The 125756-nt window shown below is 45.9% G+C and overlaps 2 protein-coding genes across 3 annotated transcripts; one reads left to right on the top strand and one right to left on the bottom strand.

The window, feature by feature from the left end:
- Nucleotides 1-6196: 6196 nt before the first annotated feature.
- On the top strand, nucleotides 6197-10732 carry twist2 (twist-related protein 2). Its single transcript, XM_036545425.1, has 2 exons — nucleotides 6197-6909; nucleotides 10228-10732. The coding sequence occupies exon 1, from the start codon at nucleotides 6395-6397 to the stop codon at nucleotides 6878-6880; it is 486 nt and encodes a 161-aa protein (XP_036401318.1). The 5' UTR covers nucleotides 6197-6394; the 3' UTR covers nucleotides 6881-6909; nucleotides 10228-10732.
- Nucleotides 10733-26065: 15333 nt separating this feature from the next.
- On the bottom strand, nucleotides 26066-98978 carry LOC118788856 (histone deacetylase 4-like). Of its 2 annotated transcripts, XM_036545007.1 has the most exons (26): nucleotides 98924-98978; nucleotides 78891-78959; nucleotides 64026-64273; nucleotides 61509-61659; nucleotides 60606-60720; nucleotides 58815-58936; nucleotides 56470-56598; nucleotides 55831-55943; nucleotides 55279-55395; nucleotides 54582-54792; nucleotides 53545-53738; nucleotides 51530-51715; nucleotides 49763-49949; nucleotides 48952-49085; nucleotides 47508-47610; nucleotides 46594-46640; nucleotides 44906-45013; nucleotides 43966-44021; nucleotides 42026-42113; nucleotides 41467-41586; nucleotides 40705-40802; nucleotides 33484-33602; nucleotides 32047-32180; nucleotides 27307-27391; nucleotides 26790-26931; nucleotides 26066-26561 (listed from the first exon to the last, which is right to left on the bottom strand). In XM_036545007.1, the coding sequence occupies exons 1-26, from the start codon at nucleotides 98964-98966 to the stop codon at nucleotides 26522-26524; spliced, it is 3159 nt and encodes a 1052-aa protein (XP_036400900.1). In that variant the 5' UTR covers nucleotides 98967-98978; the 3' UTR covers nucleotides 26066-26521. The 2 variants fall into 2 exon arrangements, with proteins under 2 accessions (XP_036400900.1, XP_036400901.1); XM_036545008.1 differs by lacking the exons at nucleotides 78891-78959; nucleotides 98924-98978 and adding an exon at nucleotides 67075-67167.
- Nucleotides 98979-125756: the final 26778 nt, after the last annotated feature.

The raw sequence follows: 125756 nt of genomic DNA, 5'->3' as shown, positions 1-125756 counted from the left end.
AGAAATACTTATATTTGACTGGGTCTATAATAGAAAGGAAGCATTAATAATGATAACGACAATAAATCGCACTTCGAGGTTAACATTCCAACTAGTTCGTCTTCGTTCGTCTGGTGTCGGTTCGGAACCCTCAATTATCAAAAGATTTATGCTTTTTGCTTGAACAGTGTTCAATCTGATGCGACCGTTAGAATTTAAGAATGGCTTAATTTTCTCTTTTTTAGTATACTTACATAGGATTATGGAATCTCAGTGAATAAAAAACATACCGTAAGTCATGGTAATGTTATGGTAAAATAACAATTGCGAAATTGCTGTGTTCAAAGTCAAGTACAAACCAGAAATCAGGAGAAGGTGAGAGCCCCGTCTGAATACGCGTAGGCTGAAAGTATTCCAGCCGCACGCCGTAGTGCTCTCCCAGGTGCGTGACAGACCGGGACTAACGCCTCCAACAGGACCGCACAGCTCCTCAGAGAGTTTATTAGTATAAAATGTTAAACAAAAGGAGTCTGGCACGACTTACAACGAGTTCACTAATGTACAAGATTTCGTGGGGAGTGGCATACCTCAGTCAAAGCTGAGCTGAATATGCCCTTGGCAACGGCACTATAAGACCGTAAAACGCCATGTCTAAATGGGTCGGTAAAGAGCACCTGAGCGTACAATGCCCCCTGCGCTTTTTTTTTTTTATTACAAGAAAGGCAATTAGATCATTTCCTACTGTATAACGAAACATACATTTCGATTCAGATTTGCCCAATGAGAAATGTTGGAGAGAGGACTGAGCACTGAGCTGCGATAAAAGCTTTAACAGGAAATTTAAAAAAGTAGATAATTGATCGCAAAGATAACTCACATTGTTAGGATTTTTATTCATTCACTCATATTTTATGAATCTACCAAACTGCTCAGTTGAAATGAATTTGAACACTTTTAGTAAAATGTAAAAAAATTGCGTTAGATAATTAATGGATATGTGACACTTAGAGGTTTTAAGATTATTCTTAAGTCTGAAAAATTCTAAACACTTCAGACATTCAAAACCTAATAGTGGCTCTTCAGGCGTTTAAGAGCTGTAAAATAATTAAAGACCCCACCTGCTTTTCTCATTACTGTATTTCACAAGACCTTCCTCTGACCTCATAGGTAATAACTCAGATTAGCATGCAGAAAAAAAAATATGTTCTTGTCTTTACAATTTTAAAACCGTTGATGCAGGAAGTCCCTTTGTCAGATCGGCACTCAGGGAGTTTTCAGTAATGTCCCGCTGGAATGAAGTCACTGTTCTCCTGGTGCCTGGCGAAAACACACTGAGCGGAGAAGCTAAATAAACACAGCAGCGATTCGGAGTTCATGACACAAGGGGAAAGTGGGGGATAAAAGAGGATTGATAGAGGTCAGCATTTCAGTGCCATGCGTGGAATGAGCAGAAAGGAAGTGGGTTCTGATGTGCACGCTAAACTTCCCATTGGAGATCTGAGAAAATGGAGTGGCCTTAAATAGTTGTACTGGGAGGAAAAGGCAAAAGAATGATGTCCATGAATAATGCGGTTAGCTGGACGTGGCAGTATTTCAAAACCTGAGGTGGGGGACAGTGCAAAACTCTAAATGTGCAATTCATGCTCCTGTTATCACTGACTGAAAAAGCATCCATTTTACACAAAAATGAAAAAAGAAAAACACCACCACTAACACAAATATGTTCTTTTACATAATTAGCTATGAGGCCAATCTTTGGACCAGGGTCACAGAGCTGGTGTCTGTGCTTGGAAGAGCCTCTTATCTCAAGTGAATGGAGAAGGACAATTTGCTCTTGGAATCATTTGATTCCTTAATTACCATCATTGGCCAGGCTGCTTTCCATGTGGCTGGATCTGTGGAAGCTTCTGGAAATTGTGTCAGTGAGCCAAACTCAGAACCTGCATGCCCACCAGCCTGATCCTGACAGGAGGCAGGGTGCACAAAACCTGCATCACATTAAGCAAGCTAAACCCTTTGAGCTGTTGAGGGCTCCCCAATGAAACATTCAGGAGGGTGGCTAATACGATTTCCTAAACACCTTGTCATCAGGGTCACAGAAAAGAGGCGGGGTGCAAATACACAAATAGAGTCTCTACACAGTCCATGCCAAGAAGAGTTCTGATTTGAATAAGATGAGAAGAATGGTGCACTACTTTCAATAAACTCTGTTACATCATTCAAGAATTACAAGCTTTATATGCAGTAATATTTTGGTAGTCATACCTTCCTCAGGCATTATCTTTAACCTTAACTGCTTGACACAGGTGTGCCTACCACACCTACCACAGCCCATCTGATGTGACCTCATCTTGCAGAGGTGCTTACAGAAGGTATGGTTTCTGGCAATAAACATATACTGTTCAAAAACAGTGCAATTCATATTATATCACCATATCATAATTTAAACAAAGGCATGCTTGTCACACTGCCATGACATAAAAGTAGTCATAACTTCAGTTTACTAAGTAGTTGACTCACTAATAGTTCACTAGCTATCCAACTTTGCAAGCCCACTATACCTACACAAGTAACTGTTTCCAGATTGTAACTACAGATGTTGTAGCTACCACTATCCTCATCCTAAACACAATACTTCTCCCCGCATTACCTACATGAGACCGGGCTGCTCATTACATAACCATGGGAAGCTGTTTGTGTTCGAAATGATTCAAACTGAAAATGGACGACAGTTGTATCCAACTTTGTTTCAACATTTTAACCAGTTACCCACCCACAGAAATTGGGTGGCCCTGGCATGAAGTCTGAGTGACTCCAAGTTACCCAAGATCTATATGGACAGGTAGTATTTACAAAGAGGAGAGCTGGTGTAAAAAGACTTACTTGGGGAGTACACCTCAGCCTGTCACATTCCTGTTTTGCTGAGGATGTGGGACAAATGGTTTGCAGTCATCTGCAAATAAAAAGACAGTAAAACATGAGGAGAGAAACACTGCAATCAGCAACTCTCTCTTTTATGAATATATATACAGTGTAAATTCAGTTCTGATCCTCGGAACCACTGAAATTTATCAATCCCAGAATCTGAGGTAGTGGCACTGACAACAGTTTCAGTGAGAAATTCAGCAGCTGGGGAAGGAATTGTAGAAATAATAGTATTGTTGTAGTAATACACCTACCACTCTTGCTGTTTTTCACACACAAAGACATGTATTCACTCAGTCATGTACAGAGACTCTTACAAACTTTTCTGATCTGAATTCATCATTTCTTTGACTTCTTTACATACAGTTAATACAAATCAAATTTCTACCATACAGACCATGTCATCTTTTTCCAGGCCCTCTCCCCCTGCCTTTTATTCCTTGTTCTGGAATGATCTCTCAGAGCGTGAGCCGACTGATGTGACAGGCCTGCGCAGAAAGGATTTCAGCTTATTAAGGAGTTCCAAGGCATGTGGAGCTGGTTTTGAGGTGTCAGAGAGATATAAAAGTGTCATCTGCCCTGAATGAGTTATGGAGCCATACATCTTTGATCTCATGTGAGTCTCCTCCAGACTTCTGGATGGCTCAGGCAACACCAGGGGCACTCCTGACTGAGTCCTGGAGATAAAAGTGCACGACTTTATACCTAGGAGAACAGAGTGCAGAGCCATATGGAGACTGTCTGAGAAAGGGAGGAAAACCAAGGGGGACAGGCTGATCAATGTTTGACCTGTAATTCGCATGCCATAACCCTGGGTGAACCCCACCATCTTGCCACTGTACTACTACAGAAAAAATGGAGACTTGATGCCCAGTCCTAATTTCATATTGTCTTGTTTTTCAGTTCATTGGCCATTATAAACAAGTGATGAGCAAAGCTATGATACCAGTGCGAACAATATGGGAAATCACTGACTGAGAGCATTATTGGAGACCACACATTTTAAGCTGACTTAACCATAGTGTGAAGAAGTGTGTGTTTGAGTGTGTTTCTGTGTGTGTATGTGTGTACATGTGTATTATTCAAACAGCAATGTGCTCATAAGTAGACGTATTCCCCAGAATTTCATACTTGACACAGATAGGCCAAAAAAGTCCTAACTGATGAACTGTGATGAGGATGCATACAGACTTTCATAAGCACTTTTTCAAGTTAGCCTGCAACTCTTTAGTGAGCAGATACCCTGACACAAAGTAACCCCCAAACAGTGAAAACAGGAAGCTAGAGCCAGGGGTCAGGGGCTGGGCCATGTAAATCTGGCACCACCCTGGGGCATGTGTGTGTGTGTGTGTGTTGGAGTGGTAAAGTGAATTACATATTAAACGAGTAAATCGTGTAGGATTACAATTTGATAGCACATAGGCCATACTTAAAATGTGACCCATTGTAAAACTTCACAGCTGCAGTATTTGAACACCGGGTACTGATGAAAGCGACCTGACAGACCTCATAAAACTCTCCATCATAGAGACACTCCATACCCACCAGTTCTCTAAACTAGTTTTAAAAGGCACTAAATCTATGCCAAAAATCTCTGCACAACAGTACAACATGCAGTCATGTTTCTTTGCAAACACTATGATGCTGTCTCAGCATGACACTTTCGTACTTTATCATACCTATACTCCTGCGAGAGTATCTTGAATAAAAAATGCTCGCTAATATGATGTTAATATATTAGTTAGAAACCACTGTAGAGAAGACATATAGTGAATCAGGGGATAAGCCAATGTGAATTTGTACCCATTACCGTCACCATAATGGCGTGTTTGATACTGCAACTAAACACACAACTACAACAACAACAACAACAACAAAACATTTGGTACATTTTCAGAATAGCTGTGAGAAACAACCAGTAGTCATGGCTGGCTTTATGAAACAAAGACAAAATAAATGAATAAATCACAAATGGATAGGACATAAAAAAAGGAAATTCAGGAGGAAATAATCAAATGGGACGGGAACTCCAGCTGACACAGAAAACAGAGCGCTGGCAGCGGATAATTCAAACGATAACAGGAGCCACCTGCGCGTGCAGTATGCAGAGAACATGACATCACGCATCAGGAGGGAGAACTTCGAGAAAACGCGTGCAATTATGCACCGGAGGACTCCGAGGAGATATTAGAAGTTCTTGGTTGCTTTGAAGGTCCCCCTAGTTCCGTTTTTATACTATAATATTATTAACATTTACTGTAGGGGATAAATGTGTGGACGTTTGGTTTTGGAAAATGTTTTTCTTAGTACAACATGCAGAAATTCCACGGTTCTGTTTTACAGCGTTTTTTGTTTTTATGATATATTTTAAACAAAATTATAACAGTTTCATTCCGTATTTCAGACCAAATTTTGAGAACAAGGAGGAAGCATCATCTATCATAAACAGACAGGTATAGGCCTCTAGATAGATGGAAAGATGGATTCATTTACACTCTTTAAGACTTCTTCCTCTGGACATGCCGTATGTCATAGGTTCATTATGTCACATTCAATATTAAAGTGACATTATCGTTTATGTTAAATGACACGATAGGCAATTGACCTTGGCTGCCAACGTGACAAATTGTACCTTTGTAATGTTTTATGTCAACATGAAGTAAAGTTAATCAGTGCAAATGACTGTTTATATAAGATGTCAAGCTGTGCTTATGTATACATTATGTAGACTTCATGCACACACCTTAAAAGGAGACTCTTAAGGGTATTTGTTCCACTTATTTTTCTACATATTTTGCTTCTTATTAACACATAGTAGTATTTATTTGGTTTAAAGACTATGTTCAATACATGCATTTAATGACCATGGAACAATAAATATATTAAAACACGACGAAATGTAGGCCTAATTAAGAAACATTGACACCGTGTGTCTAATTTGCTTAAGGGGGTGCGATTTAAATCCGATCTTCGGTTTGCGTAAACGAACCCCCAACAATAAACACATTTCATCACAAATTATGAAGTGTCCAGAAATGTCAAGACCCCATCAACTAACAGCTTCTAAAAGCTTATCATGAAACAACTTAGTTAGAATTAAACAGAACGGGGGAACCCCAAGACCACGACCGAGAAACACTGAAGTTGAAATTTGGATGGAATGTAACTTAAAACTGATCCCTCCTGTTGATAAGTCGACCAATCAGAGTTCGAGGCTACCACCCCCTCTATTCAGACAACTATTTAGCATCCGAAACTGGGATAAAGTTTCAAACTAAAATTAAGGGGAAAAATCCTGCTAGAGGAAATCTGTGCCAGACTCCAGTTCTAGTCGAAGGTGGTATATCCTGATCGTCGAACCGAAATTAAAATATAACAGGAGGGAAATAATCACTTCTGGTTCAACACTATTCGCGTGTATTTTCTTACTACGGATCCTAAAGTGGAGAACTTTCTCCCGTCTCTAGCCTTGCATTTCTTTAAAAAAGAAATGGAAGACGGCTCCAGTTCTCCCGTTTCCCCAGTGGATAGCTTAGTGACCAGCGAGGAGGAGGTGGACAGACAACAGAAAAGATTTGGAAGGAAGAGGAAACACGGTAAAAAACTCAACGAGGACAGCAGCCCAGGTCCAGTTAAACGAGGCAAGAAATCGAGTCCCAGTAGTACGCAGTCGTACGAGGAGCTGCAGAACCAGCGGGTTCTGGCGAACGTGAGGGAGAGACAGAGGACTCAGTCGCTTAACGAAGCCTTCGCGTCTTTAAGGAAAATCATCCCCACGCTACCATCGGATAAACTGAGTAAGATTCAGACACTGAAACTGGCCTCAAGATACATAGATTTTCTCTGTCAGGTCCTACAAAGCGACGAGATGGACAACAAGATGTCAAGCTGCAGCTACGTTGCGCACGAAAGACTCAGTTACGCTTTCTCAGTGTGGCGGATGGAAGGCGCGTGGTCCATGTCCGCGTCCCACTAGCATCGAGGACATTCAGTTATGCCACAGGGGTAGGTGCCTAACTATTACGAATGGAAGTGGATCAATATTCTCTTTCAAATTAAATTATCACTCTTATTATTATCATAATTATTCAGGTTTCTGCTCTCAATTATTGTTGTTATTATTGATAGTAGTATCGTACTTGTATATACTATTACCAATAAAGATAAAATGTATTATAATAATCATACTGATATCATTTATTATTATACCAAAATATACGCTTGAAGGAGTAATAGCACGGCAGCAGTAGTCGGACAGTCACATAGTTGTAGGTGGAAGTAATAATGAGAAAACAGTTATGGCAGGCCTGAGATGTTCTGTCCTGAGAGGTTTGGGTCGCTATTAGAGATGACATGGACATTTTTTAAAGAATATGGATTAACCTCTAATGGCTGAACTTGAAACGTTTCGACGCGAATGCTCACCGTTTCATCTGGCATGTACAATAAAATACAATATTAGTCTCACCTATGTATTACAATGTCAGAATGCGTACCCATGTCTCTAACAGTGCGTTTATGTTTATACTATAAAGAACCCTAAAATAATACCGTATTGTTCTTATACTGCACATTTTCAACCACACAGATATACTGTCACTACAGAACTGTCACAGCGATATTAAATATTTAAACTATTATTATCATTATTGATATTATCATATTGTTTATCAGCTATAATTCGGCAAACTCAAAATTATTGCAAAAACAATATTTCAAAAGACGTCCATGCTTTAATTACCCACGAAACTAAAATATGCTCACGAGTCTCATATATTTTTACGAGAAAAAAAAAAAAAAAAATTTTAAAATCAAGGAATCACAGGGGAAAAAAAACTGACTCCAAGCTGCCTCCCATAGTGTGAAGTCCACACTTGTAGCCTCGAGCATGTAAGTGACGTAAGGAGCAGCAGGTTAGAATAGTGCTTTTCTTTTTAGTTTGTACCAGGAATAACATGCATAGTCTCTCCTGCAAGCAAAAGCTAACGTTGACAACCACAGGTAAATACTCGACGTGAGCGTTTTCAAATATTATTAATATACGATGGGAGTCTACAGCAAGAAACCTGCAAATAGTTAAGTCTAAGTAAATTAGGTTTCAGAATCCATAGTCCTATCCCACTATTTTAATACCATGATTACCTCAATATAAACTGTGGGTATCTTCAAGGGAGGGAAGAGTCAAATGTCAAAAAATCTTTTCCAAGATGTGAAATCAATTGCGTGACAGCCCTCAATCACTTTGTGGTAAGTCTGGACTGTTACCTTTGACCCACCACAACTATTTTCACTACATTCAAAGAAACCGGAGACCATGGGAGAAACGAGGGCTATACCGGGAGGAATTAACCATGAACTGTCCCTCATGAATAATTTGGATTTATAATGAAACGTTTTCCTGTGAGTGGACCGCAAGAATGTCAGTGCCTGAGATTGGCCAGAAAGTTCAAACCAGCATTTGATTATACTGCATGCGAAAACGCTTTTGGCCAGCAGTAAAATAGCTTCAGTGATTTCAGAGGTTTCCCGACGCTTATCATTGCATACCATTAAACGCATATTAACACACGCATTGCTCTTCCTCTGAATCTACCAAGGAGATGGGATGTAGGCCTATACACACAAAACAGGTAAAAACCGTATGTATATGCATGGCTAGATGTTCGTGAGCGAAATAATCAAATGCACTCAGTGTGTTAATGACTCATGACATCCAGGCAAACGCTTAGTTTAGATGAATTCGGAAACCTTTATTGCAGCATAGCAGTTTTAGCAGATATATATGCATGTACATAACCCTTGATACATTCGACTGATTACCCAGAATGGTTGTTCTGAGGTGAGAACAGTTTTAGTTGATGAACGTGTTACAGGTGGCAGTGACCTTCAAATATACAGGCTATGCGATGAAACGCACGCTGTGCGTGTTCGCACGGCCCCTGCACTTAAATCTGTTGTTTGGACGATGTACGCGAGCTTTGAAAATGACAACACTTTTGAAGATGGCGACGGAGAGTGACACAATGCGAATGTAGCAGTCTCTCAGCCAAGTAAAATAAACATGCTTTAAATTTACGTCAGTCCCAGAAGAGAGTGCAACATATTTCAGACGCCTACAATATATAGGCTAGGTCAAAACCATCGCTTTGTAAACTATTTTGTTATTTAAAGGGAAGTAAGCACGCGATGCTAATTTCAGTGAATCTGTAAAAATCTGAAATTGGTCGCATTCTGCTCACGCGGACGTAATGATTTCGTGTATGGTTAATAGACATGTCATTAGGGTATCGTCTATCGTCATTTAGAGGGCTACATCCCTTTACAATGGAGTTCTTACATATCGCTTGTTATCTGTAGGCTATAGCATAAGTAAAATCACATAGATAAATGCATTTGGGCCTCAGCCTCACAACAGAAGGCTGCTTTGAAGCTTTCATTATGTTATTCAAGTGATGCTTAAAGCTGAATTTATTTAATTCCTCAGTAGAGGAATCGCATAGTCTAAGTCTTTCATTTACATATTGCTTTAGTGGCTGCCGCATCTATCATTATTTGTCAAAGACACACACTGTGCACTTCTGTGCGTTTAAATCACATAATTTTCAATTTACTGCATTTAGGCCTACTTCAGAGCATTACAATCTGTGTGTAAGTGAAAAATATTGTGTCATAGGCATACCTGCTTGTGGTCAAGCATTAAGAGAGGGAAAAAAAACAAATAAAAGGAAAAAAGCTTAATTGGAAGAATAGTGTACGTTGCCCAATTTTTCGACCGTTTATCGTTCAATGCCTGGCAAAATAATTTTCTGTTCACTGATTTCCAGGAAAACCAGACTGAATTAGGCCGCAGCATGGTTTCCTGTATATAAACTATGTACATTATTGTCGAGTATCACAATATATTGTTGGAAAAGCCTTTTCAGTGTATAGTATTCTGCCATTGTATGATTTTACAGATATTACGTCTATATATGCGACCTAGTTAATATGCTGGAGCGACAAAATGACTATTGCAGTCCCTTTTAATTGGTTCATATTTTATGTAGATATAATTCTCAGCAAACGAGGAAATTCCGGGGGCACAGCTTGACAAACGTAATTTCAAAAACAATGAATTACTCTTATTTTCTGTCCGTTATTTACATATGGTTTCATTTAGAGGTCAATTATTATTTAATGAATTGTTTCCCAGTACCACCGTTACTCGAACCAAACGTAAGTGCGTGATATGTCATGAATGTGACATTTGTAATCAGATTCCACATACACAGGCATTTTTCATACCTAAAGCTTTTAAAATCTTGTTTCCCCTTTGTTTTACAGACTGTTTACTTCTTCAAAGTGTAAAGACGCCGAAGGATTTACTGAAGAACCGATGAACCTCAGAGACACGGTCAAGAGACGCATCGTGCCGGACAGCTCTGGACTCTCATGACGCAGGATAATCGCGTTTTGAGTGCATCCAAAACGGCAAGGGAACACATGAAAGTGAGAGAAAAGACACAAACACCAGCACTCCAATTCTTTAAGTTAATCTTTAAATGCCGGTATGATAATTCAGGAAAGCCTTCTCGCCTATTTTTGTCTGTTAAGCCCCGTTCTTCTCTTTAAGATAGTAGGCTATGTATGAGTGTTTTATTGAAGTATCATGTACATATCTGTAAGTAGCTTCTGCTTTTCAAAAGGGGACCAATGCAATTAGAATAATAATTTCTTGAAATACAATGCATGGATCTTTTTCCTTATAAATATGATCTTAAGCAATACTTTCCTATTTCGTCCAATGTACATTTTTGCTTATTTATTAAAACAAATATTTTTTAAACAACTCCCCGAATTCAATCGTTTCATACTCTCACAGAGGGCATCAGCAACCATAAAAAGTGTTTGATTTTCATTGAAATTCTATTTTAATTTATAACCTCTGTTATAAAACTAGCCAGTCTTAATATAGACAGAACAATTCATTTGTTTCTTTATGAGTAGCAACGGATCTGCCGTTTATTGACCAATATTTTTGCTTCTGAAGTTCAAAATAAAATTTAAGATTTTGAAAAAACGTTAAGAGTTTAAGTCGCATTTTGAATTGCTTAAGAGAAATGACTTTGTCTTTAACGAGTCAAAGCAATCCAAATAGCTTGCCAACTCGGTTGTGTTTATGAATCTATTTACGTATTTGATGCGTAGAAAAACCACAATGCAAAAAAAAAAAAAAAAAAAACTTTCTCTGCCTTGTCTCTGGATAATCACACAGAGAAAACAAACGGTTCTTTCTTTACAGAGTGTGAGAATTTGTTTAGCTCTTTTCCCTTCCTCTGTTGTGGAAAGAACACATCAGATAAAACGGTTATAAAAACGTAGAGGTTCATTAGGAGAAGAAACTGGAGCCAGTTTCAAACCAGACCGTATAAAAGGCCTGTCCGCTAACAAGTAATCGTTTAAATATAGCTATGCCTTCAGGGGATTCTTTAACGAGCAAAGGACCCCGAACGACCGCAGATAACGACAATAACTATTTGCCCAGCTTTTAAATACCGGACCCCTACTAGACTTCTTAATTTTTCCTTTCAGTGTAAACTCTTTAGTCTCAAAGCATAAAATTGTTTACAGCTAATTTTCCCATACTTAAGGGAGATATTCATCGAGCAACAGAAGATTGAGTGTGTTTTCCCGGTTCAATGCACCATTGTAAAATGGTGACATAGCAAATACTGTTCTTTGTGCGTTGAGGTAGTTCGACTGACCCCAGTCCCCAGTTGTTGTGTTGATTGTGTTGATTTTTAGACTCCATTAAGTAAAAAAATAATAAACATATTCAAGAGTTGCAAAGGAGAAGGCATGAATTCATGTGAGACAAGTTAATTTCATTAAAATTATAAGTTACGATTTATTTATTTCACATTGGACAAATACAAAATGAGTGCATATTGTAAAAATTGATGTCCGTGGTTGAGTTTTTGAGACTGTTTTATTACATAACTGTTTTGACATTAACGAGGCCAAGACGAGCAACAGAAATAATACAAGAGGTAGGTTTAAGAATACCTGTGAGCTGTTACAAAGATGCATGTTCAGAGGGAAAAAAATATTTGCTGTTACAGTCAACTGGGATTTTAAGGTGATCAAATGTGGTAGGGCAGCATGATATTCTGAATGTGGCGAGTGCTACACTAAGGTATATCTGCCTTGAGGGTGGCACTTGAGCGGTCATTATAGCCCCTTAAGGCATAGGCTGTTACATGATCTTTGTGTAAAAATGGTTGTGTCCAGTCTGGATCATGATCATATGAAGGGAGAAGGCAATTCCATTCAGGATTGAGATTAGGGTTAAAGAGGGTCAATTCGGTCTGCGCGGGGTGGTGATTTTTAGCCATTTACTGCCTGCCGTTTGAGACCTGCGGCATAAGCTTCAGCTTCAGCTCCAGCTGGACCCTTCTCACAGCGTGGGCTGAAAGGCCATGGACATGGCAAGGTGTCAGACTTTTTGTTTTCTCTGTCTGTGAGGTCCAGGCAGACCTCTTTGTCATTTCTCGTGAATTTCATATGAAAGAGAGCCTTGGTCCAGGCAAGTTTCTCCATTACCCATTAAGGTATGCCTCCCTGCTATCGTTCTGACAAGACAGTAAATCAAAGTCTTGACTCACTGTGGTCATTAACCATCCTGTGACTCTTATCAAAATAGTAGTGAGGTAAACCATACTCCTGAAATAGCCACCCAATCATCCCATTACTGATGATTGGCTGTGCAATCCCTTGTATTCCCTACTTTCCATGTTTCCCCCAACACTGTAAAAGATTTGACCTTCCTGATTAAATACAGGTTAAATAAGTACCCTTCTGTTTAGAGGTGACAGTCCAATGGCACAATGGGGGGGGGGGGGGGGGGGGGCAGGAGTTTACATAGTACATATGGTGCTGAAACAGAGCCTACCTTCCCCTTGTGGAGAACTAAAGAAGCCATACAGAAAAATTCTTCATTAACCTGCCTGATTCCGTCCTCTGTAGACCTGTCATTTTAACATCAGGATGCTTGGGTCAGGAGCCGATCTCCATGGCAAACTCTCGCCTTGTGAGCGCTGCTTTATTTGAGCTCTATCTCTCATAAAACAACCAGACCATGGTGCAAAACACAAGGCGTTACAGTGTTCGGCCTTGGCTGTAAGGATTGCCTTGGCGTTCTCCTGAAACCACAATCTTGTGAACTGGGTTTATTATTTCAGAAGCTGTTCTGAGTTTGTTTAAAATGAGCAGCGTGATGTACAGTCACTCCCTGAAGTTTGTGTTCTGCTGGAGAGCTGCTGTAATGCCTGGGTAAGTTGCAGCGCAAATATATTTGTCTCTTTTTGTTGCTGGAAGAACTTAAAATATTCATGGTAAATAAGGAACCATATTATTTGGTTGACATCAGAAGAGATTCATTAGTTGTAGGGATGGACTGTAACGTCTATGCAAACAAACAATACACATGAAAAGAAAAACATGATAGCATATTTAAGATACTGGAGCTAAAAAAGAATCGCAGTTGAAAATGACTCCACTCTCCTGTGTCCGCAGTATGGCACATCTTTGATTATTAATGAATGAATGTGCAGTGGGGGGAATCTTGCAAAAATCAACACATCGTACCTTAAATTCAGTAGCGAGATTGATGACGAATTGCAGACATCAAAGCCCCTGCTCTGTTCATCAGCCACAGGGCACCAGACACAGCCTTGGGCCACAGGAACACTGCTGCCACAGACGGATGGTTCCTGTAAAAAAAAAGATGCAAAAACCAACAAAAGCTTAATTTACACCAAAAAGGACGAGGTAAAAAGTTTGAGCGCTGTGAATCTCAAAGTTCATTATTGGTCTGCTCACTTTGATGCTAATGGTACTTAACCCTCTGAGTGGGGCGATTGGAAGGTTTTTATTCTGCACGGAACGTGAAAAGTGGCTGTGCACCTATTCGGGTCTCTTCCAGAGGAGCACTCACGGTGTGTGAGCCGAGACACAGTGAGACGCAGAGAGGAGGATTGTGGTCACTCACATTTCACAGGCAGGCTGTGCTCATCACCAGGTCAGGTTATTGGCACAGCTGGTAGATGGGAGATCGTGGCTCTGGGCTGGGTGCGACCAGGTGGCGACAGGTTCGAACCACCTACAGAGAACAGCTGCACCTATTCTCTGAGTTTGGATAAGGAGCCTCTGTCATGATGGGGCTCAGGTAGAGCTGCGGGAAGTCAAAATGCAGAAGAACAACGTGACCCATGACCCATAACCCTTGATCTCTGACCTTTATGCTGGCACTGTGGTGTGATGAGAACAGTGGCCAAAGCACTCACCTCCCAGTATGAACCAGTGAGTACGGGCCACTCCATTACTGTTGCCCATGTCTACAAGGACCTGGATGGTGCAGGTATATCTTCTGTCCTTCTCAGGAGTGCAATGTGCCATAGAGAACTAGGCTGCTGATTTCTGTCAATGTTAAGAGCACATGTAATATATGCATAACATAATAATAACAGACATCACCCATTGTCCTTAAAACATAAAACCTAAATGGAGCATTTTGATTGGAAGACCACATTAGCAGAGGGGAGAAGGTGGAGACTCTGACTACACCTGTTCCTTACAGAGAGTCTGCCAACTATTTATTTACGTAAAATTATATAGGAATACTCCACACTTGATACCTGTTTATACAGAGACTGATTAGCATGGACTAGTGAAGGAACTGAATGTCTTTCTTTTTTTTATTTTATTTTACTCTGCCCTGTTCTGAGCAGGTGCTGAATATTTACACAGCCACAGTGTTTACAAAAGCCATCCAAAATAATTTAGGATAGAATTCAGTGCGTCACATGGAATTTCAGAGACGCTATTCAAAACACAGAACAAACCAAAATATTGAGTTTGAGGTTTTTCGGAATAAAAGTGAACTGGCTCTGTTCCAAGTATCTGCTTTCTGGAGTGCGAGTTCCTGAAACTTTGATCTTGAACAAAGCCTGCTCACATTAGAGGCTGGAATCAATGTGCGGGCCAAGATTTAATCCACATGTCCAGCTGAGAGTGGTTTTGGCAACTCGGTAGGAAATCCTCGTTTCAGGAGCTGAGGCAGTGACTGACATATCAACAAGGCATGTGTCGTCCCCCCTGAATTCTCATTGCGGATGCCTGGTCCTTGGCCAAGGGTCTCCCTCACCTTTAACAAGGCCTTTCCATCACTTCTATGGTAAACTGGTATATTCGCTGTTGGGGTGCGTGAGCCAATTCACTTGATTCCAAAATGCAGTAAACTTATGGACTTACCCTCATACTAACCTTTCATCTGAGGGATCTACAGCACGGTGTGTAAACAACCCAGGAATGGACTCCAGGGATGGGAGTTACTGGGGGAATCCACTTTCCCCGGCTCTGTCACTAGCAGTAGCTAACGCAGAGTACATGATGAGGAGTGATGAAGTATCGGAAAGCTACCCTCTGAAAGAGTGGGAGCTGGAGATGGATGAGTGTCGGGGGAGACGGAGCTGTTGGCCGCGTTGTGAAGCTCGGGAGATTACCCCAACTGAAGCATTTCCCAGTCTCTGATGAGCTGCACTTCACTCCGCAGCGCACCAGTGGGAGGGATGGCCCGTCAAGGCCTGTTGTCCCAACCTCCCGGCACCGTCCCTTGTGAAAGGGGCGTAAATAGTGTCAACAAACCCCACCCCTCCTCCGCTCCCAGGGAGATTTCAGCACAAGAAACATTTCGGGATGGGGAACTGAACCAGGAACAGTGAAGGTTCTGAAACAGCGGGAAGAATGAGAGAGCAGGGCAGGCAGGGGAAATTCCAGCAGGACTGGGATCAATATTCAAGAGGAGGCTGTGCCTCAGAGTGACATTACATTACATTATTGTTATTTATCAGACACTTTTATCCAGAGCGACTTACATTGGTTACAGTTTTTACATGCTATCCGTTTACACAGCTGGATATTTGCTGAGGCGATTCTGGGTTAAGTACCTTACCCAAGGGTACTGCAGCAGTGTCCCAGTGGGGAATAAAACCAGAAATCTTTGAATTACAAGTCCTACTCCTTACCCATATGCTACACTGCAGACATATTTGATGCCACTGTATGTACTATATATTATTTCCTCTGATTGCCTGCAGTTCACTACCAATGTGGCAGATTACAAGGTTTATGCTCAATATCAAAATGCATTTATTTATGAATTTATGCATTTATTGTTAATGACTTCACATTTTTCTACATCATACCTGTGGATATTTGGAAATTAAAGTGTAAAACCTGAGTCAAAGTTTCTGGACTAGCCTGTTTGCCTAACATGATTTGTTAGGGCTGAACACAGAGGTCAGGCCCTCTCCCTCACCCGGGGTGGAATCTGATCCGGCCGCAGTAAAGGTCACACTGTGACACGTTTGCACAACAGACTGCTTTCCTATTCATTAGCCCAGGGGTCAGACCAGGTCAGGAGGGGTCGTGCTACCAGTCACAGCTCAAATTCACATTCTGTTACAGGAGGGCTTACTCTCCTACATCCAAGCACAGTAGAGAGGAATTACACTCACTCTCACTCTCTCTCTCTCTCTCTCACACACACACACACACACACACACTTTGCAGAGAGCAGACCGCAAATTGAGGCTATTGCTGACAGGAGACCTGTCCTCCAGATGACCCTGTCAGGTCCTAAATGCACAACAATGACACCGTCAGCTAAGAAATGCAAGGAGTTCCACAGGGCATATACTGCCTTTTCCTGTTTGTTAAAGCCCTCTGCTGGCAGAGAGCTGAAACAGATTACTGTGATGATTTCGGCTGTCTATCAGGTACTGTATGTGCTGGAAGAGGGAATGGCAATTCCCACATCTTTATGGACAATTTATAAGCCTTGAAGGATCTTTGATGCCCCCATTTACATTGAATCTACATTTACATCTAATTGCCCTTAAACATCCTCAGCATCACTCTAAATCTACCACCATTTATTGAGAAATTGGATAGCAAACCTAAATCACCTACATCAAGCAAAGGCAAAACTGAACACATCAACACCAAACAAAAATTTATGTATTACCTGATGCAAAGACCAAAGTACATACTGATACATCATTACCAACAATTAGCAATGGCTTTCTTGAGTTCCCCAAAGTAATTGTTACAGCAGCAGTTATTATTATTATTATTATTAAAGATCTATATAAGGCCTGGGTCTGGGGAACATAGCGCACACGTGTGCTGCAACGGAATCCTGATGAGCGTTCAGGACGCGTCATATGCCTTGACTGACATTGTGGGTGACTTCCTGTAAAGAAGAGAGGGGAGCTAAAATGAAGATGACTCTGTTTGGGGAAAACTGTCCCTCTTTCGTCTGCTGTCTCCTATATAATTTGGATAAACACAATGAACATACTTCATACTTGATTTATGTGTGACTTAAATTTATATGGTATATATATATATCACACACACACACACACATGTAGGAGAACTGTGCATCTTGACTGCAAAATCTGCTGAGAAGCTCAGAGTTTCTCTCAGGGGCACAGCCTGAAGACTCTACCACTGAGAGGTGCCCCTCATCTGACACTGCGCCCCAGACTAAACAGATGGCAAAGAAAGCAAACAGCGCAGAGCTTTTAAAACAGAGTCCAGACCACAATTTACCCAGTGAGGCCTTCTCCTGGATAGACCATGTGGGAACCAATTTTTTCCCCTCTTCAGCATTATCAAGGAGTGGGAGCCGATTTTATTGTGACACCGAAAAAAGTAAGGGCAAATTACATGAGACGAATGTGACTTCATTCTCTCTGCCCTCTAGCCTCTGGGCCTGTGGAGATTCATAGACCCTTCCGTGTGAGGCTGTGGAGAGAGTTAAGGAGGAGGATGAAGATGCACAGAGGAGAGAATTTGTTCTTTCTCCTTTTTTGTGCCACCTCTCCAGCTGTTGAAATCCCACCCGAAGTTTGGGTCCAGTCACTCATTTCCCTCCAACAAGCAGAACTGCATACGTAACTGAAAACAAGCAGTGAGAGGAGCAGGGGAGGGTGCGCTTTGTGAAATGGGAGGACGGTAATGACAGGCCGACTGCCACTAAGCAGGAGTCAAATGAGCAAAATGCGAGAGAGAGAGAGAAACCACAGAAAAGAATGTCATCATGGGGTGGAAAATAGCTGGGAGGGGCCTTCTGGTTAGATTTGACTAGCGTCCTCTGGAGTTTCGTAGCGGGAAAGGGACCGTCTGTGGGATGGCAATTGGAGACCCAATGTCTTAAATCAAGCAGGGAGCCTGGCTTTCGTTTACTTAACCCTGAGCTTTGTGTAAAGTCACAAAGTTCAGCCGCTCATCCTGCGAGTTGACATCGGTCCGCAGATGTAGCACACCGTCCATTACAAAGCCCCAAATTGCCAGAGGGCCCTTTCAGGCACCCCCGCGACCCTGTGTTTTACGTCACCTTTGTGCTGCGAAAGGTCCTCTGACGGCTCTGGGGATGGCAAACATCACCTCTCCAGACGATGCTTTTCACATTTTTCACAGCGCGAGGTCTGTTTGAACTCTCACAAGAGGGGCTCCGACATCTTGATTTAGGGCTGCTGAAGCGTCTGGCATTGTAGCACACTCAGTGATCATTCCTTCGCTTTTGTGTGTTTTTTTTCTTGTTTAAAGTTAAAGCAGAATGGCTGAAGCGATCTCGGAAAATGGGCCGTTGTTTCCTGCACGGTTGCGCCGGGCAGTCCGGCGGGCCCGCCGTGAGCTCGGCTCAGTTCGTGCCCGGAATGTTTTCCTCTGACATCTCCCGCGCCAGCGCCACGCTGGTGTTTATTTTCAGAAACATCTGACCTTTATCTGTCCCAGCGGCGTCTGATCCTGGCCCGGACTTCTGTGCGGCCCAGCCAGGTCGGGGGTGAGCGGGAGAGGGCTCCGGTGGGCCGTTTCCAAGGCCTCACAGCGTTTGCTTGTTTAGACACGGGGCGGTTCGGGCCTGGAGTCACGGGGGTGAGGTGTGGGACCGGCCCCGGGGCCTCCTCTCTGTGTGGGCTCCACGGGCCGTGTACACCGAGCGCACGCCTGCCAGGCCCCAACCCATCCCATGCCTCAGATCAAACAGCACCCCGTGAATACCCCGCCCCCCAAGCCTCTTCAGAGGGTTAGGGCAAGAATACGGACATTGTCCGAGTCACAACACCCCCAACAGCAGGGAAATAAAGGCCGGCAACACAGGATACATAACGCTCACAGTCACAGGTTTGGCTCCAAATTGCTTTTGAGGTTTTACAGTTTGATTACTCATCGATTATTCATCATTTATTGGGCATTTGCGCAACGAAAATGTAGATCAAATTTGCAACAGCCTCCTTGGTGGGATTGTGCGTGTGGTGTTGCATTTAATGCTGGCACCACGACAGGAGTAGACAGGCACTTTTACATGGTGGTAGGTGGTATGTGCCCAGCATCTGTAAATCAGCCCTCTGAAAAGTAATGACTTGGGGTGTGCGTACTCCATCCAAGTAAAAACCTTTTCCTGGGGTTTACTTTCAGATATTTACACATGTAAGGTTGATAAATCTACAAGAGTTACAAAACATGTCTGCATTTGAAATTTACTATTGTTAATCAAAAGTTTTTTTTGTGGCAAATGGCATTTTATTTTAGCAATTCTGTTAATATGAATGATATAAAGACAACAGGGAAGAGGAAACATGCTGTTATATGAATGAATTTCATTTACAACACAATTATAACCCATCATAATGTGGAACTAAATTCTTACCTCCTCATCACTGAACTGGTCTGGAACTGTCAGAGAGACACCTTTGGCCACAGTATTAAGAAAATGTAACAAACAAATATGTATCTAATGTGGAAATGGGCTTTTAATATAATAATGTACAAAAAAGGATTCAAAGATTTTACAGCAAGCATGGAAAAATGCAGTCAACAATAAGGATATTGACAATATGCATGAATAAGAAACTGTACATTAAGTTGAGACAATGATGACAGTTTTAATCTTGCAGGGATTCACAGGGGAAGCTGCATGTCAGTATATAAAAAGAAGTCTGTGCTGTTAGCTAAGCATGACCAACATGCGGTTAAGCACGGGGAAAGGTAGAATGTACATTCATTGATGAAAATGTCAAAAACATTTACAAACACTGATGCTAATTCTTTTTCTCTTATGAAAGGAATTTGAGATCGTGATCATGATGCGTTCATTTAAGGCAAGGCTGTCAAATGGCGCCAAAAGGACTACGCATATGCTGATTTTGGTAAAAATGTTGGCTCTTAATTAGTAAATCAAACAAATTACTCATCCGCTTCCACATAATTAGCATTTTTGCAAATGCTTAAATAGTAGCTGAATTCCAAGACTGGATTTGGACACTGTTCTCAAATATTCTACTGCTGTATATATTTTCGAAATGTGCAGGTGTTGATGTGTACGGTCTATGAACTGAGCAGCTAAATTGCATTCATGGAATCAAGGATTGACTTTGATTAATAAGGACTTCATCTTACTCTCATGCACATTTTCAATATTTTTCACCATCCTTATCCAGTTCCTGGTTATTTAATCCAAGGCTACATGTATGTCTACTCCCACGTAGGGGGACAGCAGTGTGGTGTGCGGGTAAGTAGAGGGGTTTTACGCAAAGGTTACCAGTCTGATTGCTGGGTACTGCTGGCATATTCTTGAGCAAGGTACTTAACCTGGAACACTTCAGCTAATATCGATCTACATGTGCATATAAAATATGCAATCTACGCTGGATAACAGTGTCTGGTGAACAAATGATGACTGAAAGAATGTTCACTATGTATTTTGGTTTGTGCAAATAAAAACAGGACTTTTTCATTTTCTGAAAAATGATATTTTATATACTTATACTTGCGTCAAAGACAAACGTCAAAGCAAAGCCCCCCTTCCCCCCCAAAAAAAACTTTGTAACAATGCAAATGAAAAACAAAAACAGCATTTCCTTACATATGTAAACCTAAAACTGTTCTTAATCCACATTGGGAACAGACATTATAATCTGATGGGGGACAGATCTGGACATGATATTCCTGTCAATCATCTGGACAGAATCCTTTGAAGACTGCAGATGTACAAATTCCAGCACATCAATCCCTCTCAGAACCATCTGCACAGGGGAAACACAGGCAGGATAACATGTTTTGTACTCCCGAGTGTCTGTCTCCCAGAGCATCGCCTTCGCGAAAACAAAACCAATCATCTGTACTGTCTCCAGTACCATTTAAATAAAGTTTTATAATCCCCCCCGCCGCCATGTCTGTTTTAGGAGGAAACAGATCGCATCTTGCGTTCTTACTCTTCTATGAGAGAATGACAGACAGCCAAAAACACACTGCATCGCTACTCTCAGATGCAGGAGGAGATCGATTCTCCATCACTCTTGTGTTCTGTACATGTCAGACAGATACACAGACATATGGACCCACGGACCGTGCAATAATCTACAGAGATGGTGAACAGAATGTTACAGTCAATTGACGCCTGTCAAATAAACTATTACCATCTGACCGGGTTTGGTGAGGAGGAATGGTTTCAAAGACTGCTGATTTCGTCACCGTCAAACGGAACCAAATACAGAAATGCAATCCAGATAACCAACCAAACGCAAAACAAAACCATGCAAAGTGACTCAGAAAGTTCTGGAAAAGCATGGGTTAAAAGGCTTGGTGTGAGGGTTGGAAGAGTGTCAGAAGACAGCCACACCAGGTCCTGGCTCTGGCTGAATGTTCTCTCAACTTTGTGTTGACATTGTATTGGCTTGATGACATTGTACCAAGGTTACAGTGAGGTTGTGTGAACGCTGTACTATCTGGGGTAAGAAAAGGGGCAGCTACTTCAGCTGAGTGGGGTTTAGGATCATGACTGTCCCTTTGAAGACAGAATCCTACATAATGTATCAGTAACTAAACCCCATGTGCTACATTCTGGCAATCCACACCACAACAATAGTGACAGCAGTATAGTTTCAGTAGTATGACCTTTCAGGCTTCTTGGAATTAAAGTTGTGACAATATGCTTGGAGGCTGAGCCTCAAGTGGAGTTTCTTAATGCCAGTTTGTTCTGGTTTCAGGGAGGGTCGTGCTGTGCACATGCTAAACCCGCACAGTCCACCTAATATTGTACAAGTCTGCCACTCTGTAACAACCTTTTTCACACAATTTAATGATCTTCAGCATTAGAATGAACCAGCACTGTACAGAACCGATGTAACTGCTGGGAAGTGAAAGGGTAGGTGAAGGCTTCTTTATGGCTCGCTTATTCAGGGGAAATGAATGAAAATCATGACTAATGTGTTCCCTTCCCCAGTGCTTACGCTGATGTTCTGTACTGAACTTCTACATGCGGCTTGACATAATAAAGATGAAAAAAACAACCCTTCAAAAAATGGAAAAATTTCACAACATTAGACTAAGCGGGCTGACATTGATTTATGCTCTTTTTCAACCAGACTTCTGTGAGCGTGCTTTTACACCACGAGATCAGCTCTGACTCCCAGCTGCTCCTGTATTCAGTTTGTGTGTGTGTATGTGTGTGTGTGTGTGTTTGGGGGGAGGGGGGGGGTATGGGGGGAGGTGATATGTGATTTAGAGAATGTTGCGGTTTGGGTGAAGGCAAAAAAAGAACGTAACTATGACAGAGCCAAAAAAATTCTGAGGGATCTGCAAAGAAGACTGGGATGAAGAAAAGTGAACGCCTTCCTTAATCCCAAAACGTGCGGCCTCTCCCCCGTCTCCCGTCACAAGTCAATCCAAAAGGGTGTCGCGTCTCTTCTGTCAGGACGCAAACCTAAAAACGCGGCCCCTGTCTCTTCTTCTGTCATGCTCTAATCCCAAAGCCTGCTGCCTCTCTTCCTCTGCGGCTTGTGTGAGAAAGGCCCACGTTCTGTCGTCGCACGCTGGCGGTCATGCCCCTGTCGCGGCCAGGCTAACGCAGCCCCCCCCCCCCCCGTCTTTCATCCGATTCGCCTCTCTAGGGCCGGCTCCTCGCGCCGTTTGTGTCACTCCCTTCGAAAAAAGGAGCGGTTCGAGAGTGAAAAGGAAATCCACGCCAAGTCAGTCCCTTTGGCAGTGCTGAGAGTGTCTGTGGTGACGCGGGTGGGGTGGGGTAGAACGGGGGGGATCTGTCTGATTCGGAAGAGTAAAATAACACAAAAATAACACTACTGGGTGTTCTTTCTATGGCGGCCATGCACAGTGCATTCAGACACAGAGAGGGCTGTAAGAGATATATGTGAGTAGTATCACTTTGCAATACAGTTTTTTTTTTTCAACAAGATTGCACCTTTTAAATAGAATGTATTTATAGATTTTTTTCCATATATAAATCTACTATGAACAGAACATATAGTAAATACATAATTGTTGGAATCAATATACAAAGTAGAAATTCCCACCCACCCGTGATTCCTGCCCTCTTCAAAAGCCCACGACCAATGCGTGACATTCCAGTGAACCATTATTTCACTGCAGTCCTTAGGAATGCGAACCACAGTGTCAACTGTACAAAACAAACAACTGAACTGCACCAGCTAAACAAATACAAAAGTACAAAAAAAGATAAAATGTCCTACAAGTGAAAAAACACAGCGCCAGAAACAGATTCCTCATTAAAAAGAACACATGGAATGACCAAATGAGAGAGAGAACCTTATAAAAAATAAGTAAGATGGAATATAATAACGTCTTGCGGTTCAGTTTTTCAATGTATTTATAATAATATACAACAGATCATGATTTCAGTAAACAATGTTTTAAGTAGTTGCCACCCAAGAGGCTAAACATGAGTCTCAGGATCATGTAAAATGAAACTTTCACACACTTGTACACACACCAACGCTTACATAAATGCCATGTATGTATGTAAATATGTGTGAATGCATGAAGGTATGTTTCTGCGCATGTGTGCATGGGCAGAGGGGAGAGCAGAGAATTTCCTGGTTAGGGTTAGGGTTTCATTTTCTGGAAAAATGGCACACATTTGCTGTGCAAATTCACTGACATATTAAAATTATCTGCATCCAAGACAATGTGTAGTTCATTCCTGAAAGTGTATGAATGGGTCAAATGGATGTTTATTTTAAAAATATTTTTGTCTTATTTATGAGAGGAATGTCTTTAGCTAACGTCGTCAAAAATGTATTTTTTGAAGTAGTCATATATCACATTTATTACACTGAAAATAATGTGACTCAACTTTAATTGTTTTGGAATTTGGAAGTGCTAGCTCTATGTAGGTTTCAGTGCTATGGCTCAGTCTCTGATCTTAACGTTTTCTAGCACAAGCACTGCCTCAATCATCAAATACCTTCGCAGTTCTCACTGGTTATAGGTCCTTCACTCTAAAACATTCTCTGTCTGTCTTTTAGACTATGAGACAAATTAGACTGTAGAATGCCCAATTTTTGTTGTATCTCTTTGGTTGGTATTAAGAAGACTATAGCAGACTCAAGATGGTGGCATTTTTCATCTGTAGAAAGCGTAATTCTTTTTCCTACCACATTGAGTGTTCACCAGAAACTGCACTAAATGGTGCTTAAAATGAACTTAACAGTTACGCCTTTTCTCAAAATATGTTACGTGTGGGGTACTACTTAACTATTTAATGTGAAAAACAAATATCACTATATACGCAAATACGCAACTGCTTTTTCTCATGATTATGCACCGTTGCATGTTTTGAGTAATCCCAAAACTATTGTTATTTGCATATTGCTGTAGTCTTACAAGCAAAATATTTGAACAGCGCTAGTATAGGAATGATTCTGTCCCAGTGCTTTTGATCACAATAAGCAGTTGGTCTCTTAGTTATTCTTATACAACCGGAGTGCAGTGTGCATGGATTGGCTGACACAGTGGGCTCAGCAAACGGGGTCAGCAATCCAGGTGACACAGAGATATTCTCATCTGCGCCACACCTGCACAGTGAAATTATCTCCCCCTCGTTTCTGTAGTTGGCAAGGGCTGCCTTACAGGGGCCCTCCATGGGGTGTTATCTGTGAGCCCCTGGCTAAGAGTCAGGAGAGGACTTCCAGACTTGTAGGGATGCACTGCAAAGCAACGCCCTGCAAAGGGAAGTTTTTTTGGACCTTCAGTTGACTGTGGAAGGTGCGGATGACTTATGCTACATATTTCATCTCAGCACGGTGGCAACAGTTTCACTTACTCTGCAGCAAGTGTCAATGTGCCACTGCCCACAGGCCAATGCAATGAGTATTTTTTTTTCCTCTGACGAGCCACAAATATCACATGTTAAAGAAAATAGGGAGGCAAAATCATGCCTGGGTTATTTTATGGGTTATTTTCCTACTACATCTGAACAGTATTCCAGTTCTGCAGAGAGAAGGCAGTTATAGCACAGTCCATACTTTTTAACTCTTTAATGGCATTGGGCAATGCTAACTGTCAAGAATACTGCACGACTCTGAAGGGCAGCAGTGTGGTGGTGTGGTGTGGAGCAGAGCTTGTAACCGAAAGGTTGCTGGTTCAACTCCCAGGTGGGCCACTGCTGATACCCTTGTGCAAGGGTACAGAAGGTACTGAACCTCAGGAAATATCCAGCTGTATAAACATATAATGTGTAAAAACAGTAAGCTATACAGATTGTCTGGATAACTGTACACAATATGTGGCTGAATAAAAACTGTCATGGCGATGTTCGCCCCTGTGGAGTGGCAACTACTTTATAATAAAACAGTTTTTACAGTAAAGTAAAAGAGAAAACATAAAGTTGCAAACTTTCAGAAGCTGAGCAGCAGCCCGCTCCCAGTAAACATGCAGAGGGTCATTTCTCCTGTCCCGAGCCCGTCACACGCTCGCTTCCCGGCCGTTCTCGTCTTAGAGGTGAAGGGAAAGGGTTGCTCGCCTCTGTAACTCGTTTAAGGCAATGTTCCTCTGAAGTCTTCCTGAAACCCACCATGTCTCTTAAAAAAGGCACACGCTCAAAGATCTTCATCCTGTGCTGGACCAGGACCAACAGGTCTGGCGTGCCAGCTGTCAGCACCCCTTCCTGACCACAGCCAGGCAAACACCGCTCTCCTGTTCCACCACTATGGAGTCTCAGGATTTTCACTCTGTTCTTCGAGCAGTAAGTGTTAATACAAACTGAACAAGATCCATGTTGTAGGTGTAGGTCCAGTTGTACATTTTTTTTCATGAGGATAAAAAAATGAGACATAAGAAAACACAGCCATTCCCAACTTGTGACTGTGAGAATGTTCACAACCAATGATTTTTTACATCCACAGTGGTGCACTTCCTTTTTATGTTCAGAGAGAAACCCCTCCATCCACAGACTCGGCCTAAAGCTCCTGTTGGTCTCTCTTTAGTGCATGAGAAACCACAAGTCTTACTCTTTTGATACTCTTTCATTGACTAGTGGTGACCAGACCAGACAAGGCTAGATCAGGCCAGGCCAGGCCAGATCAGACCAGTGCAGTCCACTTAGTCTTCATTCTGTTTTGGCTCCCATTCTCAGACACGCACTTGCCTCTGGCTGAGGCTCCACTGATGGGACATGGGGGTAAATTTGTAGTGGATGTGGAGGGTAGAGTGGACTCAGAGACCTACACGAATCTCTGAGCGCTGGATGTCCCTACAATGGTGGCTCTTCTTCCATGGGCTCAACCTCTGAGCTGGAGAGACAGCAGCAAACACACACACACACACACACACACACACACAATAGAGAGTCAACTTCAACTCTGAAGTGTCAAACAGGAGGGATTAGGTGGGGCTGGGAGGTACATAGCTGAGATGGGTAGCAGTGGGGTTCAATTAAGGGGAGGTGGGGTTATATGTGCGTGGAAGGGAACGTGCGGCGTTAGAAGGGGCACAGATGGGTCGCACTGAGAAGAACTGACCTTTTTTCCATCTGCTTGTTGGCTACAGACAGAGAGGCCATGGCAGTGACAGTCTCAGCCTCCTCTGTCTCACACCTCTGAGCCTCAATTAGGGAATATCCCACTGTGGGGGCCCGACGCTGCACTGAACGCCAATATTTACCTGAGAGAAGCAGAGACATGGGCGGGAGTGGGAAGGGAAGAGAAGAGACAGAGAGAGACAGTGAAAGGGGGCAGAGAGAGGGAACAGAGAGAAAGAAGAGGAAACAGACAGAGACAGACAATGTGAGGTGAGACAAAGAGATAGAGAGAGAGGGAGACAGAAAGAAGAGAGATAGCGAGGCAGAGGGAGGGAGAGGGAAAGAGAAGGACAGCGGTGGTTGAACATATTCCATTCATTCAGCAGTGCAAACACAGCCCTACCTCCAGCACTGTGTGTCACTAATCAAGCAGTTTTTGAGAATGTATATAGAGAGAAAAAGACTGGATGCTCCACAGTATGTTCTGCCTGAGGGCCCAGCATCAGAGAGAAACTTACTGTGGATCTCCAACACCTTCTCTATGGAGCGCACGGCGTTCGGGTTGGGCCTCTGCTGCAGCACTGTCTGGGGGAGGGGCTCCAGCTGTGGGGGGAGGAGACAGTCATACAGCCTGTGCTCCGCTCAGGAACACAGTCATTTCACTCAGACACAGTCTCACTCTCTGTGCTTCAGTGTACACATTCTCTTTTCATTATGGCACCCAAGTACAGGAATACAAGACCATTCTGTGGGACATAATAAAATGCCTCTTTAGAGCCTCTGAAGCTAAGGTGAAATATTCATTACATTACATTATTGGCATTTAGGAGACGCTCTTATCCACAGTGACTTACATAGGTTACCCATTTATACACCTGGGTATTTACTGAAGCAATTCTGGGTCAAGCACCTTGCCCAAGGGTGCAACAGAAGTGCCCCAGCAGGGAATCGAACCGGCAACCTATTGGTTATAAGTGCTGCTCCTTACCACTATGCTACACTGCCACCCCAATATTCAGCATGACAAACGATCATATCCGTCTGCACACAAGCCTCAGGCCTTCCTCCCTGGGACAGTCTCCCGCAGGTGATTTCACGGCACGTGCAGTAAGCTCTCTGAGCCGGACTGCAGAACCTGCCTGGTCCTGGAGAAGCGAGCTCACCGTGCAACACAGAAGCCGCCAGGAGCTGGCCGTGCGAAGGCATTGCTGCTGCCTCCCTAATCCGGAATGATTCCATTTCCTTCTGGCTGTGGGCTACATTTTTTCACTCCCATGTGAAAAGAAAATGTAAAATAGCTTTTTTTCCCTTTTTTTTTTTTTTTTTTTGCAATGTACACATTAAAAGGAGAGGCACGCCTCCCTCCTTCATGGGGCCAAAAAAGCAAAAAAAGGCAGTGGGTGTGAAACTTAATACCGGCCCCCACGCTGCGCGAGAGGAGAGAGCGGCCAGCAGCAGCAACCTTCAGTGCAGCTGGAGATTTTATTTAAATTAAAAGTGGGAGAGGAAAGGGGGCAGGGCGATCTGCAGAGATGAAAATTATTGTCTCCCTGTTGCACAAAGGCCAAGATAAACCAGTCACTTTCTGCCTGATCAGTGAGCCCAGACCTGCTGTGTCTCCTCCTGACCCCTCCATTCCCTCCTCCGTCCCCTCCCTCTCCCCTCCTGATTCCCCTCACCCTCCCCTTGTCTTGCCCCTAGCCCTCTGTCCCCTCCTTCTGCCTAACCCTTTCTCCCTGCCCCCCCTCTCTTCTCCTTCTGCCGCTCCCCATCTCCCTGCCCTCCTTCTCTCCCCGCCCCTCCCTCTCTTCTCCTCCCCCCCCACTCTCCCCTCGCCCTGCCCTTCCCTCTCGCCTCCTTTTGCCTATCCCTCTCCCTGCACCTCCCTCTCTCCCTGCCCCTCCCTCTCTCCCTGCCCCTCCCTCTCCCCACCCCTCTTTCTCCTCTCCTTCTGCCTATCCCTCTCTCCCTGCCTCTCCCGCTCTCTCTGCCCCTCCCCATCCTCATGCCCCTCCCTCCCTCCCTCTCCTCCTGTCTTCTACCTTGAGACTTTAATAAGTTTTGTCAGCGAGCTCGTGGAACACATGGCCGATCACTGGCACTGACTGCGACATGCGAGTTTGAGCTTGCGGGTGTATTTTTGATTCTCTGGGAACAAAAAGCTTGTGTTAAGACGACAACTGTCACGCTGCCTGAAACAATTTCCTTCTTCTCTGTTGAAATGCACGGCACAGCCTTCAAATGCAAGAGGGGAAAGCTATTGCAGCGGAGGTGTCACGCGAACCAGAGCTGACTGGAATGTACTGGAAAACATTCAGAACCAAGTCTGTAGTAGCACATTTAGTGAAATACACTGGACTCTGCTGACCACTGTAATATGCTCACAGGACCACATACTGCCCAGTAATGATAGTTACAATCAAATAATCAACTTACCTTAGAGCTAAAATAATAAAACAATTTATATCATGCAGGTGTCCTAATGAGTTGTTGAGTTTATTTCTATCATATTGTCACGCAAGACCTTTACAAACCCCAGAACTGTTTAAGGGGAAATATTACAGTTACAGTAACCATTGCATAAACACAAGATGATTGTGTAACCTCATCAACGACTGGAAACTATTAACTTGCTATTGAAACATCCTTTACCAAGTAACTTCTGCTCACAACCCACAGAGTTTGGAGACCGGCATCTGTTTAAACTCTCTAATCCATCCTTCACTGGTTAAGAGCTGACTGCTCATTGGTTTAGCTGCAGAGTGAGAGATTAATCTCTAACTCTGAGCTGTGAAGCAGCAGAGTCGACAAACTCTCCCCTTGAACCCAGGGTTGTCTTGACTTGGGCTTTACCGCTGAGTAAAGCCCAGATTTCTCACTCCACTGAACTGGCGACAAAACGCTCTGTACAAGCGTTGAGGCCACAAAGGGCGCCACTCCTGTGATAAAGAGGGTGTTGGAGCGCATGCCGGTCGAGCCGAAAAGCGGCTCTGCTTGATGCGCGATTTCTGGCTTCAGATGCGCGCCGCCCCTCACCCCACTAATGTGGCCCCTGGGTAAGAACTGCGACTGCACAGCCGGACTGCGCGAGCGTGCTGCGGCCTCTGCGGCTCACGCAGCTGCGGTCGCATGTGTGCGCATCGTTACCCCCCCTCCCTCTCCCCACCGCGCTCGCCCCGAAGCGATTCGTCGTTGGAAGGTGTGGGGGTCACTGCTCCGCATTCCTGCCTCGTAACGTCAGATTTCGGAAGATTATCGTGAATAACTCGCTTCCTGCCTTCTCAATAAGGACGTTCCGCTTTCTTTTTAATCTGCTCTAAGGATCCTGTTTTTCTTCGGATTGTTTTATAACTTTTTCAATGGGCCGTCAAAACCTGCGCTGGCTGACCTGAGCTGTTGAGAAAGGCCAGCAAAAGACTCCTTATTGCAGGGGGCCACTCTGTGTGTGTGTGTGTGTGTGTGTGTGTATGTGTGCCCGTGTGTATTCTTTTCCCTGAAGTCTGCTGTAAAGCCCAGCTCTGAGGCTGGTTTATAACAACAGCTATTTAGCTGAGGTGAAAGCCTAGCAATTTTTAATTGTGCTGCAGTAACAATGTCCTAGGACACCATAGGCAGTGCCACCTCTCCTCCAAACTGTGCATCTCCACCCCCACCAGCCCCCAGTACAGCCCATGTAAGTGGCAGAAACCAGATCTTCACACCACAATCAACTCTTCTTGGCCTACTTGTCTTTACACGACATACCTTCTCTGGGCTCCATTACAGCAACAAAATATAAATCTATCCTGTAGACTGGAGATAGACATCAGCCAGTGACACAAACTCCTAGTCAGTAGATGCCGATGATGCTGACTGATGCCAAACAGCCCATGTAAATTCCATCAAACACTGCTGTGTTACAACCCATGGTGTTTGTGTTAAGTTTCTTCAGAAAGCACTGCCTCTGTCCTCAGCTGGACACTACGCAGCTTTTCCAGAGATCACAGATCCCACCAAAAGGGTAAGACCTCAACAGCGCCCCACTGTGGGTGACCGCTACCCCGGCGACAGTCACCTGACCCGGTCTGACCGAAGCTGGGCTGCGGCTTTAGTTTTAGTCTTGGCTCGACTGCAGACATTTAATTTTACAGCCCTGTTTATTTTTTCAATTGTCCCCAGACCAGTACGAACAAACACCACCAGACTTTTACAGCTGTGAGCAAGGATTTTAAGAGTTGTCTACAGCGTCACTGTACCACAAGCAGACAGACCAGGTCTGACTTTCTGACTCTCTCCTGTCAATCACCTTGGGCGGAGACCTCCCACCTCCCACCTCCCTCGCTCCAGAAGGCTGCCTGGAACATTCTGCTGCTGACTTTTTCCATACAGGTCTATTTGTAATGCATCTGTCAGGCTTGTTCTGCAGATATCCAAAGCGTGAAAATTTGCATTAGTGTGAGGCTGCTGTGTACTGCAATGGTTAAGGATCTGGAGTCCAGGTTCAAATCCCAGACAGAGGCACAGCTGCTGCACCCTTAAGTGGAAGCAGCGTTTCCAACAGCCATATTAATCCTGTGATACACTAGGTCAACCACTGTGTGGGCTTTTCCCCTTTTTTGAAAGTAAACACACCACGGGTGTGTCTGCATTAACATTTAAAAATCACTGCCTCAGGATAAACAAGGCTTTTAATATCAGAGAAATTCACGCTGAGAAAGTAATTTCACTTATGTGTATATAGGCCATTTTTTTCCCAGATTTTACACACATTAACTCACTGCAACTTTAGCCAACCAACTGAACTGTACAGAACACCACTATCAAGAGCCCACAACCACCAAGGGAAAAGCTACTACCAAAGTGACCCGAAAAATAATGAGACTGAGGAATTCACGGACACCGCGAGCTGAGGAGGAGACAACACGTCAGGAGGATCTGTTTCCCATCGCAGTTTACATACACACGCACAGGCACGCATACATGCACACTGAGAACACAGAGCACAGGACACCTCTTCAAAAAAGAGCCAGAAGTGGTGGGATGAGGACGTGCGGAATATGTGCGTGTGGAATATTAGCAGGTGGGGCTGTAGACATGAGGCGTGTAGTGGTGAGTGACATACTACAGAGAGAGAGTGTGACTATGTGTGTGAATCTATGGGTGTGTGCATCTGTGTATGTGTACGCCTATGTGCGTGGGTGTCAATGGCCATCAGCCTCTGCACCATTCTCCTCTCCTCTCTCTCCCCCTCTCGTTCTCTTGCCATTTCCCCCTCTCACCTCATTTCCCAGCAGAGCCGAGACGCACGCTTCCGAGGCGTCGCAGATGGCGGTGAGGTCGTGACCCCCCTCCAGCGCCAGCACCACGCGGCCGCCGGCCAGTCCCATCAGCTGCTGGGTCAGGTGGCCGAAACCTGCCACAGGAAACAGGAAATGCGAGTGGGGGTCAGAGGTCGCCTGCCGACTCCGCTGCTTGGACAGCGATCAAAGGGGCCGAGAAGGAGAGGAAGAGAATGCATTACATCATATTTTGTCTTCAGAGGACGGCGCTGAGAATTTACTGAGCCCAAACACATAATACGAGCCAGGTTTCATCTGAATGATCGTGCCTCTGCGTTTGGACTCTTCTTTTGATCTTTATTTTAATGTATGTATTTCAGGCTGCCTCTCCATCTCTCTGGCAGGGATGGCAGACACACTTCTGGATATTGTAGCACGGAAGAATCCGGCAAGTGAGCAGTAGGACTAGAAAAGAGAAGTTTGGACCCCCCCCCCTCCTGGTGCTGCGAGAGGGACAGTGCGGTGCTGCGAGGGGGACACTGTGCCCTGGTCACACACACCCACACTGTCCCCTCTGTTTGGACGGACAGGAGTGTGTCTGTGACCCCTGACACATGCCCGCTATGGTGAGGATGTTACAAATCCAGTTTAACCCGGGCCTGTTCTTGGTTGAAGGAATGGCGTCAGTGAATGGTGGGGTGTGTTAATGCAGACCAGTGGCTGTAACATGCAGCATTAACAGTGAGCCAGAGACAAGCTGCAGCAGAGCCACATGTTAGCGCAAGCTTGGAGCACAGGCCTAGTCAAAGGCCATATCCACCCACTCAGATGAGCTTCCTGCAGGAAGTGAATTTTAAACTTTACACCAGTTTTTCTCCACTAGAGCGGAATGGAAGTTTTTCTGGACACCTTGTTTAAAGGTTGAGCAATGGTCACTGTGGTTCAACCAAGGCCCCATATCAGATATGAGCAGGCGTTATTTCTCGTTGCATCACTCTGTAGATGTTTAACAAGTCAATTCGTTCTTTAAAAAATCTTTTAAAATAAATAAATAAAAGTGAATGTGGACTCTGGATTGGTTACCTGCAGGCAGTGTTGATCTTCAATGGGAATGACGTTTAAGAAAATCATTGGGGATCATTTATGTAAATATAAACACTAAACAGGTTGTCAGCACCGTGCACTTCAGGTAACTAACAGCAAAGTAAACCTGTCAAAATGCACAAAACAACTGGCACAAAGAAAGCTTAGTCCACATAATGACCTCATACAATAATAATATCATTGCTACACAGTCCAAAAAATTCTTCCACACAGGAACAGAGGAGCAGGGTGTGGCTTCATCTGTGTGAACGTGTAAAATAATCTCCCAGCATCCTCTCCAGGGGAATCTGTATACCTTTCCTCAAGGGCAATGTTGAGTGGGGGAACACTTACATTTAGCTGTTAGTTTGTACCCTCCCAGAGGGGGCAGGTGCCCCTCCACAGCATCAAAGCCAGAGGAGACGAGCACCATGTCTGGGGCGAACTCATGGGCAATTGGCATCACCACGGTCCTGCAGGAAAAAACATGGAACCCTCAGTCAGCTGCTACATTTAACCAGTGCTTGACGACTGTCTTCTAAGCAGAGGGTTTAACTATCAACTGACACCATTTCCGCATTAAACGAACATAGTCCTACAAGCGGCTTAACCATCAGTCAGCAACCGTCAGGGAATTCCACTCATGCGCTTCGCCAGTCTGTGACTGTTATTATAGCTTGGTCCTGCTGGGAGAGCGTTCAACCATCAACTTCTGCACTCCTGGCTAGTATGTGTGTGCAGCAGGCCACTTTGAGAGAGCGCCTGATTACCATGGTTATCGGACGCGCCCGTTCCCTGATTCCCTCCCCACAGCTCTTGTCTGTGAGCCTTCTGCAACTTTTCTGTTAGCTTTCTGCAGAGTCACTCTCCCCACTTGAGCTACTTCAGAATAAAATAAACAAAAGCAGATTTTGCCTCAAAGCTGCAGTGAAAAAAAAGCAAGGACTATGATTTCACAGGAGGAATGTGGGCTTAGCATCCCATTTTTATGGCAGCTTGCATTTTGCAATGGAGAGCTGCTGGATTAGTGGCACACAGTTCCGCTGCCAGGGCTGAGAAAGCAATGCTGAATGAATGGGATGTTCAATCCTTTCCCTCTCCGTAACTTCACTTCCCTCTTTCTCCCTCCCTCTCCCCCTCCAAGTCACCCTATCTGCTACTGATAGTTCTGCTAGCTTGTACCTTATGTGGCTTTTTTACCTTGTGTTGTACTCTGCCTCATTTGTAAGTCGCTTTGGATAAAAGCGTCCGCCAAATGAATAAATGTTAATATAAATGATAGGTAAGACCTATGACACAGCTATAGTGACACTGCAGTTTTTGTCCCTGAAACAGCTGAAGTAATCCTTGAGTAGGACCATGACTTATCTCCCTGCCACAGCTGTGGTAAGACTTCAGAAAGAATGCAGATTCCCTCACTGACACAGGAAGACTTTGGTGAGAGCACAGCTAAGTCCCCAATGAGGGCTCAACGAGACGGCGGGATACAGCCATTGGGGACTGATATGAACCTGCACTTTCCTGACCGCAGGAACATGGCAGTGCTTGCTGACAGCGGCCGGGCGTCAGTCCAGCTCCTGTGGCTGTGGTTCTCCCTTTCCGCCCTCTCCATAATTACAGGCCCGGAGAGGCGCGCTGTGCTCCCCACCTGTGTGTATGTGTGTGCGGGGGTAGTATTTTTAGGAGGTTCTGTACCCAGAGGGCTGACGTCCAGACCGTGCCTGCGTCACCGACACTGTGGCCTCGGTGGCCTCCAGGGGAAAGTCGTGAGGAGCTGAGATCACAGAGGCTGTGAAAGCAGGAGCACGAGCAGCCGGAGCAGACGGTGCAGCCGAAGCAGCCAGAGCAGACAGTGCAGCCGAAGCAGCCAAAGCAGATGGGGCAGCCGGAGCAAACAGTGCAGCTGGAGCAGACAGCGCAGCCGGAGCAGACAGTGCTGCTGTGTGGTGGTGGTTGAGACACCACGTTACACAGAATTTGTTAATCTTCCAAGTATCAGAGGGCACGATGAATGGACTGAGTCATCTGCATGACTGAAAAATGTGTAAATTTGCAGAATCTTTGTGGTATGATGTCCTAAAGCACAACCTGTGTGTTCATGTACTGTGGATAAGGACTGGGAGTGCTACTGGACTATACATCATGCAGAGCTAAGATGACTGTGTCGCAGATGTGCACATTGTTGATGTGTCAGAAAACTGCATCAGAAGTGAACTCTCTTCTTCACAAAGCATGTTGGGAAACTGTTTTGGACACGCTGAGGAATTATGATTCCTGGGACCTACTACATAGTGTGTGTGATTTGTCTTTCTAACCAAACTAAAAATTCTTAAGTCACAATTCATATAAAACTAACTTAAGGCTGTATGTGTATGTATATCTGCAGAAGTGTTTATATGAGAGTCTCTGTGTATGTATGTGCTGGAAGTCATTCTGGATAAGAGTGTTTACTAAATTTATATAAAGTAATGTATGTGTGTCTGTACTTATGTGCACATAGTGTTTTTGTGTGCTCATCATGTGACACGTTATGTGGTGAGCCTGACAGAGAGATGGAGATGGAGTGGGTAGATGCTGCTCTTTGGCCAGCTTTGCATCCTACAAAACACACTAATCTGATTACATCATTGGCTGGTATCAGATTGCTGTCATTGATTGAGGCATTGAGGCTACTTTTGTTTCAGGAGAGGCAAGCAAAACCAGTACCACAGAATATATAATATTTCATGTATTTATATGACGAATGTGCATATATGACTGTGTTTTTTTATACGTTTATGGGTGTGAAACGATGTGTGCCAGTGAATGACTGTGTTTTTAAAGTGTGTGTATGGGCCTCATCTTTTTTCCTCTTCAGATTCATGATTGTTCAGTCAAAACACCTCTACAATAAGCGCCAGATCTGATATAATACTATAAATGTACTTACTTTCATGTTGAAAATAAACATAAAATATTAAATAAAGATTAAATGTAATATAATGTGCTCTGATCTATTGAGTCTGAGTCAACAGCCTGACACAGAGTACTTGTCTTAAAAGACAACTGGGGTTGTTCTATAAGAAAAGGAAACCACAAAGAACATTTTTAGTTGGAAGTACTAAATATTTATACATCTATGTTGAAAAGGCCACTGACGTGGTGTGCCCTTGGTATGCTCAACTAAACTCTTTCCCTAGAGATTGTTCACAAAATGACATTCCACATGCGCTCACAACAGGGCTTCTTTTATTATCTGCAGAGTCTCTTGCCAACTTCATTTGGATGAAAACGGGAAGGAACCAAACATCAGGCCTATTTTGTATATTGTCTGGAACTCTTCTTCAGCGTCCTGCAATACGCAGCGTATCGAATCTCTTCGCTTTGCAAGATAGAAAAAACAGCGTTTCAGAGCACAGTACCATTCACAACTCTCCTGGGGGCTGCCCTCCCCTGTGCTTGCGTGTCTTTACAGCTGTGTGACGAGCCAGCCAGCAGAGAAAGGACGGGATGGGTTCGGCAGATAGGCCCGGACCTTTAGCGGTGTTTGGCAGATGCTTCCCGGAATAGCAAGTGATCTCAGATATCTTTGGTGATGCCACCTCAGATAATGAGACTATCCCCACTCGTGCTCTTGGAACGAAAGGCCAGCGCTCTGTCGAAAACTGGCAAAAAAACACAGACCTCCCTTTCACAAATTCCTCCTCCGCTCCACCTAGTAATCCCTCGCTTTAAAGGTACTTCCTTGCCTGAGGGTGTGGGGGAGGACCTGTGCCGTTTTGATGGGGAGACCCACACTGTTGAAGCCGGGTAGAGTGCCACAGGAATCAGTGGACGCGCTTGCTGTGGATTTATGACCGGTAATTAGCGAGAGCCCACACGGATTTCCCTGCAACGGACTATGACAAATTGCGAGCGCTGAGAGTGGAAGCAGTGACCACAATGAATCCGAGAACCAATCTGTCCTCCTCCGCTTCTCGAACCACAAACAGAGGTGCGTCAGTGACCATACGGGAAACGACATGCCCCGGCTGCCAAAAAACAAGACCCGCAAAGAGTTAAAACACTAGCCGTGGATATCTGTCAGAAGGCTTTCACAATAGTTCCCTTCACAAAAAAAGTACAGGACGAAAAGAAAAATAAAATAAAAAAAAAAAACACTTCAAAGCTTTGTCATCTGGCAGAGCAGGGGACTGGTTTGAATTAAGCTCAGTTCTCCTCTATGGCTCCAAGTTCATGGTGAGAGTGCCTGGGCTTCTGCTTTTCATTACGGCCAATTTTCTTATCTTTCTTCTTGCTTCTCTCCATCTCAGGGCCCCGTACCCTGAAAACGCAACGTGGCACTGGTTGGGTCCTGCCCGCGGGGCACATGTCCTTGGATGGAGCCCGGACTCACAGGCGCGTACGAGTCGGGGGGGAGGGAGAGGGAGAACAGAAAGAGGAGGAAAGAGGGAGAGGAGGAAGGACAGAAACAGAGGAAGATATACGCTGTATTTCAAAAGAAACGGAATGAAGTATTTTCAACTTTAATAATCTTTGTTTTATTTAAAAATGAATCTGGGGCAAAACTGTTCTAAACTATCAAATCTGGAAAAGAAAAATCACAGAAAAAAACTGAAAGCAGCTTATCAGTTCTGCACCATCAACTAGATGTGTGCTCCCTGGGTTAAACAGAAAAGTATATGCTTTGTACTTGGGCAGCCCAAAGCGGACATATGGCCTGCCAGAAAGCAAAAAGTAAATGGCACTGGCCTCATGCATACAGTCATGTGGCTGTGATTTCTGATCATTTTCACAAATTAAATAGTTTGCATTTTATTACAAGTTAAACGGAGGAGTGGGAGACAGGGAAAGAGAGAGAACAGAGGGAGCAAACAGGAGAGAGAAACGGATTATAGACATGTGAACGGCTGTGTTCGGCCCCAGTCGCTGGGGGGAGCTGCAGGTTGCAGGGACATGCGGTTTCATGGTAGGGGCTTTGATGCGAAGTGCTGTCTTTGAGCCTCTTAATAGAACTGCACTGAAATTTGAACTTCACTTCTTGTAATGCTCAAAGTCAGGCATCTGTGCCAATACAGCAGAAAAGATCCTTTCCACTGTTTACTCACGATCTGTCCAAAACTGTACATAAGGCTTTGCCCATGTACTGTACTAAATGACGGATCAGTAAGATCACTGCCTGTATCCTGAAAAATGCTCCAGGTCCCCGAGAGCACACATTATGTGGTAAGCCTGACAGAGATGGAGCTGCAGTGGGTGGATGCTGGTCTTTGGGCAGTCTTCCACCCTACACAGCACACCCCACTTCTAATTTGATTACATCAAGGGCTGGTATCAGGTTGCTGCTATTGATGGACGCACAGAGCTACTTTTCTGGCCTGAGAGGCAAGGAAAGCCAACACCACAGACTATATAATAGCTCATGTATAAATATGATGGACACTTCTTCTGGTGAATGTATGTATATTTAAAACAGACATAAATAAATGTGACTGATGGGATGGCCACAAAAAACTCCATAACAGAAATAGTACAGTGCAGTACTCTAACCAGATTATGTAAACTCATTATGAGTGGGCAATGCCTATGTTTCACACAAACATCAGCACAGATAAGTGGCCAGAGAGGATCATGGGTACGAATGCAAATGGAATCTCCAGGATAGCAGAACCCTCTTTGAACCAGTGCAGCCGATTTGGAACACGGTTCTGTTCCTCGTGTATGTGTCGGTGTGAAAGCACTCTCCACAGAGACGCACTCTACTGGGCTGACAAGTTCTGTCGTATTATTGCACTCATGGGTTGAACATGTCAGTCAACGTACACACCCTTTTGTTGGATGTAAGAGCCGATTCTTGACTGGTAACGTTATGTTAAGTGGTTCTACCTCTGCAAGCAGGTACCTCCATCCTCCTTGCAGCTAGTGTGCCTACGGCATGACCTATGTGTTCTGCTTGACGATGTTCAGCGGCCATTTGGATCGGCTGACTGGAGTTAACAGCATGTAAAGCATGTCCTGACTGTACACAGGTACGGGGGACGAGGCACATTATGAAGTGACAGGGGCCGTTAGCTTGGGATGACAGCAGGACAAGGTGGATTCCAGCTGGTACCACTCACTACCCTGCGTGAGAGTAGGATGGAGGGGTAGAGGCGGTTATCCAGGGCACACTACCGGTCTGGGGGAGATTTACAGCGCCCGAGGGGAGAGGAGGGGAGGGAAGGGGCGGCTGGCCGGGGTGATATTAATTCAGTACCTCGAGACGCAGCCTGAACCCGTTGGGGCGTGCACACCCCCCCCTCTTCAAAGCGACCCCGGAGAAAAGCATCGCAAATCGGCCCATCGACCCGCCGTTATTAATGGGCCCGGACAGCCGTCCGTCAGGCAGCGGGGATAATGCGCCGCAGGCCCCGCTGGCACGCCATGAAAGCCGCCGTGCGGCCGAGGTGCCAGATGAAAGGGGTCGGGCAGGAGATGAGGGCGGATTTGCTAAATTGTTACAAGGCATCAGGTTTTTCTGCTCTCTCGCGCCGACGCGGAGAAAGCGCTCTAATCTCGGTGAAATAGGGTTATGAAAGAGTTATTTATATTCTTTTAGGAGGGGGGGGAGAGCCTTTCAGCAGAGTGAGGGCAGAGCGTGCCTGATGTTAAACGCATCCCCGATGCGCTGCCCCCAAAAGCTGTCTCCACGGGGAGCAATGAGGGCTCTAGAGCTGTTCCGACTCTCTGAGGAATCTCCGCATCTCCTGTGGTGTGTGTAATTTGCGGGAGTGGCTCCAGGGGCTGGCACACCTGAGGGAGGGGGAGGACCCAGGGCAAGCAGAGCGACTGCTGAGCTATCACCTGGTGTTTTTTCCTGTTCTTTTCCGTCTTGGATGCCGAAAAGCTGTCAGCAGTTTTACAGCACTGCCAGTGGTGTCCAGAGCTTTCATCTCTCACATCTCTACTGAGATCCTCAGTGAAATACGATCTTCTTGGAGTGCTCTACTCAGTAATATCCCCATGCTGCATTGTACGTTACGCTCTACAGTGGCCCCTCTTCCCAAGGTAGCTCTCTGGCTGGGCATTCCCCCACTCAAGCCCCACCCCCAACATGCTCTACACCAGGCCTCCCTCTAAGATGCCCTCTCCCATGCCTCCTCCCTTACAGTGCTCTCCTCAAGAGTACTCTTTACTTGTGATCTTTCCCAGGGCTTTAACTTAGGGTACTCTCTCCTAGACCCCTATTCCTGAGTACTCTCTCTCAGGCCCCTATCCCTGAGAACTCTCTCCCAGGCCCCAATCCCTGAGTACTCTCTCCCAGGCCCCTACCCCTGAGTGCTCTCTCCCAGGCCCCAATCCCTGAGTACTCTCTCCCAGGCCCCTACCCCTGAGTGCTCTCTCCCAGGCCCCAATCCCTGAGTACTCTCTCCCAGGACCCTCTCCCAGGGTGCTCTGTTCCAGGGCCCTCCCCTGGAATGGTCTCACCCAGACCCCACTCCTGTGAAAACGGACCACATGTGGCTGGAGTAGGTACACGAAAGAAAAGCAGGTGAGGTGTGTGAAGGTGGGAGGTTAACCCACAGCTCTGTCTGGTGGAAGCAGTGTGCATCTTACCTGAAAGCTGCCAGGTATTCTGCATCTCCCATAGGAGGTTCCAGACCCCCAGTGAATGCCATGTTCACGGTGAAGCCCACACCAGGGCCACTGCCAATCTGTGGAGAGCGGGGCCAACAGTCAGAACACATACACATATGCACATACCCAAATGTACATAGACTGGAGATTCAATGAACAACAACATACTGCACTAGGCTGTAATTAGGTCTGTTAATAACCCAGTCCTCAAGACCCACATTAGCGGAAAATTACCATAAAGACCGATTACAGTAAATTCCAATAATTATCTCGTTCTCTTGTCAGTTTGCCTCAAGCTGAACAATTGCACCATTCAGGTTTACACTCAAGCCAATTAAAAAGCAGTCTGTTATTCATAGTTAGCCTATGTGAATAGGGATTTCTGGTACTTGTAACCCACCATAAAAGAAACAGCAACCTGACAGACTACAAGCACAGATCATGATCCAGTTTTGAGCCTACAATTTACAAGACAAAACCCAAACCTTAAGTGGAACAGTAGGGTATTCCTATTTAGATATTACAGTGTACTCCCTAACAGATCCAAGGGAGAAAGAAGGCTCTATTCATCTCCAATACCAAAGGGGTCAGTTTGACTGAGGTCAAAGGTCAATTACATGTTTACTACCCATTTCAAAATCATTCACAGGATTCTAGTAAGGTGCGATCTGCTCTTTAAAAGCACATAACGGGAAGTTTGCAGTAAAATGTTACATGTTGAGCAAGTCAGAAGCCCCTTACCTCCTCTGGTGCTCCACTGCCAGGGAAAAAATTACCATCGTCATAGCGATGGAGGGACAGGTACAGAACGTTGGGGTCACTGTAGAAGGCCTGCTGGGTTCCGTTACCATGGTGAACATCCTATGTGGGAATTCATGCATTTAATGTCACCAGACAGCAACTCCTCCTTTCTACAATGCTATATGGGGCTTTGCAAATCTGTGTTTTAGTAATGCTAATATCAGACACTGCTCTGGAAAAAAGATTTATTCACTGTGCCAAGCAACAGATATATTAATGAAAAAAATGACCCTGGACAATTTCCTTTATTTAAGGCATTTCCATTAAGTCTATAAAATGATAAGGGTGTTTTTTTTTTTGCGCGGCTATCTATTTATAAGCTCCTTCAGAAATCTTCCGCAGGAGACAGCAGGAAATGAAAATGTTTCAGATGATTCCAGCTCTGCCCTGGCCTTGTCTGCATCTGGACTGCCTTCACGCCATTCCCTGTACTGGGATCAGTGCGCTGGTGTGGAGACTGCTGCATGATGTCTATGAATGCCAGCCCGTTCTGGCTCACCCAGTCCACGATCAGGATCTTGCTGACGTTCAGCCTGTGCTGCAGGAGCCTGGCGGCAATCGCCACCGAGTTGAAGTAGCAGAAACCCCTGTGAAAAAGGAAGTAAGAACAGGTGGTCCTGCTGATCACTCACTCACTCTGAGAACTGTTAGGATGACATCACAAATAAAGCTACGTTGCTCTGTAGGGGCTCTGTGTACGCTCTGTGTGCTGGTGGCTGAGGGCATTTCCTGACTCTCTGTAATGCTGTGCATTTGCCATCAACTGACTGACCTCTCTGTAGAGTTACTCTAACGACAGGAGGAACCAGAAGATAGCCTACAAGGTGGGCCTACAAGGACCAGAATCACAATTCAGCACCTCTGTTTACACAGAACTCTCCTGACCTGCCCCTGTGCCTCTCCTGGCTAAGGTATCCGTCCAGATGGACTCACTAATTCAAAGGGGATTCTGTGGACGCGGTTCAGCCCAAGGAACTTACTCTATGGCACAGCAGAGTATTATAACTTCACACCGCACTGCTGCCAATAACTAAATCAACAGCAGAAGAAAGGAACACATAGTATTGGAGACAGAAAAAAGAAAGCACACAGCACAGAGCAAACACACACAGCACAGACACACACAGCACAGGGCAAACACACACAGCACAGACACACACAGCACAGGGCAAACACACACAGCACAGACACACACAGCACAGGGCAAACACACACAGCACAGGGCAAACACACACAGCACAGACACACACAGCACAGGGCAAACACACACAGCACAGAGCAAACACACACAGCACAGACACACACAGCACAGAGCAAACACACACAGCACAGACACACACAGCACAGACACACACAGCACAGAGCAAACACACACAGCACAGACACACACAGCACAGAGCAAACACACAGCACAGACACACACAGCACAGAGCAAACACACACAGCACAGACACACACAGCACAGACACACACAGCACAGGGCAAACACACACAGCACAGACACACACAGCACAGGGCAAACACACACAGCACAGAGCAAACACACACAGCACAGAGCAAACACACACAGCACAGACACACACAGCACAGACACACACAGCACAGAGCAAACACACACAGCACAGACACACACAGCACAGAGCAAACACACACAGCACAGAGCAAACACACACAGCACAGACACACACAGCACAGGGCAAACACACACAGCACAGACACACACAGCACAGGGCAAACACACACAGCACAGACACACACAGCACAGGGCAAACACACACAGCACAGGGCAAACACACACAGCACAGACACACACAGCACAGGGCAAACACACACAGCACAGAGCAAACACACACAGCACAGACACACACAGCACAGAGCAAACACACACAGCACAGACACACACAGCACAGACACACACAGCACAGAGCAAACACACACAGCATGGAGAACACACACACACACATAGCACAGACATACAGCACAGAGCAAACAACACGGGGGGGGGGCACAAAAGAGTCACATAAACAGTACAGACATGCACAGTACAAAGGAGCATAACACAGTGACACACAGCACAGACATTCACACAACACTATGGACCACAGTAAACACAAACAAAAAAGCAAAAGGTAAAACACAAAAGACAGATCACAAAGCACAGAGACAACGCACAGAGCCTATCACAAACGCTTGCATGGAACGGGGGTGACAGCAGACAAAAACGAAGTAGAGATCACACAGCAGATACACAGCAGTCACAAAAACACAAAAAGCACAGCACCACAGCAGAAGTGCGCACACACATGCGCACACACACACACACACACACACTCACACAGTGCATAGATGCAACAGTGACCTCTGACTCCAAATGAGACACGCCTTCCATGAGGGGTGTGTTTCATGAGAATGCGGAACAGCACATGGGGGCTGACTTACATGGGAGTGCTCTCCTCTGCATGGTGTCCAGGGGGCCTTACCACAGCGAAACCATTCTGTAAAGAGAGGCAGCAGCAGACATATTACCCACAATGCCCCTCACTCTGTTACACTGTAGTCTCTGTGAGGGAAGGGTCAGTTCACTCTCCCTGCCCTCTCAATTTAGGTTTTGCAGGTTTAGCAGGGAGATCCGGCAAGTCATCCCTTGCTGGCATGATAGATGCCAACGTCAAATGCAACATCCTGCGATTTAACAGGGGCGTGAACTATAGAGGATCTGGAGTGGCACTGCTAACGCCGTGACCTCTGGGGCATTCCCAGGCTGTTCTTTTAAAGGGTTAAAGGCACAGGGACTCCCACTGTCATGTTGCTGAGGCAGCTATGCTGTATCGCGTTTCCAGCGTGCTTCAGAGGATATTATTTTAGCAGGAGGAGGAGAGCGGTGGAGATTCTCCCCGATAACACGCTCCCGGTTTCCAACAGCCACACAGCTGAGACCCGTTCCTGCGGAGGCGCTTTTATCTTCCCGGAGACGGGCGGAATGACGCTGGGCAGGCACGACAGGTAATTCGGAAGGAGGTCTCTTGCGGGCCAGTTCACATCCACTCCCCTTTTAGACAAAGCGGTGGTGAACACCGGACTGTTCATCACAGCAACGCTCACAAACTTCGCCATAAAACAGGAAACACCACCCAGAGGCCATGAACAGTGAACAAAGTGCACTGCTCTCATTAACAACGAACAGGACCGTTTTACTTCAGTGTTTTTTTGGCAGGAAACTCGTCTTTCCACAATAACATTGTGCAGTAAATAAGAGGGGGGTGGGGGGGGCAAGGAGGAGAGATGGGGAGGAGATGAAATGGGGGTGGGGGGGCAGGAGAGTTGGAAGAAGAAGGAGAGATGGGGAAGGGACTGAAACTGAAGACAATCAGGAGCTCACCTTCAGTTCTCCTGTCGCCACTTTGAAGACGAGCTCAACAACGGAGCCCACAGCCAGACGGGCAGCGGTGGAGGAGTGCACCTCATTCCAGATGGTATCACTGTCCACCTGAACAGACATACACACTTATTACAAAACCCACACATCGCAACACAGACAGCCTATTATTACAATGCACAAAAATCTTCAGATACCACTGCTTGCTGCCTACACCTGTTCCACTGCTCCATCAGAACAACTGAACACAGAGAGTATAAGAAGCTTCTCTGGAGATATGATTCTTCAGAGGAAAAACTTGCTGTGCTGACTACTGACAGCCAATGAAAATGAACTAGTCCTACCACAGACACAAACCTCTGCACCAACTACCTAAAGGCGTAAAGCCAGCAGGAGAAAGTGTGTGCTGAACTATTTGACTAATTGCTCGGTTGCCATTAGATTGCCAGTGAGCAGGGCTCACTATGCTAAAACATGGCCACTGACAGCTAACTGAGTCTTATCTTTGATACATTGCAACCTACACACCCTCTCCCTCCTGGTGTGAACTAGAACAATGCTCTAGCTATTCTCACTCTGCTTACAGGAGGGATTCCTGATTGGCAGAACGCGCATTACAGCCTGTCTGGGAAGCACATGACAGAGTACCAAGCTTCGCAAGAGGAAAGTAATGAGAGGAAAAGGGAGGCTGGAGTAATCTGGGAAACCGCCGGGTTACCTGGACTGCTTCTCTGCATGCCAGTGGTCCCCAGGCCTCCCTTCCCCACACTCAGGATATAATTTCTTTTGCAATTTAAGAATTTAGCTTTCATGACTTGCTCAAGGGCAGAGTTACAGAGTCAAGGCTTTTAAAGTCCGGCCAAGAATGACTTTGTCAAGAATTACAAGGCTGTGGTACATTTACGATAGTACAGCGAGGAAAGGGGGGAAGGAGAGAGAGTGAGCGAGGGAGAGGGAGAGAGAAAGAGAGAGGGGGGAGAGGGAGAGAGGGGAAGAGAAAGAAAGAAGAGGGAGGGGGAGAGAGGGATCATGGAAGAGTGGGAGTGGGAGATGTGAAAAGTTACTTAAAGTGCTACTATCGCACCAGTATGTTCATTTTTTTACTTATTATGTCATATAGCCTACCTATCTATAACCCTGCTTTGGCAGTGTTAAGGGTTGCCAAGGCTTGCCAATAAAGCTCAATTTGAATCTTGCGGAAAGATGACAGTGAGAGAGGGAGAGCAGGGGAGAGGCAGTGGGACAGTTATACGGACAGAGCGTGATGGAATGAATAAAGCAAGTCTCCTCTGTCAGACAAAGTCATTTTCAAAGCAGAGAGGCAGGAAGACAACAATTTAGATGTATTTTCCATAGAGGAGTCCAGAGTCCTTCTGAATCCTACCACTGTGGCCTGCACCCCTTCGGCCAACCGTCGCTACTGACCTGGGATCAGTCTGCACTCATGTACAGTAGACATACTCAAGCACATACGCACACTTCAGTATATGTGCACAAATGCATAATTCTCTTCATACCCAGTAGAGATCAGAAGGCTATAGGTACAGTTCCCTCACCCCAGCAAAGCCAAAAAACCAAACTCTGCTTGTCACCCACCCCCTCAACTCCTAGAGCACAGACCCCCCCCCCCCCCCCCTCAAAGTACACTACCTACAATAAGGAAGAAGGTAAGAAAGACATGGATGCCTTACCCCCATTCCACCACAAGGTAACCTCACGAACGTAGGCATCACAGAATCTGCAGAGAGAGAGAAAGACAGACTTGGGGTTACAGGGTCCCCACCAAACCCTGCAGTTACAGGCATGGCCATGACCTCTGACCCCTGAGCCTTCTTTACCACAAGCCTCACGCCTGCACCACTCACCAAGAATCTCATTCATATAAACTCCGTCACACTGCCTGAGTTCACACTGCACCTACGTACAGCGATTCAGGAAAACCGCACTGAAGAGCGGATTAGGCACTCCTCCCTTTGCTCAAGGCCCCTTGGGTAAAGAGCTGGAAACAGCCTGATACAGCACATTTTGCACAGGCTACACAAGTACTCTGCTTCCATTTCAAACCCACTTTCAGTCTATCGCTCCCCCGTGGGTTGACTTAAACAGAACTTTCTCCTGAGGATTCCTTTTTCAGCCTATGATCTTCACTTTCCTCAAAGCCAGATCTGGAAGAGGAGAACCGTGTCTTCGGTGGTGATTGGCTTCCGATACCGCAAGCAGCGTGAGGCCTGAGGCTCTTCACACACTGCGTGGAGCGCTGTAATTACCACCGGAGCGAGGCGGGGATGAGGTCATGGAAAACTGCGTGCAGGGTGAGGCGGTGGTGGAGGCGCGGGGGGGGGGGTGGGGGTACTTTTCGTGAGGTGACAGCCAGCAGCCTCGGGGGGGGGACAGACAACATCGGCGCTTGAAAAGAAGCAGGCGTGTTTACGAATACCGGCATCCGAGGGAGGTTAGCAACAGCCCCAGCTTTGCTGTGTGTGTGTGTGGGATAAACAACTGTGGTGACCGCTGAAACAATGCGCAGTGACGGGCCGGCAGAAGAAGGAACGGGGGTGAGGACGGGCAGAGAGAGGGGCATGCTGGGAGAGGCGGACTGACTTACTGTCCAGTTTCTGCCGCAGGGGGTTGGTGCCGTAGAGCAGGACGTGGGCCTCTGAGTGGACCGTCTGCAGCTCCTCCAGAGAAGCCTTCCGCCCCCTGATACACTAGAGAAAAGGGTGGACAGTTAGACAAATAGAAAGGACAGCATACCTAAGTGATAGAGAGAGAGTGATAGAAACAGAAAGAAAGAGAGAGACAGAAAGACAGAGAGAGACAGAGAAATAGAGAGACAGGACTCTACACCTGCATAATCAGTGAGAGAGAACTCCACACTGTCACTTGCAGTACTCTCAAACTTTAGTCGTAACCCCGTGTGTCTGTGAACTGAAGTCTTACCATGATATTTACAGCTTTTCGGGAGAACACCACTTACACTCTGAATGAGGATAATTACTGGGGCAGCTAAGAGCTACAGAGCACTAAACAGAGCCATTCAACAGAGCAGAAGCTCAGATGGCTATATAGGGAGGGATTTTTGCTGCCTCTGGATTTCGAAATATGGACCATGAAAACAGACACATATCCCTCTTCAAACATATTCTGCTCTGTCCTCCTTAAACCCGACTGGAATCCAGCTAGAACCGTTGAGGTGCGGGAGGCACCTGGGTGGAGCACATATTAGCTAAACCAGCTAACAGTAGCGGTTATGTCTAAAATTCAACAGCAGGGAGCAGTAATAAGCAACACCACTAAAGGTGAAGGAGATGGGATGAGGTGAGGATGAGGATTCACAGCAGTGAATCAGGTTTCATAAAAGTGTGTTTCAATGCCTCTGCTATACAACTACAAACACTGTCAGTAAGATTTTATCAGACAAACACTGGGGGCAGGGGCACATCTGTAAAAATGGGTGGGTTTGTTTGTGTGTACCAGTCTGGAAAACACACTGATGACCAAAGAACAAGATGAGAGAGATTGATACCAGTCCACCACTAGAGCAGGTTCAGTCAGCACAGATCAAGGGAATTCTTCACCAGGAGAAGGGGTTTGGAATTTCAGAGAACAGGTGCTAACTGTGATAAGACACGTGTTTGTTAAACGACCGATGTTATCTGACCGAAGCAGTCCGTTACAACCTCCAAAAACAAGTGCACATTTCCTTCTACTCCTGGATAATGACCTCTTTCATCTTAGACAAACAAATCTATTCACAGACACACAATCAATACGTGGATAAACTGCAAAGGTTGACAGTGCCCTCTGCTGTTCAGAGATGAAACTGCTCCGCTCATCAAGCTTGGCAGATGTCATTTGTGGGTAGTTGATGGTGGAAGTAATGAATAATTTTTTCTGGCAAGGGGGATCCAAATTATGTCTGGCATGCATTTTTGGAAACATAAACAACTGGAGGTCAAAATAATTATTAAGGAGAATATCTTCCCTTCCCAGTCACACCTCCTAGCCCTCCTGGCCCCTCCCCACCCCCACCCGGCCCCCTGAAGTACCTCACACTGGCTGCGCAGACCCGTCTCCTGCAGGCGGGACCAGATGCTCTGGATGCGGCCTGCGTGCTCCGGGTGTGTGTTACTGTTCCCGCACACGCACTGGTGCTTCTGCATCAGTGTGTCGTACACCAGCCCTTCGGGGGAGACAGTCACACACACATTGAGAAAAACAGAGATGGAGGGAGGGAGAGAGAGAGAGAGAGCGAAACAGACAGACAGATAGATGGATACCCACACACACACGCACACACACACAAACAGAGAGAAAAACAGATATTACACTTTGCACGGAAAAACACCTCATCAGTATGCACTCAGCACTGACTCAGTGTGCGAGAAAGGTAGCCAAGGACAATTGATTAGGTGTCAGAGAAAAAAAGGTTTATCACAGACACAGAGGACAAAACCTGGAGAGCCAAGCATTAAAAGGCGTGAAAGAAAATTCAGACTGGAGTTTCAGCAATGGGACAATGTGATGTGGTAAATGCTCACAGATCATTCCAAAACTAAATGGCAGGTGAATTACATAATATACAAGAAATCTATAACTGTGAAATTCATTTGGATGAAACACAGGCACAATAAGACAAAATCACAGAGGGAAATTTATAAGGAACACTAATAGAAATTAATAGAATATTTTTTGTACAAGCATAAAATTGTCTTTGGCTTCACCAAGCACAATATTACGACATGTTACGGTAAAACATTTATTAGAAACCTCACGGACCTCAGGGATCATAGAGATTACTTTTTAATTCTGGCACAGAGAGTACAGAGGGAAGGGAGAAAAAAAAGCGGTGGTGCTGACCTGTAGTGAAGCGAGGTTTAGTGGGTGGGTCCTGGGTGGTGATGGGGAAGGTGGCAGAGGCCGGGGATGATTGGGCCCGGGAGAGGGGGCGGTGCCCTGTGAAGGAGATTGACAGGCCTGCCGCCTCCATGGAGGCCTGGTAGTTCCTAAGCTGGTGGATCCTCTGCTGCTCCAGGAGAATAGCCTGCTACTCAGAGACCAGGAGAGCCACAACACTACTCAGTACTGCTCAACAGCAGCTCAAAGTCTATATTCAACGCTCACTCAATGCGCAGCATTCAACACTGACTCAACGCTCAGCACTGATTCAGGACTCAGGACTTTAATGTTAACACTAAATAATAAAACACAAAAGATTTATTAATGGTCATGTTATGATCATTCTCTTTTTCTTTTCCAAAAAGAAGGAAGGAAAAAGGTTTTATTGCATCACAGTTCCTACAGAACAGCCACCTTCGTTAGTAATGCCATTGTCAATATCAGTAAAAGAAATCAGCATCATCTCCACTGTCTAAGGCTCTATTAAGAAACAAAAAGGAATCACTCCATTAGGAAGAGTGAAAACAGACAAGGCCCCGTTGTGACAACTATTCTGAAGACTCAAAAATAATTAAATTTACTATTTTATGGTTTAATTTAAGGACTGTTCTACTGCATTGTAGCTCAAACAAATACAACCTTTTGCAGTATGACATTCAAATAATTAACATGTCATGCAATACTGTTTTAAGTGATAAAGGTTTGTATAAACACACTAAACACTTCAAGTACATTTTGTTCCATGTTCAACGAACGTAGCCAAGAAACATTCTGAATTAAGAGAACTTTCAAACACAAACATACATTTTACTCCCTCCTGTGAGACTACTCTTTAAGGAATGAATCACCTATTCTAAACCAACTATCCTGGACAGATGTGACAGAATGACTGTCTTATGTAGTACAGCAGTTTCCTGCTTGCACAGGGTATCACCAGAAGGTGGCGCTCAGTACACATACGGAAAATGATAAAAGCTTCTCATTAAAAACTTTATCTTCTTTGGGGAAAGATACAAGATTCAAAGGGAAATAACTTCCACTTTCAGTCAGTGGAAGGATGCAGTCTAACTGAACAGATAGAAACAACCCATATCTAACCCATAAAAATAACGATCACTTCACTGTAACATTTTCTTCCCGAGGAAGCAGAACATGAATAAATAAATACATTTACTTAACAGATGATATTATTCAGATTCAATAAACACAAAATGCTGAGTTAATGAATGCATGGGTGGTTTGATTGATGGTTTGGGTTTGTTGTTTGTGGGACTCTCCTTTTAACAGGAGTAGAGATGACACTCACTTTAATAAATCATCTATGCATGGCTGATTAAAAGATCAGAACATCATTCGATGCCCCTGCAAAGTTTGAGGGGACCTCCCCAGGACCCATACCACCTCCCTGGTCAGAGAGAGGCTGCTCCAGGTGTGGAGTTGAGCAGGGCATTACATCGGAGGTTAGGGCACGCTGCTGGAAATGACTGCAGCTTGCAGCAATACCTCCCACTGAGGGACTTTGATCACGGATTGGGGGGGAGGTCTGGGGAAATCAGATCTCTACCCCCCCCATCCCCTGGTGCAATGCAGTAACACACGTGTAGGGTGGGCGCGTGTGTGTGTGCGTGTGTGTGCGTGTGTGTGTAAAACCTCATTAACGAAGACTATCCAAATGCACAATGATGCAATCCAGTAGTGGTGTCACCTTTCTCTCTTTCTCTCTCTCACCTGTCTGAAGAGCAGCTCCTGCTCTGCCTGCCTCTCCCTCTGCTGTAGCACCTCCTCCTGGTCGTCTGGGGGCTCCTGTTTGATGGTCACCCCGTCGGCCGGCCCCTCCTGCTCCCGCAGCTCCTCCTCCGTCTCCTCTGGGTGACTCTCGTGCTGCCGGCCCGGCTCGCTGGGCTTCACCATCATCTAGGGGATGGGGGAGAGAGAGGCAGGGTCACTTAACTGAACAGGGTCTGCACTACTCAACAAGATGAGTCGAGATTTAACACATAATCAGAGAGGGATATTTATCTATAGAGGTGCTTATCCTTGTCAGGCAAGGACTAAACTGATGTCTGTGTCCACTCGTCCAGTATAAGGTTTACTCCTGAAATCACGATTAAAGGATATGCTGCAATTTACACATCTGTTATGAAAGAGGATCAAGACAAAAAACCTAAAATGAGCACCGAGTTTTATCTTCCTAATGTAACAGGAACAAGTCTAAAAGGTTTGCACAACAATGAATGTGTATGAATTATTGTTTTCCTACTTCTGCGTCCAATCATAGCAATTTTTATTGCAATGTTTATTTTTGTATCTGTTTATTAAGAAAAAGCCGTCACTGAGTTATGCCGAAGGCTGAATCTCAATGAGGATACCTGCTAGTCATGAATGCAATTTATTAAACACAAAAAAGAAGTGACAGCAGCACAAAGAAGTAGTTCCTAAATTCTTTTATGAGGGAAAAAACACCCTGGATTCTTTTGTTTTCAGAGAGCGAGCAGTACTGGCCTCATTACAACACGCAGGATTAGCCTTTTAAAAAACAGGAAAACAGCGCGTGCTTTCAGCGGATGAGTCAAGTAAAGCTTGCGGAGGGAGAGAAGAAAAGAAGGGGGGGGTGGACAGAAACGAGAGCTGGACAGCGGACCGCCCTGGCCGGCCCCCCGAGCGCTCCTCTTGGGGGCACATCCAGTGCCGTTGCCACGGCAACCGTGGCCCCCGCACCGCGCCGAGCGCGCGTGCCTGAACGGGCGCCAAGCGCCGGCGGGCTGGGAGGGCCCGTGGCGCTGTGCCAGGGGAGCACTGCTGACGTCAGAGGGCCCTGGCGGTTGCCTCATCTCGCCCCCCCCACCCCCACCCCCCTGTCCTCCTCTCCAAACAAGCTTTTCTCTTTTCCACCCCTCCTACTTTCACTCCCTGCTGTGCCCTTTCTCCTCTCTGCCCTCTCATTTGAAGGGAAAATGCACTAAGCCTGACCAGGAAGCTGCTTTTCACTTGTTTGGCACCAAAAAAAAAAACAAACCAAGAAACAAAACAATGGAAAAAGAGTGACTATTGAAGGTACAGTGCTTTCCAACAATAAGCATTTTTTTAAACGATGACATTAAAAAATTCCTTGCATTTCACAACAGGCACTGTTAAAGGCCTTTCAAATGGAGCATTTCACACCATGTCTTTCCTAGCTGGAAATTTTCGAACCCCTTCCCGTTGCTCTGAGCGAAGGCCCCTGCTGCTTGCACTAAGGGCACTCTCCCCTCTCCCCTCTCCCCTCTCTGGAGGCGAGGGAGCCAGCAGGCGAACGACAGCAGCGTGCCACCTGCTTTTGAGCGGTACGCGCCCCCCCCACGCTCTAGGATCTGCCTCCGGAACACTCGAAACCCATCCGCTCCGAAACGCAGTAAACAGATGTCTTATCCGCATCCTGAGCCGGCACGCTGAGGGGGAGGAGGGCAGTCGTGGGGGGGGGGGCAAACGAGTATCACAACAGAAGGGAAAACCGTAACGAGCTGATGAGTCATCACCCTTAATCTCCGTTCCCTCGGGATGCCACGCGGGGGAACGCGGGAGCGGCTCGGGGAGAGAGGGAGGTAATCCCAGCGCCCGCCGCTTCGCCGTGCGACTCCGCATCCCCGCAAGGCTGCAGGGAGCCCCCCGGCGGCCCGCGGAAGCTTCCTGTTTGACCATATAAGAAGGCAGCATCCTCCTTGCTGCCATGGCGACGGACGGGGGAGTGAGGGGGCGGGACCCACCTTGCTGATGTGCAGTTGCTGCTGCTGGAACTGCTGCTTGTGTTTCTCCAGGAAGTGCTGGTGCTGCTGCTGGACGACCAGCTGCTGGAGGGCCTGGGGGCTCTGGGGGAGGGGCGCCGACTGTGTCCGGCCCAGAGGGCGGTGCTGCCGCAGTTTCTGGATGGAGGGGGACTGCAGGGGCATTGCGCCCAGGCCTGGGGACACAGGAGAGAGAGACACGCAGATGAGACACACCCTTCAGTACACCAGAGTTATCCGGGAGGAAGACCTGCACTTCTATGGGCCACCTGAAGTGGTCTGATGCTCCAGACACTGTTCTCTCAGATGGCAGCTGTACTCCCACCAACCAGAGCGTGAACCAAACTCACCTCTCACTTGGCAGCTGAATAACGCCAGGATACCCTGGTCAGCTCAGTTTACTCACCGTATGACGTGCTCCACTTAGCTGTGAGTCATTAGTTTAAAAGGATGAGTGGAAACGTTAAAGAGTCAGCTGGATGTCTCAGCTGCCATAACAACATATAACGCCGCTGAGCGATCCCACTGTACCTCAAAGGCACGCACACACAAACGCACTTCCCAACATATTTCACCACCCCAGAGACTGCCGAAGGGAAAAGAGAGCCCATTAACTGTGAGCCAATAATCATCATGCTCTGGAAAATATGACCGGCAACACAGCCGGAGCAGGGATGCATCAGTTTATATGAGACTGCATTCTGGGTAAGACAATGAAGTGAAAAAACACAGCTTCTTTCAAGCTTTTTAAATGGGAGTTTATGTTTTTTGACTTCTTCCTTTCTACTTGGTATAAACTTACAGAAAAAAGCTGAAGTAATTTTATAAGAGGGGAGGGTTACTACGAGAAAAAAAAAAAACTGTTGACCTGCTGACTTCGGTGTAACTTCTGGGAGTCAGAGGAAAACACTCTCTCGCTAACTGTATGAGCTCAGCTGCTGAGTGGTATGCGCTGGTGGCCTCTGGCCTGGTATAATGCATCTGTGTGAATGGAAGGGGTGCTTCGGTGCTCTACGTACCTGGGACCAGGGGATTCTGGGTAACTGACTGCTCTAGGAGGACCATGTGCTGCAGGAGGGGGCTGTGGGCAGGGCCCCCGTCTCGCTCCAGTGCCGAGGCGCCCAGGTAGGAGGGCAGGTGGGCACCGGGGATGAAGGGGGTGCTCATAGGCAGGCCCTGCTGCAGGGCAGGCATTGCCAGTCTCTCACCGTTCTGCTGGCTGGTCGCCACCTGCAGGCGGGAGGGCGACATTACGCTCGGTCCAAAACATTCATTCAGAGAGATTTGCTCATGGCACAGGTCTGAGGAGAGGCCTTTTGTGAGCAGTGTACACATCTGTGAAATTTAAAAACCTTAAAACCTTTGAGCTTCTATTTTCCCCACTGCTGCCTTCTGAGGACCCTGAGGAAAATATTTTATGATTCGTTATATTTAATGTCTCTCCTGATGCATTGTTTATTATGCTGATGTGGGGGGAACAAAACAAAGAGATTCATTAAGTTGGGGGATTAATTGGCTGACGGATTAATTAAGTTAATGAATTAGCCACAGAGGGTAACAACTACATTCCACTTTGGGACATCTCTTTTGACCCAAAAGGAGGTCAAACACACAAGATGAATTTTGTTTCCCACCCTGGGTGCCCTCAATGGCAGGCAGTCACTCTCATGGTGACGGAGGAGAAGAAAGGGAGAGAAGAGAGAGAGAGAAACTCACGCTGGAGGGCCCAGAGGCTGGCAGGCCCAGGGTGATATTTGGGAGAGAGGGGGAGGTGTAGAGGGACAGCTGGCTCAAGGGGCCCTCGTGACCGGTCAGCCTGTGACCGAGGGATGTCTGCAACACACAGGGACAAATGAACAGGACCCCTGCAGGTGCCTGTCTCACGTGGACCTGACTCGGCCTGACTCTCTGTGCTGTAACACACACCTCTCTCTCAGGCCCTGACACTATGAGTGGTTAGAGACACGGCCATCTCAATTCAGAGACAAACTTATGACAGGTCATAACTGCAAGTCAAACGCTGAGGCAGTCTCATATTTTAGCTGTGTGGTTGTACTGACCACATAAAAGTGTTTTCTGGCAAACACTGTAAAGAATCTCACTGTAAAGCTGGATCAAACTGGATCAAACAAGTCAGTGGTTGACTGCACATGGTCACGCCAACAATCACGGAGTTGATGAACATTCGCTCTGTTATCAGTAGCAGACGAAAGGTTGCTACTGAGTTAGGTCCCAGGTGTGAGTGAGAGAGTAGCAGTAAGGGCTTACCTCAAGAGGGCTGCTAGAGGCGGAGCCAGTGATGCCATTCTCATTGGTGATGCTGTTGGAGCTGTTGCTGGGTGAGCTTGGGCCGGAGCCAGGGGCACTGCTGCAGGCCGAATCTACAAATCAAAAAGTGTAAAAATACACACATTGGTGACAGTGAAAATATACACACAAATCAGTGTGACAATATGTAAATAAGTGTGAAAACGCATAAATAATTGAAATATATGCACACCCTTTACTGTAAAACTGCATAAACCACTCAGTGTGAAAACATACAAACCGATGAGGTTTAAAATACATACATCTGAAAGAGTGAAAACAGTTTTTGTTGAGATTCACTCAAGCCATTCCTACAAGACTGTGAATTGATGAGTTACTACAGATGTGTTACACTGCACCTCCTGCTGCTTGTCTAGCACAGATTTAGAGCTTCAGTTAAGCCACAAGTATAGGCCAGGCTAACAGCGCCCTGTAGCAAGCCCCGCTAACGGTGCTCCTCAGAGACTCGGCAGGAATCGCTTCCAATGAATCACTCTGCGCTTTGGGTCAAAGCCTGACACTGGCCACGTCAGGACCCCCTCTGTGCCCCCGACCCGCGTTGCGAGCTCGGGGGGAGCGGCGTTGGTGCCGGCGGCGTACCCGCCATGTCCAGCGAGCGCTTCTTGGCGGTGCCGAAGGGGCTGTCCTTCCTGCGCAGCAGCGGGCTGCTCCTCTGCTCCGTCACCTTCTGCTTCAGCCGCGAGCGCAGCTTCAGATTGGGCTCCGAGGCTGCGGGGGGAGGGGAGGGGGGGGGGGGGGGCGGGCGTGTCATTAATTCATTCATTCAGAGGTTTGTTTATTCACGTGTGCATTCACTCATTTATATAACCTGCAGTACATACACACATTGACACAGACACGCACACGCACACACGCACACACACGCACACACACGCACACACACGCACACACGCGCACACACACGCACACACGCGCACACACGCGCACACACACACACACACACACACACACACACACACACACACACACACACGGTTCTGTTTAAAGCCATTACCACTTAATTCCACTATAGTTCGCTTTCAAGAGGAAACCCAGCTTGCTGTCTGAAACTCACAACAGGAAAGGCACTGCTGCTTCAGGCAGGCAGGTACTCTAATCAGCAGCAGATGACATGCCTGCCCTACGGCTCTGCCTTCGTCTAATCTGAGCTGAATTGTGTGGCAGGAAAACAAGCCACAAGCCGCTCTCTGTAAAACACACCTGGAATTACCTGACAAGCGGTACCATTATCATGCCCTCTTCATAACGCGGTCAGAACACACACAACAGTCACTGACTACTGAGCTCCAAGGTGAAGAATATGTCATTGATCTTCTCTTTGTCACGAAGGGCAGTCAATGAGGCATGGTTTCGCCAAGCACAGAATTTTATCATTTTACAATCTGAATAAAGTCCTCCTAAAGCTCACTTGCTTCTGAATACATTTAGACAGCAGCGGATCGTGCAACGTTAACAAAGGAGAGATTTATAGAAATCAGTAAAACCTGTTATGATTCAACAGAAGACAGCTCATATTACCAGAAATCCCTTCCAATAATGATAAGCCATTTATATTCATATATGAAAGCATTCCAATAAAATATCTTTCTGTAGGATAAAACTGATACCACATAAGCCAATGCATCAAGTAAGCCTGGGTAAGTCATTCTAGTAGCATTAACTACTGTTCGAACTGCAAAGGAGGACATTTACAGTGGCTTATAAACCAGATACATTTTTCAACAATATCCCTCGCTGTCACTGATATATAGCCACATTACTTAAACAGAAAAACAAAATGAATGCTGATAATACTGATAAGAGAACAAAGAGATCATCTACAGGATATCTACAATCGATGAAAAGTCTTTGGTCTGGACACTTTGGTGGATCTGAACGGTGGGCAAAACACAACACGGTAACCGCTGCTGCGAAGTAACTACGATGCAGATCTCTGCTTTACAGCGGGCCAAATGAAAGCCTGAAGTAGAACCACAGAAAACGGGACCTCTTCAGTACTCAGAGTGCCACCGATATCCCTCCACTCCTGGTGGTTGCTGCTGCTGTTGCTTTGTTTTTCGTCCTGACCACCCGCATCAACACACAGCCCTGGCCGCGTACCATTAAAACAGTGAAACTGTGAAAAGAGATGTCGTCCACCGGTTTATTGCATCTGAGGAATATCTGGAGCAGACACTGTTCGGAACGGCCTGCCAAGAATCAGAGCTATTTCACAAACACCCACAGGAAAAAGAGGGAGGCACGACTCAGACCCAAGGCGAACAGAGACAAAACAAACACACCGTGCATGTGAGCCCTGTAATTACTTTCTTGGACATTCCTTTATTTCACCATTTATAAGGAAGTATTAGTCACTAGGAAATGTTCCGCAGCGTATCAGCTGTCAGATATATATTGGTTCCACTACACATTCTGTATACTGAGTCTACCTGCAGGTCAGGTCTATCTGCACCCACAGAGGCTACATTATCTTTATCCTCTAGTTCCCCTTGGCGCAGTAAAAATTCACATCCAGAGGAGAGCATCACTGCAAGCCAAGGCATGATATTGGAGTGCACTGGCCAATTTGTGTACCTTTGTTTTAAAAGTACCTTGTTACTCTGTAGCAAGATCATTGACAGCTGGAGCCAAAAGTCCTGGAGTGCATGTCCTGAGCCTTCTGCCTGGTTGGAACATTGTTCTAGGAATCTCTGATCAATCGGCAAGTGCTCGTGTCATGTTGGGCCTTCCTTTGTGACCAATCGTATGTCCACCGCAGTCTTGCTACAGCCAATGGAAGCCTTTGAAGGGGCACCCTGTTCACCTTCTCTGCTCAGGAGTGAGACTCATTGGATCTCCACCCAGATGGCAATAACCCCGACTTCCAACCTACAGACCAAAAGGGAGCACCAGGGTGTTTGGCTGAGGTGACCCTGGGGTGTTACCTGTCTTGCGGAGCGGGAAATCGTCTTTGGGGTCGTAGATCCCCAGGAGGAGGTGGTTGTAAGCGGCTGAAAGCCCAGTTTGGGGAGGGGAGCTCTGGTCCAGAGAGCTGTGCTGCCTCTTCCTGTGTGGAGACAGAGATGCGGCCACAGACATGCGTTAGATGGGAGCATCAGAGAGGACCAAAACACATGCCCCTGCTGGATACAGCCCTATGAGGATGGACAGGATAGGTTCAGGTTCAGGAGTGTCCCAGCAATCCCTATGCTAGGGTGTGCCAGGTAAGCTGCGATTCTCTCATTCCAGCTATATTAACCTGGTGTGCTTTTACCCTCATCTAACCACACATTTGGTCTAGTGTCTCAAGTCCAGAGACTGGTTTTATTGAGCCTTGGACTGCTGCTATCGAAACATCACTTCCTTTAACACATGACATTTGGACTGCTTTGTTTTGCATCTCTGATTCCTCTGGTGGGACACCAGCTGAACAAACACTGCTGTAATCAAGGCAGCCCCATCACACATCAGCTAAAAGCAAACCACTTTCATAAGGCTATAACCTGGTGCGTTGTTTTTCCAAGTTTCTATTTTAATCAGCTTTAGAATGGAACTGTTGTTTACTTCAGTTTATTGTAGTGCTGAATGGTGTTGAGTGATACAAGTGACCCAGCTGAAACACAACCATGGCCCAAATCGTCCCGAAAGAGCTCTAAACATTGTAACTCGAGAGGCTGGGTCAAAGTGGGTGTGGCCCACCCAGCACTGCCCCAGAAGGGTCACCCCCTGCACTGGTAATGAGAGCAGACTTTCACTCCCAAACTTTCACAAACACGCTTTCACTGAGGCACCTTGGCTAACAAACTTTCATGACTACACTAGAAACACCTTACGAGGACAATTCCACTCGCACGCCTTCACTCACGTACGTTAGCGAACTAACATAATTAAAATTACCTCCCTGGCACTCCTTTGCTAATCAACTCATGAACGCGCTGTCACTAACGAACTTTCACTAACACACAAGGGTAAGGATAGAGAGTGGAGCTCCGAGCTGCCTGCAGAGAGAGGGAATAATTATCTCCCTTTCCCCGATCTCTCCACATGAAAGGGCGCAGCGGAGCGCAGGAGCGACGGAGGGAGGGCGGGTGGGAGGAGGGGAAGAGAGGAGCACATCAACACGTTAATATTCATCATCGGCACTTGAAAGCGGTCCTTTGTTTTTTTTTATCACCGGGAGACGGGGGAAGTTCGGGGTTCGCAGGGTGAATACGTAATAAGGCAGACTGCGCTCAGTTCCTGACAGATCCTCATTCATAAAGAGGCCTCCAGAACTCATTCATGCATCTGCCGCGCGGGAAAAAAAAAAGAGGGTCTGTTAGGTGACATCTCTTCAAATATTAAAAAGCAGAAGACAAAAAACGTCTTATTCCTTTTTCTTTTTTCACCTCGGCACAATAGATTCCAGCACTGCTTCAGGGAGCGGAAAGGTGCCAGTCATGAAAGAAATGAAGATCAGAAGAATGAGGGGAAACGTGCTTCATATTTGGTCTTTGTATGTGTTCAACAAAGAGAAGGTTAGGTCACAACCAACCCGTCTCAAACCGAGGAAGAACTCCATTACTTTTGATCGTGGACACTTCGGCAGGCTCACCCATATTACAAAACAAAGGGGTTTAAAAAGAAATTAATATAGTTTGGACCTCACTGGGTATTTGTACGCACTAGCTCCTACCTAGTGCACACAACGCAATGTAACGCCAGTAATGTAATTAAAAAGCAATGTAATGCAATACCAGAGGCGAGGGTCGCTAGGCAAGCAGTGGTTGAGGTTTCTCTGAGCCAGGGCCTTCTTCTTATTCAGCACAAACTCCTGGAGCCTCATCTTCACCTCCGTGCTGGCGACCGCACCTGGGCAGAAAGAGACCGCAGTCAGAGAGAGAAGACACCCAGCACTGCCACAGCCTATTGCATGACTCCACTTCCTGTTACGGGGTTTTCTCTGGAAGAGAAGGCATTTGTCTGGACAATTTCCCAGCTAGCCTGGTTAGGAGCAGCAACTTGGCATCCAAAAACCCATTCTTCCAAGGTAAATATTCACTTCATTCTTGTCATTTTGCACTTCAGATAATCAGCAAATAATCTCAAGCTCTCATTTGATGACAATGACCGTAATGTAAACCATGATCTGGAAAAAAACATCCGGAGCAGCCATGATTACATTACATTGCATCATTGTCATTTCGCAGACACTCTTGTCCAGAGCAACTTACAATGTTACAATTTTATCCATTTACAGAACTGGACATTTACTCAGGCAATTGTGGGTTAAGAATCTTGTCAAACAGTCCTACCACAGTGCCTGTTCAGAGTATTGAGCCAGCAACCTTTTTCGGTTATGTGGCCTTCTCACTACACCACACTGATGAACTGGTACACTTGAATTCTACTGTTGACTTGAATGATTACCATTTCTTGTCAATGGACTGTCTGAAGGAGTGGAAATTGTTAATTCTGTTTTTTACTGAGCATCGTTACACCCCAGTGGAGAAATCCACACACTGCGCAGCGGTTTGAACACAAGCATTGAAACGCTTCAGGTGACGGCTTTATTACAATGATGTATCAGCGATCTGGGAGGCAGATCACTCTGAGGTAAACGGACACTGCGACCTCAGGGGACGGACGTGGGCACTCACTCTCCTGGCCGCGCTCCTTGTTCTTGAGCAGCTCCAGCTTGCGCTCGCGGTGCTGCTTCTCCAGCTCCTGCTCCAGCCGCTGCTTCTCCATCTTGCGCTGGTGCTCCAGCAGCTCCTGCTGGTGCTTCAGAGCCAGCAGCTCCTGCTGGTGCTGCAGCGGAGGGCGAGAGGGAGCGAGAGGGTAGCACATTAAGAGGGCGAGGGAGAGGGAGATTAACAGGGCGACAGGTGGGAGATTAAGAAGGTGAGTGAGCGATGGGGCGAGAGGGTCACAGAGTGAGAGGGTAGGAGGTTAAGAGGGTGATAGGGTGAGCGAGTGAGGGCTCTCCTCACAGCCAGCAGCTTCTGCTGATGCTGCAGCGGAGGGCGAGAGGGTGAGAGGGTAGCACATTAAGAAGGTGAGAGGGAGGGAGATTAGCAGGGCGACAGGTAGGAGATTAAAAGGGCGAGAGGGCGATAGGGTCAGAGGGTCATAGAGTGAGAAGGTAGGAGATTAAGAAGGTGACAGGGTGAGAGAGTGAGGGCTCTCCTCACAGCCAGCAGCTTCTGCTGATGCTGCAGCTGAGGGCGGGAGGGTGAGAGGGTAGAACATTAAGAGGGCGACAGGTAGGAGATTAAGAGGGTGAGAGGGCGATAGGGTGAGAGGGTCAGGGCAATAAGGTAAGAGAGTGAGAGCTAGAGAGGGTGATGATGAGGGAAGCCAAAATGGCCATTCACTGTCTCTTACTGGAAGTACTACGAAGTCACAAAAATCTGAAACACCCCACACCTTACAGCAATGAACAGTTATACTTGGAACATTTTGACATTGGTTTGCATTAATGTGTCTCAAAAAGACTGGCCATAATAAATGGCCATAATTAGTCAGCCTTGTGCACAGAGGGCATGGCGGTCAATCATTAGTCTGACAACTGTTAAGTGTTGACTTGGATTCTCAGTCTTCATCCTGAAAAGGATGAGGACAGACTTTTTAGCTCGCTCTTCACTATGATATGCGCCAATGAGGGCATGGAGTGAGATCTACTGTGGTGATCAAATTATCACTCCTACATGAACTTTTGCGTATGCTTTCTTCTTAAACTAACACTTCAGACTTGCTAACTTCTGTGTACGTGTTCTGCAGATTACGCCGAAAATGCTAATCAAACGCATCTGCCTTCGACTCTCAGCGGAAACACCCGAGGCTCTGAGCATGGTGTTAATTGGCTGCGTTATGCTCCCAGTGTGTGACACCGACAGGACAGCGCTGAGCTCCTGGCGAACATGAGAAGACAGCTGCGCCTCTCGCCTCACAGCTGGCCCAACACAAGCTCTTGGATACCGCACACCGGCTCAGGGCGAAAACACTGCTGCATAGCACATACACCGCAGCAGCTTCACTCAGTCATGTCAGGCACTCAAACTGCTTGAGTGTTTGAATCTGTCCGTCCCTGCTTCCCTCCCTCTCCCATCCTGTCTGCTAGCTCTCTTCCCCTTTTCCCCCCACTAACCTTCAGCTATGATGCATTTTTCTCCTCATGTGCCCATTCCTGTCACTAATCCTGATGAATTGCTAATTCACGCGTCATTCGGATGTGTAATTCTGAGCTGTGATGCTCAGTGGTCTGAGGGTTGCCTTGGTCTACCCCCCCCCCCCCCTTTACTTTTCTCTCTCTTTCTCACTGTCTCCACTGTCTCACTCTCCATTTTCCTCTTTTCCCCCCACTCTATTTTCCCACTTTCCCTCTCCCTATTTCCCTTTTATCTCTTTATCTTTCTCTCTCTCCCTCCATCAGCCCTAGCCCCTTAGATGTCTCCTAGCCTCTCTATAGTCCAGTTCTGCCCCACATTGCCATTCCAGGCCTAGTTAAACACCTCCCAGCACCAGGTATCACAGCACATCTGTACAACTGCGTATTACAGGCCCTTAATCAGCATTATGGCTCACTATGCTCAGGTAGCCAGATCCCTCAGATCACTGCTCTAGCAGACTGACTGAATGTAGCACCATGGGTCCCAGGGAAACGTTATTTTAACCCTACTGTATACTTGTATATGGATGGGCTGACAACAAAATTTCTTTTGACTCTTTACAAACAGCTGTGTGTGCAATGGAACATGGTTGCTGGATGGTGCTGGAGCAAGTGCAGTATGATTCTTTCTGACCTTAGTAACATTCCCCTGACTGGGATCTGACTGACTTCACTGGATTCACATTAATGGGAATGTTTTGTTTCCTGTCCCATCTCTGGAACAGACACATGCAGACGGTTTAAAGAAACGATTTCTGTGCTCTCTAAGCAGACAGGAGGTAAGCTGTCCCTCAAACCCTGTCGCAAACATGGACGTTACGGGGCACTTCACCCTCAAAGGCCAAAGATGAGGACACTGAACACGGCAGGACAGAGAACAGTAGGAGGGGAGGAAGAAAGAGGGGAAAGACAAAAGGGCAGGTTGGAGAGACGAGGCAGAAGAGGAGAGAGCAGAGAGAAGGGGTGCGGGGTGAGGAGAGGGCAGCCCCGGGGCGACCCGCCCTACCTTGATGTGCTCCTGCAGCTGGGTCTCGTGCTGGCGGGAGAGCTGCTCGTGCTGCCGCTGGAACTCGGCCACCAGCAGCTGCCTCTGGATCTGCTGCTTCTGCTTGAGCGCCAGCAGCTCGTGCCTCAGCTGCTGCTCGCCGGGCTCGCCCGGCTCACCCGGCAGCGCGGCCGTCTGCGGCTCCGTGCGCAGGTCCATGGGGATGGCGGCGGGGGGCACGTGCAGGGGCAGCATCGCGCTCACGTCCACTGCGGGGCGAGAGGACTGCCATCACACAGAGAGAACACCACCGCCGTCCACTACCGAGCGCTGCCAGGGAGTCCTTCACAGTCCTGCTTACCATTAGACCAACAACAATCTGTCATCCAAAGACTGGTACACGTACACTCACGCTGGTACACACACAAATGAAAGACATAAATATGACATAAAACTGCTAATAACCATTAATTCAGCAATTTTGGGGTTTAACACAGAATTATTGCTATTGAAAGAAACTGGGATCCCAGAATCTCCTTCCTATCACAAAGCTATGAGTAACTAGCTTGAAATGTCTGTGACTAGGTCAAGGTCCTGTGAAAATAACTACGTAGAATATGGAACCCACATCCCCACACTCCAAACACACACAAGCACACATATGAACACACACACACTCACGCTGCGGCATCCCACAATGCCTCAGGAGGAGAGGATCAGAGAGTTGAGGTGCAACCTCAGGGCTCAGGGGAGTCCCGGGTATGGGAAACCACTACACCGCTGGGCCTGATGCTTCAGGAAATACCCAGGCTGAGGCCTGCCGCAGGCCTCACCTCCCTGGTGAAAGCATCTCCGCTTCACCTCTGTGCATAAGCACTACCATTTCAAATAATCCCACTACATTACAGTTCAGATAAACCTGCAATGCTTTTCTGAAACCCTTTTGGGAAAACTGCATCAACGAAATCAGCCAGTTATTTCTTTCACCACGGTTGCTTATGTATGTGTGTATCATGCGCCTTTATCTTTGACCTCATCCTGTGTATGTTTCTGTGCGTCATATCAAAGAAAACGTTTAACCGTATCAAACGGAAATCGTGTTTTGAAGGCAGTTATGAATGCCACCAGGTTTACATGTGTTTCCTGCTGAAACAGATGATGTGGACACGACCTAACTGTACATACAGTAACCAGGAAAAAAAAAAACTGACCAGCATTGCTGAGGGGTGGACATGATCTGCCATGCATGTGTATGACCTAGTGGGGACAGTTGAGGTCACTGCCCATACTCATTACATTACATTACATGCATTTAGCAGATGTTCTTATCCAGAGCGACCTCCAGCACAAAAGAATATAAGTGTATACATTCAATTTAAATGAGCAAGTGTGAGACCAGGCTACACTCCCCAGACCAGTGAGTGTGAGCATAACACTATTCGAGCCCTACCACAAGTTAACTTGTGCACTCTGACAGAAGCCAAGTACACTACACAGAAACCAAAACACATCGTAATACCATGCATAAAATACTCATCCCCTGACCTGCTGCCATCTCCTCCCCCCACCCACCACGCCACGCCACTCCGCCTCAAAGGCCACAAGCTGAAGCGCGAAACAGCTCGCCGATGGAGACTTGCGGCGAACAAAAGCTTCTCACAAGTGCAGAGGCTTGTGTTGCGCGAGCATTCTGTGGCTGCCAAGAGAAACCCCTTTTCATGCCATCCTGATAAAGGCCCGAAATCAGCACTGTGACGCACGCAGAGATCACAAAGAGTGCATTGAGATGGAGGGGGCTGACGGCGGCCGAATCCCCCTCCCACAACTCCTGGGGGTGGAAGGACTTCCCTCAGATCCCCTTTGAGCGAACAGCAGCGATCGGGTTATCGTTTTCGCACGTTTGACAACAAGATGAGACATCCCAAAGAAAGGGAGTCCACCCCCTCCACCCTTGCAGCCTAAGACAATTATGCAACATGCGGAAAAAAAAGAAAAAAAAAAAACTGAAAAGAAGAGCGAAAAAAACCTGCCAGGAGTTTCTGTATGTGGGATTTTGGCGTGCGGGCATTTGGCCAGCGTACACACACTGCATGCACGCGGGTACCTGCAGCTCAGCACTTCTGTGGATGTTACACAGGTGTGGCTGGAAGGAGACGGCGACACAGAGACAGTTGCAGCAGTAAGACTATATTCCCTAGCAAGGGCAGCACGGGTCAGAGACAGGGGCAGCAGGAAGACAGGGAGGTGGAGAGCGAAAAGAGACGCGTTAGAAATGAGAAAGGCTGTAATGAGGCAGAGATGAGACAGGACAAGAGCGGAAGAGAAGAGCCAGAGACGAGGCAAAGATGAGAAACAGGTGAGACAGAGGTGAGGGAGAAATGAGAGTACAGGTAGATGAGGTAAATGAGGCAGATATGAGACAGGACAAGAGAGGTACAAGAACAGAACATGAGGCTAAGAGGTGCAAAGTTGAAATACAGTTGGTTAAAGCTCCACATGAATGCGTGCTATACTACTCCAGCATGGTTTTTCTCATCAATGCCCATCTCATACCCAGCCTCTCCTTGCCTCTGTGCCATTCCAGATGTAGAGAGAGCTCTTCTTAGCTTAAGCTCCCTTAGTTTAAATTCACAAATATCTGCCCACAGAACAAAATCTCTGATACTGTAACACACTGCATATACTTGACCTGCATGATCATCTGTAGAGGAGACACTGGTAAACTCTACTTTAAGAGGATCTTGGTACGGTTTTGTCACCCCCCCCCCCCTCAGTATGACTTTGACTGACAGCTCCACAACCTGTGGTTTTTGTCTGTTCAGGCAATTACACAGATTTCACAGCCACACGTGGTTGTGATATTAGCAGACACCTTACCTGCAACTCCTCAGTCAACCAGAAAAAGAACACAAGACTAAACAATGTCGCTGGTCGAAACATTGATCAGGCAACACCATTCCAAACAGCATTTGGAATTTGGAATGTTTCAGCCTGATCAGCTCTTTATAAAAGATGTAAGGCACTTAACTGAGAACAAGCATTAAGAATGCAAGAGGCATTGCCTTCTTACCTTACACCACCTTATCAGTCTGCCATCCCCAGCTATGAACCTACTTGTATCCCACCATGCCCTGCAGTGATTCCACCTCTGAAGTGAAGCATACGGGAGCAGACAGACTGACCCCCTCCAGCCTCAGTGTTGGGATTTAAAATGTCCCCCCAGTGCCCACCCCTCCCAATCCCCCCTTTGATGGCGCCATTCACCGATGACGTCCGCGAAGCCCCTCTGTTCCCTGGCTCCCGCGGGCAGCCTGACAGAGAACGCTTGTTCTTTCTCACAGAGGCAAAAAAAAAACCAAGGGACCGCGGGGACACGCTGTCCACCAGCGCCCGCGTTGGACGCTGGGGACTATCGATCCATCTCCGTGTCCCTGGGGGTGCCGCCGCGGCTGCTAATGAGCGCGTGCGGTAGGAAAACAGCAGGCAGCCCCCGGGGCACGGACCGCGATCGGGTGCTTCAGTCAGCCCTGCGTCATTCTAACGGCCGGAGGAGGCTGGTCTCAACCACCGGCCTGGTGTCAGATCTAACGAGCGCCACAGGGAGAAGAGCTGCGAGGCACATGCTAGAAACAGGCTGCTGTTGACCCCTCCTGTTCACAAGCATTGACCACGTGCACGGGCTGATCACAAACCCTGAAGTAGCGGATGAGTAAGCCTCCACAAGACAGGCAGAACGTGTTATAGTAAAGTCCCCAAAGAGCAGAAGATGACACCACCATTCGCAGAGCACCACACAATGTTTTCTGAGTCGCCATGCAGGTCCTACAGCCCTAGATAAGGAAGTCACCATGGCTTGTCCAGCTGTTTTAAGAACAGACCATGCTCCTCCCTCCCCTATCAAGCCCCACCATTCTGTTCTAGTCTGAAATAGCACATCATTGCTGCTAATGCATACTGCCCTCAGAGAGGAACCCGTGACGAGGTCATCCTTACCTCACTAGCTTTAGGGTGGAGCCTCACTGCAGTAGGATACCAAGCAAAGTCTGGTTCTAATAATGCTTCTGAGCATCTCCACCTCTGAGCACAGGCACACAAACTCACAGAAACAAGAGAGGACGCCTTGGTTTTTACATCAGGACTGTCCACTTTTCAGACGAATCATAGCAGATTTCATGTGAACATGGCACCTTGCACTGAACATTGAAAAAGCGGAAGTAAAACATGTAGGAAAATGAAGCTGAGAGCAGTGACTAAACGTGATGTGTTTATGGTAAACACAGGCGAACACACAGCGACCCCCGTGATGTTACCGCCAGGTGATTACCCAGGCCTCCTCGCACATTACATAATCCCGGTGACGTTACAGCATAGTAAGTGCTGTTATGTAACAACACCTGCCCACTCGCAGTCAGTCACACGCCTTCACTGTACGTCAGGCTAAACACACAAATGCATCCCTCTGTGTCACAGCGCTGCAGTGTTTTACACAGTGCTGGCGATTTACACGTTGCAGATGTCCCACAGTACCTTGGTGTGTTACAACACACTGGTGTGTTACAAGGTCCTTGGATGTAACACTTCCCTGCTGTGTTACAGGGTCCTAGGTTGTAACACTTCCCTGGTGTGTTAGAGAGTCCTTTCGTTACAGACCCTGTTACTGCACCTGCACATTAAGAAAAAGGAGGGGGCGTGTGGTACCTCATCTCTGCACTGCGTTCAGCGGCCTGGCACACTAACGTCAGGTTTACGAGTAAAAGCAGGGAGACGCCATCCAGCCTGAGCCTTCTCAGCCAGCACATTAGTGAGAACCGAGCCTGTGATAACTAGGTCATTAGGTGGCTGTATTTATAACACTGCTTCAGACAGAGCCGACTGCCAGGCCTCTTTATCCCACAGCAGGGGCCGGGATTAGGATTAACACCCTCTGAATCCCTGACACTGATACCGCCCCCCCCCCCCCCCCCCCCCCGAGCCTCGCCTGGGCCAATCAGCCACAGGAGGACAGCGCCACGGCAACGGAGGCCGCTTCCCCGAGGCAGCCTGTCTGACCCCGCCCCTCTCAGCTCTCAGCTCTCAGGTCTGTCTGCCCTCCCTCGCCCTGCCTCATGCAAGGTTCATATTACCTGTGCAAACCCAGAGGGCGGAGCAGGGCATCAGCCATGAGAGACACACGCGTGGCTCTATCTGTCAGACTTATGAAGCAGCATTTAGATATGCAGCCAAACAGAGCACATCACATCTTGAAGGGCAGGCTGGAGGAAGGACCGCTCATCATCCTCACCACGCACATCGTTCTCAAGATAGCAAGCATCTCAGATGCAGCATCTCACTGGTCTGCATGTGGTGTCCTGCTCCACTGAAGGGAGTGCCCAGACAAAAGGGGCACAACTGCCCCCACACATCCCGTATCACACACCCCCAATATCCACACACCACACGAGGCACACACACACACGCGAAAGACGCACACACACCCTGATGTAATTCAATCGCTCTTTCTCTGCCTCCCTCTCTCACCCCTGAGACCTCTCCTCAGAGAGAGGCACAGTGGAGCGGAACGTCCCTGCACAGCCGCCGATCTATCCTGCATGCTAATGCTCAGCTACTGTTCCTTTCTCTGTACACACACACACACACACACACAAACACACACACTGTAACACATACTGTCCGTGCCTATCTCCTTATGCACACATATAAACAAATACATTCATGCACGCACACACACACACACACACACTCACACACGCAGGCATATACACACACACACACACACACGTGTACACGAACACACACACACAAATGCTGCCCATGCTAACACACTTGCTCACACACACAAAAATACACAATAATGCAAAACACACTTCCCTGACACACACTATCACACACACACACAAAAGATTGCAACACACACCCCAGACACGCATGGAGCAGGACTGCCTGACTCCCTCAGTACTGCCTGACACTATCAGCACTGTCAGCTTTAGCACGAGTACACACACAGACAGGTCAGCATTCATCACAACCATACACACACTGCCTGCACTCGCTCCACACACAGAGAGCAAGTGGGACAGAGAGGAGCAGAGAAGCTGGCAACCTTACCCATCAGTAATAGGGCTCTGGCAAGGGAAACCTCTGCAGGGAGCTGGAGACCGCCAGCAGGAAACAGACGTCCAGCTAGTGGTGTGGATCGCTCCCTCTCACTGTCTCCCTCTAACTCTCTCTACCTATGCTTCTTTCTGCCTCTCTCTCTCTACCTATATTTCTGTCTCCTCTCTCCCTATCTCTCTCTCTCTCTCTCTACCTATGCTTCTGTCTCTCTCACTCTTATCCCGTCTTTCTTGCTCCTACTCTCTCTCGCTCTCTTTAACTCTTGTTCCCTCTCATGCTCTCTTCTTCCTCCCTCTCAGCTGATGACATCACAGAGTCTTCTCAAACACAGTGTTTATACACGCTGCAACTCAATTTCCTGGAACACAGTTCACATCCCATCTAGAGAAGATCCAGACTCACTCTCTCAGCTACGCCTCTCTCTCTCTCTCTCTCTCCCTCTCCCTCTCCCTCTCTCTCTCTCTCTCTATCTTTTAATCCCTCTCTCCCCAACTCATTATCACAACACTACAGTGATTACATAGCCAGCGATACGTCCCAGCCGGCACGGGTTGACTTAAAATAGAAAGTGCTTTCTGAAAGATTTACAGATAATCACGTCAGTTTAGCGCCATGACACTCGGAGCAGCCGCCTCTCCGCCTCATCTCGCTTCCGCGTAAAAACTGGCGAATGGAATTCGGTCAACAGGAACCAGTCCGTCTAACCCCCCAGGTTCCTCCTTTGCATCAACAGTCACAGCTAAGGGGAGGGTTGGTGGCTCTCGGTTATCTAGCAGGGAACTGCTTTTCATAATAAATACATTTTTCCCCATGGAGTGCTTTCTTTCCTCCCTTCACCGGGTGTTTCATTTGTTATGAAACGGGATGACTGGTGCTGTCATCCAGGTTTTGACTCAGGTGAATCAAACCTGCGTCCTTCTGCTTTTAAGTCAAGTTCCATGCTTTGCCCTAAATATCTTCCCTTAAACCGATTTCTGTGTTCTCGGATCCCTTCTTTTAATCCTAACAGAGATTAGTTACACTTCACTGCACACGGTGTTGGTCATGCAAATGGACACTAAATCTCGGCACACTGAACACTAATGTAGTCATTCAAACCACATGGGTATGCCTTGTATTCAGCCTAAAGACCTGGGATGACATGTGTTAGCTGGATAAAGGTATAAAAGCCAAGACATAAAACAATATCAGTATGGTTTGAGTATAACATAGACCTTTGCAGCTGCATTGTAATGTGAAATGAAAAATCAGTGAGCTTGCCAGGGGCTGTCTTTGGAAGAAAGCTGTGTTTTAATGGGCAATTTATTCTTATCCACAGTTGTCAGTCTGTGTGGTTCGGTCTAAATAAAGCCCTTTTTTTGTTAGAAATTGGTTGGTATATGCGGCGTCTCTATTTCCAGCCTTGTCACTATTGATCAATTAGCCAATCACTCTGCACGAGCGCTTTCTTTGCTTCAATTACCCCCCTGATTAAATGTGTTTGGGGTGGGAGAAATTCGGGATCATAAGCGGAGCTCATCAGCATTCTTTATTACCGCGCTTGGGGAAATTCAGTTTACACCCATGGCAAGCATTTTCGGAATCATGCACACAAAAGAGCGCATGACAAAAGGATGCACAGACAAGTGCAAAAAAAAAAAAAACAATACGTAACAAAACAACTCGTGACATCCCAATGCAGGGAGTCTGATACGCATCAACTGTGCATAAGAAAAACCACGTTCAAATCTATTTATAGAACACAAACTCAGCAGACAATTGCTTTTACTCATTCAGCTGTCAGGTATAAAAAAAAATACAAAACAATTATGGTGAAAAAATAGCAAGTAATGCAGCACTTTCTTCGTGAGTGTTAGTGCTGTTAAAAACAGAATACAAGTAATAATGAAGAACGCTTCGGCTGGATTCCTTTTATAAAGGCCGCCACAGGTGTGAGGACACACGTGTTCTTTGTACACACGTGCTGTCGTCAGAACACGGGTCATCGACAGCAAACCTCCACTTACCTCATACGGGAAGTATGTGCATTGCTGCATCAGTAAAGCATAAGCCTAGCATGTCCCTCTACAACACCTGCTCCCCCCTTTCAAAAAAATCATATATTGAGAATGTATTTTAGAGATTTTTTTTTTTTATTTCAAACAACATACTGCAAATGCGTAAATTATTGTTTTTGGTATACTGCAATATATTTCTGCTTTGCATTAGGCAAAAATTTTAAAATTATATTTGACAATATATTTTTTAACTTGACAAAGTATTTGTCAGAAAATTACAGTACATGTCATTTTCGTATAGGTCTTCTTCATCTACTGCTGATGGAGTCTACTACAATATAAGAAATAAACACCCTTATCTTAGATCTCTGCCTGCAAAACGTTGACGTCAGCTTTTACCTCAAGCCTATGGCGATGCAACAGATAGGAAAATGTGTTTCGCTTCAAATGCAAAGGGAGAAAAAAAACAATTTGTACAGGAACTGGAGGGAAGTTCTGGTAAGAGTCATTACCTTACGCTTAATCACCTCAGCAAACACAAGTTTCACACAATTCGCTGTGCTGATACACGGCTTTGCAATGACCACAGGGAGAACATGAAAACAGAGGCCTTATGGAGAGTTTTCCAAGGAAGTAATTCTGTTGTAACATTGCGTAATCAGCCTGAAAGGAGGAGTTCCATGGAAGGAAAAGCTTCTTTTTGCATTGTTAAGCTGAGGGCCGTGGACTGTGTCGTTCTTACAGAAAGACTGCAGGGGGGTTTGAAGTGAGGACGGTCAAAAAAGCAGCTCCAGAACTGAAGAGATGAGACTGAACACAGCTGCTCTACAGGAGAAGATGGAGAAGATGCGAGCTTGGTAACAAAGGGACAGGGCCTGTGTCTCCTATGCCACACGTCAGCGTGGCACAGAATGCGCTCCTCTAATTGTCAGGTTTGGTCTGATAAACAGGCAACCAAGAAAGCAAAGAGGAAAAATAAACAGATGAGCTGGCTTCGCCCTGGAGGGCATGCTGACTGACAGCTCCGTCACAGCCAATGGACAGGAGCCTCCAGCGCTACCAACGGAAAGTTTCCTCTTGTCCCCTAGAGAACTACTCCAAATATGCAAATAGTGTTATTCATTATTGATTGGTGCTATGCAGAAAAGAGTGGCAAGCCTCCTTCCCCAGTCCCAGCCACGGAGGTTCTCTGCACTGTCAGATATACAGCACGGTCCTTTAGTCCTAAAGCAGCTATACTAAACAAGGGGGGCAGAGACAGAGGCTCAAGTGATCAATCCCACAGTGCCAACAACACATGGGACAAATGTTCATGAACATCCCTGCATCTACACATCTACACATCTATAGATTAAAATCTGAACAGGGAAGTTCCAGATTCCAATTTAAGAATAAACGTCAGAGCCTGAAAACCCGAATGAAAGATTTTTTTCAAATTTTTCAAAGGAAGACTGGTGAGATCAACTGGGTGAAAGAGTCAGATTCTCCTGTGTGGACGACAACCCATGCGGACTGCCGACATACTGCCTAAATGAAGTTCCCTTAAAGAGGGGGCAGGAGGCAGGGGGTAATTATAACATCCCTACAAAGTCCACGTGGGAGTCTGTTCGTTTATTTGAATGAGCGGCTCTACCGAAACACAGAGGGACAAACAAACCTTCAAAGGCGACGACAAAACATCAGCAACGTCACCTGACTCAAACTAGCCCCCGGGAGACATGGTGGGCGTGCGTTTTCACGAAGGCGTCAGACAGCAACAAACATTTTGCGCAAAAAACCCACACACAAACAAAAACAAAGCACCAAACAACCGGTCGGCCATTCCTTTGCTGAGATCAGATGCCGCTCGCTCCCCGGAACACTCAGAGTTCCGGATGGTTCTGGAACCGGAACCTCATCCATTTTTTACCGATCCTCTCCAGCCTGTCCGACCACAGCCGTCCCGGACACGGTCAGAGAGGCCCATTAGCTATTAGGGCCAGCGCGATCAGAGCCTGTGGGTCAGGCCTGGGACCTGCGGGCAGGATAGGAATGCTGACTCGGATCTTTTCAGATCTCAGCGGTCTGGACCATGGTCTCTCCATAATGGACACAGTGGAAGCAATAGTGCCCCACCTCTCTCTTTGGTCAAGGCACTACGGTGTCCAGGAGCTCTCACACGACAAACCCTGCGCCTTCCACAAAGAGAAAGTCATCAATGATGCATGTGGTAAGTACTATGTACACCCGCGTTATTACTTTTAAGAGGTGGCTAAAATAAACCGTCCAATGTTAATAATGAGGCTGGCAAGGGGGGGTGTAGAAGAAGTGGGAGATAATGATGAGCTTTCCTGGCAGAGACAGGTTGGGGGGTTCTCCACACCAGGGCTTTTCCTCTGCTGAGAGCCTATCTCCGACTGGCCAGTCACCAGTCTGAAAGACTAAAAGCAGTTTCAAACAGTGTTCCATCAGGACCTGATCAGGTGACCAGGATGAAGCAGGATGGCAGCAGGACTTTCAGGCAATGCATTATGGGAGAGATGTACCATCCAGTTAGTAGACAACATGCGTGCTTGTGTTACACCCACAGCTGGGCCTCACAGAGGAGACAGGTTGTTGTGCTTAAATCACACATATCCATTATATCCATTATACTCACAGCAGTGTCAGAATTGCAGGTTGTAGGCAGTGAAGGCACAGCAGAGCAGCAGGCCTTTCAGAGGATCGCTTGCCCTCAAGACCACATTTGAACGGTCATTTCACCCTCCCCAGACTTCTGGTGCACTCCTCACCCAAACATCAAACTTTCAGGACATGCCATGACTAGACAGGTGCTACTTGAGACTACCTTGCCTTACAAAGGTGGGCACCTCCATTTAAATCACAGAATCACATCTCACGTCTCCCTATCAATGCCGTGGGAACGGCCACAACCAGGTCTTACAGTCATTCGAAACTCTTATCCTATGTTACTACTCATTTCAAGAATTAAAAGTGCCAAACACTAAGAGTGCCAGTCCTATTCGGACAACGGTATTCCCCGTATTCCCCGTGGTTTCGTAACTTCCAAAAGAGCTCAACGAACAACTGAAACTGATTTTCTTAAGAACACCAAAAACAAAACAAACATCAAATAAAACAATGGAAGAACTGCGCTAGCAGAGAAACATAATGTTGCAATTTTGCAGCAATGTTTTCCATCAAAGACAGACAGAACATCAAACATGGCTCTGCTGTCCTTCACAACATCAAAAAAAGAGAAACATTTAAATAAGTAAAAAAAACATTTATTCGATCATAATAAGGACTCCAGCTGGTACTAGTGAAGCAACTAGGGGCCCAAATGTTGCTTCAGTCCCATGAAGTTGTGGCACAAAGGCGTGTCTGTTAGATGGGATTGCGCCGGCAGGGGGGACAGGTTCCCTCCACCAGCACGCTGGCGCAGGAGGCCCGAAGGAGCCATGCAGCGGTCAGGACCGCCACGTGCCCCCTGTCCTTGGCAGCTTCCCGCGGTGCGGAGGTCTTATGGCACGGTCATGGCTATTGTTGATTGTTCCCCCCCCCCACGCTCCGTGGGCCCAGCATGCAATCGCCTGTTTAGCGGAGTTTACTTTGCGGTCAGGCAGAACCCCGAGACCAGCTGTGTGGGCCCGCTGTGCAAACACAGACTGAGAGGCAGGCTGCGGCACTAAGCATGTGATCCCGGACTTCATATCACACACACACACACACACACACACACACACACACACACACACACACACACACACACACACACACACACACATACAAGACACCCCCACAAACACACAAGTATGCATGTCCAAACATACACACACAGATACACAGACAAACATACATGTATGTGTACACACAGACACAGACACACACACACACACACACACACACACACACACACACACAATACTTTACAAAAAGTCAAGACATAGAGAAGGAACTGACCACAGGCCAGTGAACTTTTCAGGAGACACCTGAGTGAAAGACTGTAGGTAAAAAAAAAAAATCTGTTTATCCCAAGTGATCCCACAAAGCAACAAGAGTCTGATGAAGTACTGAGCTTCAGGCTCTCAAAGGTGTGGATGAGAATGGGCAGGGCCTGCTTACCTGCCCTCCCCCGCCTGATCCCACTGTGACATCACAAGCAACCAGGATGTGGAGGGAATCACATCATTCATTGCATTCATTTCTGCCTTACTTCTTTGTCCTGATGAACTTCCCACAGGGTGAAGCTGGGAAGTAACAGAACTGTTTTCTATTTCCCCTCTCTCTTTCTACTCCACTGCTCTCTTTCTTTCGCTCTCTCTACCCCACTGCTCTCTTGCCCGCTCTCTCCCTCTCTCCAAACTATCACTCTTTCCCTCTCTCTCCTCACTTAACAGCTCATATATAATTCACTATGCCAAATAAAGAGCTTGTTGTGTGATATAATGACCCCGTGGGTCACGGGTGTGGGAGAGAGGGGTGACAGCGCTATTGAGCAGCACTGTGACCCCCCCCCCCCCTCCCTGAATCTACTGCTCTGTGTGCTAGCCTGTCACAGCGCCGCTCCCATGGTCAGTGCACAGACACAGCAGAAGCATCCAGGTGGAGGTGACACACCCAGAGAGCCTTTCAGGCATGGACACGGGCCCTTTCCCGACCAAAGTGGCTTGTTCCACCATCGCTGATGGAGCGTTTCTCCTCGAACTGCTCTCACATGGCAAGCCCTACCGGCATTTTAATAAGTCTGCTTACCAGTAATCAAATTCATTATGACTGTTCTTATAATGACACTTTTTTTAAACTGACACTTCAGTTTAGCAACTGAGCGAACAAAACAGGCCTTAAGTTATTCTAAGAAATTATTTATTCTAAGTTATTCGAAGATGCTTTATGCGTTAGAAAAAAAAAACTCTCCAATTTGCTCTAAACGGTAAGACAGGCATTTGGAGGCAGATATAAATACACCGGCTGAGCGTTTTATTCACACCGGATTGTGAGTGCGACGTGGGCGTTGCGCGGCAGCTCCGAGCTCATTTCCACATTCGATTCATTTCTCACTACCGTAAGAAGGCTGCTGCAGCCCGGGAGGGAGCGGAGAGCGGGCACAGGGGGGCCTATCGAGGCAGAGCAACCGCTGCATCCCGGCTCCGCGCTGCAGGCCCCTGATCCGGGATGTGTACGGACAGGGAAGACGGCTTCCCGGCAGGAGTGACTCATCTGTGCTGGGGTGTGTAGAACTTTCCCCACTATCCGCGGCAGCGTTATCGGCCCCTCGGGGGGTGGGGGGGCATGTGCGGCGGTACTGCGGATGCGCGGGCACTGACAGGTCGCGCCGTGAGTTTGTTTTCACAGGCCTCGCTCCGCGCAGGTTTTCTCCTCACTTCCTGTACCGTGTGACCTGTGCGTTCTCACGGTCCCGGGGAGGACCTGTGAAGGGGGGGGGGGGGGGGGTGTGTGAATCGGGGAGGGCATCGTTGCCCATGATGAGAGAGTAAAACGTGTTGCAGCCTTTTCCACACTCCTCAGCGGCCTGCTTGGATAACACGGAGTGGCAGCACGCAGGGCAAGGGGGTGCAGACGTATTTGGGCAGAGAGTGGACACATGGGGAGAGTTACTGCCCCAACTGGCAGAGAGAGGCCACCAAAAACCCACCCAATGAAGCACAAGGCCATACAGGGGTGGCACAACAGAGGAGAGAGGTTTATAATACAGCAGAACCTCTGTGCAGGCTTGGGCCTAGCCTTCATTCACATAACTGACACGTAGCCCGGTCGATTGGTGACACTTTTTCTCAATGGGAGCAAGCTGAATGAGTCATCACATAGAGACTGCCAGCTCAGACTGTTATCCTGAGATTTTAAGAATAAATTTTAAGGACTGAAGGTTGAGGAATAAATGCATGCACACACACATGCACGCATGCATGCACGCACACACACACCCACGCATGCACACACACAGATACACATGCACACACATGCTTACATGTATGGACACACACACATTAACAAACATTGTCATCTAAAAAAAGACGCAAAAAATGAGCACTAGTCAATCCAGTCAAAACTGGTCAATCCAGTCAATCCTGTGACTTCCTGTCCCCCACCACAAAGGGCAGCAGTTTGAGTCATGTGAAGTTGCCCACACTTTCAATACAGGCTCATTCGCCAAAACAACAAAAAACCCTTTGCAAAATAGGGTCCCAGCACTGAGCCATGTTAAATACATATGGATGACCCATGTGTGTGCTGATAGAGACAGCCTTCAGTGTAGTGGGCATCTCTAAAATACCTCCATTTCTCCTTCAGGAGAGGACATACAGATGCAGCACAGTTTGCATAGCCCCATTACTTGCTTAGTATTAGGCAGTGACGGTCAGTCAGTATTCGGCAATGAGACTTTAATTGGCAGGGATACTTGGTCATTACTGGGCAGTGATACTCTGCCATTTTTTTGGCAGGGACACTTGGTCACTAATGTGTAGTGTTACTTGGTTATTATTTGCAGGGATACCTGGTCACTCCCGGGCAGTGATGCTTGGTTATTATTTGGCAAGGACACCCAGTGAGTATTGGGCACTGATAACGGCTGTGTCCGTCCACTGTCACGTGACCCCACGGAAGGCACGCTGTTCAGCTCTCTATGTCTTAGCAGTGCTCCCGGACACTGTGTGTCCACTCAACACCGTTCCGCCAGGAGTTCCACAGCACTCTAAAACACACTGATATGTCTGGAACTACCACCAGGTTTAACATTGTTGCATCAGAGGCAGAAACTGGGAGGAACTCTTACCGCTAGGGATGTGGTTTAGTACAGATGGCCTCAGAAGTTCCAGGGGCTGCTCTTTGGTTTGGAGTCCATCTGCAGGAGGCAGAGAGAGAGACAGACAAGACTTGGGTTAAACAGCATGCTTCTATTAAACTGTACAGCGTTGTCTCTGAAAAGGTTCAGTTGAACAGTGTGCCTCTGAAAAGGGTCAACTGAAGAGTAAGTCTCTCCTATACGCACGTGTGCACATACCTACACGCAACACCTACACACACGCATAGAGCAGGCTCTCCAGTATGGCCTCAATACAATGGCACCGGAATCATGGCCCACGAGTGAAAAAACCATGCAGAAGCCCTTCTGCCCCAGAGGCGCGAGGAGCTTCTCCCTTATGCTGCTGACGGCTGTAAAACCACAACAGCAGCACGGCGGCAGGCGGCACTGTCATTTACACTGACAAGGACAGAGAGGGACAGCAGGAGTCAAGGCCAATCACACCCAGCGCTCTGCTGATGAACACAGACCCTCAGCTGCCGGGCTGCGTGTTCGAATCAGGACCGGAAAACACGCAGCCCTCCCCCTCCCCGAGCTCCACCCCCCCCAGCACGTTCATTGGCTCAGTGAGCCTGGCAGAGCCAGTAGGGGGGCGGGTAAGTATTAACGCTCACAGGAGTCTCTCCTGGTGGGAAGCAGGAGGGGGGTGTGAAAGAGCATGACAGTGATCCAGGGTGATTATCCACAGAGCGCAGATAAAGCCACAGAAGCAAACGGCTCCTCAGGCCCTTCATTGGCTGTGTTTGAGAGTTGCGGCAGTTTACTGCCTTTCTCCTGCATGGGGGATCATGAAACGATAGAGATAATGCTCACATTTCGAATACCGACAGAACTGAGTGAACCCACACACACACGCGTGCACACACACACAAGCACATTTTACTGCTCCGCGGATGGAGATTCATCACAAGGTCTACCCCTAAGATGCTCCAGTTGACAAGGAGCTGACAACTCTCCTCTCCAGGGCTGTCTTCTAGTACGCTGAGGAGACTTTGAGGTGTGTGCCATCCCACAATCCCTTCCCAAATACCAAAGAAGAAGTGCAGAAGAGAGTGAGGAAAAAAAAACAGAGGGAAGCATAGCCTCTTCAGGCAGTTTGCGCAAATCTATTTCTGGAAACGTCCCTCGACCTGAAGGGCCGTTGCCGGCACTGCCATGCCACTTTAATCAGCCCGGAGAGCAGGAGTGCTGTGCATTGTTAAACATTGCCATGACCAGGAGGGTAACACCTCAAGGACAAACACAAGGCAGAATCTCAGCAGTATGCCACCTGAGGCCCGTATGTGGTGGACTCCTGTGGGATTGTGGGATACACTTTAATTCCTCTCCACTATCGGCTAATGCTCCACTAGTAAATGGCAGGTAGGCCTGTACCTGAGGGCTGCCTTGGTCTATGTCGATAGAAAGTGTCACAGGCAATGCAGCCATTAAAGGAGCTGGTCTGGACCCATCTGTCTTCCTGTTCTGGTTGGTCATGGAAAACACACTGAAAAAGGCAAAAAGCTGAGACTAAGATGCTTACCTACAAAGCGTGTATTTTGGTTTCCCTCTGACACAAACCCTGACCTGGCTGTCCGTGGGCAATGGGCTCTGACACAATGTGACAGCAAAGCATGTATGACCCACCCCCAACGACCTCAAACCACACTCCTCAAGTCACTGAATGGGAAACTAAGTCAGCACACAGGGGTCAAGGGTCAGAGGTCAGCGTGTCAGAGCTGCGCCCCTGAGACCTAGGGAGGCATTGAGGGGATGGGGGACACCCAAAGCAGAGCCACATGTCACCTTATGTCATGGCAAACAGCAGGGCATTCCCAGAAAGCATAATGCTCTATTCCTGAGCTCTCCCACAATGCCTCCCCTACTCTTCCCATCATGCTTCTGTTGTTTGCAGGAGGTAATAATGGTCCAGCTGACCTCTGGCTCTGAACCACTGAACCATGGCTAAGCCAATCGCAACATATTTACAGAGCTGAGGAGGCAGTGAAGAGAGAGGCCTCATTAGGTCCTGTAACATGTGCCTCGGGTAGACATTAAAATAATATGCTCTGACTGCGTCAACCCCCTCCTCCTCTAAGCCTACACTCATACAACATGCCTTGTGTGTGTGTGCGTGTATGTGTGTGTGTGTGTGCGTATGGTTGGGGGGTGAGCTGCCTCCTGTCATCAAGATTACACCAACCTGAAACTCTAACACAGGCATTTCTGAGTGTTTCACAGCTGCAGCCCTTACAGAGGTGCAGATACTGGCTGTGAGAGGCAAAGCGAGAGTGTAGGTAGGTGTCAAACTAGCAGCCCCTCTTATTACACCTGCCTCTCCGAATCACCTGCGATCTCCACGATGAAGATCTCCTGCTCGCGACGACACGCTGCAGTTTTTACGTGAAATGGAAGGTGGAGATTCACAGCCTGGAGGGCTGTAAAATTCTGTCCCTGTGATCCCAGACCACAAGAAAAAAAATTAAGGTCAACATTGGCGACACGGCTGTGAAATGAGCTTAAATATAGCCTCTGGAAGCTGTCGGTGACCAGTCCCTTTAAGGCCTCTAGGTCAGAGATACTCTCAGCGTTGTGGCCAGAGCTCAGACACAATACACTAAGGCCCTGAGAGAGAGCACCACTCCCAGCATGCACAGAGTCAAAGGGCAACATTAGCGCCGGGCAAGCCGCAGCATGGCCACATAGATAATGGACAGAATGCAGCTCCTGGGTCCGCTGGGGTCACGCTGGCGGGGGGAGCGTAATGCACATGCTGTCAAGACCGCAACTTATCTGCACTCTAATACCGAACGGTTGGAGGCATCCATCAATTTGCTGTGTCCTTTTATATGCGCTGCGCTGCCCCTAATTGTATATCCGGTTTTAATTTAACCATGCTTTTAAAATACAAGTAATCCTTTGAAGAATGAAGATGGATGAACCAAGTCCACTATTATGCTCTGTAAGAGCAGAATACTCAGTGCGCTATCAGGCATTTATAGGACCTCAATGCCAGCGCACACAGCACTCTCTATGCCTCTCTTGCCGCAGCTGGGCATATGAAAAGCTAACCTGGCATGAAGAGGGGTGAACCTGCAGCACCCTCTGCACTTGGTGAGCCCAATTCAACATCCACCCAGCACTGACGAAGCCACACACCCACCTCCTGCATACTTTCTGCTACAACAAAACTCTTCTTCCACCAGCTTTTTCACTAACAATAGAGACTATCCACCAGTTCTCTTAGTCAGTAGAGGCCACCTCATTGTCAGCGGAAAGACCACACCCCAGCTTTCTCAGAGTGCGTGCAGACACCACCAGTCTGGTATCGCAAAGTAAGAAGAGAGACCATGCATCAGCAGGGCAGAGACTATGCCTCGGTGTACATTCCAAGAAAGGCTCAACTACCTGAGAGCTCTTCACTCTAAAAGGCAGTAAACAAGCACTGAGGGACAGAGAACATGGCATTCTCTAGAACACTGTGTCCACATGAGAAACACGCACGTTCCTCAGAAGATCTGATGAGGGCATCAGGTACAACAGCTCCACAGGTAACCACATAGAGGCTCAATAGCCCTCTCAGCTCAGCAGACCCCTTGGCAGGAGGACGCAAGCAATCGAACTAAAAGCAAGCTTCTTCTGTTTGTGCTGTTCTGACCCTGACTTCACACTCAAACTCCACACTCCAATCTCGGTACTGAGAAACTATATAACTATATAATAACCTAAGGACACCTGGGTGGACAATGGCAGGTAAAAATGGTCTTAAACTCCTCTAAGCAGGTTGGCAAATCTACAGAAGTGTTTCTGTGCTGTGGTGTGTCAAGCTGGCCTGGTCCTTTGCTGATGTGTGTTATTTATGCAGTGGCCATGAGGCCCGTGAGGTACAACTCACCCTGCCGTCCACCTGCAGGGCCCCACCTCCATCCAGAATCCCAGCCATTGATTATACCCTCCCCATGCCTCCGAGCCCTATCCCCACTCCTCAGCCATCTCCTCATTCACTTCACCACCCCTCAATAATTTCCCTATCCACATCCCCATCTGCTCCGGACTCTCATCTTACTATTCTACCTGTACACATCCCAAAAACATCTGCTTTGGATGTCAAGAAGCTTCAGTCTGCAGATATCATCCCATTTCGGAAAGGAAATGGCTCTTACAGCATTTACTGGGTTCAAAGCAGCAGTGATATTCGAGCAGAAATATCAATATTACTCCGCTTCAGTTTATGGGTCGAGAAAGGCTGTCCTGCAAGTTGTTGCTGGAACCATTTTTGAAGACTTCACTATGAACACGCCTCTTGGCTCAGAAGAAAAAGAAAAATAATTTCATGTATAATTTCACTGAGTAACTGGCAAGTCACATATACACCAATTCTGACAATGTGTAGACAAAACAATGCCTGTGACCCAAGTGGAAACAACTTCCTTCAGAAGGTGTGGATGGGGTGGAAGGGACTCTGTACGATTTATTGATAGGCTCCCCCCTTTAATCCACTGTCACTGCCCACGATGAGCTCTCTTACTGACGTTCTGGTTCATTCTAACCCCCACCAGCAGGGGGCAGTTGATCTCCAAACAGCAGCCATTCCACTGGGGGGATGAATCCATCTGCTCCATAACCACAGCACTATCTTAATAGGACAAATCACACTGCAGAGCATCAGGCACATACCACAGCCCTATTAGAAAAAACAGAGCAACACCATAGATATAGTCAGAGCGCAGAGACTCTGGTTGATGAGATAATAATACGTCTATTGCAAACAGGTAAGGATTCTGGAATAATTTTAATTCATTGGCAAAATAAGATCTAAGGATGAAGGAAAGGGATCGGAAAAAAATGCATATACACACATAGTACACAAAGCACACACAGCATTCACGCACACAGCTAAGCACATACACGGTTCCACCTCAATTCTTGCCCCCTAACACCTGCTACTTGTCATATACTTGGTGTTTACTTTATGTCAAGTATTGCAACGTGTTTTGGATTCTGTGATCTAGTGACTGATGCATGTTAGTATCCCTTGTCTAGTCAGCTCATTCAACTTGAATGGATACACGCTCTGGATAACAGCGTCTGCTAAATGAATGTAATGTAATGTAACGTAATGCACTTCCATTTACAGACAGACTCCACCCCTTCACTGGCACAGCAGTGGTGTCTCGTCCGGAGCCGTAGTGCATTGGGAGAGTGGCCCACTCAGCGTTTGTGCCTCCCTGTGCCATGTTGACAGCAGTATCGCACCGTCCGTAAAAATGAATGGCTCTCCAAGCGCCGCCAGGAAGAAGAGGACCAAAAGCAGCGGTCTGATGCCAAGACCCAAAGAGAGCAGAATAAATATGAGTCACTGTTGCACAACACTATCAAGCCACCCCCCAAACACACACTTTCATTAAACAGATCATACATCATTCATAAAGACTCCCTACATCTGCTGAGAACTCCCGCTCCCCCCAAAATTGATGTTTCCAAAACATTTACCCACCCTCCCCCTTTACCCCACCCTGTGGCGATCAATCGGAGAGACGCCTCTCCAAGCCAGCAGAGCTGCGTTTCACAATAAGCCAGCACATTCCGAACTTCTTACACGCGAGTTCTTCTGACGTCAATCCTGTACCTTCCCAGAGATTCTCTGTGCTTCTTTTTTTTTTTTCCTTTTCTTTTTTCCTCCTTTTGGCAGCGTCCTTGTGGGGGGGGGGGCTTGGCTTAGCGAGATGACCTGGTGCACACTGCACACATTCTGACCCACTTACTCCCAAGGCCACAACTGTTCCATTCTGACACCGAAAGTAGCACCCAACTCCCTGCGAGCCAAAAAAAGTCCACAGCCCCCCGGAGAGAAGAGGCAAACCCCTAATTTCTGAGAAGGGTGAGGGGCTCAAAAGTGTTTTGACGTCCCCCCTGCTTCAGCTTCCCTCGCATGTGCACAGGAAAGCTGACCGAACTAGTCACGTACAGTTTCCATAGCGACAGGGTCGGCTAACACGGCCAAGAATGGAAGCCGGGCTTTTCCCTGACCGCGGCTACGTGTTTCAGCCTGGACTGACAAACAGCAGTAAAAATGAGCATGCCAGGTCAAATCAAAGCAGCAAAGCTACAAAGTATGAACTCTAAACTGAGTAGACTATAAAGGGCTTTGATGTGGAACTGTTTAGTTCTACATAAAACCTAGAATCAGAATAAATTGAGACAGTGCTGTTACTTGGGCTTTTGTTTAATGTGGGGTCCTTTCTGGGAGGATTCGCTCCCATCTGATGCTGAAGGGACTGTGATATTGGCATTGCTATTAATTTCCTGCATGTTTCTAAAGCATATTAATTGTATTCTTTGGCCTTTGCAGAGCACGCAGCCTTCCAGCCAATTACGCTGCAGAACCCCTTGGCACACACTTGTTGACGCGCTGACGCACAAAATCCATCCAGAGTAAAGAAAAAAAAAATGCTATTCTGAACAGAGATCAGTCTCATTGATGGTCTGAGAGATGTCTTTGAATCTGAGCTGACATTAAAAAAAAAAAAAAAAAACGGACCCGGGTCGGTTAGTCTCATCGAGCCGTGAAACATCCGGTCACGCTTCAGCTGCGGCCTTATTCCCCCCCCAACCCCCCCGTCCCCGGGATGAGACCGTGTCTGCGCTCTGTCCACCCCCCCCCCCGCACCCCACGGGGAGAGGCGCGACTCACCTCACCTACAGAGGAAGTGAATCAGCCGCCGTGGCAGAGACCCTGAGGGTAGAGACGGGCACAGCCAGCAACAGGATGCGGCACTTGTGCTACTGTGCTTGTGTTTGTCCCTGCGGGGCTCGCACAGGGCCGAGCGAGGCTTCGCCTGATCCTCTCTGCAGATCAAGGGCTCTTGTCCCATCTGATATGCTGTCAGCCATTTGTGCTGCTGTAACGTACACAAGGGAACCGTAGCAAGAGGGTATGAGGGCATGTGGGTATGAACAGACGATGGTGCATCTGAATAACTGAACGTGGTGCGAGTGAACGAGGGTGAAAGTGAACGTGGGAGCACGGGTATGAGTGAATTGAAGGAGGAGCGAACAGGGGTAAAAGAATACCAGTCAATGAGGGTATGGATGAACGAGTGAATGCGGGTATGAGTGAATGAGAACTTTAAGTGAACATGGGCACAAATGAACAAATGGAGAGAGTGTAAGAATGTGGAAGTGAATGAGTAAATTAGGGTATGACTGAGTGAGGGAACGATGCTATTAGGGAGTGAGGTTACGATGGTGCTCATGGGTACCAGTGGACAAAGGAACAAGTGGACGAGGGTATAGCCATTATGAGTGACTGGGTGAAAAACTCAGTCCAAGGGGACTGGACTTCCACAGTACAAGTGAAGAGGTGAGTGTGGGAGTCCTAGGAGCCTTAGCATGACCACTGTGGCGAGGGGCAGAAGTGTGAGGGAGCCCCCCATTGACCTGACATTAGAGTGGTGCTTCACCAGACCTAAGTAGGCGGTCTGCCCAACCATCAGGAAGACCACTGCTGTCTCATTACTTTTTTTCCCCATTTCCTCCACCAGTTACAGAATGAGGACACTCACAGAGGTGACAATGGGGGCAGGAAAAGTTAACACACAGAGAGGAACACTGCTCTTCTGTCGTTTAGAGAGATTCCTAGAGGCTCAACTAGTGCGGTACTAAAATGCGGTCAAACATTAATGCGCGACAATGTTCCGCAGTCCTGACGTTCGAGCCTGAGGTTCCCTCTCCTCCACGAAACAACGACTATCATTGTCCTGTCCTATTTTGTGTTCGGAAAATGGCAAAGGCTTCCAACTCATGTCAACATTCGCGGTGTTAAATGTGTTCATTTTTCTCATTAAACATAATTGTAAAGGAGTAAAGAGGCGCATTGGCCAAAGACAAAAGGACTTCCTGCCTTTTTTCTGCTGCTATGGTTCACTGCTATGAGGACAAGAGAGCCGTTTAACTGCGGGCGACTGGGGGATGTCAGGGCCACAGGGGTCCGGCCCCATGCGACAATGGGAGCCAAATGACTAAAGTTCAACGCATCAGTCGTCACTGGAATGAAACTTTATTCAATGAATCTCGGTTTCTCAGATCATGTAAGTAGCTATTTTATGATCAGACTATTAGAGCAGACTTCAACTTCCACGTGGCCTTCAACCCCATAGTGCCTTGCAATACCTTAAAAAATGTAGTGTTAACTGTATTTCAATATAACATAGCTGACACGCTTGGGTTTGAATGCAATACAGATTTTTTGTTAGACAATAACTAATGAAGTTCCAAAGTGTTGGCAGGGGAGCGCTGCTTTAGGAAATCTCAGCTCTCACCTCCAGCTGAATGGGTGAGTTATGTTGACAACACAATCCATAAACTATGACAACAATCTATCATGTGCCAGAAGTCACACCAGACAGCATTTTGCTCTTCAAAACACAAGCGCTATCTATTTTATTAAAGTACTCCATATCTCTGCCATGACCTCTACTACCACTTCTTTAAATAGCACTGACTGGTTTGATGTATTTTATCATGGGAAGGCTGTGTAAAAATTTTGGAAGTGATGATACCCATCGTTATCATTCCAGGTTGTATTTATAGTTTTCGTAGTAAGACAAAATCCATTCATTTGAACTTTAATGATTTACATACATTTATCGTTATCACTCTCCTTCTCAGTGTCACCACAGCTCAATTTGAACTTATGATATGAGTTCTGGTGTTTATCTGTCACGCATCAAGAGCGACAACACAGTTATCACTGAGAGGAGGCCTTGCGGCACACCCTGAGAGAACAGAATAACCGTCACCCCCACAGAAACATACATGATGCCACCGTGCTCTCCCTGCCTCCGTTAAATCTGCCAAGTGGGCCTGCCTCTCAGCACGCCAGCGTTTCCAGCTGACCGCTTAATGCGCTGACGTCAAACCAGATTAAATGACCACCGTTTTCCTCTGGGAAAGATGTAATCTGGGATGATGAGCTATGCTGGTCAGACTGTCGGCAATTTTATCATTACGGGATTATTTCATTAGATTAATGCAACAGGAGCCCCCGCGTAGTCTGCGGAAGACAATAGCTGACATTGTCATGCAGTAAATATGAGACCACTTCCTGTTGCCAGGTTCTCTGTATCATTTTCGGTGCAATCTTGGATAAAGACGTGCGATGGGGGACAGGAAGTGACTTCACACTAATGGGACATGAGGTGTTCAAAATCAAGATGACATATGAGCCCCTGCTGGCAAAAAGGTTGGGAGACCTGGACGGTCATCCTCCATGGGGCTGTTTTCTCTGGACGTTCACTGCCCTCTTTTCTGCGCTGCTTGTGACAGACTCTGTCTGCACACACTGACACACAATAGTAGAAGCCAGTCTGGGAGAAAACTGCTACTGTTACCCTGTTACTGCCCTGCTAAAGTGGAATTACCGTGAAAAATAAACTAAACCTGATATTCCTCGGATCTAATTTCTGCCATTACCGAGAAAAGCTCCCAGAATGCTCCAAATTGCACTGAGACTGAAATCATGCGCGGTCACTGCTCACTCCCAGCCAGTAACTGGCCTCGACAGCAATGATAAAACAATCCTGACACGGACATCTTAACGGGTGTCTGTTAGGAATATGAAATATGAAATATGACCACATAAATCTTAAATATGTGGGAAATATGTGAGCCCAACAATGAGTGATGCGCAGCGATGATTACAGAGAAACTGCCACAAACTGCACATCCGCACACAGGGATCTAGCATCTCCTTGGGGCCCTAAATGCACAACAGTGCCCTACACACAGCGGAGCCCAGCTTTCAGACTGCAGCACAGTCAGCACTGACCTACAGCGCAGACCGGCAGAGCGCTGCTGATCTGAGCTCAGTGCATTCTCAGTGCATTGGAGAACAACCAGAGAGGATGCAAACACAGCAGATGACTTCTGCGTCACACTACAGTATGCAGCTCTCCTGTAGCTGCCTTCTGACAAAACCTGTTAAAAAAAGACTGCACGTCAAAGGAAAGTGCACTCTTGTTTGACTGGGATCTGTGCTGCAGCAGCACAGGTGATCCTGAGGTCTGTTCCTACACTGCTGGCGGATGAACAGCAGGCCTGAGATCATCACAGAGATACTTTAGGAAAAAGGCGCTGCAGATGTTCAAAGACCTGTTTGCTTGTTTGTTTGTTTTGATGGTGTATGTACGAGATTATCATCCACAATAATCTGTGGCGATCGTGGATAATCTGGGGAGTAGGACACAAAGACACAGCAGAGCCAGTTAGATGTGTGTGTGTGTGTGTTTGTGTGTGTGTGTGTGTGTGTGAGAGTGTGTGTGTGTGGGTGTATGTATATGGAGCCTACCATCAGTGAAGAACCAGGATACCTACGTCAGCAGCTCTGACCAGAGCCACGTGTCCATACACTGGCCCTGATGCAAACCAGACTGAAACCGGCCGGACCCTGAACTCCCCCCCGCTCTGACATCACGCAGGCAGAGCGGCCCACTCAGCGGTTTTAACCAGCGCGCAGGATGACAATGACACCCATTCCATTGTTCATTCGCTGCCCCTCATCAAAACACAGAAGTGCGGCTCTCAGTTTAAACCACAAATGAGACATACTGAGCCTTTAAATACAGAACTGGTGATGGCAAAGCTGAACCCTCTCTGACATTTCGCATAGAATACAGAAAGCACACAACGGGGCTCTTTAATATTATCGGGGCACTTGCCTCGTTCGCATTGAACAGGCCTGCGGTCACATCCTCCGCAATCGAAAGCCTCGCTTGAAACTCGCCAGCAGGGGTTAAGAGCCGCGGGACTCCATTTAGGCTCGACGCCTCGCGGGGAGCGCGCGTGCTCCCCTGGCAGAGAGGACCATTAAACTCCAGAGTGGAGAGGCCCGCTCCGGCGACACCACTCCAGCTAAATCTCCCTGAAAAAGCGCTCTCTCTCTCTCCCGCTTCGACAGTCACGGAGTGAACAGAACCACGCCGTGGTGCTCACAGGTGCACGAAACGAGCGCAGTAAAGCAGGGAGTGAAATGGTGCCGAGACCTCACTCACGCAAAGTGACCCCGGCTTTGCGTAGGACCAATCCTCTGCGTGTTAGAGAGGGTGGTCACTTCTCTGAAGGCAAATGTGAACCTCTCCCGAGCAACGAACACGCTCTTTCCAGTCCCAGAGAGACACCAGGAGGTTTGAGGAGGTATACTTCAGCTGTCATCGCAACGCAAATAGTGTAATAATCATAAAATCAGATTCCTGCTGCTCCACGCTGATAGGAGAGGAAATACAGCAGCAGGGGAGACCTCCATGCCTGGCGAAAGGCCCCACAAATGTGTGTAGCATGCAGAGATGGGAGAGGTACAAATGAGAGCAGTCTTGGAGCTGACAACACTGAGATTGTAACAGCTTGGGCCTGATGTTAACAGGTAAACACACACACACACACACATATATGTATATTAGCTCACACATGTGCACACAAACACACACATACACATGCGCACACATAGATGCAGACACACACACACATACATACACACACACACACACAAGCACACGCACATATGTAACAGAACACAAGGCTTAAAATCTTAAATTTGAACCGACGTACACTTTAACCATGTCTCCACATTATGACCCTTTTATCTTTATGGCTGTTATAAAAAATATCCTTCGACTACAAGGAAAGCAACAACTCCTATTCATGGAAAGAGAGAAAAAGCACCAGACACACAGCATGTACGTACAGCTCATCACAGACACAGCAAAGATATAACACAGCCCACTGCATCAATGTGAATATAATCACAACACACAAACACATACGCTACACCATACATAGTACAAATCACACACATATATGAATAATGACACACTGACGCATCTCGTCATACCATACCGTGTGTACATTATCACATCTTGCCACATCATATTATTCACGTCATATAAGACAGTCTTTGTTTCTGTGCAACGCTGTGGGAGTGGATTCCCTGTGGGTACAGCACAGTTCGCTGCTGGAGAGAACCGCTAGGCTACAGCTGGTTCATGACTCATGCTAGCTGTGTCAGACACCCCCCGCTGAAACAGGAAACAATGCTATGTGGGGGGGCAGTACAGACATTTGACGTCTGACATTTTAACGCTTCCCCTGTCTCTGTGGCATATACTTTGGAGACAGCTGGCATGTCACCCGGCGGGAAACACACACCTGAAGCTGACTGTCTTTCAGAGAGCACAACAGCTCCTTTCAGACAGCTGTATAAGAGGCACAAGCAATGTTTGCATCACATTTACATTTAGCTGATCAGCAGGTGCCCTCTTTCAGGGCAACATATAAAATATATAAAATGCACAAAAGTGCGTATGATAAGGAAACCTAAACAAGTACACACAAAAACCACAGGTGGAATACACTCATGTGTGTTTGGCCACACAGTGCTGTGATTACCAGAGTTGTACCGATATAAATCATATAAATGCTACAATAATCCACATTTTCAACAACTAGTGTCTACGACAGAAAATAAAAAGTGTGGACGTTATTCGACAAGATTCCTCAACATGTGATGTTAATCACATGGTTTGTTCCCCAAGTGTGATTTGTGCTCTCAGCATGAGCCCTTAACATTCAGATTAAGGGTTAAGTGTTTTACCGTAATACCAGAGAATAAACGCAGGCATCTGTCTAACCATCTGTGAAGCGCTGCAAAACGGCAAGAGTGACACCACACCGCCCGCTCTGAGTGACCGAGAGGCGCACACGTGCAAACCGCGCAGGGGAGAGTGCTTTTCAGGCAGACAATGCCGCACTGATTTACAGGGCTCTTATCTGTAGCGGTTCCATCGGCAATCTCTGCATAGGCTGGCCGATCGCCGCTATCGAGGCGCAGATAAACACGTGGGGCTGTCGCCGAGTTTTCTGCGGTGGAGAAGGATCGCTCTATTCTCAAAGCACAGTCTATGTCTTCTGAGCAGTCTAACACCACTATCTGGGGTGGCAGCATAGCATAGTGGTAGGAGCAGGGCTCGTAACCAAAAGGTTGCTGGTCTGATTCCCCACTGGGGCGCTGCTGCTGTACCCTTGGGCAAGGTACTTCGGACCTAGGACTGCCTCAGTAGATATCCAGCTGGATAAATGGCTAACATGTAAAATTTGTAACCTATGTAAGTCGTTCTGGATAACAGCGTCTGCTAAATGCCAATAATTGTAATGTAATGTAGTGTAATCTGAGCACAGTCTAACATTCCAGCCTGGGCACAGACTCTATGCGCATGGCTTCAAACTCCAGCCTGAGCAGGCTACCATGTCTTTCTGAGCACAGCCTAACACTCCTGCCTCAGGACAGGTTAACACTCCAGTCTGAGGAAATCTATTAGCTGGGTGTAATTTCTGTATACAGTATAATTGGCTAATTTAAATTGCACGCGGTGATATGTGCGGAGAGCTTATGCGTTCAGTGGAGCATACAACGCCAACGCAGAACAGCAAAGTGACACAGAAACATGAACACAAACAGCACTCGCACTCTAACTCTCCTGATGAGTGCATTCAGGTTATGGAGCCAAAACCATGCTTCAGCTTCAGCACTGAACGTCAGCCAAATGCAATTACACGGGTGGCCATACATCAGTGTATTAGAACAGCACATAATCAAGTAAGACAAACAGAAGCACTCTTCATGTGAAAGTCTGTAAATGGCCTTTCGTGGGGGCTTTTGATGTGCCTGGGTTCAGAGAGGCCATTTCATACAATTACTGGGACCTTGTTAATGATATCCATTAGCATGGCACGAAGAAAGGGGACAAGCACACAACAGCACATTCAACACACACACACACACACACACACACACACACACACACACACGCACAAATACACAAAGAGGCGTGCACACACACACACACACACACACTATACACATGTATGTACATGTACACATACACACAAACAAACCAAATCACACAAGAATACACACAAAAAAGCATGCACGAACACACGCACGCACGCGCGCACACACACACACACACACACACACACACACACACACACAGACAAATACACAACTCTCAAACACAGACATTTGGGATTTGACAGTGGAAATAAAGATGTATTCACTTTCAGAGAGGCATAAAATTGGGGTCAAAGTGCACAGTGGAGAATGGAGGATTCTATCCAGTCTTGCAGGGAGAGAACAAAGGCGTGGAGGACTTCATGGATACAAGACATTTCCCAGTCGGGTGGCCATGAGCAGGATACAGACCAGAGGGAGATCCACGAGAAGAGGTACAGACCCACACAGGGATCAGAGCCTCCTCCTGCACTCCTTTCCTTCTGCTCATCCAGACCCCCAGGACTCTGTTCCACAGTGTGCCCCAGCATCAGTGGCCCTGAATAGGTCCTCCTGCCACGTATCGCAAGTATCCCGGGAACACTGCATCACTGGTCCCTTATTAAAAGGCGGAGGACCCTTTCCTCCTTCGCCTTGCTCCCTCTCCTCTTTCAAGCCCATTTTCTGGACACACTGATATGACTAATCAAATACTTTATGCTGAATTTGCTCACAAGGCCAGAGAGGCATTTTGTCTTCATTTTGTCTTGTCCTCTTAACAACATCAACCCTGGCCACATCTCCTAATGTAGACCAATGCAAGCCATTTCCTATGGGCTATGTCACAAAGCCACTATATCCAGTACAGCAGCCAGCCCACCCACTTGGGTGTGATATTAAGTCAAATGCATGCACAGTTAATGCCTCAATATGGCAATCCACAATAGCACTGCATTCTGAATATCATAATATACTTGCCATACATTTGGAGACATTCCTGTGAACAACCTGGTGCCCACATTCAGCATTTAAGAAATGATTTAAGGGAAGATAAAGGGAAGCCTATTTATACTCTGATAAGATTTAAATATTCCAATTTTCCAATGGATTTAAGAGCTTTTTCTTGGCTTCTTTCCTCGAGTTATGAGAGGCAAAGAAATAATTCCTCATAAAGCACATGTAAAATCACAGTGATTTGGATTTGTCAGTGTCACCAGGCATATTTACACCTCTGACAGAAATCAGCTGATTTTTTTCTGTACTACTTTTACAACAGGAATAAAAGCCACGGCAAAGTGGAAAAAAAGTTTTCTTTTTCCGCCTCTTAGAACAAGTCCTCATTCCCCTCTTTAGAAAGAACGCTGGTATGTGGGAGATCAGAGGAAATCCGCCTGGGTGTTTTTTAGAGTTCCTCTGGTTTAATTACCCTCCTGGTCTTAATGCTTCCAGCATTAACGGGCAACCCTTTTAATATCAAAGCCGCTGAACTCCAAAGAATCCGCCAGTTAACTTCCCACACATCTTCTCCCAGCATGCCTTGAGAGGACTTGCAGAGGTTAAGCCCCTCTTTTGAAGATTACAATTCACCGAACACTTTGCGTTCCCTGAAACCAAACCGGTCTGCATAATCCTGTGGTACAGGCTTTTGATAACTCCTGGAGAAAGTGATTAAACATCCGCTGAACAGAAAGAAAGGGGGTCTGCTTTAATTCCTGTCCCACGACCTGTTACACATTTGCCACGAGGGCCAGGGCACTCACTGATTGGCATCTATGGGCTTGTACAGGAAAAGAGACTAAGGCTGAATTGAGGTGACCCACAAAGACAGATTAAATGTGCCACTCTGCTGTCAAATCTACAGGCAGATTAAGCACCGCATTCTGCTTTTTTTTTTTTTAAAAAAAAAAAAAACACATTGCAGTATCACACCTGGCAAACATTACAGAGGTGTAGTGGAACTGGAAGCCTGCAGTAAGACTGCATGTTACCACTGTGAACGCCCAGGAAAGGTGCTGACTGAGGGGGAATAGTCCGCCATTCTGAAGGTGGCACGCACTGCAACCTCGACGACACTTCCCATCAGCCGGCTTATGGGTGCTCATATGTTGCACAATTTAAATCTTCAAGGGTTATGAAACGAGGGCTAATTATGGCATTTCAGCCTGGGTTGACACCACTTGAAATATTACGGAGAACTGCAATTCCTGTAATATGAATTATAGATTCCTGGCAATGGGATCCTAAGAGGGGGACAAGCCATGCTGGCTTTATGAATGCTCCTGCTTCTCTTTAAGGGGCATTCCAGGTCCAGCTCTCCTTGTCATGCTTAAGCCAGAGGCACAGTTCACCGCAAAGATTCCGCCCCCACCCAACCAATGTTTAACTCCTTCATGCAAGTGCTGGTGTATATCAGACGGTGTCAGTTCCAATTGGACCGGCAGTCAGAGAATCATTGCCGGCTGCATTCATGACACATGCTCTGGACAGTCATTTCACCTGGACGACACAGAGGCCCCAGGTGAGTGTGCAACAAGGACAGGGCTCTGCCAATGGAGTGCATTTGCTATCCTATGCCACCCGCCTGCACCAAGCCAACACATTATTAGTGACAGCTGTTTGGAGCCGTCGCGCCACACGATTACAGGAACTGAGGCCAGCCACTTTGGCCAGACTAAAGTCCTGAAGTGGGCAGGGGGTGTTTAACGGGCCAAAGACAGGGGGTCTGTCGCCTAGCAAATGGAGCTCGGGCAATTGGTGCAGTCCGGGGTGGTGTGAGGGCCGGGCACAGAGCCGGAGTCTCTTTGCGGGAGAGAACAGTACCATCTGGTAGCATGAAATCACCAATAAAGGCTTCAATGAGGAGATTCATCTCCCCCAGACCAGCACCAACTCCACCAATCTGAAATTCCTTCTCCCACAAAACCAGTGTTCAAATGATACTGATCTTTTCTGTTCTGGAACAAAATAAAGGGCACTGATGGGGATGTAAGTACAAAGAGAAGACCCTTCACACAGTGGACATGTCTTCATCATCATCATCATCATCATCATTATTATCATTTGCTTACCACACGCCCTCATCAAAGCCAACCTACATACAGTACTGTGTCTTATTTAACCAATTTCTGTGGTGTAAATATAGTAAAGCAATTCCAGATAAGCTTTTTGCTCAGGGGCACAAATCCAGGTCCCACCCAGATCCTGTAAAATTATGGTTCCAAAACCAGTTCAAAATCCATAGGCTTGAATGTAGAGGAATGCTCATAATGTTCCCTTGAACTAGTTGCTTTCTTCAGCAAAACACTTTGCTGTGGGTGGATGGGTGGAACAGTACATAACATGTAGCCTATCCAATATGAGTGTTTGCAGAAGAAATGAATCCTCCAACACGCTGTCACTCTGAAGACCGCAAGCACGTGGAAGCCGAGGGCATGTGTAAAAATCAAACTGCGTAGATCCCTGGAATGGATAATCACCTTTTCTGCGCAAACATGTCCTTTATCGTATGACTGCATCTCATAACATAGGCATGGCAGCCTGAAAATACGCGCCTTTCCAGGAACGACGTACACACCACTGGGAGTGCCTTTTTCTCAGAAGAGATCAATGCTGGGTAATATTTGATCAGGGAAAGCTGTTGTTCTGCAACGCGGCTCATGGCATCAGTTGCCACGCTTGTACAGAGCTGGCAGAGGTCCAGATGCGCCCGTCCGATGCAATGCGCTGCTGCTCACCAAACAAAGTTCGCCTGCAACGATGCCTTTATCAAGGCGGAGATGTTCACATTGTGTGCACCGAAAAGAATCAGGGTAAGGTAGGTGAATCTGGAGCGTGTCCGTGCATTGGTCTCTGAGGCACCAGTAGCCTTGAGGGTCAGAAATCAGGGAGAGGTTGTGTGTGTGTGTGAGTGTGCGTGTGTGTGTGTGTGTGTGTGTGTGCATGATGAGGGCTGGCGTGGGGAATGACAATGCGCAGATTGCAGAATCAAGATCAGCTGGAGACAAGGAGCAGAAACTACAAGCTACAACAGTGAAGGGGACTAGTTGTAGTAACCAGAAGGCCGAGTCTTATATGACCTCTGGGGGGGATTCTGCTGTTACCATTCATGTAAATGCTGCGTTACAGTACAGCTGATTAATTACATTCTTTCAGGACTGAAGGGGACATAACACCCTTACCCCTCCTAAATCTACGCCTATGGTTGTGACCTTGCCAGGGATTGTGAACAAAGGTGAAAGAACACTTCCAGTTTGATGGTGACCTGTGCAAACCAGAGGGGGCACAGGAGTTCCCAAAATGAGGCACCGAGGGCACAGCATGACCTCCAACAGAGGTTTAGACAAAAGGCACAGAAGTCAGTGCTTTATGGAGAGCTAAAAACAGCTCTAGCCAAACACAGACTGACCCTACAACACTCGGTGAGGAGACTTTTACAACCTATTCAGAGCAACTTGCAAGCTTGCATCTTTCCCTTAAACCCAGGCACAGCTCTTCTCCTCTGTGTTAACTGTGGGTCAGAGGATGTTCAAACGTTTCTGTGAATTCACATCTTCGGGTGCGCTTTAAAACAGACAGGCACCTGGAGAGCTAATTACAAACTTAACAGATTTTACATTAATACATTGCATTACAGATTTACTGACAACAGTGCTAAATATTATTAAAACTCTGAGCTATAACGAACGTGCCATTCCCAATCTCAGTCAGAAGAGGTGGTGATTAAGACATTGGGTACATTGGGGGAGGGGGGGGGGTAGTCACACCAAAATCCTGCTGTTTCTCATGTTGCCGTCAAAGCATCACTTCAGTTACTTGCCACTTACACACTGGCTACCTTGGTTCATGCTAATAAAGCCTGAAAATTATGAGCCTGAATTATTATGAACACTGCTGTACCTTTTTATTTAATCCACAGTACATTACCTCATTTTTTTATTTTCACAAAAAAATTCATTCACAATATGAAGAAATATCCAACATCCCAAACAAGCAAAAAAGGACTGAACCATAAATGCCATCAAAAGGGTGAAGGCTAAGGAAAAGACAATCACCTTACCGGGGTTTTCCAGGTCACAGTTTACAGTTCAGTGCTCACTGCCTTTTCAGTTAGTGCTGGTTGTTTTTTTTTTTTTATCCTCCACCCAACACTCTGCAGAGTCAGCTCATTGAACTAGTCACCTGATCAATAAATCATATGCCAATTACTGCGTCTGCCCCATTCAGTGGCAGACTTCACTGTCTTCGTTGCCGCTAATAGGCCGGCTTGTCGTTGAGGCAGAGATTTACTGCGGGACTCAGACGTGGGCCTGGGACAGGGGAACCTGAGGTCACAGCACGCCCAGGACTCAGAGGCTCGGGTATCGCTTTGGAGGAAAAACCGCTACGCCACCCCGCCCTCCACCCATACACGTCCAGTCAGAAGTTAGTCCTCTTCAGACCCTCTCTAAGAAGATTAGGTAATTTAGATCATTGTCTGTGCCATCATCTCGTAGGGATCTCAACATCACCTAACGTTGTGAAAAGCCGGTGCGCTGTTAGATCGAGCCTGGATTAGCAGTGCAAACCACTGAACCCTGCTCCCTCAATCTGAGTTTAGCCAGAGCAGGCTAACAATTACTTAACCAGCTAAGGAGCAGTGATTAAGACCTGCTGCTCAGAGGTCTCCCTCTGAATTTAGCAAATAATTTAAGCTCATGTTCTTGGTGAGGCCGAGCATCAATTGCTGGCCATGTCTCAGGCTTTATAACATCTGGTGAGAACCGTGCTCTGAGATACTGAGATAATGTAGGCAGAGAGGCAGCCAAATAAATGCAGCCTGAATTGTAGCTTTCAGTGGGTCCTATGACTGATCATCCATAATTCCTGTTCATTACCGGCGCAAGATTTGGGAACATGTTCTGGCCATTGGTCCATTGGTCTGTTGTGATATTGAAGCAAAGCAGCAGTGAATCTCAAGGAGTAGATTCACTCTCTATGCAAGAATGGAATGATTGCTTCTGGTGGTTTCCTTGAGCAGAATATAACCATTCCCACAAAAAAACTTACTATTAACCATTAGAAAATGCTTGCTTGGGTTAGAGTTCTTAAGTGCATGTGAATTTTATGTATGTACATGTGATGTAACAGCAGACCTATTAGTTGCTATAATTTAAAAAGGCAAAATATTTGAAGATGCAGCATTGTCAAATTGCCATAGTCTTACCTGGGTGGCTGTGAGAGGTCATTGTTGAGGCGGGGTGATTCATATGATGCTGCAGTTGTTGGCTAAGGGGGGGTGTGGGAGGCGTGGGGGACAGAGGAGAAGCTGGGGGAGGGTGGGTGGGCTGAGAAAGCCTCACAGTTCCTGGGAGGACACGGGGTAAAACACCATCTAATGGGAGAACTCGGAGGGAGGGCCCTCACACGCTGACGCCGACCTCAGCAGCCGTGAGGATACAACGATCCTGCCCACTTCTTGACCCACTGCTGTCCACTTCCTGTGACACTTCTTGACACCAACCTGGAGGGAAACACACAGACAGATCGGCATGATCACACTGTTCATTAACAGCGAACCATTCCACACAAATCAAAGAAGCTATGTGCAAAGCTGTGTGCCCATAATTGAAGAGGAACACTTCTTGGTATGGAGTTTAAAGTATGGAGTTTCCTTTGGCATTTCCCTCTCCATCACACCGTGGTTGGACACCCTCATGGGCCACAGAACTGGAAGATGGGAGGGGGAAGGCCCATTCCATTGGAATCCCAGGAGCAATCTTCCTCACATATCCAATGAGGCACATACTAAATGTAACCAAATTAATCCATCCCCAGCACCCCTGTCAGGGACTGACAGATACATGAAAGTTCAGTGCCCTTTAGCAGACGAACACAAACAGTTCCACAGTACATCATATGGTCAACAAAAAAAGCAGGAATGCCCACTTCTCTCCACTCAAAAGCGATACGAAGCCTGTTACAGACTAACTCAGATAAGAGACCAACTTGATGGCATCATGATTATACTGAGAGACAGTACCTAGCTTAAACTCTAATAACATGTTTATGTTTAAAAGGCATATAATGGCACAGCCTGGTTCCAGTTCTACAGTTGAAAAGGCATATAATGGCCCAAGATGCATCCAGCTCACAGCAGAAAAGAGGTATAAAGGAGCAAGCACAGCACAACCCTAAAACCCAGATCTATTGGGGTTTAAAAGAAAAAATCTAAATGGAATACAAACATGGATGATAGAGCAGAGCCGAATATTGCTTCTTCAGTGTTGAGGCTAAACTTCCATCCCCTTGGACACTCACCCCAACCCCCTTTACAGGTTATGATCTCCTGGAAATCTCCCCTGTTAGACTTAAGCCAACCTCTCCTTGAAAGTCAATCACACGCCGGGGTTGAAAGCACACCTGAAAAATGTTTTGCACTACCCTGACCCTCTACAATTACCGATGCTGCAGACATCGCCTGAGTCAAACATGCTAGAATGAGAAAAGGATTGAAGGGCTCTCTTGCTGCTAATGACCTCTTAATGAGTTGAATCCCATACAACAGCATGAAAATCATTGAATCTTCTAAGAATCAGCAAAGTTCAGCATCAAAAGACTGTTCTCCATCACCAATAAATAGGATGAGAAGCACTGACAGATCCTATGCTATTTTCAGAGATAATAAAATCAGATGGCAAATCCCCTGCCAATTACCTGTACACAGTGGACTCTCAAACGCCCGCAAGTTGTCTTTCAGGCCCGTGAACCTGTGTGACACAGAGACCTGGTGAACTTATCCTTGACGTGATCACCTAATGTAGTGGGCTTCCTGAGCGGAATGAGCTATCCAGATGATATATAGATCAGTGAAGCCACAGAGATTAAAAAAAAAAAAATACAAAAACAACAACAACAAAAAAAAACAAACACAAGTTTACACAGCCTCATGTCAAAGGTCATCTCCAAGCACAACAGCCATGGTATCATTGGCGGAGCAACAAAGGAAGACGGACAATATAAACACTCAACAATTGCATTCATGGGGAGTTTTGGCCGAGACACTGATGACTCGAGCCAAGTTCTGACAGAACACAATGGAGACGGAATGAGTATTTACACACATTTACACACTGCCTCAGAACCAGGGTGATTCACAACGTTCAGAGCAACTCTCAAAAGTTACCCACCACCGGTGGGAAACATAAACATGAATTATACCACAGGATTAGCTTTGCCAAGTGGCACAAAAGCAAGCCTTGAGAATAAAGCTTGCCTTTTTCCTCTGGCCTTTATTCACTAAGGCCATCTTCAAAAGGAACACCTAGTAACATTCATACTTATTTTTCCCCCAGAAAAACGGATGGAGAATAGCTCCTGTGTCAATTGTCCTGGTCACCCTGAGAACATGGAGTGGACCCTGCTACAAATGCCAGGCCCCCTGCCGTTCAGCTCAGCCAAGCTGTGATCTAGTCTCTCCCTCATGGTTTACTGCACCAAGTTGGCCACGATCCAGCGCCCCCCCCCCCCCCCCCCCCTCCCAAAAAAAAAACCAAGATACAGCACAGCACAGTCTGGCAACTGCTGTAAATCAGCAACGGCTGTTAATTATGCGCCCCAAAGGAGTCAAATTGATTAGCGATAGCCTCAGACAGCTTTAAATTGTTATTCTGAGCTATATGAAGCGTGGGGGCCTTTGTGCAGAGCATTTAGTCAGATCCCTAAGGCTGGGTCATTATTTAAGTCCAGTCCTCAACGCCAGTTCCTGGAAGGGTGACTCTGACCTCCTTCTTGTGAGACCGCTAGAATCCATGAGGGTGCGAGCTACAATCACTGGTAGTCAGACGATAGGAGAAGAAACTTCAGCTGGCCACATAGGCCCATCATTATAGGGAGCCCTGCCGTAAAGCCGGTGATTCAGGAACCACTGTTGTGTCACAGAGCTTCGAGACGCAATTCCAACTCACCCCACAGGTGAGGTCTGATGTCAACCTCCTATGCACACAGAGGAACCTCAAGCTTACCTCATGTCTCTGGAGGCAGAGCAGAGAGAAATGAATGCATGTCTGTCATATGACAGTTTCATGCCAACAAAGGGCACACCATCAGAGATTGTATTAACACCGCTACAATTCCTTTTGTTCCCATTAAAGTTCCTGAGAGGTGCCAGAAATCTCTGAAACAAATGTAGTGACAGAATAAGGATGTAATACTTCATAAACTAAGAACAATTTGTTATGAAAGAGTATTTGTATTTGTTTAGCGAGTGGCTGATAACCCACAGATCTACCACTTTGTGCACCACTTAGTCAACACAGTTGTTATCTTTTCTGAGTATGTATATCTCCTCTTTTACTGCGCTAAATGAAAAGAAAGTGTGACACACTGACCTTTCAATGACTGTAACAAAAAACACAAAAATATACTGAAAGAACGTTATTTCCACTGTTACACATATGAAGGGTGTGTGTGTAAAGATACGATTCAATTATCCAGCTACTCACAACCAAAACCACTCCCAAAAACTGACTCTATTACTCTCTATTTTATTTACTCGCACACAATATAATAGCTATAGCTAAACTATCCATGAGATCAATCTATAACAGACGCAAGACTGAAAAAATACCATCATTCATAAAAAATGACTTTAATACCCGCCCATTTACAAACGGCGACATTTATTGGGTAGTACGGATCCCCCCCTCCCCTTTTTTTAATTGTGTGTATCAATCGGTAAAACAGTGACTCATTCCCTTGACAGCCCACCTGAAAAACAAACTGTGCGGATTGGCTAGAGGAGGGGCCAATCAGATGTTTGTCTTGCTAGATCGCCCTAGATTGGTCCCCATAGGTAAATATACCTTTCCATCAGAAACCTATCCAACACACACATTGAAGAAAATCGCACTCGCCGTAAATACTACCGTTCTCCTAAATTCTGTGGAGTAGATCGATTCGGCCCCTCAATCGCTAACCGCAGACCAGTCTCCGTTTTTTTTTACTTGATGGGTGGACTTACGTTTACGTTTGGGTAAACTGACTCCAGATTTTCTTTTTTTACAGGGTGGCAGAAGGTGCAGAAAACAGGGTACCTAGCCAGCTAGCAACTCAAGTTAGGCGAAAACATAGCGATTACTAAATGCTGAACGCGGGAGTAAGTTGAGCCCGATGCAAAACACAGTTGGGATACTGCACAACTACACACGGACTAACATTGTTTTGGATTTTCTCATCTCGCAATCAGTGCATTATAGCTTTAAAACACGTTTTCGTAAATGAAAAGTACAAAAGAACAAAAACACCAATCACATAATGTGTGCTAACTTACCTGCCCGGGAAGGCGGTAACTCCACTCTGGAAATCGCGATGTATTAAATTCCCGTTGGAAAGTCAGCCAGCCGCAGAATCACTCACTGACAGATTCCGCCATACTGGATTTTGGCAAAGGGATCACGTGTCGCGCCCCTGCTTGTAACGAGGAGGCGGAGTTTACAACGCTGAAGGATTCTGCTGAAATCGCGAGCGAGACGCGACTGAATCAGGGGCCAGATTAGTCCGCAAGCTTAATAGTGACACAAGTAGCGTCACGTCTGTTTGATTGCGCAGAAAGTGGAGGGCAAAGTGTTTGTCATCTCTGTGGAATCTCAAGACATTTCCAAAAAGAATTACTCCGATGTTAAAGTGAACAGAGTAGTGTACATATTTGCAATCCGTGTTGCATATGGAAAAAGATGCAACAGATAGCCTATAGGTCTCTGTACAGTTCAGAACACTTTTAACGCCTAAATTTAGGAGAGATTGACTCTGTTTTTAGAAATGCCTTACCAGCTTCCAGAATGCACTTTCCTTCTACAGAGAGGTTGTTTATCTGCCAGGTGCAGACTTACCTTACATGTCTATGCCGAAAAGTGTGACCAGCAAAATAAGAAATCCCATTTCGTTGGATAACTTCTTTTTCGAGTGATGGTGTGGGTTTTTCGCGGAAAGATAGATCGCCTGGGATCGGTGCTGGATTATATAACACCAATACCTGTCATGCCTTGAAATGCATTGCAAATGCACCTAGGATTCTCTGTGTCTCATTATCTTCAAAGAAGCTTGGAGGGAGAGTGCGACAGCTAAGCAATAATGATCATTGCACTCTGTCTATTCCTAAGAATATCCTAGGACAATCTGATGGAGTAACTGACAGCAAAGCAAGTTAGTGCGGTTTCTAAACATAATGTCTGTTGGATCTTTGTTTCATGGCAAATATGATGGGCTTTTCCTCAGGTGAAAGCATATTTAGGCAGCTCTAACGTGTTGCTTTGTTAGAATTAGCTTGCATGTCCACACTAGGTAAAATAGAAAGAGACTAGCAGAAACACAAAAGAATTGAAAGCAAGTTTTTAGTATCCAGAGCATGGCATAGCGACCTGAAAAGCCCTTTGCCTTTTCATGCAGTACAGGGAAAATGGTGAGGTTTGGAGTATGTATGTGACCATTCTCTGTGACTGTGGAGAAATCCATTGCAGATCAAAAGATGGTTTTTAACCCCACATCCATAAATTTGGTGCGTAGAAGCTGTTGTGATGTCTATGTCCCTCTTCAGAACAATAACAAATGAAGACCCCACAAAGCATGATAGGCAATTATTATATCCACAAAAATTATAGGTCTGGGTTGCTCTGAATTTATGCCCTCATTTACCTCCAAACAGTGCAATGCCCAGTTTCATATGTAGCCGCATAGTGGCAAATTACCCAGATCTGCATGTTCACAGATGTGAATAGACAGCATAAGGATATTAATAGTGTTATTATACTGTACTGTCATTACAGGAGCAATTCACACTGCATAACATATGCATAACAACAAAGCAAAACAAATAACTTGCATCATAATTTTTTTTTTTCATCCTAAAATATGTTTGCCTTGAATTCTGGGTGGCCGCTTATATCCTGATTCAGTTGCTCTGTGCATTTCACACACAGGATGTCCTTATGAAGCCAATCACTCCTGGTAGGATTAGCATATAACGGCAGTCTGCATAGCCAAACAATGTATGCATTTAGTTCACTGAGCCAAAGACCCAGGTCTTTTGCTGAGGGAACCGGTCCACCCCTTGTTCCTAGACTAAGGGATGATGTCACCATTGATAGCTGACTCGTGTGCTCTTCTGGGCTCTGCAACAAGAACAAAAGTGAATTAGGGGATTACATGTCTCCCCTTTCAGGTCTTTGCGAAGTCTGAATGTCCTCTCAGGAGGGTTAGAGCTAGGATTACCTTTTGAACTGGCACAGTGGCTGTCTATTCCAAGTTGCTTTCCACTGACCCCCTTTGCAAAATGCTTGTTGTCTCAGAGGTTATCTGTCTATTCCTCAAGATGCAGCTGACACTGTGATTGAATGCCAGTTAACTCATCACAATGACCTGTCCGGTCAAGCTGCATGAGGGGCCCACCCCTTCCTGCAGCATTTCCGTTTCCATAGGGTCCCAACCCTGAGTGGGACCCTCCACAGTTCACTCTGGAGGTAGCTCTTAGCTGTCATTAACAGCTGACTCTGTCTATGGCATGTAAGCAGGTGATGCCTTTCCTCATGTCAATATCAGAAAAGCACTAGGTACTGTCAAAAAAACACGCTCCACATATCCGCCACCAAAATAAGTCTACTGTCAGCGTCATGTGTAAGGAGACAGCAAGCTCCTAAGACAGAGGACAGAACATGGTGACAAAGATCTCAGTGTAAGTATCAATCAGGCAATAAATCAATCAAATTCTACTAGCTGTGGCACAAGAGAGTTGCCACAGAATGTTTCACAGGTAGCAGCTACAAGTAAAACCAATGCAGGCAATGTTGTGTGCATCTGCGATGTGCAAATGGATCCAGGGCAGAGGAGGGACGTTGAGCACAAAGCGTGCAGAGCTGTGTGTGGTGCAGAACTGGCACCTGCTGTCGCAGGAACGAGAGAGCCATGGAGTGTGGGAGTGCAGGATTATCTTGCTGAAAAGAGCCTCTGCTTGCTCTGAGGAGGGCACTGCCATTTCGCGTGGTACAGCATTGTCCTGGAGTGCCGGAGGCACCCACAGATAAAAATCCTCCTGCTGTTCGAGAGCGAGCACTCCCCACACGGTCGCCGTGGCCAATCTGTCTGCCAGCCCTTTACCCAGCATGCTCAGTGCTTGAGGAAACAGGAAGCCTGGATCAGCAAATCAGATCATAACGTTGGCAATGTTGTCCTTGCCAGCGAAGAGAAGAAGCTTCAAAGCTTATCCGCTGGCTATGGAGAGACAATAGGCTATAGAAAGGATGCGAAGGTGCATACAGTGCAAAGGCATTATAGAGTTGAACTGACGGTTAATGAACAGCAGCAGCACCAATGAGAAGGATGATGGAGGGGCCAGCATATAAACCAAGAGTGAACATGTGTTAAGGGATATAATGGATAAGGCAAGATTCCCATACATATCATATTAAAAAATAGAAGTCTGCACCCAGATTTACTCATTCTGTTATGTTTGAAACATAATGCAAACATTTGTTTAACATTTGGCATATTTGTATGTGACCCCACCTCATTTAGTGATGAAATTACTGATATTACTGATGTTGAATGCTAGTATCAACCTACAAAAATATTCAGAAAATGCAAAGATACATTTGCCCAAATAAATTACTTAAGCAGTAAGGCTGGGCTGTCTGTCCGTGTTTAGATGCACCCATGTCTGCATGTCTGTTCATAGGCAGAGATAAAGGTCCAGTTTGTGTGAAGAAATGTGGAATTTAACCTTTATCAAGGTAGTGGCAGTTTTAAGCACATTGGTAACAGGAGTCCTTTAAACCCCAAGCAGGCACAAGCCTCAGTCTCAGAGGCCAACATTATAGAATCTGCTGGGTGATGGGTATGAGTTAAACACAGGGCTTTGAGAGTCATTTCAACAGCTATTGCAAGTTACTTGCACGGCTGACTGACAGTAATGATTATCACCCGGCAATCTAATTAACTCCATGGCAGTTTTAGAAGCGACAAACTCTGAATCATAAAATAAATGTTTAAAGGCATCGCTGCTGCTGGTTGCCTGCATCGATGAACATGCTGTTTGCCAAACGACTAAGAACGTGAGGAAATAAGCTTAATTAAACCTGGAATGAAGACATGAAATGAGCTTTCAGGCTCAGTTCTTTGATTTACTGTTGTTCTTGTTGTTGCAGACACACTTGTCCTGAAAATGAAACATTCTGCAACACTGTTGTGAAGCACTGTGGTCTGATGTTGATGAAACTTTTTTTGTAATGATCACTGGAGGCCAGTCTGTGGTGATGGATGGAATGGTGTAGGAGAACATGTGAGAGACGGATACTAATTCTCTGGTGCAGACAAAGTGGATATCAGTCTCAGACAGCACTTGGCCTTTTTACATCAAATGAGACCAGACATGGGTTATGCCTTACCACATACCTTTCTTTCTTTTAGCTCCATTTGTTTCAGTGATTACAGAGAATGTTCTGTCCTCTGAGACGTGAAAAATAAGGATTGAAATGAGACATCACAAGGAGGCATAGGAATGCTGAATGTTTTCTAAACAAAATTCGTACTGTAGATATGACTTTTGGCATGCTAAAAGTCACACAAGAAAAAAATGAAGGCCATTTGAAGCAATTCATTAGTTGCATAGTAAAAAGTATAAACACGCTTGGACAGATTAAATGAATTAAATATAGAACCCATTTCTCCTATGCAAAATTGTAAGACAGTTGGGCCCCAAGGGCCTGGACACAAGAGTTTACATAGCTCAGTTCCCCCTCCATTATGAAGTTTGTGCCAAGTCTAATTCACAGTAGAGTTACAGCAGAACTTTCCTCGGTACACAACTGCTTTTGATGAACTAAATGAGGTACTGTCGTAAAAGCAACACTTTCATAATCTGCTGCTTAAGATGTATATACTGTATATTGGAAAGCCCTTGAGAGGATAACCAGGTAAATTAAACTCCATAAAACCAAGCAGCTTCTGGTCTTTATACAACTCAAAAAAGGGCAGAGCTCGAGAAACTTCAGAGCTGTGGGTGGTAATTAGATTACAGCAAATGTGCGACGTGTTTGCATACCACAAATGAGTTTCTCACTGTTGAAATTTTGTAGAGGGATTTCAGGGCCGACTGCTGTTTTTCAGCGTAATTAGCAGTGAAGCATATTTCTTTCCCCTGTGGCAGGATTACCAAGCTGGGAATCTGGGGACAGTGTTTTTTTTTTTTTGCAAAGCCAGAGGTGGACTGCATTAAATGTCAGGGGTGTGCCTGAAGGCAGTAAGCAAGACAGTGTTGTATTAAACACACACGCGCACACACACACACACACACACACACACTCACAGCAAAATGTCTGGAGGATGGTGGCAGGTGAAAGACTGTGGATGGCTAATGTATCCCAGTGAGAATTGTTCTGTTTACCTCTACTCCACCACAAACTCTGGGAATATGAAGAAACTGCTGATTCTGTTGTAAGTGAAAGACTGTGTCATTGCCATTTGTGTTCATAAACAGTGATCTGGAGAAGCTGTGGTTATTGAGTCAGAACTGGGCCAGCAATAACTACAGGCATATAATGTTATTGAGGCAAATTACAAGTGCAGTATGTTAGTGACTGGTCTATGAGAGCTATGCTCTGAAAATGAGAGCATTTTGGATGTTGAATGAGCATTGGATATATTTATTCTAACACCAGGGTATAGCAAAAGTTGTTTGATTTAGGGACTTAATTAATTGTTGTTGTTTCAATTTAAAAGATGGTTTTATGTGGCCTTTTAGGTCACATGCTATCTGTGTATTACCCTCGTCCTAGGGGTATTGACCTTGGCTTGGTATGCCTGTCTGTCCCGCTGCACAATAAGGGGCAAAACAACAATACTCTGTCTGTAGAGGCTGAGGCTGAAACAAAAGAAGGAGGCTCTGCAATGTGTGATTACACTTACTAGCTATCTGAACTCTGCACTGTATTTCCTGATGCCCTCAAAGTCTCTCTGGAAATGGGTGTCTGCTCAACAAGAAGAAGTAAGAATAATAATACTGTACTGTGCATATACATGTGTATCAGAATTCTCCTGAACATTTAATGGCGAGGTTTGGTCTGGTCTGTGCTATAATTATCTGTGCAAGTGTGTGCCTGCTTGGCTCCTGGGATAACCCTTTCTTTTCTCAGGGGAGGACATTTCCACTGACATTTGATTGAATCTTGCATTCCACATTTCAGCTGATCCACTGTAGCTGTGTCAGCTATACTGTGCATGAGGTAGGACAGAGGTATTTCCTTTGACTCACATGTAGGTCAGCTGTACTGAACATGTGGGGAGAAGGAGATATATCACCAGCTGTAGGTGTAGGTCACCCCCCACGTAACTATTCAATGCATTAGTCAAACCTACTGCCTGAACTCAATTAGTTGAAGTGCAGACAGAGATATTGTGTCACATCAGACCAAAACACATGCAACTGAGTTTTGGAAGTGTGGGTAATGTCACATTTGTTTGGACACTTTATCTAAATGTCTTTATGATAATGAGAAAAGTGCATTCAATCAGGTGTGTCTAAACCTTTGACTGGTACTGCAGAGAAGGAGCAATCATATAAATTCTGTTTGACCTCAGAACAACATGACAGCCAAGAGCTCCCGCATGCACTACATATCTGAGGTTTACAACAAGCCTTTGGTCCTTTGTTTGACATAAAAAGTGTCATGTCAAGACAGTTTGGTCACTGTTTTGATCTTTTTCATTTCCATTTCTATTTCTCTCTTGAGCAGCTATTTTAGTTCTTCGTTCAGGACCGCTTTCCATGTTGACATTTTTCAGCACATTTGACAGTTAAGGCCTTGTCTCCGAGAGATCTCAGCAGCAGTGGCCAATTAGAAGAGACATGTTTACCAGGAAACAGGCCAGCTTCAGCATCAATGTTCCCCTGCCTTCCTCGGTAATACAAGTAAATGCAGACGTGAGGACAGGGAAAGGAAACAGGTTCAGGCTAGTCCCTGTTGCTGGCCTCCATGCCTTATCTGGATGATCCTTTAATGAGCCCTACCTGCTGTCCCTACTATGGTCTTTCAACCTGTAATCAGCTTTGGATGGAGCTATCAGGAGGATGTTTAATTGAGCTTGAATAACTGTTTTGGGGATAGACCTCTGGAAAAGAACTTCTCTTTGCACGTGGATTCTGAAGTGATGAATGAGATGAACTCCTGTGAGCACATAGGAATCATAGTGACTGTATAACTACATCAGGACCTAAAACCTGCAGACACAGTTTCCCCTGAGAACATTTTTCACTGTTTCTCACTTTGGAAATTAGGCCTTTAACAGCCATCTGATTACACGCAGGACACAAATTGCACCAAGCAACAAAAGACAGCCAGAAAATGCCGGTTTCCTAGCCCTTTCACCGATCGACGGTTTAAGTGTTATGGATTTTTGTAATGCTATCCCATATTTTCATTTTATAGTGGATTTTATGTTGGCCTAGAGGGACAGTACTATTCAGAGGCCATTAACGTGTCTGCCATGCATATCTCTTAATGTGGTGATTTCATTTTCTGTACTTGATGCCAGAATGAACCATACATTTTAGCTGAGATGATTCAAATTCAATCCATTTTTGTTTTGGAAACTCTGTAACCATCTTGTCTTGGGGTGCTTACGGAAATATCAACTAACTTATCTGAATGCTTGAAACTGACTTCTTCAGGTGTCAGACTCAGCAATGAACAGACAACCGTTTTTGGGGCTGGATGGCAAGTTGAAACAATCTCAAAAATAAATGCTTACAGCTAAGTCCATTTGTCTCAAGCTGTGTAGAAAGTTTCTAAAACTGAAGGAAAATCTTTAACAAAAGTGTGCACGTTTGTGTGGGAAAACTAAATTCTAATTTGAATTCAAATCCATTGAAAACTGGATGAAAAAATGATGCAATGCATTATAGTTGCATTCTATTCAGACATTCAGAATGAAATAATGCTTGCTGTACCAGTTCCCAATGCTTTTTGTCATCCTTGAAAGTAAATCTCTTTGAGCCAATGTGTCTGAATGTAATATTCCTGCTTATTAAAACTGACTTGACAGCAGTCACCTATTTTTCTGTGTCTATTACTAAATATTATCGATATCATCTCTGGTCAAATATAACAACTCCTCCCCCACCCCAACCCTACAGACACGGAATGGTATCATCCAGAAGGAAGTTAGCACTCTAAATACAAGCATGTCTGTTAACTAAAGCCCATGCAGTCCGTACTGGGGACTAACTGAGGACAGCAGAGCAAAATTTTGTCTCCTAACAGTGTTCTGATACATCACTCCAATCACTGTAAACACTCTCTTTCTTGTTGCGTTAAAATCTAATAAAGTCCTTTTCCCATCATCTTATTTGATTTTACATTTCATGCCTCCAAAGGGAAAAAATAACATGGATTTTTTTTCCCCTCAGCTAACCTGATTAAAACTTGACTTAATGCTATCTACTGTGAGAGATGACCTGATCCTTTCTGGATGGGCCCTGGTCACATGGTCCAGTCCCCACACTCCATGACCCTGTCTGCAGGATAGTTGAAACCAGACATGCACACAGTTTGAAAAGACAAACTGACTAGAAGAGCTGGTTCTTTCTGGGAACTATGTCTATGACTCCCGCGAGTGTCTCTGTGGACAGAAAATGTTCTGTAATAACTTCAAAACATGCTGGTGTGGGCTGAGAGCTTTTCATTTCTTTCAAACCACTCTCCTACTCTTCTGGCACACGCAGAATAAGGGAAATGAGCAGAAACATTTCTTGGCTGGCCGAGGGGCTTGTAATGCCATATATTTCATAACAGTAGAGTCCTCTGAGTGTCATTGCTTTAATACACTGACAAACACACATTTTGAGGTTACCTGAGTGTAAATAATGTATTTTTCACATTCTATTGTGATCACATGATATATTACAATTTAAGTCCTGGTCAGAGAGTAAATGAAAAGCAAACAGGACTAGAGGGAATATAAGGAAAATGGTGAACTGTAAGCCAAAACATTCTCTTCACAAGTAACCATCAGCATCACATGAACAGCTGACATATGGCAAATACAAAAACAAATCAAGACACAGAAAAGTTGATTTGATACTTGTTGGATACGAGCAGAATTGTTAAAGGACAGTCCCTGCCACTGACTCTCAAATGCTTTGAGCGAATAGTTTGATGCCCAAGCTGTGCTGTCTGGATGCGGCCGCTCGGTCTCCCTGTGTGTTTGTAAAGACCTGCTCTGATTCAGTACCCAGCTGCCTGCTGACACTGTGCTCACTCTGTAAGAGGGCAATCACGCATCCCACACAAGCCCACTGAGAGCAGGCGACTTCGTAACCGCCCCGCACTGTGACTCACTGATTCGGGGGTGTAGGTGCCCCCCCCCCACCCCCCACACTGCCCGTCAGGCCGCCATTGTAAGGCCGTCACGCTATCGCCCCCTCTGGTTGGTAAACAACATCGCCATCACCGTCATGACTTCAGAAGGCCTTGCTTTCTTCTCCTCCTGTGGATGAGTGCTCCATCGCAAGGCTCAGCTTTTATGTACTTGGAGTCTACTGCAGTTTGGCCATCATTTGTGAAAACAACAATGCAGGTGTGCTGTTGTTGCTGTGGTGGGGTATCTGTCAATTTGTATCTGTCAGTTTTATTAATACTAAGTTCATGGTCTGTAAAGATAAAAGATGCGACAAAGATTTCATACCATCCTCAGATATGTCGTACAGATGAAGTCGAGCCCTGAGTAAAACCAAACAGTGAAACAGTTCTGCAGTTTTCAAACTCCAAAAAAAAGAGATTAGTCAAAATGAACGAGATGGTAGACCTTTTTCATCTTATGTGTTTGTACTTCCGCGCTGCCATGTGAACACATTGCCTGGAGACCAGCACAAGAGACTTTTCTAAGACAAAAATTAGCAAACAGATCACATTCCCGCAGAATGCCACTAATCCAGTGGCAACACAGATGGACTCTGGCGCACCGGGAAAAAGGCATTTGTGAGAGGGACAACTTCAAGTCTCACTTTTCCCTCAGCACAAACACAGCTAGTCAGACCAGTGGTATCCATGGAAACAATGGATTATCGTGTTCTTTCATAACCATGTTTATGTTTATAAGACCCCTGGATGGGCCTCTGGGAGCATCGATTGTGCAGAACCGGTCTCAAAAGCAAGATTTCAGCTAGTAAACAAAAGAAAGTCCTTCAAGTTTGTTCTCTGTTTTCTGCCAAGCCCAGCTGTCCCTGTTATCTTACCTCAGATCATGTCATCAGAGCAAAATGTGTTGTGCATCTCCCCTTAATTGGACACCACCGTAACTCTAACTACAACCCATAACCATAGCCACACTACTACATCTCAGGCTAACCTCATGTTTAACTAGCAGATGTTAACATACATAGTACTTAGTTATGTGAGTACATGTACACAATGTACACAATAAAGAGACTTTTGCTACTTTTAAAATATTTCCTTTCTTCTAAAATATTTCCTTAGCTGATGCCATGTCATCTTATTTTCTATACAATAGGTTTAGTACCTACTTTACTTATACAGAAGCAGGGGATTCTGGTGACTTAGACCCCACTACTTCCTGTCTATAGGTCGAGTCTGTTAATCAGTATGCCGCTGTGCTGGCGAAATGTGAGTCACTGGCTAAACACCTTCCAGACCATGCCATTAGTTGGTGGTTGTTCGTCATACAGTACCACGCTGCACACACAATCTTTCATTTCACTCCGGCTCTGCACTGCACTCTTTTCTTTGAAGGCAGTGAGAACAAAGATCTCCCAGCACCCGCAACATCAGTCAGTAGGATCACACAGGCCCACGCGCGAGAGAGATGAAGGTGACTGCGAGACGTGAGTGGGAGACTCCTTGGAGAGTGGGGAGAGCGGCACTCTCAGTGGTGCTGTATCCGCGACCTGGAGCCCAGACTCTCACCCAGCAGAGTAGGGAGGGCTCTGTGTGTAATTATTTCTCAGAAAGCGGCATCACCCACACGCAGACAGGCACCATCACTACCCCTCAAACCCACACACGCACCCCCCCCCCCTCACTCACTCACCCAGCTCTCTACTCCTACCCAGAATCCCTCTCTTCTCTTTCTGTTCATTCATCCTGAGTAGTTCTAGAAAACAGGAGGATACAGAAGGGATGGAGCCACTGACAATGTCTCAGTTGGACATTCCTTAATGACTGAATTAAAACCGGGTAGTGCTGTGAAGACTTTAAAGACACATGTAATTAAAAGGCCTCCTATTCCTGCAGTGAAACACTTAAAAGGACCATACTGGCTGTAGGTACCTGGGTGGTATTTACATAGATAACATTCATCTTCCACACAAAGCAAGCACAGTCTCCAGTCAGAGACAAAACCCTCTCATTCCATGGATGAATGCCTGTAATCAAAACCAAAGAAAAGCTTGTTTAAGATGAGTTTCCCCTTTTCAGATTAAATGAGAATGTCAGCATCCGGGACAAAGAAGTAAAGGTAATATTTTTGGCGCCACCTGACCTTGAATTTCTTGTGTTCAAAGTGCACCAATTTGGAGTTTCATTACTGTAATTACCCCAAACCCCAGTGTGAGAGATTAGGTTAGATTTCACAGGGTTTATTCATCAGTTCTCAAAACATCAAGTCAACGTTGATTATTCTGAAACAAAACAAGGTGGATCATTCAACAGAATACTGCATCTCTGTGATTTCCTTTACATGTTAACCACATGCACTGAGCAGACCTGTTTTCACAAGTAAAATTTGTCAGGTATTTGTTGGCAATTTAAAAAACAGATTATAAAACTTGTCCTTACACTCTGAAACTGCACAGAGGACCAGGGGAGAAGTATGTTGACTTTTGAATTATATTACAGTAAGTATACTGTAGATGTTTTAAATACCAGTCAAAAGTCTGGACACAGCTTCTAAATTCTTACTATTTACAACATTTTAGAATAATAGTAAAGACATCAACACTATGAAATGGACACAAATGGAATCATGCAGTGACCAAAAAGTGTTGTAAACAAATCAAAATGAGTGTGTGTGTGTATGTATATATATATACACACACACACACACATATATATATATATATATATATGTGAATAGTTTATATGACCAATTGCTCCAGGGCACTTAGCCCTGTTTTACATCCATATCCCTGTTCCCTCTTTCACTGTGGTGACTATAAGAACTTACACCAACCCTTGCATTCCATAAGAGTTTTTGTTCCATCCTTTACTTCATGGACACAATCCATTCGTAAAACATTTTTCAGCTTTGAAGGAAATTAGAGGGCAAGTCTCTGGATCAGAGTACTGGAGCAGAGAATTCAAATCTGAAGACTTCCATAGAGCATTCCTGGATCATAAAAACATAGCTATAAAAACAAATAGAGCAGAGTTGTAAGGCCAGTGACATTTCACCACATATCATTCCCTCCACCACTGTATATGCGTGTGAGTAACATACAGGACAATTCTGCGGTCAGAATACACAAATCCAAACCACTTAGGCATGAGGCTCTGTGCTGGGCTGGTTATGTTTTTTCATTGGGCCTCATTTTAGATGTTTCCCTGGCATTTCATTGATTCACTTCATGCACTGGATAACATAGAGAAATGGAAATAAATGCCATTTTTTCTGTATCTTTGGTTATGCTAATGAATTCAGTCCAAGCTGTTATAACTCGTAAACTTATTCATTTATTCAAATAAGCAGGAGAGCACTTTCTAGTGGGAGTTCAGGGTTATCAGGACTGTCACTCTGATGTATGACGCGACATGTACACAAGTGGTATAAGTAAACCACTCCCATGTAACACAGTATTGACCCAGCATAACACTTAGCACTGCCTTTGAATACATGATTTTTTCAGAAAGCTATTATTACTAAATTTTCCTGGACCCATTTTTAAGGGTACAATATACAAGCTTGCCAATGCATATCCTGTGTGGATCACCCATTTTTACTTCATAACATATTATGTTGCAGCTCTGCATTTGCACATTTCATATGAAAGATAAGCAGTGGCAGTGTTATGCTCAACCAGGGATCTCTTTGCATCTTTGAATTATCGAAATGTATCTCAATCTCTATGTTATGAGATGATGTACTGTGATGTGCACAGATGTTGCTAAATTCATCATATTAGACACTTCATGAAAAGAAAGGTAAAGTAAAATTGACAGTCTTGTCAATCATGAAATACAGGCCCCCATACCATTATACTTTTCTTCCTCCTCTGTGTCATGCTTCATGGATGACTACTGCCCCACACCACTGCTTGGCAGTCAGTCTCATCAACGTTAACAGAAGCACTTTCACGCACAGACTACAGGAGATGATCGTTCTTTGCTGAGGTCATTGCCCCTACCATTGTCGTCATCTTCGTCAGGGTGGATACTGCAGGTCAGGAATGTTGACAGACGCAGGAAGGCCCAGGTTGCCCTGCTCCCCCTTCCACCATCCTCTTTGGCCACAGGGCTTCTCTTGACCGGATGACCTCGGCGGAACTTTAAAACATTAGACTGTTGCAGTGTCTGCATTTTGGGGGGGATTGTCCTACACAATGAGTGAGTATACTACATACCAAATTACAAAAAATATGACCTTTACATAAAGTTATGCAATGCTGTTTCACCAAATTCTACTGATGGAGGCTCAGGTTGGTCAGCTAACTGGCTGCCCGTAAATAGTAATAACTCAGTAATTTGGCTTTTATCACCACTATAATATAACAAGGTAGTCAACTTATCATAAGGCTGCTAGCTAGCCAAAGTTCTATCATCAAAAAACATGCACTATATACCTCATTGGCCAGTGAGAGCAAGATTATGTTGAGTGGTTGGCTGAACAATGAGTAGTAGAATGATTTTATACATAAGAAAAACATATTTCTGAAATATGCATAACACCTCTTCTGGAGGTGTTATGGAGGTGAAACTGGCCTGCACTGGGCACTCTGTACAAATCTGGCAAAAAAATAAATGAATAAAAATGGTTAGAGTTTGTCTTCAAGACAGTCTCAGGTCATTGGAACTGAGTGTTACATTGTGTCAGTGTGAACCATTCACACGGTACTTGCCACTGCTAGCACAGAGTTTCTAATCCTTCCCATGGCTGGTGCAGTCAGGTCTTGTTTTTTCCCCTGTTTGCCTAACACACCTTAAAACAGACTACAGAAAATACTATACTATGCTACAAGACAGCGGTCCATTGTGCAACTATGCAAATATGCTTTCTGTTTGCTGTGTGTGATGTGGTATTGCTCATTCCCAGTTCCCAAACCATAATGTACTACTACAACCTAGCCCCTGGGTTTTAATTATTCAGGGTGTTCTGTAAACTTTGATCTGTGTTCATAGCTAGTGATGTTCGACATGTTTATCCAATGACTGTCTGATTACCTCTAGCTTTTTACTTCTCATTATGTTACCTATCACACTGATGAAAACGCCAGAGCAAGTTAATGATCACACCTGGGAAATAATATTTTGCCATAAAGCTATTTCTGAAAATTAGCCTCTTGCTGCCTCAGACCAGGTGTTTAATTTAACTGCGATCAGTGGATCATCTTTTTTTAATGCACACACAGGCAATGTATGTTTGATCTTCCGTTATGCATTGTGTACGATGTTTGCTCAAATATTATGTTGTGATTTTGTATTTTAAGAAAGTAAAACGTGATGGTTCCTAAGTGGCTCAGTCAGAAAGACGCTCATGTTGAGTGCAGGCAAAGCCCTACGACCTGGGTTCAAAACATTTACATACAAACCCACCATGTCATCGGTTGACAATGACCTGCACCCCACAGCAGCTATACAAATTCCGCCAGGAACAGGGCAGCCTGTCTTACTGCTCTTAGGCACTCTACAAACTTCAGGCACCTGTCAGTTGCTTTGACGATGTCATTGGAGTAGTGCTTATCCTCCAATGTGTGCCGTGTGATTTGTCATGCAAAATAACCGTTGGTTTCATTCAAGTGTGTTGGAGGAGGATTGCATCTATGCCACTTGAGTGCAATGCTTGTTGAGTATGCACAGTTGGTGATATAATGGAAAAATATTAATGGAATCATTCACCTAGCAGATAACCTACAATACGTTAAACTAAGGCATTCCCGCAAGTCATTCATTCTGACCATTAATGTAATGTACATGGCATGGAGTATGCTCTGCGCATTTCAGTGCATACAAAACATGAGCTGTACTCTCTCCCTCTCTCTCTTTCTCTCTCTCTCTCACTCACTCTCTCCCTCCCTCTCTCTATCAGTAAAATTCAAATACTTTATTGGAATTACACATTTTAGATGCCTCCCTCCTTGGTTTGTCACCTTTTGAAATGTATCTCCTCCCTGTCACAATAAAAAAGCAAATAAAATTTATAAAATAAAATCAAATAAAAAAGTATAAAATAAATGCATTAATATTAACACAGAAATAAATGAGGAGAATAAAAGGTTAATGCTCAACGGGTTTATAATGCTGTTTTTTCTGTTTAAGTATACTTCTATTTAGGGGCAACTAACTTTAGCAAAAATGTGAAAGAAATGCTTTCATTCATCATGCAATTCATGCAATTCATTCAACTGGAATATTTTCTGCTTAAAATGCTCTGAGACGGCACATTAATATAGTCTTTGCCTCCACTGACTTTTCAAAAGAAGTGACTGCATTTCCTCCTTGCCTGACTTTCACATGGCACTGACGTGATTAATCTCAACAGCGGAAGCGTGCAGGATGGCTGACATTTCCACTGACATCTGTCTGACCCCACCGAGAGTAGCTAAAAAGTCTGCGCTCGTGATTGTGAGCAGGGCGCCAGGTCAGCGTAGAGTAAAAGGCTAAATCACTGCTTATGAAAAAAAACACCCACAAATATAACGTAGGATGGTGTTGACAGTTTTAGGACGTTAGTTCGAAATTGCACTGGGGCAAGTGCAGACTTGCAGTGAAGTTCAGCGAGTTCAGCAAAGACAGGGGTATTCTGTGCGGTTGAAATCTTCCAGAGCAACAGAAAGTAACTGCTAGACAGAAGGGTGTTTCTTTGGAAGTGAAAATAAATGAATATAATGGCAAACTGGCAATGCGCTGAGGGAGGGGAATGAATTTCATAAAGCCATCCCTGCTAATTCAGGGATGAATGCAAAAGGATGACTGAATGCAGACACTAATGTTTGATTGGCAGACAGTATTACCCTGGGCTGCAATCAGGGGGCCGATGAATAGTGTCTTCTGTGTGAGAAGGACCTTTGACCTGAAACAGGTCAGAGCTTGGTGCCCCAGAGACATCACTGGCACGCAGCTCTCTAATGACCCCTTCCTAAAGACATGTTTTTACCAAATGTCCTCTAGTATAGACCCTTTGCCACAAATACCCTCCCAGGGACCACTCACCAACAGACACCTTTACACAGAGCCCTTCCCGCTAACCGCAGACACTAGCTGAAAGGTCCCAGTGGTTTGCAGAGTCTCCCTAGAACTCATCAGCAATGCAGTCATTAACAGGACATCCATCTCGTGCCCTGTGAAATGGCAGTAAATCTGCCTCCGCATGAGGAAGGTGCCGTTATATGTGCGTTGCTGCTCCTACCATGTGACACCTCTCACTGTCACCACTATCAAGGTTATTTTTCACCACAAAGAACTGTTAATCAGACCTCAGAGCAGAATACACAGCAGCATTCCATTCAGTCTATTTATAGCATTCACAACAGGGACAGCTTTTGACAACATGTAAGAGATGCGTGAAAATTATATAGTGCCTTATATGGAGGTGCTCAATAACAGTCCTGCAGTCTTTGAAAAGGTGACATTGAAAAGCTGTCATTCCATTAATTACTTAGCAGTGGGTCATATCCAGGGTTACTGACAGCAATATATCTCACTAATTCTGAAACTGGGGGGATTCAACCCTTCTCACTGTAGTGGCTTTTCCATTTCTCTGAGATTCAAGCATTCAATCACCCGCTGTTGTTGACAGTGCAAGTATTTGTTTTACATTTTAGAGAGGTAAAAGAGCAAACCCAAAGCATAAGCTGCTAAATGTGCGACATTTGTCATTATCCATCACCTGATGAGCCATTAATAAAGCATTTGATTCAAGTTTTAATTTGAATACTGGAGATAATGGGAAACTTGCTGTGATGGGAAGATTGAATTCCTTGAATGTCGAATGAGATAAAAGGCCTGGAATTCACAACCTTACAGTTGCCCAGTTCAGTGGTGTGTGGATAAGACTTTGCTGTTCTGAGCTGAGTCCTGTACTATGCTGAGCAAGGCAATCCAAGGGTCTAGAGAGGGAACTACAATGTAATATAATGTGCTGCACATACCTACTCAGTCAAGGGTAGGGGCTTTTGAAAATCAGTGCTGGATTTCAAAATATGAGAGGAGTGTAAGAGTGAGAGTCAAAAAAATTCCCTTTTAGCCTAGGTTGTTAAGCAGAGACAAGAACTGAGAGAGTTAAAGTGAATACATTCCACTCGGAAGCAGTCTATAGGGGAAAGAGATATCTCTTGAAAAGCAGAGCAGGGCATTCGGCCAGTGATTTGGTGCCCACGATCAGGAACATTTCCATTAAAGCCTGCCTGAGATTATAATTATATCTCAGGCTACGAAGGGTTAAATCCCTTTTTGCAGGCGGGCACGCGGTGTGAGCCCGACCTGGACCGACGGAGCGAGGCAGCAACTGCTTCCAGACTAATCCCTGAGTTCTGCCTAAACCAGGCCAAATCTCGCCCACTCCTGCCCACTCCTGCCCAGCTCCCGCCCACTCTCGCCCGCTCCCGCCCACTCCAACCTTTTCAATGTCACCCTCCCTGCGGTGTTTGGGATATTTACAGGATTCATCTGCATCAAGCACAAAATGAGCTGGCGTGCCTTTGCCAAGGAAATTGAAGTATGTTTTCACATTGACTCATAACTGAAAGCATCGAGCTTTCCATTGTTAAAAGGCATTCCGTGCAGAAGGGGTTTATTAGAAATCATTAAATAGGCGGAGTAGAGTTCACACCTCTGAAGTAAGCCAGGCCAGCAGTGCAGAAACACGTCGAAGTCTGCGCCACAAGAAAGAGCTAATAACTTGCAACATTTAACCCCCTCAAATTAAAACAGAAACTCCATTTTGATATTCAGCACAAGAGAAAAAATCTCAAATTTACAGGGTTTTTTTCTCTTATCTGATATGGGTTTTTCAAACATAATTCACAGCTGAGGCAGCTTCAGTTACGTAATGAACAGATCCTTTTTGTTTTATGTTATGCAATAATAAAGAATTAGTAAAGAATTATTATTAGAACCTTGAAGTCACGGATGTCTGAAAGCAAATTTCATTGAGAACATACACTGTATACTATACTTAGACTCTAACTGTAATCCAGTTCAGGCAAAGAAGCCAAGACATACAAGGATGTCTCATTTAATTTGCTAATGTAAATCAAAGTAGGTGCTCTCTCCAGGCTACACTGTGTGAACTTTATTATTGGTAAGTACTGAGACATAACAACTCTTAAGAGTACTAATACATTGTGTAAGTGAAATACCAATCAGAATGCCTCTCCCAAAATGCAGGGGTACAGTGCTACAACTCAAGTGGTAGTGCAAGCTAAAACATGTTGCCATCACAATATTCTCAGTGTGAAATGAATTCATGTGGTGGGCTCTGAATATTGTCCTCACACAGGGGTCAAAATTGGGCTCTTGGCAGCTTATGTACTGAATGATAACGAGGGCCACACCTCCCTGAGTAAGATCAGAACCTCTGTTCTTGTTGCACAACACACTCCACAACACACACACATAAAATCCATGACAATTTACCCCTATCTCCCCTGGCAACAATGCTATGTAACTGAGCCTCAGGGAGTCACATCACTGCTGAAGTTGCAGTGCTACCTGTTATCCTCCCGGCTTTATGCAGCACTCACAAGCTATTTCTTTCACTTCTGCTACACTTGATACAGTCTCCTACAAAGACATCATATCAGGCATTTACACAACTGGATATTTCCAAAAACAGCCACACCACACAATCAAACCAGCAACGTTCAGGTCACAAATCCTGCTCACTACCACCACACTGGACTGTTGCCTGCAAAGGAAAAGACACCCGAGAGAAACTCAATCACAGAGCTCTTATAAAAGGATAGCCACCAATCTCAGAGCCCTCTCCTTCAAGTTGAGTGGGTTTTACGCCTGTGGCAGTGACACCCCACCTGCCTCTTGGCTGCAGGGTCCTGTGTGTTCTCCCACAGTGGTGCGAGAAGACATTGACCCCTCTCCTCCATCCATTCACTGACGGGGCGGTGCTCTTCCTTGTGGTGACAACACGCAGTTCTGACAAGTGGCCAATGGTTTCCCTGGCGGACACATGGATGAGACATTTATGGAGAGGAGCTAACAATAACCTCTGTATTGTTCAGTATCATTACACAGCCCCATTTATTTTCCTGAGAGACCACTTCATCTAGGGCGACATTCAGAGATTACGTTTTACTTATTATCTACTCACGTAGCACAGTGAAAAATTTACTGCACCAATTCAAGTTAAGTGTCTCGCTGACGGGAGCCTCGGATGCGGGAATCAAACCCAAAACCTCCCTGGAACCACTGCACTGCCTCATTCAACAAGGACATCCACCATGACAGGACCAATTGAATATGGAACATCACAGCACAAGGCCAGTACACTATAGCGACACTACAGGTATGCCCACTGGACAGATACTACAGCAAATCTTGCAGACAGAGAGGGGAGGTCATGTGACAAGCTTAGACAGTATGAGGGAGATCCAATGATGTTCTAGATTCAGAAAAATGATGAAAATGACAGCCTCGTGATCGGTTATTAGTCTTGAAGGCCACCTGATGAACACAGCTGGCAGACAGAGTCCAACCAAAACTTCTGGATGCAGTTAAGGAAGACATTGTGAAGATTTTAGTGAAATTAGATGCATGCCAGTAAGTTTTGTCTCCTCTTTAAGGGCTGTTTTTATTCTGATCACAGCGCTCATTCAGTGGCAAAAAGGAGACTTTCAGAATGATGTATGATGGATTTCCCTGTAATAGACCAAGGGCTGTGTAAAGATAACCTTTATTCCATTCACATGCTTCCTGCACAGTCAAATCAAAGCGTGCAAATTGAACACTAGCTTAGGTGGAAGAATTTGACACGCCGATGGTTTTCCATCTTAGGAGGATCGATTTGCTTCAAATCGAATCACCTCAATTTCTGAGGAAAAGCCTTTAGCTTAACCAGTGCAATTTCAGCAAAACAGACAAATAAATACACATCTCTGTTTCAGGCAACACAAGGGCATTATTGATTGAGAAGAGGAACTGGCAGAGGATGTGATGCAACTTAGAGACAGACTCTGGAGTGTTCAGTTTGGTATCTCAGATTCGGATTTCTGCTTATTTTGCACAAGGTATGTTTTGGAGAACAGTGTTTGTTTTAAATGCCATTTGTAGGAGATCAGATCTTTCTGACAAATCAAATAAACCAATGAAGGACGAGATCTGCCATCAAGGGTCCTTCAAAGGAAATTTCAGAGGTAATTTCAGGGCAATTTACTTGCACTGTGCACAGACTGAATAAGAGGTGGAGCGGTGAATTGCAGGATTTGTATGAGAGTCAGATACCCTGAAGCTGGTTAAAAGAACATAACATGATTCCGGTTTAGCTTTTCTTCACAGTTATTAAAACAAACGAAAAGATTTTCAAAATGGTTACCGAGAATGATAACGACAAGGAGCAACATTGAATCCCTGCTCATTTTCTAAAGGGGCTTCTTGAGCCCCTCTTGTGATGCAGGAGCAGTTGTTAAACTTTTCCAGGGAAGAGCAGAATGTCAGGACCTGATTGGGAAGTGAGAGAATTACCTCTGCCAGAACAGGGCTGCCTAAAGGCCCAGTGTAGCGGGAAGTGCCTTTGAGAAAGGGATCAGCTGTCTTCCTGTTTGAGCCTGTGTTTTAGTAGAGAGAGTAAAGAGAGCAGCGGGTCAGGGAAAGTAAACACCACAGCGGCCTCTTGGCAGCCGCAAGCTCGGGCTGCTTTTCTTGCACACGGAATGGAGAAGCAGGCGTCCCCGTGACAGCAGGCTCATTCGGCAGTGACTGGACACAGGGACTAAAGAGGACAGAGACCGCAGGACACAGGAACCGGTGAACACAGACACCGCATGGCATAGACATCAACTAACAATGAAGGTGACATAGAATAAAGGATACTGCATGACACAGAAGCACATGAACACTGAAGTAGCAGGACATAATGACTGAGAAACATACAGACAGATGAGCGCAGAGATAGAAGAACACTGGGACAGATGCACACAGGCACAGACAGACACAGCCTTTGGATGACCATGTGGCACTCAGATTTGTGGAATTAGCCTAGACTTTGTCAAATTTGTGAATACTTACAATTCCAAACATTCTTGGATTCTGTCATTCAGGGTTGCTATGGATACCAGACTCAATATCACCCTAATGAGCATAGAGTATTAACAGGCTTTATTGTCAAAACCAGCACACTGCTTTACACGCAATGCACAATGGCTTATCACTGCTTGTCATTCTTCAAAGTTCAGTTTTGGTCGCTCTGTAACATACCTCCCCAGCTTTCCTCATAGCATCACTCACCCTGGTAAATATGAAGTCATCCAGAGACGCTGTCTGCTTTTTCCTCTTTTCTGAAGCTGAGGAGACCGTGTCTGTTTTCCTCATGAAACCACAGCCACGTGTTTGCAACCAAGAGTCTGTGAATGTTCCCCTGGGGCCACGATCGTTAGAGTGGAAAAAAAAAACATGCACGAGGCAATTTTCCTTCAGTGTAAAAACACAGCAACTTGGTCTTCTGAATCAATCATCCTTCCACATCCCAGTTTCTGTGAAGGGCTGTATCCAAGGGCCTTTTCTCTGAATGACTGTGAATAACATAATATCCAGTCTGTGATGTATTAGAATGCAGCCTTTGATGTTGATCTTCCCAAGCAAAGTCCTTCAGATGGGGTGGGCTGTGGACTGGGAACCCCCCCCCAACACACACACACACACACACACACACACACACACGCACACACACACACAGGTCCTGCTGGGGGTGAGGTTACATGATGTCATGGCTGCCAGGCAACGCATTCCCCAGACCAAATGGCCGTTTCCAGAGCACATTGCTGGGGTCACAAACTCTGGAAATGTCTAAAGGAGTCCGTTATGAAAGATGTCCATTCAAGAGATTCAGATATTGCACCTATGCGCCTGCACAAAGGATCTGGGGAGTAAATCGGCTTTTTGATCTGAAACAACCTGTCTTTCCTTGCTGTTGCAGCTTGTATCTTTTGCAAGACCAACATTTCCCATCATTCATCTGTTGCACTGTGTCCAATGATGACACACACACACACACACACACACACACACACACACACACACACACACACACACACACATACTTACACACACCTCCAGGCAGTTTTCTTTCCCTGTGACTTTTTTTCCCTGTGAAGAGCAGACCGAACTGGCTGCAATAAATACAAAACGCTGCCACATGGCAGAGGAACCCGAAAGTAATCAACAGGTTGTCACTTCAAAGCTGCTGCATGTAACTGTAAATTGTAAACTGTAAACTGTTGTCCTGTAAGGTTTGTCTTTTTTTAGATTGGAAGAAACAGACAAAACAGGCCTCTGGAGGGGGAGGAGGAAGTGTCATGTGCAATTCGATTTTACTGTAAAAGACAAAAAATCTGCTTGAGCTCCCATTAGGAAAGGGCAAGGGAGACCACAAGCAGCAATGATATGAAAGACATGAATCAGGATATCCAATCTACAGGATATCCAATCTACAGATGCAGATATAGATTAGATAGATTACATAGTCAGATATAAATTAAATAGATAGATTAGATACAGATACTGATCACAACAGTGTCTTATTTATCATCAGTGAATTGAGTCAGATCTTGGCACCCTGCACAAGTTGAATGTATAGCATATTGTTAAGGTTAAAAGCCTAGCCTGGTGGGATAT

The sequence above is a fragment of the Megalops cyprinoides genome, chromosome 14 (assembly GCF_013368585.1).
Source record: "Megalops cyprinoides isolate fMegCyp1 chromosome 14, fMegCyp1.pri, whole genome shotgun sequence".
Taxonomy (NCBI): Eukaryota; Metazoa; Chordata; class Actinopteri; order Elopiformes; family Megalopidae; genus Megalops; species Megalops cyprinoides.
Note: the sequence above shows the minus strand (reverse complement) of the source record. Positions and strands in the feature narration are given on the sequence as shown.

What these genes read in the sequence shown, in the direction of transcription:
- twist2 (XM_036545425.1), top strand. Translation starts at nt 6,395, where the DNA reads ATGGAAGACGGCTCCAGTTCTCCCGTTTCCCCAGTGGATAGCTTAGTG.
- LOC118788856 (XM_036545007.1), bottom strand. Translation starts at nt 98,966, where the DNA reads ATGAATCACCCCGCCTCAACAATGACCTCTCACAGCCACCCAG. An exon ending in AGCTGCAGGAGCACATCAAG is followed by an intron (nt 61,660 to 64,025) that starts GTAGGGCGGGTC and finishes CCTCCGCTGCAG; the next exon opens with CACCAGCAGGAGCTGCTGGC. An exon ending in CGGCTCTGCTGGGAAATGAG is followed by an intron (nt 27,392 to 32,046) that starts GTGAGAGGGGGA and finishes CTCCCCCCACAG; the next exon opens with CTGGAGCCCCTCCCCCAGAC.